This window comes from Arvicola amphibius, chromosome 8 (genome assembly GCF_903992535.2).
Source record: "Arvicola amphibius chromosome 8, mArvAmp1.2, whole genome shotgun sequence".
In the NCBI taxonomy this organism is placed as follows: Eukaryota; Metazoa; Chordata; class Mammalia; order Rodentia; family Cricetidae; genus Arvicola; species Arvicola amphibius.
Window position 1 is genome coordinate 95,369,469 of NC_052054.1, and position 144,179 is coordinate 95,513,647.

The 144,179-nt window shown below is 38.7% G+C and overlaps 1 protein-coding gene, 1 non-coding gene and 1 pseudogene across 2 annotated transcripts; 2 read left to right on the plus strand and 1 right to left on the minus strand.

Annotated features, from left to right (window-relative positions):
* Positions 1–38,004: 38,004 nt before the first annotated feature.
* Positions 38,005–82,980, plus strand: Slco4c1 (solute carrier organic anion transporter family member 4C1). Its single transcript, XM_038341011.1, has 13 exons — positions 38,005–38,347; positions 41,822–42,085; positions 62,246–62,428; positions 63,630–63,726; positions 64,230–64,351; positions 67,252–67,370; positions 68,527–68,671; positions 69,035–69,230; positions 74,070–74,223; positions 76,851–77,041; positions 80,984–81,048; positions 82,038–82,175; positions 82,820–82,980. Exons 1-13 carry the CDS (start codon positions 38,005–38,007, stop codon positions 82,978–82,980), a joined length of 2,178 nt encoding a protein of 725 aa, XP_038196939.1.
* Positions 75,563–75,635, minus strand: Trnak-cuu. The gene has a single exon. It is a non-coding gene; the product is annotated as a tRNA-Lys (tRNA).
* Positions 82,981–103,021: 20,041 nt separating the features above from the next.
* On the plus strand, positions 103,022–104,358 carry LOC119820958 (annotated as a pseudogene).
* Positions 104,359–144,179: the final 39,821 nt, after the last annotated feature.

The following is a 144,179-nucleotide window of genomic DNA, read 5'->3' on the forward strand; positions in this document are numbered from 1 at the left end:
GGAGGGAGATCATGTTTATGATTTTATTCCATATCAAACAGAAAGAAAGTTTGGGGCGATGGCTCTGTCAGTAATGAGCTTGCTTCTCAAGTGTAGGAACTTGAGTTTGATCCCCAGAATCAATATAAAAATATAGAACAGTGGAAGATGTATTTATATGAAAATTTAGTGTTTGTCTTTCTTTCTCAGTAGGTTACCTTAATTTTTTATGTATTCTTCTCTCATATAATACATCCAAATCACAGTCTCCCCTCCCTCCCTTCCTCCTAGTTCCCCCCACACACCTGCTCTCTAGCCCAGATCCACCTCCTTTGTTTCCCTGCAGAAAAGAACAGGTTTCCCAGTGATATCAACCGAACAAAGCAAAACAAGCTGCAATAAGTGTAGGTATAACCCTCATATCAAGATTAGATGAGGTCATCTGGTAGGAAAAAAAATTCCAAGAGCAGGCAAAACAGCCAGAGACACCTCTCTCCCCTGTTAGGAGTCCAACAAAAACCACAATCTAAACAACTACAGCACATATACAGAGAACCTAGCACAGACCCATGCAGGCTCACTGATTGCTGCTTCAATGTGCCAGCTCCTGTCTGTGAGCTCTGCTTAGTTGATTCTGTGGACCATGTTCTCCTGGTGTCTTGGATCTTCCCTAGCTCCTAGAATCTTTCCTCCTCATCTTTTACAATTATTCCTGACCTCTGCCTAATGTTTAGGTATGGGTCCTTGTATTGGCTCCCACCAGCTGTGAGGAGAAACCTCTTTAATGATGATAAGGTTAGGCACTGATAGCAGAATATCATTAGGAATCATTTCATTGACATTTTTGTATACACGTGTCAATCGTCTTTGGTTTTATCCCAGGTTTTTGAGCCATCCAGCTTTTGATCCTTAGACATCTAGATGGTGTTGGGCATTATCTTCTTCTTGTAGCTTGGTTACCTATGTGGGTGTGATTTTAAAAATTAAATGTTAATAACAAGAGATGATAGACTCTTCTGTAACAGTGGGTAGAAATACTAAGGGCTTATTACATGTGGACTATGGAAAGAAATAGAAAAAGTACTCAAAACAAATCCATAAGGAAATATTTAGAGTAAAAAGAAGAACGGCTTTTTAAGGTAGCTTCTAGCAAATAATGTTTTTTTTTAAATTTTGTATAAAAAGCATAACATTGCTAGAATTAAAAATTAATAAATAAGATAATAAACAATGTAGTGGATAATCTTAAAGGTGTTGTGATGCTCTTTGGTGCTTTGCAGTGAATACAGTAAGTAGCCTGTGCAATACATGAACCTGCCTGTAATACTATAACTCACCATTCAAGGCTTCGGGACTCCAAAAGGTCAGAAGACAGAACCAAGATTCCTTCATCTCCATGTGGGAGAGCCACATCAGAATAGCAATTATATCAGAAGTCTGCTCAGCAAATTTTAAAACTTAAATATTATCAAAGGAAGTTGACACAAAAGCTTTTCTTCCCCACCTTCCCATCCTTATTAAAATAAATAAGGTGTGACTTTGCAAGTAGTCAATATTAATTTAAGTTGTATTTAGAATAATGGCATTTACATAAAACAGAAATTTAGCATAGTACACAAAAGTCTTTAAGGTGTAACGATGATATATAAATAGATTTTTCTTTCCTTATTATTTTGTTTTGATTTGTTGGACACAGCGAGTGCCTAGCCTGGAACTTGTAGTATTTACCAGGCTAGACTTGAACTCAAAGAGATCTGTCTTCCTCTACTAATGGAGTGCTGGGATTAAAAAGCATGTGCCAATCAGATATTCTTTTTCCCTCAATAAAAAAAAATGCAAGACTTGGTTACAAAATCTTTCTTTTTAAAGGTGTTGTTTAGTTTTGTCAACTTGATATTAAATAAAGTCCCTTGGGAAAGGGAACATCAATTAAGAAATGTCTTCCATCATATTAGTCCCATGAGCACATCTGTGGGTAATTTTCTTGATTAATGATTGATCATCTCCATGTGGGAGAACCCATACCACACTGCATGGTGCCAACCCTCGGCAAGTGGATCTGAGCAAACTATGAAAAGCAAGCGAGTAAACAGCATTCCTCTGTCGTTTTCCCTTCAGGTCTTGTCTTCGAATTCCTGTCCTAAACTCCTACCTTGACTTTTCTAGATGTTAGATTGTAATTAATAAGCAGAAATAAACCCTTTCCTCCTGCATTTGGTCACAGTATTTATCACAGAAATAGAAAGGCAAACTAAGACACTTAACTTTTGAAGATGTTCTTCAGGAAGGGGTAAATGATTCTGGAAAGCCAACAGAAAAGACAAGAAATAATTGACACCAGTAGAAAATGTGGTTCACTGTGAGAAACCTGGCCAATTAAAGAGAAGTTTTAGTACTAATAGTAACAATAATGGTGGATGAAAGCAATGGTACTTAGCATTTTATATCACACAAAATGATACTCTGTGCTTTAATCTTTTTAAAATTAACTTTTTGTATTTTTGACAATTTTACTATAATCACTCCCTACTACTTTATTCTCTTCCCCACAATTAATTTATATCCTACTTACACTTTTTTTTTTTCTTTTTTCTTTTTTTGGTTTTTCGAGACAGGGTTTCTCTGCAGCTTTTTTAGAGCCTGTCCTGGAACTAGCTCTTGTAGACGAGACTGGCCTCGAACTCACAGAGATCCGCCTGCCTCTGCCTCCCGAGTGCTGCGATTAAAGGCGTGCACCACCACCACCCGACCCGGCTCCTACTTACACTTTTTTAATGTAAGCACTGGATTGGCTGGATGGTCACAGCCTTATAATGAAAATGATTGGAAAATTGCTAAGAAAGATATCTGGGGAAGAATTATATAAACAGACTTCTCTAAATGTGTGAGAGATGTGAAGATACTTGTGTTCCATGTAAATGTTCATCAAGATGTGACTTAAGCAGAATAGGAGCTCAATAATCAAATAGATTGAGTAACCCATTCTGTAGACAGTCATTTTTGTCTAGTCCTGTGTAGTGATATTTTGTTTGTGTTTTAATAATTATAGCTTGTTTGAAGATCAGAGTGGTAGTCACCAGTTAGCCACAGAGGCCAGGCAGTGGTGGCACACACCTTTAATCCCAGCACTTGGCAGACAGAGGCAGACAGATCTCTGTGAGTTCAAGGCCACCCTCAAGAGCCAGTCTAAATGAGAAAGAGAGCCAGGTGGTGATGGCTCACACCTTTAATCCCAGTACATGAGAGTCACATGCCTTTCTCAGCACTGGAGAGGTAGAGACCAGAAGGGATAATGCTTCATGGGGAGAGGAATATAAGGTGGGAGGAGACAGGACCTTAAGCCATTCAGCCTGTGGATTCGTGGAGACAGGATCTTGTTCCCTTTGGTCTGAGAATTCAGTAGAGGTAAAAAGTCTCTCTAATGGCAGGCTCCTTTACTTCTCTGAACTTTCAGCATTAATCTGATATCTGACTCCAAGGTTTTATTATTAAGACCGAATAGAATTCACAGTACTTTTCTGTCTTTATCCAATGGGCCCATGAACAAAGTGGCCATGTTCACAGTGTAGTAGTTATGTATGTGATTAAAAACAATGGACTTCCACTCATCAAGCCTGGCCAAATACAACTGCTGCTCAATGCCAGATATGCCAACAGGAAAAATCAAACCTGAACTCCCACTATGGCACCTTTCCCCAGGGTGACCAGCCAGTGACCTGGTGGCAAGTTGATTATATTAGACTATTCATTCAAGGAGAAGATAACACTTTGTTTATACTAGAGTAAATGCTTATTTTGGTTATAGATTTGCCTTTCCAGCACATAATGATTTTACCAAAACTACTATCTGTGGTCTTCCAGAATGCCTTATCCATCATGATGGTATTCCACACAGTATTGTTTCTTACCAAGGAACTTATTTCACAGATGGAAAAGTGTGATGACGGGCCCATGATCTTACCACGTTTCCCATCATCCTGTAGCAGCTGGCCTGATAGAATAATTGAACAATAGAATGACCATTTGAAGAAAGCAATTACAGCCCCAACTAAGTGACAGCATCCTGGAGGGCTGGAACAGAGTGCTCCAGAATGTAGCATAGGCTTTGAATCAGAGTCAAACATATGATACAGTTAGTCCCATATTTGGGATACATGGGTTCAAGAATCAAAACGTGGAAAAGTGAAATTTTCTATTCACTATCACCTATAATAATGCACTAGGAACACTTTTGATTCCTAACCCAACGATCTTAGGTTATGCTGGTCTGAAAGTTTGGTTCCAGAGAGGAGAGTATTTCTGACAGGAGACACAACAAAAATTTCATTGACCTATGTACTAGTTAGGGCTACTATTGCTATGATGAAATACCATGGCTAGAGCTTCTTGATGAGGAAAGTGCTAATTGGTCTTTCAAATCATTGTTTGTCATCAAAGGAAGTCATGACAGAAAGTCCCACAGCAGGATCCTGGAGGCAGGAGTTGATGAAGAGGCAATGGAAGAATTTTGCTTACTAACTTGCTACATCTGGCTTGCTTAGCCTACTTTCTTATAGAACCCAGGACCACAACGTAATGATGATACAACCCAGAATAGGCGGGGCCTTCCCCGGTAAAGTACTAATTAAGAAAATCTCCTACATACTTGCCTAGGTTTCCTCCTCTACAATGACTAAAGTTTGTGCCAAGTTGATAGTATACTATCCAGCACCAACTGGAAGCTCAGATGTCTCCTGGCTACTTTGATCTTCTGATGCCTGTAAACCAACAGGATAAAAACAGAATAACAGTGTTAGAAGGGGTGACTGATTTAGGTTAACATGGGGAAACAGGATTCCTTCTCCACAACAGAGTCAAGAAACACTCTATCTGGAGTGCAGGAGGACCTTTAAAACATCTCTTGGTAGTGTTACCATATACTGTGATAAAAGTCAAAGGGAAACTCCTACAACTCAATACAGGTAGGATAACAAAGCACACAATTTTCAAAATCTAAATCTAAAGTTGGAGGCAGCTTGTTTTAAGCCCCATAGACAGACAGTAAGAGACACACATTATGAATAAAATTGAATTCTTTCAGGAAGTGCTCAATGAAGTAGTAGACAAGACTATAGCAGTAACAGTAGTGTGAAGGTAAGAATAGAGAGCCTGGGGATGCTGGTTTGTATTAAAAAGGCTCTGGATTCGATCCTGATCAAATTGCAAAACAACCTAAGAACAAGCAAACAAAAGTAATAGAATACTGGTATGAGAGATGAAAAGACAGAGATAAAAATTATTAGGCTAGGTTCTTACGGAGCTTGCTTATATGCTTTGATACATAGACTGCTTTGAGAACTTAGAATGTAATGAGAACAGAGGTGTTCAATAGTTAAGCTCAATTTTGTACATATTATAACCATCCATTTGAAAACATAAACCTGAAGCTGAAGGGAAAATTCAATTGGAGTCATAGTTGAGCAGACATTAATATACAAATGAGTGCTTTTTCCTTGGAAGAAAAAATTTTTGATCATTAAGAGAAAATGGACTATTACTAACTAGTGGATTTAGGGGAACATATAAAACCAAGAGAGAGAAATTAAAAAGTAAGGACCAGAGATAATAAATATAATAAACCTAGGTAAAATAATATACAAATTTTATGGGAATAAAAAATTGTCTTGTCACTGAGATATAAGAAGAAGTAACTAATCTAAAAGTGGGATGGACATACTTAAAAAGAGTTTTCTGATGAAATAATTGATTTCAGAAGAACTGAGCAGAAGCAAATGTTACTAGATTAACCACTCATTGGAGATATTATGTCTATAACTGTGACTGCATAGAAACAGACAAAACATAAAGGTTGTCCAGAGAATTGAAATCTGGAGACAGAGGGTGGAAGTATGGTAATCGATGGTATTATTGTCGAGAGCGTGAGCAAGGCCAAAGACCAGTAAGAGGAGTCTAGGAAAAGGACACCATAAAACAGCCACATTGCACAGAAAGCAGAGGAAATTATGACACTGGAAGAAAACAAGCTGTATTCATGAAAAATACTTCTGTGTGGCAGAATGGATGATTTCATTTGGTTTCCATCACATAGTGTGAAATTGCTAACTGCTCCCTGGGCTTTATGTCTTTCCATTTCATTGTTCTACCCCCTGTGAAAGAAAACTTCATAAAATATATAAGGATGACATGGTGCTCTTATGAAGAAGACACAGTGTGGGAATCCTGGGGCAAACTGGAGTGGATAAGTGAATGATAGGTATTGCTGTAGAATATTAAAGAAGTGTTATATTTGTTTATGCTATGGAACATTTGTTTAATGATGCAAAGATGTCCTGTATTCTTTTATGTTGTATTTGTTCAACTATGTGAAGCTGTGTTACTTTGCCTGTCTAAAACATCTGATTAGTCTTATAAAGACCAATAAAGTCAATAGCTAAGCAGGAGAGAAAATAGGTGGGGCTAGTGGGCAGAGAATTAATAGAAGAAAAAGAAGAGGAGGAGCAAGAAAAAGGGGAAAGAGACCACCAAGGGTCAGCAATCCAGCCATACAGCAAGCCATGAAGTAAGTAGTAAATAAAGGTAGGTAGAAAAAAGAAAAGCAAAAGCCCAGAGGCAAAGGGTAGTTGGGATAATTTAAGTAAATAAAGCCTAGCTAGAAACAAACTAAGCTAAGGTTAGGCATTCATAAGTAAGAATAAAATGCTGTATATTTATTTGGGAGCTGGGTGACAGGCCACCGAAGAGAAAACAGTAAATAAATATATACATACATACATTAAGATATGATCAAGAGTCTGTCTATATGGGTGAAATTTTACATGTATACATTTTTAAAGGTAATCTGGTTAGAATGCACAGTAGGTTATAACTCCCTGGCTCTTTTCTACATTATAAATTTTCTGAGGAAGTCATGTGTTCTTTATCACCCTTTACTACTGTTTTTGATGCAATTCTCAAATGAATGAATGAGTACCTTGTGACTTTGTCTTTTTTAAGAATTTTTGAAAAGATTTATTATGTACACAGTGTTCTGACTGCATGTATGCCTACAGAAAAGGGTACCAGATCTCATTACAGATGGTTGTGAGCCACCATCTGGCTGCTGGGAATTGAACTCAGGAGCTCTGGCAGAGCAACCAGTGCTCTTAACCATGAGCCATCTCTACAGACTTTGTCCTAAATGCCACTGAAACCAAACATTTTGCTTTATATTGAGTCTCAGATGTTAACTTGTTGGAAATTTGAGCAAGACATTCTGTTTTAGAAGACTTTCAGTGAGGATATTTCTTGGACAAGCTTTCACTATGAAGGTCATGTTAGCTCTAAATTGGCAAAGCTATTGCCTCAGCTTCCTGAGTGATAGGATTGATTACAGTTGTGAACCAACAAGCCAGGAAATGATTCAGGTCAAAACAGATTATTTTTGAAAACACTTCCATACTTGTCTATTCTCTGCTAACTGGAATGTATTCTGTTGTAAAGAACTTTGCAATGTTTGCCCAACTATAGGGTACAGAGCATCGCCTTAGAGGCTATGTTTAATTCCTAAGTGCTAATATCTCTGGATGTCACCTTGTGTAGAATCCTTGAACATACAGTGAAGTGATGCTGTATTAGGAGGAATCCCAATTCAGTGCCTTGGCAGGTTTTCAAGGAGGGATAACAAACGTTGGTGTAGAATAGACAGTATTCCACCTAAAGGGAATCTGGACACCCACCTTTCTGAGAGCATCATGTAAAGAAGGAGACAGAGATTGGAGTGCCCTTTCAAACCAAGCAATAAACACCTAGATCTACCAACAACTACCAGAAGCCAGGGCTAGGAAAGGAAGGATTTTCTCAGGAAGACATCAGTAGAACCATGTCAATACCTTACATTTTACCACCAGCCACCAAAACGAGAGAGAGAGAGAGAGAGAGAGAGAGAGAGAAAGTTTATATTAGTTGATGGTATTTTCTTCCTGGAACTTAAGGAAAGAAAAACACAGTGTGTGCGTATTTAGGGTGATTTAAAGAACTTTGTGGAATTTACAAGTAAAATAGACTTCCATTCTTTAAAGCTTTTTAATTTTATTTATACAGGAATGTACGTTCTTCTACAACACTTCCCTAACCTTAGTTTTAAGTTTTAGAACAAGAGTTCACTTGTTCCATGTGTTTGGTTTTTATTCTCAATTTTCTGTATTTTTTTTTAAACTTTTTTCCTCATTTCAATGTTGTTGTTTAATGAGGAAGAAAGATTCTAAATGACATTAATCTGATTAACTATGAAGAGCATGAGGAAGCAATACCTGTGGAGGTATTAGGAAAGGATTGGCACCAGTCCAGGACTTCACATGAGAAATTTCACAGGGCAGAACCTCCTGGATAAGCACTTCAGAAGGCTCACAGGAAGTCTGGATGCTATAAAGTTCCCATTTGAAACTTGCTTCCATGCTTTCAAATGTAGCTGTACATGAGCATTTGTTTTTAAATATAGAGGACCAGCTCTTATATTATTTGATGAGCATAGAGTTCATAAAGAAGAAATTATCTGCCTATAGGACATTTGAAGGGGAGAACGGGGGGGGAGCTCGGAGGAATGGGGTGCTTGGGATATAGGAAGGGTGGATATGGGAGCAGGGAAGCATATATCTTAATTTAAGGAGCTACCTGAGGGTTGTCAAGAGACTTGACCCTAGAGGGGTTCCCAGGTTTCCAGGGAGACGCCCCCAGTTAGTTCCTTGGGCAGCTGAGGAGAGGGAGCCTGAAAAGGCCAGTTCCTATAGCCATACTGATGAATTTCTTGCATATCACCATAGAGCCTCCACCTGACGATAGATGAAGAAAATGACAGAGCCCCACATTGGAACACCGGACTGGGCTCCCAGGGTCCTGATGGGGAGCAGAGGGAGAGAGAACATGAGAAAGAAAGTCAAGACCGTGAGGGAACCTCCAGCTGGCGACAGATGGGGAAGGTGACTGAGCCCCACATTGGAGCACTGGACTGAGCTCCCAAGGTCCTGATGAGGAGCAGAAGGAGCGAGAACATGAGGGAGAAAGTCAGGAACGAGAGGGGTGCGTTCACTCATGGAGACGGTGGGACAGAACTAAAGGGAGATCACCAACTCCAGTTGGAATGGGACTGATGGATCATGCGACCAAACCCGTCTCTCTGAATGTGGCCAACAGCGGGGGCTGACTGAGAAGCAAAGGACAATGGCTCTGGGCTCTGATTGTTCTTCATGGACGGGCTCTGTGGGAGCCTTCTCAGCTTGGTCGATCACCTTCCTGGACCTGGGGGGAGTTGGGAGGACCTTGGTCTTAGCATAGAGTGGGGAACCCTGATGGCTCCTTGGCCTTGAGAGGGAGGGAGGGGAGGTATGTGTGGAGGGGAGGGGAGGGAAGGGGGAGAAGGAGGGGAGGGAAGGGGGAGGAGGAGGGAAGGAAGGGGGGAGGAGGAGGGAAGGAGATGGAAATTTTTAAATATAAAAAAAATAAACCATGAGGAAAAAAAAAAAAAAGAAGAAATTATCTGCCTATAGGACATTTCAATAAACCTCAACGTTGATAAAAAAATTCAGTCATTTTCTAGTCATTAACATGTACAGTAATTAAAATTAGGTTTTAATATTTTACACCTAGAATATTTTTGACTAAATTTATTCAAAATTATTTTTCAACAATATTTATAAGTACAAACTTTATGTCATGAACTGAAAATGATATTAATATTTAGTCAGTCATTAAATATAAACTGGGGAACTTGGGGGGTATATATTTGACGTGAGACATAGAATCTGTCATTAACTTACTAGTAAACATTATGAGTTATTTTCCTTTTCAAATGTAATAGAGTAAATATTTGGAAAAAAATTACTCGAAGTACTTATTGTTGTACTACCATTTTAATTGTTCCTTGTTTAAATAAGCCAAGATTTATTGAGGAAAAGTAAGTTTGTTTCCGGCCGGGCAGTGGTGGCGCACGCCTTTAATCCCAGCAATCGGGAGGCAGAGGCAGGCGGATCTGGATCTCTGAGTTCGAGGCCAGCCTGGTCTACAAGAGCTAGTTCCAGGACAGGCTCTAGAAACTACAGGGAAACCCTGTCTCGAAAAACCAAAAAAAAAAAAAAAAAAGAAAGAAAAAAGTTTATTTCCTTTAGCTCAGAGATGAAGGAGCTAAAATAATCTCAAAGGCAAATTCCGTGTGCTACAGCAGGAGATTTTCAGCTCCTTCCTCCTGTATGTTATCCCTCACATAACATATGAGACATTTCTTTTATTGAGAGATGGTGGAGAGGGCAGAACAGGAAAGGTGGGCTACACCTTACACTTGTGCAGGTGAGATTGTTGGCCAGAGGAAGGTTAGGAATATTCTACCCATCAGGAAGGCATTGTTCTTTGCTTGCAGGCTTGCATCTACAATGTATTTCCTAGGCCCAGATACATATTGGCTTGCTGAACCTGGTTCCTTTGTGGCTATGGTTATTTTTAATTCACTAACATTACTCTGAGCATACAAAGAAAACCACTCCCAAATAAAACTAAGGTTATAAATTGTAAGCATGTTATAGATTTATAACTAAGGTTCTAAATTGTAAGTATGTATGAAGAAGTTTATAAAATTTATATAAAATGTTTCAGTCTTAGAAGAAATACATAATGTTTTCACATTGTAATGAAAATACATTTTGGGCACATCTAAATGATCATTATAGCAGACTGTGATTACACTTTCTTATATGATCAAGTTTTCAATGCCCTCTCCAAATGCTAACACTGTATACTAATTGATTATAATTCTTACAGTCTCACTAATAAGGCCATTTGAAAACTTTCTCTACCTCTCTTCATTTTGATAGATTGTTTTTTTGTTGCTGACATAGGTAGCACTTATTAAAGAAAATATCATGTCATTATACTGGGAATAAATATGGTATATTACCATGCTACAGATAACTTTGATAAACTCACTGCTACAACTGAAAATCCTATATGGATGCCTACTCCCCCAAAGCAATGCTTTTCTCACCACTTTGTAAACATATTGTCTCACAGACCTCTAATGGATCTAGCTAACAAGAAACTGGCACTGAGGCAGCAACTGTACGAAGAGTTTCTCTAAAATCCATGGCAGTGAGTAACCTGGGAGACATGTGCTTCTGGAATATTAATTTATATGCATTAATTTTCCCTCAGAAACAATTTTTACCTAGTAATTAGATGTGATTTGAATTCTCTTAGATTGCACCTAAAGATGTTAGGGGTTTGTTTGTAGAACACTAGGACAAAGAGACTACTATAATAAAAAGATGTGAATTTTGATATTCTGGTTCATATAAAATTACATTTACATCAGAAAGTAGCCTTGGAAGTCAGAAATAACACTATGCTGTCAAATGTCTACTGTCCTAGATGAGACTCAGCACTAATTTGTCTGTTTGAAATGGACATGTTTTCCTAATACTCAAATTTTCCATTGCTTAATAACTCTTGATGTCAGACATCATTATTCATTCATTCAGATTAATGGGCGCTTTCCATGAGTCACAAACGCAAACCCCCTCCCTGTGTTTGTGTTCTTAGTATCATGACTCAAAATATGTTATATATAGTTATTTTTAACTTCATAAAAGATACCTGTTGTGCCTTGGGGTATATAATTTGGAAACATTGTTTTAATGATAACAACATGTTCTGTCCGTTCACAGGAGTGATATTTAAATTTTTGTGTACTCATATATAAACTGATTACTTACAAATCCATACACAAATTGGGTAACTTAAAAATACTTTCTTACTAAGTTAAGAAAGATTTCCATAGATAAGAAGAAAGTATTTGGAGCCAGTGAGTAAGAGCATTGGCCACCAAGCCTGACGAGCTGAGTTTGGTCCTCAAAACCTTCATGGTAGAAGATGATAACAAACTCCAACCAGTGATTCTCTATCTCTTTTTGAATTCCATGATAAGCACACATCCACACACTTACATGCTTACACATTAAAAAATAAGTGTAAAAAACCCTTTAAAAAGAAAAATAAAATATTGCTTGATATATTACACTTTAAAATATAAGTGTACTTCTGTATCTTGGTTTACTACAAATAATAGAATTTTTTCATTTAGGATTATCTTGTCTGCTGAAATACTTCAATACATAGAAATAAGGTGAGTTCTTAAGTATATTTGGAGTTCTGTTGAAACCAGATAGACTAGATTAACAACATGAAATTGATTAAGTAAATTTCTCATAAAATTAGAGATTTAGACATCTCATGACATTGCCATCTCTGGTTCTGAAGTACCAGAAACCCTAGATCTACATTAACATAGCAAAAAAAAAATAATAAATAAATAACACAGTACCTGGAAAGCAAATTAGATAGTGTAAGTTCCACTTAGTACAACATGAAAATATTGCCAGAAGAGTTAAACTGGAGATCATTGACAATGCTCACTTCTGCTGTAGATAGTAATACCACTAAGATACCTCAGTGATATATTTAAAAGCTCTAAGTTGCACGAGCAGGATATAAAAAGATTATAGGCAAATGATAATAAAAATATAATAATAAATATTTATAAAACTGAAAAATAGAATATGATTTCATTTGAGTTTGAAAAGAACAAAAGAAATCTTAATAATTTTAGCCATTTAAGTGTTGATTTGAGTATAGGAAAAACAGAGCTTGCTCTTCCCTTACTATGCTATCATTCACTAACGCATACGTTTGTGAGTGATTAATAGGCTTGTCTTTTAGGAACGGCACTGTTCTAGGTGTTGGGGAAATATTCATAATGAAAATAGACAAACTTCCTAGCTTCCAAGTAGTTTATAATGTTCACCTCGTCTTTGGCTTCTTTATAATTCTATCATTCATAACGCCTGTCTACAAGCACGTGAGTAGATGCTAACATGTCAAATAATTATTGGCACCTTGAAGTAAAACAATTGAAGGTGATGCCGAAGTCAGTGCTATTACAGTAGCTAGAGGGGTCTCAGCTCCTAAGGAAGTGTGGTGCAGTGTTCAGTGAGAGGAGCAAGTGTAAGCCTCCAATGTCAGGAGAGCCCTGAGCATCAGCACTCCAGCTCCTCTGACCTTTGAACTCAGCCGTGTGATGAGAGAAACAAAGAGATTGTGAGAAACAAAATCCCTTAAATACGGTAAGTGCTTTCCAGGGTTTTGCTCTTTCACCCTAATAAAGTTCAAAAACTGACAGGTCACGATTACACTCGTGGCTAGGTTTCTTCTGCTGTGACTTGATGGTTTTTTTTTTTTTGATTTCCAGACAGGAGCTCACTGTGTAACCTTGACTTGCGCAGAGCTTGTTCTGTAGACCAGACTGGCCTCAAGGTCATGCAGATCTGCCTACCTCTACCTTTCAGCTTCTGGGATCAAACATATAAACCATGATACTGAGTGAGTTTTATTTCTCCGTTTTTGCAATTGAGCAGATCATTAATCTTGAGATCGGGCCTGATTATGGAATTTAGGTTGGCTGGTAATTAACTAAATAACCAATGCGGGCCTGCAGTTCATTATACCATTATACAATCCGGGTTGGTTTCAAAATCACTGGTCAAAGTGCCAAGGAAATGTGATAATGGAGTGCACAGCCTGAACTGAGACAGTGTTCACAGCCCCTCCAAGGCTCAAGGCACAGCATGGAGGAGGAGGTGAGGGTGAGGAAATGCGCAACATAGCTGCGCTAGCAAACTCACTGCAGCCATGCTCATTTGCACAAGACTTGCAAGAAATTGTGCCTATCAGCACTCAATCATTCACAGAGGAAGGACCCATGAGGCCCGAGCCTTCCCACAGGGTATACTGGCAATTAATGCTGTTGGGGGAGGAGAGGCACTTTCTGCATAGCCACTAGTAATTTGCCCCTACCTAAGTAACTTGCCACCCAAGCTCAAGCAAGTTATTCTAATTAAACTCAGTGGGCCACACACAAAAAGACTTGAAAGCTAAGACTCTCTTACTTTCCCCCTCATATGGAGGAGAAAGGCTCCAGTGGGGGATGGCTGGGATGGAAGAGCAAATAGGAGGTGATGTTGAGGTCCAGCCTCAATGAGTTTGTAGGTTCCGGGATAGGGGCGTGTAGATTAGAAATGTTAGGAAGAATAGGTAGAGATACAAAAGAAATACAAAGACATAGGATAGGACCAGGAGGGAAACTCAGCGAATACAGAACACTGAATCTGCCCATATTTTCCATATGCTTCTATACCCCGTTCAAAGGGATGAGGGAGAAGGCAAAAGATTGCTTTACTATGACACAAAAGATACCCAGAACACTTACTTGCTTCAATACTTGAGACATCAAGCCACTATTTCCTGAGTTAAGTATCCTTACGTTTTGGAAAGGATATGCAGCAAATACCCTTTTGACCACGTATCCTGTAGGCAGCCACTCCCTGGGTCAAACCTCCTCTTTTAAAATGAAGGAATGGGAATAGGCTTAAATTCTCTGACTTTTGGTCAAGGTGGAGCAGATTCACCTTGATGGGACATTTCAATGTCCAAAATCCCAAGTACCCACACCCTAGATCAGGATATCTTGTTTGTAGCCACACCTGTTGCCAACAGGTTCGAAAGAGTAAAAAATAAGCTGAAACTCTCCGACCTTTAGAAAAGGTGGAACAGGACTTACACCTGTGGCCCCCCCCCCACCAGGTGAGAATAGCTAAAGTTAATTAAATAAATGCACGAAACTTTCAAATAACTAAAACATGGGGGATGTCATGATCAACCGGCCCCAGCCGACTCAGTACTGGTGGTGCGCAACCATTGCTGCTCAGGTTCACGTCTTTCAGCTCCTTCACAGTGACAGAACAAAACAAAGTAAGGATGCTGAGCTCAACATCAGGTTTTAGAAATCAGCCTGTGCCCGAAAAGATGAATCCGAAGGGTAGCTGCAGAGTGAAAATGCTGGTCAGACCCCGAGCGAAATGACTCTGGTAGCAGAGATGACAAGATTAAGGACGGGCGAAATGAAAAGTTGGAGTGGAATGGCTCACACTTTTAATTTTAGCACTTGAGAAACAGAGGCAGGTGGGTCTCAGAGATTTTGAGGCCAGACTGGTCTACAGAGCAAGTTCCAAGACAGCCAGGACTCTTATACAGAGAACCTGTAAAAAAAAAAAAAAAAAAAAAAAAAGATTTGATACAGTCAGGCACATATCATTTCAGAAAACTTACTTAAAATCAAGATGAATAATTATCTGTTTGTCTTAAGGAAAATTTTTAAAGTAAATCAATTTCAAATCCACTCAGAAAACAGTAGCAACGGGCCCACCACTGTTTTCTCACTGTGAACAGCTCTCTATAGGCTCCTGACCTTGAAAACTTGATTCCCACCTGGTCTCATGTTCCGGAAGGGTGTGAAATCTCAAGGGGGTGAAGCATTCTTTCTTGAGAAAATGCTCCAGGGGTAGAAGATGCTGTAGGTTTTATAGTCTGTCCCTTCTTATTTTGTTCTGCCTCCTGACTGTGCGTACAATGTGACCAGCTCCAGCCACTGGGTCACAGTGCTCTCCTAGCTTATATTAACCACACCATGTGAACTAAAGTCCAAGGAAGCTTTCCTTCCTCAAGTTGCTTTTTCAGTAAGGGTAAAAACTGAAAAAGAACATTGACTTATCTATGCTCAGAGGCACTGCCCATAGCAGTGGTGAGCATTATAGCCAAACAAACAATACATTGAAATAATGGTTAGTGTGGTATGATTACTAAAATCTCAGAGACAGATATTGAGGTTCAACCTGAAGGTCAGAAAATCAAAACAGCCTGTCACTGACTTTTCCTTCTACCTCGGTCTGAAGTGGCAATTCTGCCTCCAGGAATCTCAGAATGAGACTCTGTTTGAAAGCTGTCTCCTCCCGTTTTATATTCCTTTCTAGTGCTGGGATTAAAGGTATGCACCATTATCTCCTGGTTTCTATGACAAACTAATGTGGCTACTGTGATTAATATTGTGTTTCACCACTGCCTGGTTTGTACAACTGACCAGTGGGGCTGTTTTACTCTCTGATCCTCAGTCAATATTTATTTATTAAAATATAAATGAAATATCACTACAGGTTGGGACAGCAACAAATTGTGTATATTACAGAAAATGAAGAGAGAAATCTAGAAAAATTTTGAAGGCTGGACTGTTCATCTAAGGCTTTCCCTGAGGCTCTGATATATGGAGAAGGAATATAGCTCATTTGCAAAACCAGGAATCTGCTGGGCAGAACCATCAATAGCCTGGGACCAGAGACTTGGGACCTTTTCCCTGAGGACCTGATACATAAGAAAAGAACACAACTACTTCTCTGAAACCAGGAACATGCTTGGTATAAAATATAACTTGTGCAAGACCTCCTGGTCTCAAACTTTTTTATCCTCTATCTTCTCTCCCCTTTATCTTCTGATTTCCTTGTCTCCTTTGGGACCCTGCCACTGAAGAACAACCTTGCTGGTCCAGTCCAAAAGAAAGAAAGAAAGAAAGAAAGAAAGAAAGAAAGAAAGAAAGAAAGAAAGAAAGAAAGAAAGGAAGGAAGGAAGGAAGGAAGGAAGGAAGGAAGGAAGGAAGGAAGGAAGATATAGCCCAAGAAATAAATGAAAATCAAAATAACTGCTAAGGAGGTGGAAATGGGATCTACCTGGAAAATTGTACTAATGCATGAGGCTCATTAGTGTTCCAGTAAGCAACTATTCTAGTCTTAACATAAGGCCTCATGAAAACAAAAAGTGAAATACAGCGTAGACAAAAATTTGCTGAACTTGAAACATACTCTGAAGTCATGCGCAGATTTGTCTGTGAACTGCTTCTTCTGAGATCAGTACCTTCAAAGACCTACTTTGGACCTGCTCTTTAAAGACTCCATGTCACTTCCCTACCCAACACATTGAGAATAGTAGTTCTCAACACAATGTTCCCTTGGTGGAAGAATGCAAACTAAATCCAAATCATAGCAGAAACATACCGGAAATGTGATTATATATATAGATTATATATTTTATATATAGAAGGAGCCCCTAGAAAAATTATGAGGAACTTTTGATATGTTATTTAGCAAATCAAAATATGAAATTAATTTTAAATATGGGATGGAAGCATGGCAAAATAATAGAGATCAGCTAACATATATATATCGAAGTGAGTTTCTGAAGTTTCAAAGCAGTATAACTGGCTAGAATAATTAACTTGAAGGTTGAACATTACGTGTATTTGGCTTACAGAAGAATATGCTGAAGACAATGAGAGATGCTAACATATTATTAAATCTGAAGAGCTCAAGGATGAAAGAAATAGAAACCAAGACAAGCTCTAAGTGAAGACAGGTGGAAGGGTCAGCAGTTCCACACCATCCCTACCACATAGTCAGTTTCTCATTCTCTTTCTCCCTGTTTCTCTTGCTGAGATTTTTTTTTTTTTTGATTCAGGATTTCTTTATGTAGCCCTGGCTGTTCTAGAACATGCTCTGTGGACTAGGCTGGCCCGCTACACCCTCAGAGATCCAACTGCCTCTGTTTCCTGAGTGCTGGGATTAAAGGTGTGCGCCACCACCTCTTGCTGCTTTTTCCTTTCACTTAAATAACAATTTTTGCTTTATTCAATTCATTCTTAAATTCTTTGCTGTAGTGCACATCAGGAATCCTGACTGTACCTAATTGGAGGCTCCAACTCTGTGGAGGACTACTCAGACCTCACAGTTGGCAATGTTAAACTGTGCTACCCTCTTCCAAATACTATTTGATCATGCTGTCAGTGGGTTATCTTTAAAAGGTCTAGTTGCTAATATGGTGATATGGGAAAGAATTTTCAAGTCTATAGGAGTGGTATTCTACTAGGGTATGTTTAGGTAATTGAAGGTGTTGCCCACAGAAGATATTGTTGTTCTTCTAGAGAGAGTCCCTCTAGAGGAGACTTGTTGACAGGAGGTTTCTGTCCCACCCAGTGCTGCAGCCATTTAGTTCCAAAGAAACACATAGGGGCTTACATTATTAAACTGGTTAGCCATTAGCTCAGTCTTCTTATTAACTCTTATAACTTACATTAACCGATAATTCCTGTCTGTGTTAGACAAGACAAAGGCTTGATACTTTTTATAAGTGAGGTATTCTCATTTTGCTTCCTCTGTGTCTTGGGTGACTACTACAGTCTGAGCCTTTTCTCTCCCCAGAATTCTGTTCTGGTTGCCCCTCCTATACTTCTTGCCTAGATACTGGCCAAACAGCATTTTATTAAACAAGTGCAAGTGACAAATCTTTACAGAGTACAAGACCATTGTCCCACAGCAGAGTCTGGCATCAAAACTCAGGTCCTGAATCTCATTCTTGCTCCCTGTTTCAAGAAGTGATTGCTTCCCTTCACAATTTTCATCTATATAAAGTTCTCTGACAGCTGACATTATATCCCCAAACCTCCAGAGCTGGGACCATAAAAGCCTGCTTCCCTCATAGACTAGGACCCTCTAGTGTTTAGCCAGTAATTAAGAACAGATTGAAACGACAGTATAAATATTGATGAAAAAATCTCTGCCTTTCCACGGAAGGATCTCCTCTTTCCCATTTAACTTACACGATGATAATAATGGAATGAAACCCTCGATTATACTTTAATTTATAGGCTGCTTTTCTTAACTGCTCTAGTACCTGTGAGCTCAGTTCTCCTCTCTTCAACTTAGCATTTTCCAGGACTTGTTTTCTCCTAATATCACACGGTGTGATACTCTACTTTGATGCCTATTATTTAAATTAGGAACTATATCATCTCAAATACAGTTTTTTGGCACCACAGTCTTCATTCATAAAAAGGAACAGTTCAAGATTTAAAATTATGTAATGCAGAGAAGTCATCTTGTGAGGATCTATAAACAAAATCTAGAATAAGAAAAAAACAAAATGGAAATCAGAACGTTCTGGCCAATTCAAGAATTATTATATTAGTTACCAACTTATTCAGAGTTGAGTTGAGATGTACAAGAGATTTAACTGGAAAAGATCAAGAGAGAGTGAAGAGATTCAACAAGGGCTCCTGCAACCTCCCAACACCTATGAAGAGGTGCTGGCAGCATGGAATGTCAGTCTCTATAAACATTTGTGAACACTGGCTATGTACACTTGAAAAACCAGTAAATACAAATAGGTATTCTGTAAAGTGATTGAAAACATCTGATTCAGATGGGGGCACATCCAGAAGACCATTTTCTGTAATATAATTTCACTGAAGAGGCCTAGGATGTAGATTATCAAGGGAGAAGGTCAGAGAATGGCCATTATAACTGAAACATTGCAAACTGGGGGTAGCTTCTTTTTCTCTGCCAAGCAGAAAGCATTGCAGGGATAGCTTCCTATTCTACCATCCGCAATGTTTTGATCTATCTGTTATATCATAAGGTAGATACCAGAAGTTTTATATCTTCATACCAGACAAGAAAAGAGGGAGAAGTGTATACCTTAAAAAGGCAACCATGAAAAAACTACATGTAAAAATCTTCATCTAGAGACAGTTTAGACTCAAACTCCACTGTCCATGACAATCAGCGTTATATTAAAATATAATGACAGAATACAGACCATTGTCCCACACCACTTCATTTTGAAAATACCTTGACTTCAAAATTAAAGTCAAAAGATACGTTACTTTGGAAAAGAGGTTTTGCTTTTGTCTCCACAGAAAATGAGAGGCTATAGATTCATTCTGAATTAAGAAAAATTAGGCTTTTAAGTAGATTTGGTCAGCCCCATGTTGGCATGCCACAGAAGTACCAAAGATTGAATGATAAAGTAAGAGAAAGACTGTATTAGACATTCTGCTCGTACTGAAGACAGGGAGCCATAGTCAATGGTACCAGCAGACTAACAGCAGTCTTGTCTTTCCCATCTTGGATTTTAGAACTCCAGCACTATATGAGCATTCATGTGTGATTATAAGTCATTATTCTTTGGTCATGTACACACACACATACACATACCCCACAGTAAATAACAAAATTTTAACCACCCCCAAAAATGGAGATAAAGAATCGTCACAGACATAGTACTCATCAACTTTTATATATCCTACTCTTCACCATGGACATTTTTTTATCCTTTTAAAGTTACAGATTATGATTAATGAAGAGAGATATCATCTTTCAGATTTATTTTCCTTGTTCCCACAGCTGTAATAGTGTAGGTGGCACAATTGCAGGATGATAGCCCTTCTGCTAACCCAGGCTTCTGAATGACAGTGCAACACAGTAAACATTCTTTGTGACACCAATGGATATGTAGCACAGCTGAATTTTTTTTCTAAATTATATTAGCATGTCAGAGTTTAGAAAGAGAAAGATATTGCTATGTGACACCTAATGATGCCAAAGCATAGCTTGGCATAGATATTTATTGCAAGTCCAAAGTTCCAGTAACTTCGTTACAAGCCTGGTTGATGTTCTCCTTTGAACACCTTTGGAATACAGATTCACAACTCTAACTTGGGTTTCCTAATTGACACATAAAGTGAAACTATATTTTCATTTAGGACTCATGTTTTTCACCAGACCAGACATTTTTAATCATCACTAGATTAATAATGCAAACACACCAATAAAAAGACTGGGTTATTTTTAACCAAGAGATAACCTCACTTCTTCCTGGAAGTCCCAGGGTAGCAAACACTACAATCCTTGGCAGTTGGCCAGTCATCTCAAAGAGTTTTGATATTCTCATCAGCTTAAACAAATACTTCTTTGACATTTTGTATTTACCTGCCAAAGAACATACAGTTGTGATTTTATCTGGGTCTAGAGGTTCTAAGAGGTAAATTGTTGCTCTTTGACCAGTGAATTCTTTTTCTAGTTTTCATTTATCATCAATGTGTAGGGTCTGAGGAGGCATATGTTAAGTCAGAGGATAACTTTGAGGAGTGGGTTCTCCACTTTTACCTTTGTGTAAGTTCCAGAGATTGACATCATGTGGTCAGACTTGTCCAACAATGACTTCCTGTTAAGATATCCCTCTGGCCCCTAGCCACTAAACTGTATTACTATCATGTGGCTTGTTATATAAGTGAACCAAAGATGATCCCACCCCAAGTTAGTTTCTTTTCCTCTTCTCCTATATTTCTTTCCCTCTGTTTCTCCGTCTTTCCTTTCTTTGGTCATCTGTTTTGCTTTCCTGAGACAGGGTGTCATAGAGCCCTAGCTGTCCTTATCATTCAACACCGATTCTCAACCGTTTACAAAAGTCACATATCGGAATCCTACACATCAGATATTTACATTGTAATTCATAACAGTTGCAAATTACAGTTATGCAGTAATAACAAAAATAATTTTATGGTTGGGGAATCACTACAACATGAGGAACTATATTAAAGAGTTGCAACATTACAAAAGTTGAGAATCTCTCCAGTAGGGAGTCACCATGCCAGGTTTCATGTGGTATTGGCCAACAGATCTCAGGCTTTTGGCAGATTAGACAAGCAGTCTTTACCATTTGGTCTGCATCTTCAGACTTAAGTCATTTCTCTCCAAGAGTTTGGAACTTGTGAGCTCAGGAGCCTAGTGGTATTGGTATAAAAGGTTATGTACCCAGTTGCTCGCAACATTGCTTCAATAAGCATAATTTTGGCCATTTACAGTTTCTGTAATTTGCCTGCCAGGGAAAACCATATCCAGTAGATGCTAGCCATAGATGAAGTGGATGCTACAGTGATAAGGACCCTCAAACTGCTGCTACCTTTTGTAGCTATCTCATTTAGACTTCTGGCTGTGCTTCTGAAGGACATCAAATCATATGTAACATCCTTCTATAACCCTTTCCACTGTGTACGTGGTGCCTTCCTCTTTTCTTGGGTGACGCCTTTCTGCCCTACTCATCCCATTAAGAACTGTAGACCTTGATGATGCCATGTATAAAAGATTTCTATTACAACAAACTTGTTAAGATGTTGTCCAAACAAAACCTACACTGTAACTTTTTCATGGATCAAAACTGAAGTCTCTTAAACTTACTACAGAATCTAACAACCATTTTCTATGTCACTAGTTTAGCTTAATATCCATTCATAAAAGTACCCCATGTAAAAAAAAGTTCTAGTTAAATGAAATGACTTAATGTTACCCATCGGAACTCAAGTAACAAGGATTCCCCCAACAACATCATTTTAGGAGCTGGAGAGATGACTCGGTATTAAGAGAGTTTGTTGTTCTTGCAGAGGAGCAGAGATCAGTTCCCAGCACCCACACTGATCAACTTAGAGCCACCTGGGACTACAGCTTCAGAAGTTGATCCAATCTACTCTTCTGGTCTTTGCAGGCACCCAAATGCATGTGAACTTATGTTTATGCAGACATACCTCAAATGAAAATTAAAACAAATAAAAAAATTATTTATTTTTATAGGGTTGGAGTAAAGATTATGTTTTCCTTAAATTTACTTGTCAGTTAGTTTCAATGTTTTGTAAAACATTGTGTTGGCTTAGAACAGTTCCATTAGCAGACATAAAATGCCCACTGACAACACACTATCATGCAATGACCAAGGCTTTGTCTCTATCACCAGGATCTAAATTTCAGCTTTTTCATTTAATTGTACAACATTGGGCAAATTATTTATCATGTTAAAGTAATTTTTCTTGTTTTTTTTAAAGTAGAAATAATTGTGTAGAACACTGTAGCATTACTTTGAAGGCTTTGGAATCATTAGGGAAAGGAGAAGACTGTATAGAGGAAGAAAGCCAAAAGGCTGATCTTCAGAGGTCACATCCAACCTGGTTCCAAGCTGTGTACTCTGCACCCAGATCAGTGTCATAGCAGTAAATGCACCTTCTGACACTGAAGAACTGCCCTGTCCTGTCTTTCTAGCTCTCATGGGCTAAAATCCTGGGGCAAAGTATATCTTAACTCCTTCAAGCTATTTCTGTCACACACTCTTTTTAAAAACAATGAAACTGTCACATCATAGATGTATTTAATAATTCCTTAAGATGGCAAGAATCCCATATACCTCTCACTGAACCCTTCTCAGTGTATCAGATCATCATTGTCACGTAGAAGATTTCTACTGTTTCTCCACTGTTGTGATTATTTTTATTTTGTAGTAAATACATATTTTGCTAGTAAGTAGTATGCAAATGTGTAACACACTTTTCCTCATTAACGTTTACCCATTTACTTCAGTACCTTAATTATTTGTCTTATTGACTATGATTTTACCATAAGACCTTTGCCTTTCCTTTCTTCTATTGTTTGTTTACATGGGTATAAATTAAGGGGTATTATTTTATTAAATAAATTATAAGTCATAACATTTATATTATTGCTTAAACCTTTTTGTGTTTTATTATTTTTTCCTTTGTTTTCCTCATTTTTTGTAAAAAATTTCCATCTCCTCCCCTCCTCCTGCCCCTTCCCTCCCCTCCCTTCCACTCATACCCCCACTCCCTCCCTCTCCAGGCCAAAGAGCCATCACGGTTCCCTTCACTACGTTAAGTCCAAAGTCCTCCCAACTCCCCCTAAGTCCAGCAACCAAACTGACAAGGCTCACAGAGAGCCTGTCCATGCCATAGAGTCCAAGCCCATCACCATTGTCCTTGGTTTCTCAGTCAGTCATCCTCCACCATCAGCCACATTCAGAGAGTCCGGTTTGGTTGCATGTTCCATCAGTCCCATTCCAACTGGACTTGGTGATCTCCCGTTAGTTCTGTCTCACCGTCTCAATGGGTGAACGCACCCCTCACGGTCCTGACTTCCTTGCTAATGATCTTCTTCCTTTTGCTCCTCATCAAGACCTTGGGAACTCAGTCCGGTGCTCCAATGTGGGGTTCTGTCTCTATCTCCATCCATCGCCCGGTGAAGGTTCTATGGTGATATGCAAGATATTCATGAGTATGGCAATAGGATCTGGCCATTTCTGGCTCCCTCTCCTCAGCTGCCAAAGGAACTAGCTGGGGGCATCTTCCTGGACACCTGGGAACCCCTCTGGAGTCAAGTCTCTGCTATCACCATGCACAAAACTCAAGTCCAAATGGATTAAAGACCTCAATATCAATCTGAGCACACTGAACCTGTTAGAGGAGAAAGTGGGAAGTACTCTACAACATTTGGGCACAGGAGACCACTTCCTAAGTATAACCGCAGCAGCACAGACATTGAGGGAAACATTGAATAAATGGGACCTCCTGAAGCTGAGCAGCTTCTGTAAAGCAAAGGACACTGTCACTAAGACAAAAAGGCAGCCTACTGATTGGGAAAAGATCTTCACCAACCCTGCAACAGACAAAGGTCTGATCTCTAAAATATATAAGTAACTCAAGAGACTAGACTTTAAAATGCTAATTAACCCAATTAAAAAATGGGGCACTTAACTGAACAGAGAATTCTCAACAGAAGAAGTTCTAATGGCCAAAAGACACTTAAGGGTATGCTCAACCTCCTTAGCAATCAGGGAAATGCAAATCAAAACAACTTTGAGATACCATCTTACACCTGTCATATTGGCTAAAATTAAAAACACCAATGATAGCCTTTGCTGGAGAGATTGTGGAGTAAGGGGTACACTCATCCATTGCTGGTGGGTATGCAAACTTGTGCAACCACTTTGGAAAACAGTGTGGTGGTTTCTCAGGAAATTCGGGATCAACCTACCCCAGGACCCAGCAATTCCACTCTTGGGAATATACCCAAGAGATGCCCTATCATATTACAAAAGCATTTGTTCAACTATGTTCATTATTTGTAATAGCCAGAACCTGGAAACAACCTAGATGCCCTTCAGTGGAAGAATGGATGAAGAAAGTGTGGAATATATACATATTAGAGTACTATTCAGTGGTAAAAAACAATGACATCTTGAATTTTGCATGCAAATGGATGGAAATAGAAAACACCATCCTGAGTGAGATAACCCAGGCCCACAAAAAGAACATGGGATGTACTCACTCATACTTGGTTTCTAGCCATAAATAAAGGACATCAAGCCTATAATTCCTGATCCTAGAGAAGCTAAATAAGAAGGTGAATCCAAAGAAAAACATATAGTTATCCTCCTGGATATTGGAAGTAGACAAGATTACCAGGCAAAAATTGGGATCTCGGGGGTGGGGTGGGATGGAGGTAAGGGGGTATGGGGAGAGAAAAGTGTGAAGTGGAGGATGGGGAGAGCTTGGGGGAATGGGATGGTTGTGATATAGGAAGGGTGGATGTGGGAACAGGGAAATATATACCTTTGTGTTTTAAAAGAATAATTTTGGTTTAGTAAGATGGCTTAGTGGGTAAACGTGCCTGTCAAACAACCCCTATGACTTCTGTTCAATATTGGCATTTATGGTGGAAGGAGAGAGTTGACTCCTCAATATTGTCCTTGATTTTATATGCACACTGTGGCATATTGCACACACATACATACACATGAATGCACACACATATATACACATACATACACATTCTAAATACAATAAAATAATAAAATAAAATTTTAAAGAGCAATGTTTGATTTCTGTGCCAAAAAATAAATTGTAGATATTTAGTGGAAGCATAGAATATCGCAGACAGCTGTGTTAGTAATTTGTCCACCACTAAGACAGAATAATAGAGATAATTAGTTTACTGTGAGAAATATTTGTTTCCTATTTTCAGAGATTTAGGTCTATGGTTGGATGGTCTCATTGCTTTTGAACTTGTGCTGAGACAGGGGCACACTCATCCCATTTTCCCACATCCAATCTCCCTTTTTGGCCAAATCCACTCCTCCTCAGTTTCTATTCAGAAAAGATCAGGCATCCCAGGAATATCCACCAAACACACATAACAAGATACAGTAAGACCAGGCACACCCCATCATATGAAGGCTGGGAAAGGCAACTCCGTAGGAAGAAATGGAGAAGACAAAGTCTTTAACACCTATTCTTTTGTCAAACTTCTTAATCCTAAACTGTACCAGAAATTATTATAGTCATTGAGAAAGAGTTTTGTGACTTTTTGTTCTGTCCTGGGAACAGAACAAAACAGACGGATGTTGGATATATTTTGGAACCAGAATAAAGTTTACTTGTTGATGAATTAATATGTGTGTTAGTTTGCCGAAAGAGGGAACAAATTGGGTGTGACGAGGCAGAATATGTATGTCGAATATGATCTAACAATGACCTTACTCACTAGAGAGGTTGTCAAGTCCCAAACTATCATTGTGTGGCAGGCATAGAGCCAGGAAAACTGCAGTTCCATTTAACTCCAAAGGCAATCTCCATGAGAATCTTCTAGCTCAGCGGAGGTCATGTTTTTGTTTCGTTCAAGTCTCCTACAGACTGATTAATGGGCACCTACATTGCAAAGAACAATCTGTTTCACTCAGTCCACTGATTGAAATGTGAACACTGTGCAGAAACCCAGACACAGCAGAATCTCACTCCAGTAGAACTATCCCTACAGTGCAGTCAAAATGACTCACGAAATCAACTCTTACGTGTGAGAGAGAAGAGATGGTGAGACTGCTTATTGAGGTGAGTGCCACTCAAGGGGGCAGAAGCTCTTTTCCTTTGAACAGTTAATGAGAAAAGATATAGTTTTAGAAAAAATAAAACCTGAGGGAATGCTAACAATACCTTCTTGGTTCTTTAGACATTTGCTTACATGACAAAATAACATGCCTGCTGATCAAGGTGTCGCTCCTTCTCCAGCACCATGTCTGTCTGCATGCCGCTGTGTCCCACCATGATAATGGACTAAAACTCTGAAACTGTAAACCACCCAGTTAAGTGTTTTCCTTGGTAAGAGCTGTCATGGTCATGGTGGTTCTTCACAGCAATAGAAACCCTAATTAAGACAACTTGCTTCAGCTACTGTTACCTTTTCTTTCTGTTTCTGTAACTAAATTTATTGGAAACCCTTAAGAGGACCTGGTATTGCTTTCCCAGATCCAGTGTTTATCTTTTTAAATTATTATTTAAAGCCAGAAATAAAGTTTCTTATCTGTATAAAAACTTCTAGCTTGGCTTAGTTTACAAACTTTTTCAAGACTGGACATTTCTGGCTCTTTTGAGTTTTCTTCGTTACATTTCTATTTAAATGTTATCCCACCAGGAGGCTGTCTTTTATCATTCCAAACTCAAGCAACTACCATGCTTATCTAGTTTGATCATCTATCAAATTATCTCCTATACATATTATCTACATATATTATCATATATATATATATATATATATATATATAATCTTCAATTACTTTTGCTAACTGAAATGCCAACTCTTGAATTTCAATGACCTTCATTTTCTGTTGTATAAGCCATTAGTAAAAATCTTCATTTAGAGGATGTTTAATCTGTATTTTGTGAACGTATGAATAACAATAACTTGGATCTGTTTGACATTCTGTTAAGTCAATTGGTGAATTAAATGATTTAACGGTAGCATCATAGTTTAATGGCATATATGACATAGCTGTTATTGGTTCCATTGTACAAAAGAGAAACTAAAAGAAATAGAATTTAGCGTGGCCAAGATGACAACATATGGTGAGCAAATAATCTTAGCTTTGGGATCCATTACTTTAAAACTTTTGAAATGCATGATAATTATGCTTGTGTATTCACTAACTTCACTCAGATTTGGAAAAAAGTAAGGATGATTTTGATTGTACACAGAAAGTTTACTTTTTGTTTGTTTTTATGTCTAATTTTTTTTTTCTGAAAGAGTGCAATTATATAGGAATGAATACTGAGTTTCTTCTTTTAGCTATCAGGCTGTTGAAACAATGATCTCAGAGTAAGTGAAATTTCCATGTCAATCTCATGCTAGAAAACAGAAAAGTATTATCAGCCAGAAGAGTCAGAGCCTAGGGAAGGAGACTGTGAACCATCTTTACTACCTGCCTTTCCAGGTCCTGGAGCTTCTGGATCCCAGACAATGTTGTTGGGTGGAACCACCCCTTGGCCAAGATTATCTAAGTATGCTCCTACTTAAACATAAACTGCCTGTCAGTCCTCTCAAGATGAACCTGAGGAGTCACTGAACACCTTGTTTGATGAGCTTGTATTTATGTTTTATATTTATTAAAATATATATTTGTGATTCATTGCATGTTTAAGAGGATCAGGTAATAGAAAAACACGAGTTTTATATTGTTCAATATTTTCTCTTCAAAAGTATCTAAAAGGATATTCTGATCTTATTTTTCTGGACTGAAAAATATGTTTCTACATCTACTGTGAAAGGAACAAGAATTGTACCAAAGAAGTGTTCAGTTGGAACCTTCAGCTCACCACTAAATGATCCGGAAAACCCCATTCTTGTCTCTCTTGCCAAACCCCACCCACTCAGAGAATCGCAGAAAAAAAAAAAGACACCAAATGTCCAGTTCTGCATTCTTGGCCACTACTGCAACTTCCTCCCCTGAACTTGCCAACTGCCTAAGTCCCCTTCTAAAGCCTGAGCTTTTGACTAAACTTGGGCACAAACCCATTTGTGGCAGACATAGCATCACTCCTGGTCTACAACCTATAAAGTCAACCTGCTTTTATTTGTGGGCCCAACTCCTCTAGCCTCCATCTCTGAGACTACAAAACCTACCCAAAAGTTGCTTTGTTCAAATAAACCTCTTATACTTTTTCAACTGGGCTGGATCCAGCTTAGTGTAATGGCAGAGAAACCTATCATAGGGGTGGGACATAAAACCTATTACTAGGTATATTTCTCTTTCAATATCCAGATAATAAATTTCAAAACATTGGGGTGTTGTTGAAATTTTCCTTTACATTGAGCCCACATCTTCTACTACAAGACTCATAGAAGACTGAATCTCAGTGCGCTCTTTTTCACTTGCATCTTTCCATTCAAAGCAGAAAGTCCTGGTCAGGTTCTGTCTATTCCTGTGGAATCTTAGCTCTTGGAGACAAAGGCCTGTCTCAGAAAAGAGCAACAGAGACTGTGTATGTATATTACAGAAAACTCTTGAACCATAAATCACGTAACTCTTATCACCAAGCTGTCTGGGTTTGGATTGGGACTCTGAAAAACAAGTCCTCTAATCTCCATCTTTCACAAGATCATCTTGTTAACATTTGTACTTTACAATTCTCTGATACTTTTCTCTCATGCTTACTATGATGCATCCCTTTCCATTTCTCCTTTATGATTAAACCTATTTCTACAATAAAAGCTGGCAACATTTTAAACCTGTTGTTTAAGTGTGTGGCATCTGCATTTTATCTATAATCTTTATCCATTCATTTATCCATTCACCCATGTATCTATCTATCCATACATCTATCTATCTATCTATCTATCTATCTATCTATCTATCTATCTATCTATCTTTATCATTATGACCTATCATCTATATATTTATGCAAGCAAGTATGAATCATTTCTCTATTACCTATCTATCTAGCTCTATCTATCTATCTATCTATCTATCTATCTATCTATCTATCTATCTATCTCTACCTACCTACATGCCATCATTTATCTATTGTCTATCTCATATCCTCTGTATCTTCTCTCGCTTTGTGTGTTTATTTGTCTCAGTCCCTCAGACACTAAGCAGACTCCAAATTTCTTTTCTTTTAAACTGCTAGTCACAGAACCATGGCCTCTCTAAACTCAGTCTTTGACTATGTACAATTTTTCTAAAGCTTTGACTATTTGTGTTTGATACATAGAAATAAATTTAATCATTTAAAATATATAGAAATTTAAATAAAAAATATATACTAAAACTATGATATAGTGAAATATAGAAAAATGGGCATTGAGACTTCTATATTGAATAAGAATATTTCTTTGATTTATTTAAAAACAAAAAAATCCACTCTGATGACTTAATGGTACCAGATAATGTTGCCATTATATTTCTTTTAGTATAAAGTGTATTAGTTTGTTCAGCCAGATTCATGTAATTATTTGTAGCATTTTTTTTGTTTTAGTTTAGTTATATTGTCACTCTATCTTTAGTCAATGGAGTCATTTTTAATATTTTTAATTGTTCTAAATGGTATAGAGATGAACCTTAGTCTAACCCTGGTCAGAAGCCCAAGACTGGGAGTTCATAGACCTCTGGGGTAGAGACTGCTATTGTAAAAGTCTGTTGCACTGCTAAATAAACCTTCTGTCAAATGACCCTTAAATAATTATGTTCATACCCACAGATCTTGTATGTTCCCAACCTTGGTCAAAACTTCCACAGTGGGCAGCAGTAAATAGAGAGATACGTAACTGGTCAAAGTATTGAGAACAATACACTAAATGCTTAACCCTCTATGGGACAACAATGTTAATTACTCCACACAACCCTGCATTATGGATCAGGAAATATCACAGACCAAGAATGGAGAGGGGTGTTGTGAAATGTTCTTTATGCATGATGTGCTAATCACCCTCATGAACTAACACAAGCTGACCTACAAGAGCTCCACAAGATCAAGCCAGCCAAGATCCCAGTGTAATTTCTGAGTAGCAATTGGCAGTTGATGACTGCTGGGAGTGAGAAATCATTCTTTTTTGAGGGTGTAGTCACAGGTAGTTGTTCCATGATGGGTAGCATTAATAGACTTAGTGGGTAGAAGAAAAAGTAACAGACAGACTTGGGACAGCGTTAGTATGGAGGATGCATATCAAGTTAGAGGGGGAAGGTGGAATAGATATAATCATATGATGTTGCAAGTCCTTCTGTATGTGTTGCTTTTATTGGTTAGTGAATAAAGAAGCCGTTTTGGTCAGTGGCATAGCAGAATAGAGCTAGGCAGGGAAAACTAAGCTGAATGCTGAGAGAAAGAAGGCAGAATAGGTTAGATGCCATGTAGCTGCCACTGGGAACAGACATGGCAGAACCTTGCTGGTAAGCCAAAGCCATGTGGTAATACACAAATTAATAGAAATTGGTTAAATACAGATGTAAGAATTAGGCAATAAGAAGCAAGAGCTACTGGGCCAAGCAGTGACTTAATTAATACAGTTTCTGTGTGGTTATTTTGGGGCCGATCACCTGGGAACAAACAAGCAGCCGCCCCCAACAAACTGGCCTACCAACATGGTCAACTATATCCATGTAAAATCTGAGAAAGCTTAAAAAGTAATTCTAGACACAAAAGAACAAAGTTAAACATGGCTTTTGGTAGCCACAATTTTTTTCTAGATGGGCTCACGGCAAGCAGGAGCACTGAGGCTGCTTTAAGAAAGGTACAATAAAAACTGTGAGGCTCTTTTTTTTATAAAACAGCGGCTTCCTGGTTCACCAGCACAAACATCTCTGACTCTTTTGGAGGTCCGGCTACAGAGCATTTAAATAGGGTTTGTGAGCAGAGTGCTACAACTTGCTTAATGTAACATAGACCCGCTGTGTGCCTTAAAATGGGGCTGTGAGCATGGCTCACACTAAACAGACCTCCGTTCCACCATGTTAGACTGGGCAGAGGCAAAAGGCAAAACAGCCTTAGTAGTAGCCAGTTAACATTTTTAGAAATGGTCCTGGTCAAAAAAGAATTACAGATGCACAATAAAGACAAATTCAGATGAAAAAGATCTCTAAATAGGTTGCAGTGTGTTTAAAAAATGTATGTAAGCTTGGAAGAGAGAAAAAAGTGTAAAGAGACAGCAAATGTAAAATAAAAGAGTATAGACAGTCATAGATTAAAGGAATAAAGATAATAAAATAAATATTAAACTTGTAAAAAAAAGTAATAGAGTAAGAAAAACAAGCCATGTAAAGATGGATTATACACAGAGAGTCTGGATTATACATATTATTGTGTTTTCTTTAAATTATTTGTCTGTGAAGGAACTAAGCACAGAGAGACATTTCATTGCATGGTCTGATAAGCTAAACCAATCTATATATTTTAAAAGTATCTTGAATTTAAAATTTGGGTCGAAGGACTTGTTCCTTTGGAAAAGAGGTTCTTCTTTTGTTTCCACAGAAGATGAAAACCTGTGGATTAATTCCAGATTAATGAAGTTTGATGGACCAACACCCCCTGAAATATAACTTAATAGGTGTTGCTTTTATTGGCTAATGAATAAAGAAGATGTTTTGGCCAGTGGCATAGCAGAATAGAGCTAGGAAGGAAAAACTAAGTTGAATGCTGGGGTAAAGAAGGCAGAATCAGTGAGATACCATGTAGCCACCATCGGAAACAGACATTCCAGAAACTTGCCAGTAAGCCAAAGCCACATGGCAATACACAGATTATTAGAAATGGGTTAAATTAGAATGTAAGAATTAGCCAATAAGATGCTAAAGCTAATGGGGCCAAGCAGTGATTTAATTAATACAGTTTCTCTGTAATTATTTCGGGGCTGAGCAGCCAGGAACAAACAAGTGGTCTCCCACAACAATCATATTCCATTCTGATGTATATAAAAATTTCAAAACTAAAGAAAAAAATTTAATTATTTATTTTGGAGATAATAATATAATTATACCATTTTCCCATTCCCTTTCTTCCCTCCAAACTCCCTAATGTGACCTGACCCTTTTTGCTGTCCTTCAAATTCATGGCCTCTTTTTCTTCACTTGTTTACATACACATACACACACATACACACACACACATATCAACAAGAAAACATTTTAAAAACTAAGTTATATTTCTTCTTAATATAAATATATCTCTGTTCAATTATGGTACTAAATCTACTAAACAAGCCCTGAATCTAAGGCTCAGAGAACATTATAGGAAAGGAGTTGGACAGGTTGTAAGAATCACAGGATCAGGGAGTTTGCAGTGAAACTGTGATGGGGAAGCCTTGTTGATCTTTAAGAAGTGGGACCAAGTTAGGGTGTGTCTCTCTGGGACCTGGAGAAAGATGGGTGCACAGCCCCAGTGCATTCTCTCTCTCTCTCTCTCTCTCTCTCTCTCTCTCTCTCTCTCTCTCTCTCTCTCTCTCTCTCTCTCTCTTTGTGGTTTCCTTACCACACAGCTGAGCTTGGACTTTTTATTCCAGTTTCATGAGTTTTCCCCTTATAATAAATAGAAATATAATTGTTAAAAAGGGGGGATAATAACAGTGGGTAATAGAGTGAATACTTGTGAGCTATTATTTATGGATAATTTACATTGGTATAGTTTTTTTGTATATCGATACAAGTTCAAATTATATTTATTTCTGTTTACAATATTTGTACACCTATGCAAAGATATTCTGTCAGATTGTATACATGCAAGTTTCTACCTCTGTCTAAGACATCTTGTATATTAATACAACTTTTAGGATGTATTTTTATATTGGATATATTATTCTTACCTCTGATTAAGATACTTATTCATTGTTTGCATTTTGAAGTTCTTGTCTTCATTTGCAGTATGAAGGTATAAGTCACAAAACAATCCCACACCAGTTTGGAATTATGAATAATAAAAGGGTTATTTATTTAAAAGGAAAACTTACAGATCACTGTCCTAGATAACAGCCCTCTTTGCAACCAGGAAAGAAGTCTAGTAGCTGGAAGCAAAGCCCAAAGCAAGAGAGAGAGAGAGAGAGTGCCCATAGGTACTGCTGCTTTTTAAAGCAAAACCAGCAATACATTTGATTACAGATTATTTAATATTCTGACGTAAAGTCTTAGTCTTTAAGTTATACAGCTATTAAATATTATAGGTAAATAGTTGTTTATTTTTGTTATACATATAGTCATGTTAATTAGGTTCTTTAGATAAATAGAGATTGAATTCTGCCTAGATAGGCAATCTTTAACCACTTCAAGTGTCTGTAGAACATGACATTTAAATAATTTAGCATTCTGTTGACATGAGACATGATTGCTCCTGACAGCACCAATCTATTCCCTAGAAAATGTTGAGCACTGAAGACACTTCACTCGGAGTTTGTTTTCTTGGCACAATTGGCCTTTGGGCAAGGAGCTGCCCATGCCTCAACCACTGACAAAGTGCATAGTATCTGGATTGGATAAGCAGGGCACAAGGAAAAAGACTGCTAAACCTTGCCAAGACAGGGTAAGACAGTTCTGAAAAATTTCTTGCCTTTAAAAATGGTCTGACGGTTATGCTAGGCCTTAGCCAAAGTTGTTTGCTTCAGCGTTGCAAATGAGACTTTGGGTGATTGCTCAGGTAGCTAATTATTTTTGCCATATACTGCTCACATTGGACACTGCTTGAATGTACATCCTGCCTACTCGGGTAGCATTATCTCCCTTCTCAGAGCTTTGATGGGGTTGAAGATTAGATAGTCATAGTTATTTTTCTCTTATGATTTAGCCAAGCTTATTTCCAATGCAAGACTTAGACTCCTTGGAATAGAATGTTTATTAAAACATTTGTCATGTGTTCCTTGCTTAATAAAGTTTATATTGTTTGTAATTTTATACTTGATATCTGTTCCTATTGTATATAGTTTGGTATTGGGTTTGAATCACTCTTGTTTAGACAAAAGGGGGAGATAATGGTGAAGCCTTGTTAACCAATTATCTTTCAGAGGTGAGACCAAGTTAGGGTATGATTTCCTGGGAACCAGAAAAAAATGGGTGCATGGCCCCGGTGTGTTCTCTCTCTCTCTCTCTCTCTCTCTCTCTCTCTCTCTCTCTCTCTCTCTCTCTCTCTGCGTGTGTGTGTGTGTGTGTGTGTGTGTGTGTGTGTGTTTGTGTGTGTGTGTTTCTCTCACTGCACAGCTGAGCTTGGACTTCTCATTTCTGTTTCATGAGTTTTCCCCTTAAAATAAATAAAAATATAATTGTTTATCTTTTAGCTAGCCTGGTTATATCCTGAATAGAGTTAACTTCTACAAAACTGTGTCTGCTAGTAATGTCACAAGCTAGGCCTATAATAAAGTCTTGCCAACAAATATTGTCTAAACATGAGCTGAACAAGGACAACAATAGACATGCCAAAGTGAATGAGGAACACCCACAAGATCTCAACTCCACACAAAGAACTATAGGCAACTAAGGAATGCTGAGAGCAGAGAAATAATCTACCACAATGAAGAAAACACCAGATGTTTAGCCCTGAAAACAAGGAAACATTTTAAAAATTCTAATTGTAATTTTTTAAATACAAACATATCTCTGTACAATTACAGTATTAAAATAAATGTAGATAAGCACAAATCTTTTTTTGTTCAATTTTTTGTTTACAGTTATACATTGTATGGGAAACTTAAATGGAAGGGATAAATGAAGGATACTGTGAACACTTACATTGTTTCTTTGGTTTTATTTAGTTAGTGTAAGATTCCTTGGGACTGGAAGAGTAACACAGGACTCCTTAACCCCAGAAATTCTGAAGGTCAAGGCAGAATGATCCCAAATTCAAAGCCAACCTGGAAAAGGTGGGGAGATGCTGTATGATTTAAAAAATTTAAGATGCGAGACTAGAATTAACAAAGTCTTGAGTTAAGTTCTTGATACTAGACACATAGACATGGGGACACACACACAGGATTCTGCTGTAATAATTTGGTGGGGAGGGAGGACAGAGGGCCCATATGTTAAGACCACTTGCTGCTCTTGCAGAGAACCTGGGTTTGGTTCTCAGTATCCGCATATTAGCTCATAACTGTCCTTAACTGCAGTTCCAGTAACTCTAACACCATCTGTGAGGTATTAGGAGTACATGTAGTATACATACATAATACATACATACATACATACATACATACATACATACAGGCAAAACACTCATACATTGCCTTAGTCACTGTTCTTTTGCTATGAGGACATACCATGATCAAGATAACTTATAAAAGAAAGCATTTGTATCTTTGTAGCTCCATTTCAGTCTCCTTGCTTCTACCATTGCAACAGAAGATTATAATGTAACAGGAAGATGATGTTGGTAATACTTTTAGAAACGTCAATGTGTGTTCAAGAAGAAGAAACAATGCTCTTGCTAATCTTTGAATAAACATCCACTGCTAGCACTGTGAGAATGGAGATTCCGTAGTTTAACTCTAAATGTGCACTACAGCTCTGATTGGAGTATGATACTTTGAATTTGTTCATTGGAACTTAGAACATAGTCATTGCTGTAGCCAACCAAATCTCATCAAATCCAACTTTTCTGGGTAGGTAAATTACTTCCCATTCCATAGAAAACATGTATGGTCTCTATGTATACTGATATCTGTTAAGTCTGGAGTGTAGCCTCAGCCCCTGGAATCCATCCCAGCCCCCTGGCCTGGGAGTTGCATTAGTCTGGATTCCATATCCCAGGATGCCAGGTCCTGATTCCTCCCTGGGAGGGTCAGGACCACTCCCACAGGGTATTTATGTGGGCTTCCAGAGGAGAAACATGTGGTTCCAGGTTTGCATGTGCTCCCCACTTTCCTGTCTCGCCACCATGTGGTTGGCCACCTGAGAGCATAATACGATGGGCATTTTAATTTGGTGATCTGACCTAATTGGATTTCTTTGTGCTGGCTGAGCCGTCCCTCTTAGGATTTTTCCTAATATAATCTACTTTAAATCCAATTCATTTGGGCTGGGGGGGAGGGTGTTACATAGCATCCAGATTCCCCCAGAATCTGAGCATTCCCAGCTTCTTAGTTTTCTAAACCTCATATCAGAGAAGCACAAGGATTTTGCTTGTTTTTGACACAGACTCTTTCTACGTAGTTCTAGCTGTCCCAGAACCGACAATGTAGACCATGCTGCCCTTGAACTCACAAAGACACCTGCCTGTCTTTGTGTCCCAAATCCTAGGATTAAGGCTGTGTGCCAACACACTGGGCTAGGTGTTAGTTTTGTACTTTGAGAATGTCTGTGTAATAATTCATCTGTCACAATAGGCTGAGGTAATGAAAAGACAAATAATGTAAAGTTCAAAGTAAGAGAACTGAGTTCAGATTCCCTACAGGTATTAGGCCTGTTGTCAGCATGCTGCCTTGGGAGGGCTTTCGACTCTCCTTGGGGCACAAATTCTTCAATGTGTGACACACAACAGTAATTACACTCATTTAAAGACCAATAACAGGGAACATAGCAGTACTAATCTCTGCCTCTTTTTTGAATGTTCAAAGCAATACATCTAGCTTACATATCAATCCCTCAGCCCACTAAGTACAGCATGTCCAATCGAAACTAAGATTTCACAAGAAGGCATTTATTTTAGTAATATGTAGGGATCTGTGTACATGTTAATAGGGATTGCTTCCTACTGGAATGTGAATCCCACAATGTTTATTTGCCAGTTTGTCTTGGAGGGTGTACCCCCACAGATTACAACAGTCTTTAGCACACAGGAAATAAATACTTTCTGATAATAAATGAAATAATAAATGCATAGATTGGAACTCTTGTCAATCATGCAACAGCATTAATGTCTTCCAAGCTTTCTTTTGTTATACATATAAAAATTATTTGCATGATGATCCTTTTCCATTCATTTTAGGCGTGCAATACGCTGCCCAGAAAACACCATGTATGAATTTTTAGAGTTCTATTATTCCTTCACTTTGGAGAAGCTAAAACCAAACAGATGGCTCTGGCCTTGCAAATGTTTGTGGGAACAGGGAAGGATTTGTTTCTAGGAAGGCTGGTAGATAAAGGCTCCATTACAGTGTTCACGGAATTTAAAGTATTATACCTGAGGGCGATCTGAATCTTGGAGCACGGGATTCTTGCTTCAATAAGCAGCCAAGGAGAAAGCAGTGGCAGGTTTCCTGAAAGATCTCCTGATGCAACTGTGTTTGCAGCTTTCATGCACACACCCAGGGGGAACGCTGGCCCACAGACTCCCACAGTCTCTATTTGTTACTAGTCTCTGGGCTCGGGAGAAAGAGCTTGCACCAAGATCCCCTGTAGTGCCACCCTCGCATCTACGATACTGCCGCCCTCTCCCCTCACCTGGCAGAAGCCGAGTCGCACGCCCACGCAGACCATTGAGGTTTCCGCTGGCGGCCATAGGTGTGGAGGAGAGAAGCGCCGGCACCTTAGGGTGTGGAGGACCCAAAGCTCCAGGAGTGTCCTGGTAGCTGCGGTGGCCACGCAGTGCCAGAGAGGGAGGGCCCCGGAGGCGGAGACTGGTCCGGCACTAGGGCGCTGTCACCTGCCCAGAGGCGGAGCCAGGAACCAGACATTTGCTGATCTCAGACACTGGAGTCCACAGAACCCTTCTTGACCATGCAGGTCGCCAAAGGAATCGAGAACCCGGCTTTCGTCCCTTCCAGCCCGGACGTCCCACGCCGTGTGTCTGCTTCGCCCTCCCAGGTGGAGGTCTCTGCTGTGACCTCCAGGAACCAGAATGGGGATTCTCGACCTCGGGAATCTGAGGAGCACCATAAGCCATCTGAGCCATCTCTGCCTTCTTCAACTCCTCCAGCTTCTGATGAGCCGCCGGGGTCACAGCTCTGCGAGCTAGAGGAGGGACCTTGCGGGTGGAGGGACTTCCACCCCGGGTGTCTCCAGCTCTGTAACACGCCCCAAGGCTTTCTGCTTCACTACTGCCTCTTGGCCCTCACGCAAGGTAAAGTCCAGCGCCAGCTTCTGGGGGCTTTGACTGAACTGGTGATTGGGTGGAGACAAGCTGGAGGAAAGGCAGGTGCAGGGGAACCCCACAACCTGACCCGGTAGTTTAGGCGGCACTAGGTAAGCCCCAACCCCCAACCGTTGGGCTTGGACCTTGCTGAAACTCTGGCCTGCGGGTGTCCACCACTATCTGCGGTCCTCTTATAGCTTCCTCCTTAGATAGCATCATTGAAAACCTGGCTTGTAAATTTTTGCTATTTTGTGTTTTGCCTCAGTTTAGCACAGTGGATTGCTCTAGGGACGGTGATGAGAACCTTTGGGAAAACGATAAGCCTGGTCTGCATTTTAAAACTATGCTGACTTTAAAAAGGGATTTGCCCGTTTGTTTGCTTGTTTACAGCGGAAGGATTAAAAGCTTTGCAAACAGGCGTGGATTGATTTTCCAAAAGGAGAAGCCGCGCAGGCAGAAGTACTTAATTATCTAGCATAGATTAAATGTAGATCTTATTTTCTGCGTCTTTGAGAATGTTGGGTACAAGTGCAACCCAGTGAGTAAATGAGATAAAGCTTCCAGCCCTGAAGGGTAAACCTTTATTAGCTCTTGGGTCACAAGAGTTCTCGAGTGTCTGTTTGTTCTAGGATCTCTTTTCAGTTCTCTTGGGACTAACAGATTAAGCCTAGATTTATCCCCCCAGGAGTTTGCCGTCTGAACGGAGTTTCACGGAGTGAGAGGCGTGGCTGGCGGGGAGAGTTGGGCTTTTTTGGAAAGAAAGGAAAAGTGGAAAAGAAGTTGGTTTGCCTCCGAGGCAAAAGATAGGATAAATGGGAAGTTATTCTAAGAGGCATCCGAGCTGGGATGGGTAGAAGGCGGGACAGTTTGATGAATAGGCTCAAATTGAATTCAGTACGTAGACCTTTGGTGTTATTTGAGCCCTAATCCCAAACTATTTTGTAATAGTCAAGGACAGGTTGAAAGGAATGCTACCCAAGAGATAGTGAAGGGTGACTGGAAATTATTCTTTGCTAAATTAATAAATTTAAGTTGGTGTCTCTGTCTTCTGTTCTGTTTCTATCTCAAGGAAATGGGTGCCTCTTTCTTTGCACCCTCTGGGTGCTAAGTAAATATTTGTTGATTATAAGTAGATTGCAGCTCCTTTCCTGAAGATGGGTGCTGTAGTCCTTTCCCTTTCCACCTTTCTTATCCTTCCAGTTTTCTTTCCAGTTATGTCTTGGTTGTAGTTATCTGAAGGTGGTGATCATGGAGCATCAAAGTAGAATGAAAAAGTAAAATATATCCCGTGTTTCACCTTAAGTTTTACTCTGCAATGTCTAGGTTAATCTAAGACACTGTATATTCAACACAAATTATTGTTTGAAGTTATTATCCAATAGATTTGGTACTCTCGGGGAAAACAAGTGTCTGATTTAGTGTAAAGCATCATTTACTCTGGTTTGAGAAAAATAGTCTGAGAAGAAAATAACCCAGTTTATTAATTTATGCTAAAGTTTAGGTTTCAATGGCTTCAAGTGTATTTCTGTGCATCTCACTACCCTTGGGAAGCCCATATCCCATTATGTATTAATAGACACTTGATTAGGCAGGAAAATAACTTGAAGAGTTTAACAGACATTTCTCAAAGGCAGTGGGTATCTCTCTCAGCATTTAACCTCCCAGGGAGCCTCCTCCCCTGACACACCACAAACGTGAGACATAGTCTGCATTCTTTCCTGATTAAAACTGATTCAGAAGCAGTGCTCTGGGAAGGTGTGAATCAGAGAGGCAGAGATTTGTAGAGTTAAACGTTATCTTCTAGATTGTGAAAAAGGAAGCTTTACTGGAAAAACAATGATTTCTAGTGATTCATTTTTATTTTGTTTTCTCAAGGCAGGGTTTCTCCGCTTAGCCCTGGCTGGCCAGGAACTCTCTTTGTAGATCAGGTTTTTCTGGAACTCGGAAACCCTCCTGCCTCTGCTACCTGAGTGCTGGGATCATCATACTTAGCACAACTAATTTTTTTTTGTCAGTGTTGTAGGTATATTGGAATATTGATGTTTGGATGGGAAAATTTTCATGTCATCAGGTAACTGCTTCCTTATAAAAGTCATTTTTTGGTGCTTTACACATGTATTTTACAATTTCCAAATTAGTTCACAGTCTTAAATGAAGCAAAAGACATAAACAAACAAATACAATTTTGGAACATTGAAAGCTGTTATACCAATTTTGTTAAAATATATTTTCGGGTGCAGTCTTTATAAAACAACAAGACAGACTGTGGTTATTAATGACATGTTTTTTATTCAACCTAACTAATAATAAAAATAATTCCTAGTAGCTAATAGGCACACTTACCTAAAAGTTTCATCGCTTTTAATTTTTAGTTGATTATCACATTTCTGTTTGTGTGGATTTAACTTATAATAGGACATCTAAAAATCTGACAACATTGGACACAACCTTCCTTATCTCCCAGTCGTTTATCATTTTCATTACTCTTATAACAGGCAGGTGAACTCTATGTCATCTTTTCTTCTGTGTTTTACTTTGAATATGATTTAGAATGTCCGGGGGAGGGGGTGATGCTTACTTTTTGTTTACTTTTAATACTGAACATTTTCATTTAAACATCTGAAATGGATTTGTACACACTTATAATCCCAGTCCTTGAGCAGCCAAGGCTGATTCTCCTTTAGCCAAGGAACTTGGCTAAGTACTGTATCCCAAAGTGGGTAGCGAAAGCTTTATTTAATGTTTGTGAAAGTGGTAGAAAAAAAAATAGACTTGAGAGCTCAGCTTCCTCTTCTTGAAACCGGCTCAGGGGGAGCTGTAGCTTCAGAACAATGTCTGAGACTGAGGAGGTACATTGAACCTTGCAGTCCTGTCCATCCTCTCTGGCCACTTGTACGGGCTGCCTGCCCTCTTTCCAGAGAGTTTCGTGGAGTGTACTGAACTTAAGAACTCTCTGGCAAACTGGTTTTATGGGACTTTACTAGTTGAACTTCCATTTGTCAGTTAAAGAAAAGTGAATTCAGACAAATCATGATAATTTGCCATGCAGCAAGCTTCAATTTCGTAGAACACGTGAAAACTTAAAGTTTTTTGTTTGTTTGTTTTTGTTTTTCGAGACAGGGTTTCTCTGTAGCTTTGGAGCCTGCCCTGGAACTATCTCTTGTAGACCAGGCTGGCCTTGACCTCACAGAGATCCGCCTGCCTCTGCCTCCAAGTGCTGGGATTAAAGGCGTGCACCACCACCGCCCGGCTAAAAAACTTAAAGTTTTATAATATGAAAAATGAGATGATTTTGGAGGTAACATGTTTGGATTGCCTGACTTTGAGACTTGAAATAATTTTTTTTTTTCAATTGGCTCATTTAAAAATAGCAAAGGAACAATGGATCTAACCCTAGTGCTTTCCGTTGCTGATTGTACATTTGTTTACTGAAGCTAAAACAATGCATTTGTTCCTTTTCAGGTATTGTAGTAAATGGCCTAGTAAACATTAGCATCTCCACCATCGAGAAGCGCTACGAAATGAAGAGCTCACTGACTGGCTTGATATCATCCAGCTATGATATCGCCTTTTGCGTATTGTCTTTATTTGTATCGTTCTTTGGGGAGAGAGGACACAAACCTCGCTGGCTCGCATTTGCCTCCTTTATGATAGGACTGGGAGCACTGGTATTTTCCCTGCCACATTTTTTCAGTGGAAAATATGAATTGGGATCCGTTTTTGAAGGTAAGTCTCTGTTGTGTTTTTCTTTGCATGGATCCCCACAGTTACTTGGAAACGGGTTCATTGACACGTGTACAGTAAAGTGAGGTCTAAAGTCTCCTCCGTGGCTTTGGGTGAATTGCACAGCACAGGAGAGCACAGAGATAGACTGTTATTTGTCCTTTCCATGGCTCTCCAGGCTTGTGAGTCTCTGAGTCTCACTCCCCACATCATGCACAGTCCCTTGCTAGTAGAAAAAAACCTCTTGCAGGTGCTGAGCTCCCATGATTCTGAAGCGTGCAGATTTTCTTTCCTACCTTTGTGACTTGGGAATGGCAGCTCTGTGTGCTGGACGTGCACATTCCTGGTTTAAGACAAGACAGGTGAATCAGCCCAGCAGGACATTTTCTCCGAACTGATGTCTAGGTTTTCCTTTAGCTCTAGTTTGATTATACAGCTACGGAGTGACCTGCAGACCATGATACCCCGAGTAAACAAATCCATTATTCAAAGGCTTGGAAGGAAATTTATGTAACCCTTTTTTCCCCCAATCATTTTCAATGGTAAAACAATTACACTAGAGTCAAAGGAATGTGCTTGAGATTTATGGATGTTCACCTTTACAGTTTTACGTTCTTTCTGAAACTTGCAATAACAAATACTGAGAAATTGTTAGGGATTGGGTAAGTGTGAAAAAAGGCTGGAGAAAGAAAAAGAAATTGAGATGTTGCACTATAGGCATTCCTTTTTTGTTTTAAAGTTTAAAAAGCTATTTGTTTTTATTTTATGTGCATTGGTGTTTTGCCTGCCTGTGTGTCTGTTGCATCTCCCTGGAACTAGAGTTATAAATAGTTGTGAGCTGCCGTGTTGGTGCTGAGAATTGAATTTGGGTCCTTAGGAAGAATAGTCATTGCTCTTAACCACTGAGCCATCTCTCTAGCCCCTAGATTTTCTTTTTTTTAAAGTTTAGATTTTAGTATTTTTGTGTTAAAATTAAAATAATATTAAAGCAGGCCAGAAAGGTGCCTCAGTGTTTAAGAACATTTACTTTTCTTGCAGAGGACCTGGGTTTTGTTCCTAGCATCCACATGGAATCTGATAACCATCTGTAACACCAATTTTAGTAGGTTTGTTGATCACTTCTAGCCTCATATATTTATTTTTATTATATATCATATTTCATATGATATATAATAAAAACAAGCATCTTTAAAAATATTGAAATGTTACTGTTTCCCAAGACTGATTTCCCAATTGCAAGATAAGAAGGATAAGATGGCATTCTAATAAAAAGCTTTGTATTATGCACTTGGTTTTAGGAGCACACTTGTTATAAAAGAATACTTCATTTAGACATAAAAATGAGAAACGCAAGCATCTGGATGAAGATGCTTAATATATGAAAAATTTAAAATAACCATGATAGGAGAAGATACTGTCAATGTGGGTTCTTACTGTGGATTCCAGTCTATTATCTGACATTGGGCAACATTGCAAAAGGCCGACTGCATAATTTCACTGGGGGCAGTTTTAGAAACAAGGCACACATTGCAGCATAGGCTGTACTGTTACACCTTAAAGAGCAGAGAACATTCAAGCTAATCTGCCTCAGAAGAACAAAGACTCCTGATACTGTTTTAGAATAAATATATTTGTGTTTGCAGTGTTTGGGCCTTTACTGCTGCAGTTAACCAGCTGCAGCTGCATTTCTTGTTTTTTTTTGGGGGGGGGGAGGAGGTTAGGATATATATATATACACATAGGTGTATATAATAGAATTGCAGCATTTCTCCCTTCCTTTCTTCCATCCAAAACCTCTTATATACCCTTCTGACTCTCTTCTAAATTCAAAGTCTCTTTTTTATTAATTGTTACATACATGTATGTATATGAATACACACACACACACACACATTCCTAATGAAACTGCCTCAGTCTCTATAATGTTACTTGTATGCATTTTTTCAGAGCAGACCATTTGGTGTTGAATAACCAATTGGTATGCTATTCCCTGGAGAAGACTATTCACCTGTTCTGAACTTCCCTTAGTTTCCTTTGGTTCCTTTGGTAAGAATTTTCTTGTTCCTATTTACTTGTTGGTTAGGGTTTTTTTTTTTTTTTTTTTTTTTTTTTTTGGTTTTTCGAGACAGGGTTTCTCTGTAGCTTTGGAGCCTGTCCTGGAACTAGCTCTTGTAGACCAGGCTGGACTCGAACTCACAGAGATCCACCTGCCTCTGCCTCCCGAGTGCTGGGATTAAAGGTGTGCGCCACCACCGCCCGGCTCGGGGGGGGGGGGGGGGTTTGGTTTTTTTTTTTTTTTTGAGATAGAGTTTCTCTGTGTATCCATGGATATTCTAGAACTTGCTCTGTAGATCTGGGCTGGCCTCAAGCTTAGAGATTCACCTAACTCTGCTTCCCGAGGGCCACCATGAGTGTATGCCACCATGCCCAGCTAACTTTCTTGTTCTTACAAGCCTCTGATGTTATAAAGTAAACATAAGTGCCCTTGTACAAAACCATGACCTCTGTCTCAGTGACCTTCGCAGTGAATCTTCTGGGGTTCACTGGAGTACAGCCAATCTGAACTCTTGATATCTCAAAGGGGAGCATGTACAAATAAAGGTGTTTGTGAGTCGGGAAAGAATTGGCTAAGGGCTGAAGCTGAGATGACTACTGAAGATGATTTCTGCAAGAGCAGAAACTGTTAGTAATTATTGTGTATTATGTAAGCTTCTTATTACTCTTGTGGATATTTTTCAGTATGTCAGTAGATCAGACTTAGTAAAACCACCGAAAGGGAAAAATTTATATTACTATGCCATGTCAGTAATAATGTAAATTATTGTTTACATGAAGTACACATAGTACTAGAATAACACAATGAAGAAGTTGGGACTGGTAACACATGTCTATAATTCCAGGACTTGGAAAAACAGTAGTAAAACCTTTTGTTTCATTTGTTACTTGGGAAAGGATGCATAATTAGCAAGTGAACAAGACAGTTGAAGGTTTAAAGTTTCTTAAGTGGGCTACAGTAACAAGAGCTGGATAATGAAGGAACTATCTTAGAGATGGTTTTCAGGCTAGAGGAAAAACTTGAGCATTTCAGGAATGGCCAATTGTGGCCAACACAATCACCACAAGGGCAAAATGTGCAGAGAGGTGAACAGGCAGAGTGGAGGCCAGCCAGGCTTACCCCTTTATATTTGACTTGACCACCTGGGACTGTATCCTAGCATGTGTAGAACTAGTTAGAACAGAGTTGGGAATAGAAATCAGGAACTTTTAACTACAGGATGAAATGCTTATTATATCCCATGTTCGGTATATGTACTTAAACATCCTAGCCTAAATGCACAAGCCATTTTTAATGTGCAAGAAAGGCTTTCTTTACTCTAACTTTTGGTAGTGCCACTTTGACTTTTGGGGATGGTTGTTTTCATTACTTTTCACACTATCAATATAAAAACATGCTTACGGGGCACTTAGCTACTGTTTTGGATTTTGTACACAGTACAGGCTGCAATGAGAAAGACTTTAGCTAAACCAAGAATACAGGAGTGAAATTGTATTACGTGTCTGAAAGAAGCCATGTGCTTGAACACAGGCAGAATGAATGCTGAACTCATTCTGTTATTATCTAGAATTTTACTGCCAATGATACAATCACTTCATGTTACTTCATAGTGATTTCATTAATGGTTTAAAAAAAACCTACTAAAACTAATCCTGCCCTTATTGATCTGTTTGTTTTTCAAAGATTTTTGTTTATTTTTTATACTTTATTAGATATTGGGTGATGTAAATATTCTTTTCCTGAATTAAACAAGTTCTTCAAGGCAGAGTATTATGTAGCTCAGAGTGGCCTTGGACTGTTAATAGCTAAGGATGACCTTGAAACTGAAATTGTGATTCGCTTGCTCTCACTTGAAGCACGGACTTACAGGCATATGCTACTACTTGGTGCTCTGGTGTGGAGAATAAGGGCCTCTTGTATGACTAACTAGCATTCTACCAACTGAGCTGTGTCTCCAACCCTTCTTCCTTAATTCAAGAAGCCAAGCATCCTTGAAATTTTGAAAAAAAAAATTGAAAAAGCACAACCTCTTTGTTCAAACAAGTTAATTCACTTTCACAGATGTGGAAACCTAGGAAAAAAATCTGAATTGTTTGTCTAACTCATAGAAATAAAGAAAAAGAAAGCTGGAGTTTGAAGTGGCAAAAGGAAAGCAAATACGTTGAAAGTTAGAAGCATGAAGACAGTGTGTTCTTAAGTAATGGAAGACCTTAGGCGGGAGCTGGCACGGAACTGTGGAGACTGCTTTTCTAGCTCTCTAGCACCCCGAGTTCAGTTCCCCGATGAGCATAAACTGGGCATGGTGCCACACTTCTATAATATGAGCTCTGGGAGGCAGAGGCCAGAGGATCAGGTTTATCTTCAGGCCTCACAGTAATTCACAGAGCAACCTCTAATATATGAGACCCTGTGTCTTGACAAGCATAAATACTAAACCCTTAATGTAGTTGGACGGGGGTGGCATGAGCCTTAACAAGCAAAGATTCCCAAATACAGCAGCAAAAGCTTAATAAAGACTAACAAAAAAAGCTCGAGACCTCAGTTTAGTCACTGAAGTCACCCCTGCCCCCTGCAGTTTCATCTGAAATGAACATTGAGGAAACAGTTGGCGTTCTGTGAACTTTGGATGAGTTAATCCCTCTGAGGAGATTAAAGTAATGTAATATAGGAGGTGAGCAGATGAAAACAAAATATGAAATATGAGTAGCATGTAAAATTTCTACAGGTGTGCGAGCAACACAAAAGGAGTGTGAGCATCAGCAGAGGTAGAAAAGGGTCGAATCAGGACCAGCACAGCTTCCTATTGTTTTATTTGAAAACAAAATTGACCCAGAAGAAAGATAAATTTTCCCACCTGGAGATTTTATAGGGAAAGAAAGGTTGGAGGTGATTAACTTTGAATGGAGATGATAGAATATGTTGCAGGGGAGCTTGGACTGTTGTTATTGGATACAGAAAAAGAGAGAGAGGGCTTTTAAGAGTAAGAGAAAGGAATGCTCCTAGGGGTTAAGTTTTGAATTTATTGACCTGAAAGTGGAAAACTGTCATAAAAGATTCCCAAATAAGTAATATACAACACTGCTTCCAACTTACTTTCGCACTTCTGGCTTTGGCATTCACGCTTTATGTTGGATTTTGCGACAAGATCAAGCCCAGGCTGACTTCAAACTCAGCTGAAGATGAACTTGAATCTAGTCTTTCCACCTTTCTAATTACAGGCGTGGACACCACCACACACAGCTAGACTCTCGTTTTTGTCGTAGCCCTGCCTGTGCAGAACTGTTTTGTAGAATAGGCTAGCCCGAGACTCAAAGAAGTCCATCTACCTCTGCCTCCAGGGCTGGGATTAAAGATGTGCACAACCTTGCTTGAACTTTTGTTCAGTCTTATTTCGTTTTGTTTGTTTTGAGACAGGGTTTTTCTATGTAACCCTGGCTGTCCTGGAACTTATTCATCCTGTATGCCAGACTTGCCTCGAACTGACAGAGAACCTGCCTTCCTCTGCCTCCCAGATGCTGGGATTAAAGGTTTGCACCACCAATGCTGAGCCATGCCCTGGCCTTTTGATGCATCTTAGGTAAACTGTCATCTTAGCTAATGAGTAAGAAAACCATTTAAAGTGTAACAAATCTTTACCACATAACATTTCGGGTCTACTCAAGTCATCTCTGTTCCTTTGGGTTGAGTATTATTTTAATGTTGCTGAGCAAAGTAGCTTCTGCATCTCTCCAAGAGACTCTGGGAAGTCATCTTTAAATGAAATAATGAAAAGTAATTACTAAAGACAATAAAGCTCTTTATCAATCATCATTCCTATTCCTATTTTCTGTCTGCTTACTCCCAAAGAAGGTAACCTTTTATGAGAAATAAATTTTATTTGCAGAGCATGGGTTTCTAAGTGTTTAGAATCTGTAGGTTAGAGATGATTGGTTGCCCTGAGCAGCTCACTTGAAACAATTGCTCCAAAAAATGTGTATAATGAGAATTAATTTCTAGTTTCTATCTTCCCCTTTGTTTTATACTTTGGCAAAGTTTTCTCGTTTGCTCACTTAAAATTTGGAATATTTGTTCATGTATATTAAGGAAGATGTGTCAAAAATTCTTAGATATTTTAACTGTCAATTCTTTACAAGTGCTATGATTTTGTTTGGTCATGAGGATTCTTCCTTTGGTGATACTTTTTAAAATGGGCCTCACTCTTGGGATTTTTATATTTCAAATGCACTGTCCAGCAACAAGTAAGAGGCACAGGGGTGAAACTGCATCACAATATAATGAAACAAATGCTCGCAGGTTAAATGTAATACACACATTAAAAGGTGAGAACTAATTTTCAGGGCTAGTAAATGCTTCAGATGAAATTAAAACTTGAGGTATCTAGTAATAATTACTCTGGGTGATTGTTTTTGTTTAATGCTTCCTTTATTATTGCCTGGTCATTATCCAGCATGGAAGGGCATGTGTTTTTACAAGTATCTATAGGAAGCATCTGTTCACTCTGTATTTGATACCTCAGTGGTTATTTGTTCTACAAATATTCTATATCACATGCTATTGATGCCATAAATATATATTTAGACCTATGACAGAACCAAACCAATTTTCTCTACACAAGCTTGCTAAAATAGTAACCTGGAAGAGAAGACAGAAAGAAGTAAAAGCAGCAATAAAGGGGCAATCATGAAAATGGTGTTGCTTGGTCAAGAAATTCAAACTGATGTTTGGTTTCTCATATCATATTTGTCAAAACTTGCTTATTCTCCCTCCCTCCCTCCTTCCCTTCCTCCCTCCCTCCCTCCCTCCCTCCCTTCCCACCTCTGTATTAAATTAAAAGTTTCTTAGTCATTCGAGCAAAGCTTTTTATACATAAGTGACTTTATTAGTAATGTTTTAGATCTGAAACTTTATAGTTTCAGGAAAAAGGAAACTAAAAAGAGAAGCAAATTCAGAATACTATGAAAATGCTTTGAAACTATTCTTGTCTTTTGTCAAAAATGCTTGATAGAATACTGACTTCACTGAAGTGGGTGGCAATGTGGGATTTTTTTTTTTAACGTGATGTCAAATGTAATCTTCAAGTGAGGTGCAGCATAGTTGTGTGGAGTGCTTGGGAAGTAAAGATTAAGTAATGGGTCTTTTTTTGTAGCTTCCTCAGAAAGATTGGTAAAAATGCGGTTTGTGGCAAGATAAAAGAAAATGAGGAAATTCTATTTTCGTACTCTTTTGTTCCTTAAAAGTGTACAGATTAGTCAATATCCGCCTTAATGTGCTCTTTTGTTTTATTTTTAATACTATTGCTCATTAGATGAAACTGCATGGATCAGGGTCAAGCAGAAGTTCTGTTTGTGCACTGTGTGACAGCTATGTGACCCCACTCTGATTCCTTCAACTAGAAGTTTTGGTGATAATAAGCTCAAAGCTCAGACTGAGCTTGATGGGAGGTTCAGTGTTTCTTAAACAGGAGTCAAGAATTTTGAGTTTGAGGCATGATAAAGTAGCTGTCCAGTTTAAGTTTGTTACTGGCAATGGTAGTTATGATACATTATAAGTAAAAACCTTTCCACAGGTCGTATCTTCCCTTCTCTCAACTTTTGCTTATGTAAACTTCTTTCAGATTTAGCTTCTGGCTTTTAGAAGACTCTGATGGGCCTGAGATGCTGTAAGTGGTGCTCTAATATTATCAGATGAAGAAGTTCAGGATTCCTATTTGCCTTTACTAACACTTACAATGGATGAAAAGAGGCTCCTCACTGAGTGGATGCTGTGGACCTATTCTAAAACACTACCGATAACATGCTTTCTGAGGGGTAGGAGTTAGTCTACTGACACAGAGTGTGCTGACTTCATTTCCACTTACTTACTATGCAGAATGTCCTGACTTTGCTATGTAGGGCTTCTTCTTAATCTTCCTTGGAAGAAGCAAAGAAGGAGAAGGGTACAACATTGTTGGATAAAAATAGACACCTTAACCCCTTGTGTGTAACCAATCGGCCTGAGAATAGGACTCCTGACTTTACTGGAGGCCAACCCCATAGTTCCCTTTGTTCTATTGGTTTTTAGCTTCAATATATATATATATATATATATATATATATATATATATATATATCAAAAAAGTATATAACGTATATAAGAAGCAAAAATAATGCTCAAGGAACCAGTCATGTAGTTTCTTGAATAATTAATATCATTAACCAGTTGGTCTTCAGCCTCAGAATCTCATTATAATTGGTATTATTATTATCTGTAGCAAGCCAGTTCCCAAATAATGACACAGAAATTTCTTATTAATTATAAAAGCTTGGCCTGAGCTTAGACTTGTTTCAGCTAGCTCTTATACCTTAAATTAAACTCATTTATATTAATCAACATTCTGCTACATGGTGTTACCTCTCTTCCATCTTGTAGCTTCTGACCCCTCTCATGTCTCTCTGGTGACTCTTCCTTTCTTCTTACTAGCATTTTCTTTCTGCCTGGAAGCCCCACCTGTACCACTTTTTCTGGCTATTGGCCATTCACCTTTTTATTACACTAATCACAGCAATATATCTTTACACAGTGTATAAATAGTCCACATCATTTCCCCCTTTTGTCCAAACAAAAAGGAAAGGTTTAACTCTGATACAGCAGAATTATATATAATAATAACAACTGTCAAATAAGAATTACATTTACAATGTCTAGTTCATTCGTATTTGGCAAGTTAAAAAATACTCCATTACATATCCTGTCTTAGTGAGGTCAGTTTTGTACTTGATTTACTTTCTATGGAAAACTGTACCTATAACTATTTAACCTTCAAACTCAACTCCATGAGAGAATGAAAAGATTTGATTAATCAGTAAGTACAGAGCAAGCAACTTCTAAAACTAAAGAGTGAAAGAGATATCTGGCTGCCTGGTTAGTCACCCCAGGGCTGCTCTGCAATGTTGGGGCATCCATCTTTAGGCTACCTTCCTGGAATGTCTGACAGACGTTTCTGTGAATTATGAGTTTTGAAGGACTGTCTTGCCTTTTCTTGGCAAATTTCAGCTGTCACTTTCTTCTGTGTCCTGCTTTTCCAGATAGGACAGCATATTGTCAGCAGTTGAGACAACAGCAATTTCTTTCTCAATGGCTAACATTGCCCCAGTGAAAGCAACCTCCATATGGAGGTTCTTTGATGCCTATCATCTTTTCTGAAGTAAATTGTTGCTGCCAGGAGGAGACGTGTCTCACTGTCATGAAAAGCCTTAGGTTATTAAAACATCTTAAATGCCATATTTTGTAGGTATCTGAAGTATTTGAAGACTGACTATCTACCTAAAAATCCGTTTAACCTTGAAACCTGCCTAACATGACTACAAGTTTGATTACTATAAATGATTAAGTACTAACCTACATTTCTTAATTATACATTATATTTTAAATGAGATGCATAGCTATAAAGCTTTATACAATAATAGAAACATATACAACATAAACATATAGCTTTAAATTTGTATCAATATACAAAAATATTTTAAACAATAGAAACATATATATTTTCTAATAAAAATAACCATAAAGTCATATCAATATATAAAAATTCATACAAATGTAAAATATTTGAGATTAATAGCTGCTCTTCATTTAAAGCAGATCCAATAATCTACCCCTTTTATCATATTTCTATATCCCCTTTCATTTTCAGAAAAAGCTCTTTGAAACTAATCTTCCTTGCTTAGTGGTTTTTTTTTTAAATTTGGATCATGACCAGTAACAATTTGCAAGTAACCCCTTCTAAATGATGACAAACATCCACTAAGCAACCAGAAACTCACCCTACATTTTGGGAATGTGGATGTCATGTTCCTTAGACTACTTTCTCTTGTCTGGGGATAATTATATCTTTAGGAGACTCTGAGAAAATTGGGATAACGATCCAATGCTGAGAGAGATAGCTGTATCATTTGTTGTCAAGTCTCTGTGTGGTGGGAAAGTACAGGACTTATCTGAAGTCCTAGTGAGAGTAGTCTGAGGTTGGACCATCTCAGCTAGCAGCTTTGAAGTTGTTCTGGATGCAGAAATTTGAGGAAGCTGCATCAGAGGCATTCTGAGAGGCTGGATCAGCTGGGATATTTGTCTTCATTGGTGTCTGGTTCTTTTGTTCTCAAAACACACAAACTTTTAAAGGTAACATATATTTTCATTAACATAAGTACAGAATATGTGGTATGTACAAGTAAGCTAAAGATTATTTTCTGTTTGAGCAAGTAAAAGGCATCTATCAACTTTGTAAGTACATTTGGACTGTATAATCCAACTTCTTTCTATGCCATATGAAAGAATGGCATGTAATAATAAGTCATGAGGATTCTATAGCCGATAAGATTTATCATGTCTCATTCAGTCTCAAAGCTGTTCCCATGCAGAGGGATCAGCATATACGTCACTTGTCCTATAGTCTTTCCTGACTTCTTCAGTGTCTGTAGCCATGATCCTCAGGAGATCTCCCCTGGTCAAATTTGATTTCTAGTAACTCTGAAGGTAGCCATAGCTTTTTGTTTCCCGTGGAAACAAAGGCATAACCAAGGCACACATTTTTCCAATTTCCATTCTGATGTCAAGACATCTCTAAAGTATATAGGCTGGTTTTATTCAGCAATTCCTTTTAAAATCCAGTTTCTCTCAGCAGATGCCGTTTGTTCATCAACATTCAAAAACATTCAAAGTCAACAAAGCACCATACAGGATCCACACGTCCTGTGTATTTCCCCAGTTTATGTAGCCAATTCTTTTTTTCTATTCCTTTACTCTGTCTTTAAAGGCTTATTATTTTAAACTATTTTCTCTATTATCATCAATATCTTTTTTTATTGTATCTGTTTAAAGATTTTCTCAGTCTGGACCACTTTATTGTGTACCTACAACCTTCTAAGACCTTGTGAATCAAGGCTTAAACTCATCATGGAGCTCTGTACATGGTACTGACTGGCTCAAGTCCACAGGCAGCGGCCAGGGGCCATGTCTCTATACACCACAGCCTGCCTGAAAGACTGTGGGACTAGGAAGCAGCATCTGGCTCTATGTTTCTGTGTTTGAAACTTTTTAAAGAGTGTTCTTAGGTCCTATGTGGAAATATGTGCACCCCCCCCCCATATTAGATGCTATATATAACGAGTCTTTCTCTGTCTCACTACCTAGCTCCCAAATAATGACATGGAGACATCTTATTATGGAAGCTTGACCTTAGCTTTGGCTTATGTCAAATAGATCTTATAACTTAAATTAACCCATTTACATTCTGCCATATGACATTACCTCTCTGATCTTGTAACTCCTGTTTCTTCTCCATGTCTCTCACTGGTAACCCCACCTTTCTTCTTCCCAGCATTCTCTCTCTGCCCTGAAGTCCCACTTATACTTACTGCCTAGCTATTGGCCATTCGGCTCTTTATTAAACCAATCACAGCAATACATCTTCACAGTATGCAATTATCCCACAACAATTATTATTTTGGTTTTTTGAGACAGGGTTTCTCTGTGTAGCTTTGGCTGTCCTAATTGCTTTGATTATATACAATGACTTTTATTATATTTGAGGGGAAATAGGTGAAAAAAGTTATGTACTATCTTTACAGGAAAAATCTTTATTCCTGCTTTATTATTGTATCCCTGGTATTTTGCAGCATATTGATAAAATGTAACTCTTCGAATGTATTTATGGTGTTACTGAATGGCAGACCTGTAACCTACACCCTGGATAGCCTGGCTTATATATTACCAACAACGCCAAGAACGCTATGGTTTCTCTAATCAGGCCTATTTCAAATTTCCTCTGTGTGTTTCTCATTAGTGAGCAGCATTTTATCTGAAGGTTGAGTTTGGTGAGAGACTTTATTCATATTCTACAAATTGTATAAAAAAGAAATGACCAGTCAGTCTTGGCTTTCAATCCAATTTTCCTGAAAGGATTTAGCTCACCTCCACATTTTACTATGTAAAGCAACCAACATGCTAAATATTAACTGTGCTAGTCCTAATGTCAACAGGGAAATGAAATTTAGTTATTTTTTCCTAGGGAAACAGCCAATAATTTTTGAATAATAAACCATAGAACCAAGCACATAATGAAATATTAAGTTTGAGTAATGTGATACTGTAGATCATTTTTCAAAATAAACACACAGCAAGATTGGACTTGGACTGGTAATTGCTGAGGTTGATTTTTAATCCACAGAGATTTATCTTACTCCTGACCATTGTATTTGTTTTAATCTTTCTACAATAATGAGCAAAACATAGTTATTCTCATAAGAGATGCATTGCGGAAGAGGACAAAGACACAGTGCTTGATCAACCATGTTGTAGAGCTCAGAAAATGCTTTCTATAACTTCACGGTAGTAAATATTTTCCGCCTTAGGTCTATTCAGTCTGTTACAGTTACTTAGCACTGTTGTCTCGCGAAAGTGAACTTAGCAACGCGTTTAAAAAGCGAGCTGCTATATTTCAATCAACTCCTACTTATAAAAGCAGTCCAGGGGTTGGAATAGGGTTATAATTTGCATTCTCTGGCCTCTGTGACTGCTGATATTTGGACTTTGGCAGTACTCAATTCTTTCTGGAGAAAAGCTCTGTAGTGTTCCATCTGCTAAAGGCTAACCTGGCATTTGCTAGAAGGTGAGTTCCCTAGGCCCAAGAGCAGACTGGTTTTGTTTATTGTTCTATTTCCCATGAATTGGAATGGTTTATAATTGCATTTTTATCTCTCTGATCACATTCTGTCATTTTTACTTTTTTGCATTTCTATCAATTTTGAAAACATTGTTATACTGTTTGGTTCATAAAAAATATGAATTATTATGTTTTAGTTTTGTATCATTTCCATTATTTCTGTATTAGTCTTTCAGCAGTACAGGAGTCATACTGGCTTATCTTTCTCAGGGCTTAAGTATATATAGTTTTATAAATGTTTAATAAATAGAATGAACACAGAAGGCCCATGCTACAAAGTCTCATTGAAAAATGTATTCTTAGAGTAAACCTTGATTTTTCAAAAATAAATTCACAAAAGATCTACTGAATGCTCATTGTGCTAAATGCTCTTTGTTTGATCTTTATCTCTTTGTTTGATCTTTGATGTAAAATAATGTCACCCTTCCAAAGCAAAGTTCCGAAAAAGGTGCAAAAAGTGGGTCAAACATCTAAGTAGAAAAGTTGTAACACTCAGGAAGAAAACAAAAACAAATATGAGTATTTGACATAATGGAGATTCTTAACTTTTATAACATTGGGAGTCTAAGCTGGTTCGTGGGCCCAGAGTCCTTATCTTTGGGGAAGGCAGATCTTTTGGAAGGATGAGGCTTGTAAGATGTGTGTAGTCTCCCAAATCTATCTCAGAAAGTTCTGAAACCTTTTCTTTTGGAAGCTGCTAAGGAGGAAAAGAAGTATTCAGACTTTGTACATCCAGACTATATATCCTCTGGGGAATAAACACCTCAGCCACACCATCAAAGATATGAAAGTTTCAGGAATGATTCCTACAGCACTATGTCTCTTTGCCACATATTTGTCGGGTGCAAACTCAGGACGAAGTGCTGGAGTATAACTGTCAATCATTGCAAGCCTAGGGAGGCGGTGGTACTTGTTGCAGCTCCAGCTCCAGATTTGATGTTTTTTTCTGGAACTTTTTTGTGCCTTCTTAGACATCTGGTACAGTTAGTGATACTGCATGCTTGGTTTTATTTATTTACTTTTTAATTTTGTTATTTGCAAAGACAGAGCAGTTGGCTTTTCTGTGGAGCAACAGTCATACTGTCATCAGACCCCCACACTTTTTTTTTAAAAAAATATTTTATTCTTTTTATTTTTTATTATATATTATTTATTTATTTTGAGTGTAGGGCATTGCAAGCATGTGGAAGGCAGAGAACAGATTGCTGGAGTCCATTCTCCCCTACGACATGGATTCTTGGAACTGTACTCAGGTTGTCAGGCACCAGCCTACAAACATCATCTTATTTCAGTATTGCTTAAATCCTCCCAAATTTTGCTATAACATTCTGCTGTAGACATTTAGCCAGGTCTGCAGACACTTTTTTTTTTTTTTTAATTATAGCTACTAGAGGGTAAGATGCTTCTGTTGTCTCTAAAGTAGGATCAGAGACGCTCTCAACATCATGCAACGCATAGGTGATCCCTCCACAGCTAACAATTATTTGTCCTCTAATAACAATAGTTCCAAGGATGTGATCATTTCAATAGCCCATAAAATGCCTTGCTGGCCTTCAGTAATGATGGTACTAAGCTAATTGGATTTGATATACTGAAAACAACTAGTAATTCGTATGGATGCCAGAAGAAGTCATTTAAGCAGTTAAATTTCAAGGACTTGGCATCTGGACTCTGTCACTGTATCTGTTATTTATTTGCATTACACACTATGTTAGAAGCACACCACTTAGTATTGCTTGGCATCTGAAAAGACCCTCTGTATCTTTAAGCATCGATTAGACTTTGAATGTGGCTACTAGGCTTTAGTGGGAGGGGAAAATACCTCCAAGTTCCATACCAGAAAACGGCTGGGCTTGTTGTCGCAGAGGTGGGTGTAGGCAGCTCCTGGCATGTTTTCCTGGGGAACAAGTGAAAGTTTTGTCTGTCTTAGTAAAATACCAACCTTTTGTTTCTTTTTGCACTGGCCTGTATCTTGGGGTCTTGTAATTAAAACTGAAAGAATGTATGTGTACTGGTCACTTCAATAATTTGGGTTGGAAATTCAAGGCATTACTACCAGAGACTCTTTCAAAATAAAATAACATTTTTTTCAATGCTTAAAATTGAACCAAGGGCCTTGATGGTGCTCAGCAACCGTTTCACTATACAAGTGCCAGTTCTGATGATGACTTTTGGATAATAACATCCCTTGCACTAACCACTGAAGAGAATTGATTAGGAAAGATTATTCAAGGTATCTGGAGAGTTGGCTCAGGAAGTAAGAACAGTTCCCACACAAGCATAAAGGCCCAAGTTAAAATCCAATCACTTTTATAAAAAGCTAGATGTGGGGCCAGGTGGTGGTGGCTCATGCCTTTAATCCCAGCACTTGAGAGGCAGAGGCAGGCAGATCTCTGAGTTCGAGGCCAGCTTGGTCTACAAGAGCTAGTTCCAGAACAGGCTCCAAAATTACAGAGAAACCCTGTCTTGAAAAAACAAACAACAACAACAAACAAACAAAACAAAATAATGCTCTGACTCCCTAATGCTATGGGAGTCAGAGGCAGAAAAATTTCGAGAGCTTCAGGTTCAGTGGGAGTTTCTGTTTCAGGGTAATAAGGTGGAGAGAGGTGGGGCCTGTCACCTGATTTCCTCTTCTAGACTTTATATGCATCTCCACTGTCCATGCTTTCCAAATATGTACACACTACACACACACACACAAGTTCACATGCATGGTAATAATAAAAAGAAAAACATCCTTGTGTCATAAATTTAATGGGTTTACATTAAGACATGCAGAAAATAATTTAAAGTAATATATATATATATATATATATATATATTATATTGGTTTTTTTAAGACAGGGTTTCTCTGTGTTGCTTTGGATCCTGTTCCGGAACTAGCTCTTAAAGATCAGATTTGCCTGGAACTCACAAAGATCTGCCTGCCTCCTCTGCCTCTCGAGTGCTGGGATTAAAGGAGTGTGCCACCACCGCCCGGCCTGCATATAATCTTATGCCAAGAATTAAATGCATCTATAGACACATTTGAAACACAATTGAAATAATTAAATTATCTTGGACTGTTTACTTATAAGGCCATATTTTTAACTAGCGTGTTCGATGAGATGTTGAGTATTAGTGGAGCCAAAAAAAAACTAATTTGAATACATGAAGATAATATAGCATGAAACTTTACCATATTGCATTCTTAACTCACTGGTTACAGTCTAAGGATGGAGGCACAAAATACCCAACAACATTTATCCACTGTTATCTTCTGCAATGATTTAGTTCTTATGACTCATGATATGTAGTGTGCAGGTCTTCTCTGTAAAATCGCTAGATTTCAAACATGTGCACATTGAAGTTAATCAGTGCTGTAGTTTAGTGATACATTTATCCTAAAAACCTACTTTAAAAAGCCCTGACATCTATATACTTAAATTTTTATTTGTTAATTTGAGTATCATTTTCTTAAATTATATCTTTAGGTGTTTTGTGTTATTATGTCAGGCCACCATCTACTTTGGTCACACCTGCTTCCTCTGTCTTTTATTTATTTATTTGTTTCTTTGTTTTTATTTATTTATTTATTTATTTTGCCTGCTTTTGTGATCTACTGCCATGTGATTCCCATTGCAGCCACATGTCCTTTCTTGTTTGCCATGCTCTCCTTCATGACAGTCTTCATTGTGTCTCTTTTATTAGGGGTCTTAATTTTCTCTGCGCTAGTCCTGGCAGCACGAGAAGCTCCTCTTTCACCTTTCTCCTGATGCTGCCTTGTTTCTGTTTTGCTGTTCCTTGCATTCAGTATTTGCTCTAATTGTTTCATTTCATGATGAAATACATTCACATTTTTTTATCTGCTCCATGAATTGTGATGAAGACCCCAGTGTTATTCTTAATGAAACTGTTCATTGGAATTATTTTTTAAAACTTAATATCCTTCTGTAGGTACAGTGGCATCTCTTTTTGAAATTCCCTTCATGGACCCGGTTTGGGTCAAGTTCTTTGAGGAAATGCTGGCCATGCTGTGCAGGCAAAGGACCTCAGATTTTAGTTCGTACGAAGGCAGACTGCTGAGGCATCTGTGGGATTCTTTGTATAACCTCTTCCTACTCCATCATCTATATGTTAGAAGTGATGCTGTATAGGAATGCTCTGTGGGCACCCTGCACCTCTTCTGTTACAGGCAGAGCCTGTCCACTTGCATGTGGGAGGGTGATTCCTCAGCTTCAGGAAGAGGCATTGTTCCTGCACCATTTCTAGGACTTCCTTCCCCACCTGTTCCTAGTGAGAAGGGCATCTATCTCGAGCCAGGTACTTAGAGGGAATCACACACCGAAAATCAGAGATTGTTTTCGTTTATCCTATTTTATAAAACATGTTTGAGATATAAGTAACAGGGTAAGTGCAGAGGGATTACAGGAGAGGAAGGCAGGAATGAGCTATGCTCCCCAGGCCAGAAGATCCTATGGTGACTTGGGGATGGTCAGATGTAAACAAATACAATAGTGTTTTTCTTTCCTTAGAGCTCTGGTTAGGAGGTGGAAAGCTTAGACAGAAGAGGAAAATGCATTCACACACACACACACAGAGAGAGAGAGAGAGAGAGAGAGAGAGAGAGAGAGAGAGAGAGAGAGAGAGAGACTAATAAGAAGTCCAAGCGAACAAACAAAATCAATGAGTGAGAAGTGAGGCTGCTTTGGTTTAAAGTTAGTTACCTTGATATATATGCTCTATATGCTACATTAATTAAAGAGTCTAATTTCTTTGGATAACCGTCCTCCTGTCCTCTTCCATCATTTCCAGAATTTTTCTACACCAGTTCCTCACAGGAAACTAGGACTGTGAGAGTAGAATCCTAGTTCATGCCCAGTGACCAGCCTTTCCACGTCTGCCTGTAGGGTGAGCATAGGGGAAAGCAGGGCCTAGCATCCAGGTTGTTTGAACAAATGCCTGGAATCCTGGACCTGAGAAGGTGTAGGAGGATGGGGACTAGGAGTAGGGGTAGAGTTTCTCATGGTAAAGGTTGGGCTGAGCATATGTGTGTGGATCCACATGTGTCTTTATGCTGAGGACTTTGACAATATTAATAGGTGGACCTGGCCTCCGGTTGTTCCATTACAGAAGACTCGTCCTTATTTTACCACTGCTGGGTTTTCTGAATTCATAAATGATATAGAGGCTCCCTCTTGTGGTTATTGTTAACTTGCATGTTGTTTTCTGTTTTTAAATGATGCACAGCAAGGGAATGTAGTTAAACTACATGTGTTCAGTATATAATAACCATACTCACCATTTTCACCTTTTTAAGCATCTATCATTTATCTTTGCCTTATTTGGGGACCATGGGTTTTATTTCTTGGTCTTGTTGATAAAAACAAAGCAAAGAAACAAAAAAATTGAAAATGAACTCAAGGGCCACATATGAGAACATGAGAAATAAGCAACCTGGGAGGCAAGCTGCCAGGAGGAAGGAGACAGAAAAGAAAAAGACCAAGCCTTGGCGCTGGTAGAGGCCAGAAAACCAGGAAGATTCAGCTATGGAAATTTGAGCAGCTGTGTGGTAGGGTGGTCTTCAGGGAAAGCGAAAACTTGCAGATGCCAAGTCCAGTAGGCTTCGGGTTTTGGCCAGTATCTGAAGGATGGAATGTCAAACATTATGTTTCCGTCGGGGAAACTCAGAAAGAAGTGGGCAGGCTTAGTAGTGGCATCTCTAAGTGACTGCACAGACCGAAGGCTTTGAAATCATTATTTACAGCTCTTCTTAAGGGATGATTGCTCCTCCTATCTTCATGAGGATAACCTTTCCCCAATGATGTTCTGGCCAGGTGATGGATAGGCTGGTATGGATTAACCCTTACAAGAGGGGATGACAATGTGGTAATATTCGGATCAGCTGGGAATGTCATGTCTCCAACCAGAGTCAGAGATACATCTTAGGTCTCTTTCCTCCTCTCCATCTTCCTCTCCTTCTCTAACTCCATCTCCCTTTCTCTCTCTCTCAACCAAAAATAAAATCATGTAACAAAATTGATTAAAGATAATTGAAGGAAAATAAAACTATACGCTGAGTGTGGTGCACACCTTTAATCCCAATACTCACTACGAAGAGACAGGCAAATCCCTGAGTTCAGGCTAGCCTGGTCGGCATATGGAGTTCCAGGTCAGCCAGGATTATACAGAGAAACCCTGCTACAAAAAAGGGAAGAAAATGAGCACAAACAAAGCAGTATAAAAATAAACATGGGTTACAGAAGAAAATGGCTTTCCATTAATGAGCCTTAAAAATTTTCCCCTATTTATATGGTGTATGAAATCTTCCATTTTAATATTAAAATAAGTTTTACCTGGATACCATTAAAAGAAGAAAATGTGTGAATCACATCATCTTTCATTCATTCAATTGTGTTATTTCTTTACTGTATCCATGCTATTGGGAAACACAACTACTCATCTTTAGCTGTTTCTGCAAAAGTAACATTTATATGTGTTAACTTGTAAACCCATTAGCTTTTTACAAGGGTCTTTCATGGTGGAAAGTCCTGCATCCAGTTCTTTTGCTCTAGGCTCTTGAATTTATAAGCCTCTCTTCATTTACTTTGGAATATGTATATCTTTTCTTATTCTAACTGATTATGCATTTACTTGATTGCTTCTTTATGACTTTTCTATCTGTAACTTGCGGTCTCACCTTTTCTCTTTTGAGAATTTCAAAAACACTTTAGTTATTTTCTGTCAATGATTGTTTTGCCTGCCTGTATGTCTGTGTACCAGATGTATGCCAGGTGCCTGTGGTGGTTAAAAGAAGGTTAAAAGAAGCTGTGAGCTATCATATGGCTGCTGCACGTTGGAACTGGGTCCTCTGTATGAGTAGCAAGTGCTGGTTTACTACCAAACCAATCCTCTATCCCTCACCAAAGTCTTAGGGTTTTAAGTTTGTCTTATTTATGCACACGTGACAAGAGTATTTTTTTTTTCTCTTGGTAAGTCCTCCAGTCTTTATTCCCCTTTACCTGTTCTATTTCTGGTAGCTTGTTCTTTTATTTCTACTTTGTGCTTTCTTTCATGTCTCCATGGGCTCATTAGCATATATTCCGAGCTCTTGACTGAAGAGGTAACTGCAGTTTTTACTTTTAATGTTTGGCCTTCTATCTGCGTTAATATACTTAAATTGGTTACCAGCAAACTTCCTAGATTCAAATCATAAGTAGTATTTCTTTATATTCTACATTTTGGCACGAGAGTAATTCGTATATGTTCTCAAGTATATATACTTTTTGTTGGTTTGTTTTCGCATATACCTTTATCTGTTTTAAATGCAATGAAAATGAAGAAATATCTTAGGTAAATGTAATTTGTAAGTTGATAATTTAAGTTGTTGGCTAAACTTTAAATTTACAATTCTTCCCCTCCACTAAAGATACTTGTTTAACAACAAGGAATAGCACGAGGTGTGCATCTTCAGACTCTTTGCTTTCTAACTACTTGTATGTCTTCATCCTGGGACAACTATTGCTTGGGACTGGAGGAACTCCGCTCTACACCCTGGGAACAGCCTTTATTGATGACTCTGTGCCGACACACAAATCTTCTCTTTATATAGGTGAGTGAGCTCTTACTATTTTTCCTTATTGTTCGTTCACTATGTAGGGAGTGTTGGAAGAGTGTTTGCCTAGTAAGAATTCTATCCCTATCTCTAAGAGAGAAATAACAAACAAAATGAAGTTCATTGTAATGCCATGGGCATTTCATTTAGGTAAATGTGATCATACTTCGTACTTCTTCTAATTGTTTACTGTCCTAACAAGTCGGTTACTAGGATGAACAATGGTTCTATTGTCATCTATCCAGACCATGTTGAAACTATGAATATAGGTGAAAGCAGGTCAGCAGCTTCTGTCTTGATTGTGTAAACTCCAGGGGATTTTACTCAGGAGAGAGAGAGAGAGAGAGAGAGAGAGAGAGAGAGAGAGAGAGAGAGAGAGAGAGAGAGAGAGAGAGAGAGAGAGAGAGAGAGGAAACTTAGTAGCAAATAAAAAAGTTTAGAAGGTGTCAATACAGTACATTTCATTTTGTAAATGCTTTGTTATATATGGCCACAATATGAATATCTAGTAGCCAGAAGTAAGCTGTTTATCTCTACACATTGTGAAAGTGAGAGATCTCACCAGGAATCGTGACTAAAGGTGAATGGCTTGCTTTTAGGAAATAGACCTATCACCAGAACTTTAATCCTAGAACTAGGGAGGCAGAGTCAGGTGATTTCTGTGATTTTGAGGCCAGCCTGGTCTACAGAGTGAGTTCCAGGACAGCTGAGGGTTACACAGGGAAACCTTTTCTCAAAAAACAAAACAAAATAAACAAACAAAAGAGGAATAGGCTTATCGACATATCTAGGTGTTAGACTCTGCTACACAGTAAAATAAAGAAAGCTTTCCAAGCAGGTACAGAGTGTGGAGACTTCTAACTTCACCTTGTTTCCTTCCACAGAACTGTAAATAATAATTAGAGCTAAAAGGAAAACAGTCTATGCACAATCTCCACAACACAGATTTGTAATTACTGGGTGCAACTCCTATTATTATAATCCAGTGATTTTTATAGTGAGTCAATATTTTTAAATTCCTCGACATAACTGCTAACTAAATGATACCTTTCACATGCTATTTTTTTAGATCTCTGTAATTTTGATGTGGGTCTAAATCATTAGGAATTTTCTTTAGTAACATATTTTTCTCCAGTTGTTAGAATGTTGAGCAAAGCTGTTTATATGACCATTCCTAATGCCTTTAATCTTTTCCTAGGAATCGGATACTCTATGTCAATCCTAGGCCCCGCCATTGGCTATGTGTTGGGTGGACAGCTGTTGACAATGTACATTGATGTGTCCCTGGGACAAAGGCAAGGCAATATCTATTTTTCTTTGAATTTTTCCTTCTGAATGTTATGAAGGATTTCAGGGCAGTGTACACTATTTTTATATGACACTGTGTCTGCATCGCTTTCTACATGTCTTAGCCTAATAATGCATTTATTCATAAATAAAGATGTCTAAGGGATCTGGGGATTTTGAAAAATATACTTTATAGACCCTTTGGGTCAAGAATAATAATCCAGTTAAAATTAGTTTCTCCTTCACCAGAGCAGTAAATGCTCTTAACCATGAAGTCATCTCTTTAGGCTCCATGTTTGCCATCTTTGTGATTCTTTCCCTAGCTTTGTTCTTAAACCTCATTTATACCTGTATGTCTCTTATTCATTATCTAACTCATTGTGCTGGCTTCAAAACAGCTTTAAAAACAGTAAAAGCCTACCCTTTGCACCTGAATTATAAGACATCTGATTGTTATGACCAAGTTTTCATTATGACTGAATGAATTTTGGCTTTTTTTCTGTCCTTACAGTCCTGATGTCACTGAGGATGATCCCCGGTGGTTGGGTGCCTGGTGGATTGGGTTTCTTTTAGCTTGGCTCTTTGCTTGGTCTTTGATAATTCCCTTCTCCTGTTTCCCAAAGTATTTACCAGGTAAATCCATCTCATTTTTATAAAGAAAGATTTATTGTAATTTTAGGTTAGTTGTTTTCAAGATGATTAATAAGAACTGTAGGATGACCTTGCTTGCTTTTAGAGCTTCATGGTCTGTCAATACATACATTTGAAATATAACATCTTAGATAGAATATATTCACAGAGACAATATTTATGAATTATTTTATTACAATTTATGTTTAGTGAGTACTAAGAACTTTTCACTAAAATTTTCCTTGTATTTTATCTTAATTCTTGTCTATGTACATGCAACATACAATAGTCAATTAATATCTCATGTTCAGTTAGTCATTGGTGTCAAGGATCAATCTGTGTTAAATCATTCAAGCTAATTATTGATAGTTATACAAGTACTTATTTTTTCACTTGTCCTCAAACTCAGTCTGCCATGTATTAATTTATAAAACATATTTCAATACTAGATAGTCTTTGAAAAACAACTTAGTAGAAATGAACGTTCCTTCTTTTATGGCTTCTTGCTTCTGAAACATGTTTCTCAAACTTGAAGACATTTGTTTTTCTGCCATTTGCAACAAAACTCTTGGAGGTGTATGGATGTGTGTGGAGATGTGTGGACATGGGTGGACATGTGTGGAAGTGTGTGGACATATATGGAAATGTGTGGAGGTGTGTGAAGGTGTGTGGAAATGTGTGGACATGTGTGGAGGTGTGTGGAGGTGAGGGGAGGTGTGTGGAGATATCTGGAGTTATGTGGAGGTGAATTGAAGTGGCTAGAGGTGTGTAGAGATGTGGGGAAGAGTACAGAGGTGTGGGAAAGTGTGTGGAGGTGTGTGGAAGAGTGTGGAGGTGTAAGAAAGAGTGTGAAGGTGTGGGAAAGTGTGTGGAGGTGTGGGAAAGTGTGTGGAAGTGTGGGGAAGAGTATGGATGTGTGGGGAAGAATGTGGAGGTGTGGAAAAGTGTGTGGAGGTGTGGGAAAGTGTGTGTAGGTGTGGGAAAGTGTGTGGAGGTGTAAGAAAGTGTGGAGGTGTGGGGAAGTGTCTGGAGGTGTGGGGAAGTGTCTGGAGGTGTGGGAGAGTTTGTGGAGGTGTGGGGAAGAGTGTGGAGGTGTGGAAAAGTGTCTGGAGGTGTGGGAGAGTTTGTGGAGGTGTGGGGAAGTGTCTGGAGGTGTGGGAAAGTGTCTGGAGGTGTGGGAGAGTTTGTGGAGGTGTGGGGAAGTGTCTGGAGGTGTGGGAGAGTTTGTGGAGGTGTGGGGAAGTGTCTGGAGGTGTGGGAAAGTGTCTGGAGGTGTGGGAAAGTGTCTGGAGGTGTGGGGAAATGTCTGGAGGTGTGGGAGAGTTTGTGGAGGTGTAGGGAAGAGTGTGGAGGTGTGGGGAAGTGTGTGGAGGTGTGGGAGAGTTTGTGGAGGTGTGGGAGAGTTTGTGGAGGTGTGGGGAAGTGTGTGGAGGTGTGGGAAAGTGTCTGGAGGTGTGGGGAAGTGTCTGGAGGTGTGGGAAAGTGTCTGGAGGTGTGGGAGAGTTTGTGGAGGTGTGGGGAAGTGTCTGGAGGTGTGGGAGAGTTTGTGGAGGTGTGGGGAAGTGTCTGGAGGTGTGGGAAAGTGTCTGGAGGTGTGGGAAAGTGTCTGGAGGTGTGGGGAAATGTCTGGAGGTGTGGGAGAGTTTGTGGAGGTGTAGGGAAGAGTGTGGCGGTGTGGGGAAGTGTCTGGAGGTGTGGGAGAGTTTGTGGAGGTGTGGGGAAGTGTGCGGAGGTGTGGGAAAGTGTCTGGAGGTGTGGGGAAGTGTCTGGAGGTGTGGGAGAGTTTGTGGAGGTGTAGGGAAGAGTGTGGCGGTGTGGGGAAGTGTGTGGAGGTGTGGGAGAGTTTGTGGAGGTGTGGGAGAGTTTGTGGAGGTGTGGGGAAGTGTCTGGAGGTGTGGGAAAGTGTCTGGAGGTGTGGGGAAGTGTCTGGAGGTGTGGGAGAGTTTGTGGAGGTGTGGGGAAGAGTGTGGAGGTGTGGGGAAGTGTCTGGAGGTGTGGGAGAGTTTGTGGAGGTGTAGGGAAGTGTGTGGAGGTGTGGGGAAGTGTGGAGGTGAGTGGAGGTGTGAAGTGTGAGAAGTGTGTGTGGAGGTGTGGAAGTGTGGGGGGTTGGGTGGTGGGTGGAGGTGAGTGTGGGGTGGTGAGTGGATGAGGATGGGGGTCAGGGGAGGTGTGGGGAGAGGGCTAAAAGAACACTCAATACCCTGGAAGCAGGTGAACACATTGGTATATTTACCACCATGGGCCATTCCATTCTAATGCCACATGATGCTTTCTCAGCTTTTCACAGAACTATGGTTTAAAGCAAAGGTTCACAATAAACGTCAGCAAATATTTTTTCACCTCATGGCATGTGCCTATCTCTTCCTTTAGTGAACAAAAGAAAACAGGCACACATGTATTCTAATCTATAAAGACTGCCCAAAACAACAATTCAAATGAACAAAGACTGTTATCAGACTCAAATGAAGAATAATATACATTGGGAGCAAAACCCTGTGATTAAATTGAAATTTGTTGACTAAACATTAATATTTACACCGATTGGAACTCCATTTGTAGGTTGATATGTTTGGTTTTGGAAGTTTTAAACCAGGTCTCACGTTCCAGCCCAGGCTGACAGTGTGACCACAGACTTAGGTCAGTCCTTTTGGCATAACCTCCTGAGTGCTGAGAAAATAGACCTGAGCCAACACACCTGGCTGACCTCCATGGGTGTTAATGAATATTGGCCTTTAGCACAGCCCAGTGACGGACATAGATATTGAAACAACTTCAGAAAACTGACCTCTAGTGCAATCTATGTACTCAAAGAGTGCATATCAACTAAAGAACAAGTAAAGTTTAACATGATTAGTGAAACAGTAAACAGCAAAACAAGCATGTTTGCTCCCCCTCCCATCCAGGAACAGCAAAAATTCAAGCTGGCAAAACTTCCCAGACTCATCAGAATAGTAGTACTTCCTTCCAACACGCAGATGAAAATTTTGGAAAAAGTATTAAAGATTTTCCAACTGCTATAAAGGTAAAAGAGAAGTTCTCTCTCTCTCTCTCTCTCTCTCTCTCTCTCTCTCTCTCTCTCTCTCTCTCTCTCTCTGTCTGTCTCTCTCTCTCGTTTGTATATGTGTGTGTGTATGTGTGTGAATTTCCCCCACAGGCTCATATTAACACAGTGCTTACACATGTACACATCTTACATACACGCATAAGTAAACACACATGCACCCTCACACCATTTTACAATTATTTTCCTAACAATTACTCCGGAAGCTTTTATCCATAACTTTTCAGACTGAGTTTCCTTGCCCATTGAGCTCCAGAATAGAAGAATTGAAAGAGCATGATTTTTACTTCCTTGGCAATATTTTCAGTGCTTCCTCATTATATGTAACCCGCCACTCCATACCATTTCCCTTATGGCATGCATTGATCAATTGTCATTGACCTCATCTGCTTTTAAGTCTTCTTCCTTTTGGATCATGCCTCCTCATTCTCAATTGTCTCTGGTTGTTATTTCTTCCTTCCTATTGAAAGTTGAGAAGTCCTCTGTTAGAACTCCTCCGCTACGAAGCTCCGTGAGTGTTTTTACCCATTCTTACCAGGTGGCTGTGCTCACCACTACACTGCCAACGTTTTCGTCTGTCCTTCATATCTCGAAATTTGGTGTGTCAGGTTTATGAACTAATATTATGAGAGAACTGGTGGTATAGCTACCTGTGTAGTTATTAACTCTATACCTATCTAAGGTTCTTAAGTTACTCAGTGCTATAATTATGAAATAATATTCATCCATGCTCAGTTTCAAGTTTCCCATTTAGCGGATTCAGGAATTTAAATCTATTTTAAGTCACCTAACAAGAAGTAAATTTACAGTATGGATATTTACTCTAATCCTAGAAAGGAGAACCTTCCCAATGGGCTTTTGCCTCATCTGCTGGCCTCTTGAGAGCATTATTGCATAATGACCCAAGTAATGAGTCATCTGTCAATTCCTTAGGTGTCCCACATACAAAAGTCCTCACCTGTGCTCGCGAGTGTGTACATCTATCAACTAGTTGAAGTTATATTTTCCTGCAAGAAGGAACCCTGAGTTAAAGTGTTTGCATTTTATTATGCATCTGTGTAAGCATCACACTTTGCTCTGTAACCAGTTATTCATTTGAACTGTATTTTTTCCTTAGAATTTGATGAGGAATACTGTCTTTATATGTTTAGTTCTATCAACCACTTCTGAAGCCTTAGTTACGACGGGATTTGCCACCTTTTTACCTAAATTTATAGAACATCAATTTGGAATAACATCCAGCTTTGCAGCTACGCTTGGAGGTAAAAGCCTTTCTCTGTTATAGCCTGGTATGCTGATTCTATTCAAGTGTGGTGTTTTCTCTTGGGAGAGTTGATCGTTTTGGAAAGTGCACACCTTGAAGTTTTGGGTAGAAGTTTCTGATTCTCTGAGATCAGTGTTCTGTGTCAATTTAAGACAGAAAAAAATGGGTTAAGAAGAATATATTAATTCTGTTAATACTTAATTTTATTAACTATGACAATTTTTTGTGCATGTGTTTTTTTATGTCAGGTAAGTGCTTTTGTTTGTGGAAGCCATTGTGGTGCTGGTTTTGATATTTTCCCGTTGTCAGTATGAGTAACTGAGCATAATTGTGTGTTTTTCATTATCTTACTTCTCATTAGGGGCGGTTTTAATCCCTGGAGCTGCTCTTGGTCAAATCTTAGGTGGTGTTCTTGTTTCAAAATTCAAAATGAAGTGTAAAAACACAATGAAGTTTGCATTGTTTACATCTGGAGTAGCACTTGCGCTGAGTTTTGTATTTATTTATGCAAAATGTGAAAATGAGCCATTTGCTGGTGTTTCTGAATCATATAATGGGTAAATATATTTCAATGCTTTTTACATTAATGTCAGATATTATGTATGTACTTTCAAGCATTTCCCTTCTCAAAACAGATGATTAGGAATTGCCTTTTGAAAAATGCAGACACATTTTGTTTGTTTCAGTGTAACATTTTGGTGGAATTTTGTCTATTGTTTTAATTTGAATATTTTGTGCTTTCTTGAAAGCTGTAGGTGTTAGTTAAGTTAGCAGTTTAAAGGCAAGGTGTTTGACTCAAGGATTCAAAGAGGAAAAAAACGTACGAAGTTTGTCTTGTATGGATTTATATGTGATAGTGAAGAAGCACCTACGCTCCCTGGTCCTCTCCGTTCTGCCCTGTGATCTCTTCTTCTATCATCAGAGGCCAAGCAGATCCTGCTTTTGCTTGGCCTCCTAACCTTTAGCACTCTTTCTTTTCTTGCAAACCTAAAGTCTTTGTAAGTTGTTCTTTTTGCATTTTGTTATAGCTACAAAAAGCAGACAATGGCAATATCCTAGAGAGAATTTAACATCCTAATTCTGTATTAACTTAAACATTTTATAATGAAAGCTATTTTGTTTTTCGAAACAGGGTATCCCGGACTGTCCTGGAACTCACTCTGTAGACCTAGTTTTGGCTTTAAACACAGAGATCTATTTGCCTTTGCCTCCTGAGTGCTGGACTTAAAGCCGTGTGCTCCACTCCTTAGCAGAAGTTATTCTGTATGATAAAATCCTCTTATTTGGTTTGAAAATATACTAAAACAATACTAAAATAAAACTAAACATGCATAATACTTTCTGTTCTATTTACACTGAAGTTCATGTTCATTTTAGAGAAATAAATGGCTTCTTGTTCTGTCCTGCAGGCAGGTTTCTCCCCCTAGCAAGTCTCCTTGGTCAGGTTTGTTTTGCTCTGGAATGCTAAGCCACCAGCAGTAGATCAGGCAAGGCAGGTGAGAGGGCATAGCAGTGTGCCTGGGAGCCTCATTGTGATGTTTTGATTATTTCATTGCATGTGTACTTGGCTAGTGAGAGAGGGGTCACTCCAGGTATGGGATTTTATGATTTTGTGCAATACTGCATTTATATGATATTAAGTTCATTTAGAAATGTTTGCCAATAACAATAGTCTTGATTTGTAGTGATATTTACATGTCTGTCATTCCTTCAAGTTTATAGGATGCTGAGTGTTCTACACAAGTGTTTGGTTAAGCTCCATTACATTTGGTCAACACTTCTTCACACTTCCTCTTAGAGATACAGTAAATTCTTACTCTCAAACAGAGATTGGAAAACAAAACGCTGAATGAGCAACGGGGTGAGCGACTGGAGCTCCAGAAAGTTCTATAGCATTCACAGAAAGAGGTCTTTTCAATTTTATTTGACCATTCTTAGGAAAGTCCTCATGACCTAAAGGAAAACGGAGTTTGAAGGTTTTAAGGAGCCGAGGAGAAGAAAAGGGAGAAAGGATGCTGTACCAAGGGTATAGATGTTACTGAAAGTAAAGGCTACTTCCAGCCACCAGTTTGAGTGGAGTTTGGGTTACATGTCTGGAAATAACAACAACAAAAAAAATGGAAATGGAAATGTTGAAATTATACTTCCCAAGCCAGGTGTGGTGGTGCATGCCTTAATCCCAGCACTTGGGAGGCAGAGGCAGGTGGATCTCCGTGACTCAGAAGCCAGTCTGATCTACATAGCAAGTCCCAGGGCAGTCAGAACTGCTGAAAGTGTCCCTGCCTTCGGCGGGGGCGGGGGTTGAAAGAAAGAAGAAAGAAAATATATTTCAAAGCTAGCATTTACTGCTTTCCTACTAATATTTTTTTCCTTTTCATCCCTTGTCATAATTTTCATAAAATACAGAGAAATTGAAGCTTGATGATTATCAGTATACATTTCTCTCATGATTTCTACTGTGCTTTGCATAAGGACATCTTGCACTCTATATTTTCAGTGTGTGTTTATAAATAATATGATACATATTGGAAATTCTGAATTGAAACTATTGTGAAGCTTTATTTAATAATCTAAGTGCCAAGGGCTGATTTTGTTTTGTCTCCTTTCTGTTGTCTGTGCAAAGTTTTCTCTGGGCAGAGACTATTACCCTTTTGTTACAGAACTGACTGAGTTTGACAAAGAACCATGTGGCAGCATTTTGTAGGGCATAGCTACAAAGAACATACTTTAGTCAGAAGGAAAGAGTGCCTGCACCCCTTTGTATTTACTAATCCGTTTATATGTAAATGTATGTGCAGGGCAGAGAACCACTTGTGGAAGGGGTTCCCTCCTTGTGTGTGGGTTCCAGACTCTGAGCTCAGGTCATCGGACTTGGTGTCATTTGTCCCTACCACCTCAGCCCTCTTTCCAGCCCCTTACACTCTAGGTTTTGCTTTCCATTTCCCAACAACTTGTTCTCTCCCTCCTACGTTGATCCACCTCCCTCACAAACTTCTCTGGCTACTACTTACATACCAACATTTCCCAGTTTGATAAATTATTTTTAAATACTTTGATGATATATTTTGCTTCCAGTTGCTGGAATGAGCCTTTCTCTCTCATCTCTGGCTCTGGTTCCCTCTTTTCTGTTATGTTTCCACCGCTCTTCCTAAGATAGCACATCTGAGATAGCAAACATTCATTGTGTGAACGTGAAGTAAGCAGAGCTCCCCCAAACTCCACCTAGCCCACTAGAGTTTTCTATCTCTTTTTGTGGTAGATCTTATCACTGTCATGATTTCTGTTAAATACACATGCAAATAGGTATTAAAATTTCTAACCTTGGGTCAATTATCTGCCAACTTGAGACTCAGACACCTAATATTTATGTAAAGCCAGAGTGGTTATCTCTTCTTCAGAACTAGGAGTGCCTACAAATTCCTTGAAATAGTGCTTAATCATATGCCAATCGCCAAATCTTGCTGATTATACGTTTAAAAGTTTCCTCCAATCTTTCTTAGAATCAATTTCTGATTTGGTTTCTCCTTATATTTTGATCACTTGTTTTAGGTGTTGTAACTGGTCTCCTTCCCTCCAATTCATACTCTATGCAACTTTAGAGGATAAATGCTTGCACAGCAAGGGTGAGACCTGAGTGCAGATACCCAGAACCTATATAATGCTGATGGGCGTGGTAGTCTACCTTTAACTCCATCACTCAAAAGAAAGACAGGGACTGTGGATCCCCAGAGGAAGCTGGCTAGCTAGACCAGCCTGTACCAAGGATCTCTGGGGTTGGTGAGAGTTACTGTCTCAACTAAGAAAGTGGTCAATGAAGCTTTCCAATGGTAACCTCAGGCACATGCATATATGTTCACTCACACAGATGGAAACATGTATACATATATCCATATATACAATGAATGTATCAAAATATTTTTGGTGAACTTTTGGCAATATCACTGCTGAATACAAGCATACATACTTCTAATAATTAACATCCATTAATTTTTAACAAGGCCCTTGAGGCAAACATTAATCTTGACCTTGACATCTCACAGAAACATTTCTGGTTCAGACACCATTTCCATTCCTTCTCTGCTCCATTGTGCCTCTTCCAATTACCCACTGCATGGATAAATTTTGCTTATCTTTAAGAGTCATATAGGTGGTAGTTTCTCAGGTCTCCTTTCTCAAAGCCTTTTTTTCATGTTAGTTGTCCTACCTTGGAGCTTCTAAAATGTGTCCATAGGTACCAGTAAACCACAGCCAGCAGATTAGCATACAGTTAACCTACCTTTGTGCCTAGACTAATCTTTGGAGAATGATGCTAACTTATTCATCTTCATGCTCTCCTTACTCAACACAAGGCCTACTTATCACCTGCTTCAGATACATTGCGGAATGAATGAATAGGTGAGGCACCGGGGAAGCATCTTTGATCAAAGTAAACCTTTACATTGGGATTTCTGTGCCCCTGTCTATTGGGACTTCTGTGTCTGTGCCCCTGTCTATTGGCACTTTTGTGCCCCTGTATATTGGGACTTGTGAATCCCTATATGTTGGGACTTCTTGTCCCTGCATTTTGGGACTTCAGTGCCTTCTCACAGACTGGAAGAGAGGGTATAAACACAACCTCACAGAGTCTGAAATCAGGAAATTTGCTTATTGCAAAGACAGATTCTGTGGTGATATGAAAAGGTTAAAATACACGATTTTGTTGACTTTTTGGTTTAGAAATGTTGCTCACATTCTAGGGATGTTTGCAAATCGTTTTTATATATAAAATAGCCGCTTTTTCATTGCCACTGATGGGTAGCAGTGAAGGATGGTCCCAGCCATCTCACAGATAATGCACAGAACTGTAACTGTTTGTCACCGGGAAACCTTGACATTTATTGAGACTTTTATTCTGTTTTATTTTACTCTCTCTCTCTCTCTCTCCTCTCTCTCTCTCTCTCTCTCTCTCTCGTGTGTGTGTGTGTGTGTGTGTGAGAGAGAGAGAGAGAGAGAGAGAGAGAGAAAGGGGGAGAGAGAAACCTTATTAATAACTCTTACTTGATAGCTCCCTCCCTTAAGGTTTACTCTAATCAAAGAAGATTTCCCAGTGCCTGACCTACTCAGTCATTCAGACATGCATCTGAAGCAGGTGATAAGTAGGTCTTGTGTTGAGTTATGAGAGTGTGAACCTGAGTAAGATCGCATCACTCCTCTAAGGTTTCAGTCTAGGCATGGAGGTAGGTTAATTGTATGCTAAGTTGCATGGAGAAGCAGAAATTTTGTTTTATTCCTTTGGTATTCATGTGGAGAGCGACTGAATGACACTATGAAAAGATACAACTACTTCTGAAACAAGTACGTCGCTTAGGAATTACAACACAAAAAAATTTACCTTCTCTGTCCTTTCTCACTTACAGAACAGCAGAACTGGGGAATTTGACTGCTCCTTGTAATGCCAATTGCAACTGTTTGCGATCCTATTATTACCCTCTCTGTGGAAGTGACGGAATCCAGTATTTTTCTCCCTGCTTTGCAGGTTGTTTAAACTCAGATCCAATCAAGAAACCAAAGGTAGCCATGTTTTCTACTTTGCCTCAGCGAAGCACTATGCACTGTGTGTTGTGATTGTCATCTTGACCTTCCTAGTGGGCTGTTCAATCTCTTCTGCTTGTTCTGCCTTCCCAGTTAAGCAACCCTGGCCTCTTCCTCTGAGTAAGACTCCTTCCTTCATGTCTCACGCAATTATTGCTGAACTCAGCATGGCAATTATATTACCATTTTATATGGTTTTGTTTTTTTCCTTAATTATAAGATCCTTGAGCATGGTTACTAATCAGTGATATAACGAAACTCATTAATTATTTGTAAACTGCACATACCACAAATACATTGTAATCATCCAAATCATTAATTTACCAAATATAAATTTGATTTTATTTTTTAGTGCTATACACAGACATTATTTCTTCTTATATAATTGAATAATTTCAGACAGTCCAAGCAGCTATCTTAGTAAGCAGGATGCTTGTCTTTCATGTTTAAGACACTGGACTTTATCCCTATGGTGTACACTGCTTGTGTTGGCATCAATTTGCCTATTTCCAAGCACTCAGTAGGCAGAGGTAGATCTCTGTGAGTCTGAAGCCACCCTAGTCCACATAGTAAGGCCCTGTCTAATAAAGAAGCGAATAAAAAGCAATGCAAGAGGGCTTAAGATTTTATCCTGAAAATGGAGGCCACTCACGTGAAGTTGGAAGGCAGCACTGCTTCAAGTTTCAAGCACTTTGGGAAAATTTAGTATTTTGTCAACTATCAGGAATCTAAATCCCATAAGTCAGTTTGGCAGCCATGTGGAGCCAGAACTGCCTGTGAGGTGACTGAGTAAGTAGTATTTTCCTGTAGTTAAAGAGCATGCCTTGTTTGTACCTGGTGCCTAAGGACATCAGAAAAGGGTGTTAGATGCCCTAAAACTGGAGTTACAGAAGGTTGTGAGCCACCATGTGGATTTAGAAATCGAACTCAGCACCTCTAACTACTGAGCCATCTTTTCAGCCCAAGACACACTTTTCTTATGAACTGTTTCATACTGACAAGACTACACATGTAAGAAAATAATAAACATATGTTTTTTGGTGAGCAATAATAATATTTTTTTTCTGTCAAATGACCCAAATACTGAAGGGGAAGCCCAGCCAATCACCTTGTTTGTAAGGCATGTCCCCCTCATGCTAATACTTACTTATAAAATCTTGCGGGTGTGCGGCCCACACTCTCTTTGTTTCCTGCGCTTCGCTGGAACTCTGGCTTTGGAAGTTTTTCCCTTTTCCTCCTTTTATTAAAGCTGAGTATTTTATAATAAAGCTAGTTTGGTTTATTCCAATTGCCAACTGACCACGCCCCTTCATTTTGGTGCCCAACGTGGGCCTCAAACCCACGACCCTGAGATCAAGAGTCTCATGCTCTACCGACTGAGCTAGCTGGGCTGAGAGTTCTATCACATCCTTTACTGAGTTATACGATTTGAGCGGGACAGAAAATCCTGTGGTCAATTTCTCTTCTCAAGGCTTTCAGACAGGGGTCCCCAGCATGTCTCAGGAAGTATAGGTGCTTGTTGTTAAGCATGGAAAACTGAGTTTAAACCCTAGAGCCCACACGGTGGAGTTACAAGCTCCCAATCACTTGTTGCCTTACCTCCAGACGTGTTCTGTGACACCCAGTTACCCACCCACAGTGAATAAATACATGTCATAGAAATTTTAAAGCATTAAGACTGAATGAGCTTGTTTTGTTTGTAGATCTTATTGATGCCTATGTAATAACACATAGTGTAGGATCATCTGTATAATTGCTCTTCCCAAATCAACGCCCTTAGTCCAGAATTGCTTGACCACAGAGGAAACAACTACCCTTGGGACCATGAAAACACCACTTTCTTTGGCTTCCCTATTTTACTATGACTTTGTTGTTTTAAATGTCTGAAAAGTTCACATTAAGGATAACATTGAGATATACAATGCCTTTAGGTTTTAATACAGTTTCTAAATAATTTACTTTCTACAAATATAAAACATGACTTTTTATTGTTACCTTTTACAATGATGTCACGTCCTTATAGACATACATCTATGCCTATATGTAAGTATATGAGAAATAACTAATAAGTTATTTATATGTAAGGTCACTTTCACAGTAAAGATGTGGTAACCCCTATTTTTTTTCACTATCATGAATGTTATAGGAAACTTATAAAGTTGTAGTGTATATGGGATGATTTTACTGTGGCACTTATCAAAATTATAGTGTTTGTTCTTCCAAACTAGTGCACATTATGAGGTTGTTGGCATGGATGCCTCTGTGCCCCCTGTAATGGAAAAGAAGAGTTACTAGAAAGACATTATCTGGGTAGTTATGTTCTACTGAAAATAATATATGCAGAACGTGAGAGAGTGTAACTGTTGTATTCTTGCCAAGTTGTTTTATGTCATGAGCCAATAATAGGCTATAAGTTGGTGTAATAGCCACAAAGTCAAACACGGGGGATTGAATATTACACGTATGGTTTGTTTCTATTCGCTTAATTTCTTAGGGTTAATTGCTTTCAGTACTATTGAACTGTCAATAGATCAGGAGAGTGATAAAATGATGTAAATATATTTTCAAAGTAAACAACTTTTAATCTCTTCGTGCTTAAATTTCAGGCTTATTACAATTGTTCCTGTATTGAAAGGAAAATAGAAATCACACCGGCTGCAGAAAGTATTGATTTTGAAGCGGAAGCTGGAAAATGTGGAACTCGGTGTGCAAACTTGCCGATATTTCTTGGCATTTTCTTCATTACAGTTATCTTTACTTTCATGGCAGGTACTCCGATAACCGTGTCTATATTAAGGTAAGTGTTGCCCTCTGGAACTTGCATATCCTATTGAAGCATGTTGTGGACTTAGACGTTAAGCTGGGCTTTAATTGAGTCAAGCAATAACACCCTGGTGCGTCATGCCTTTGGAACGCCATAGAAGCCCAAATGTCTGAGGTTTAAAGAAGCTAATGTCGCCTATGTGACAGTCGTTTAGCATTTTCTCTGCGGGTTCACACATGACCAGTGTGAGATGGAGATTAGTTCGGTTGTGTGAAAGTATTCTGGCATGATCACAGCAATCTTCATTCTAAAGTAAACAATGGGTGCTGGCAATTCGACTCCCTCAAAACGGCCACGAAGGTAACTGTCACCTGGGCATTTGTTGGTGTTTTTCATTTTTGTTTGTTCCCCTCCTTTAAGGCTGTTAAGAGGCTCTACCTTCCAACGGCAGAATCTCTGCCTCTTGACTAGCAAACACCATACCTTTTCTTTCTTAGCACTTTGATTCTCAATATTCATCCACTATAATTCTTACTTTTTAATAAGTTGAAAGTGTATGGATTCTAAATTATATTTAGTAGTTAACCTTGCCTGGGAATTTGAGGGATTTAGTAAAAATTACAAAATGATTTAAATCATACCAAACACCATCTTAGCGGCCTGCTTATTCATGCGTGTTTTATTTTGTACTTTTAGACAACAGTTCACTATGAGCCCAAGCTGGCCTCAAACCTGCACTGATTCTCCTTCTGTCTTGGGCTCCTAAAAGCTGGGGATACAGGCTTGTGTCACACTGCCTGGCTTATTTGCTTATTTAGCAAGATGAGTCCTCTTTTTGCCTCTCACATGACTCCCTTGTGTGCTGGTATCACACTTCATTGTCACTGAACAGTCATTTAAGAAATTACTAATATTGTTGAACCCAGAACTTGTCTTGCCTCATGTTATATGCTTATCCTATATGTGATTTCAGTCTCACATTTCAGACTTTAGAAGACGTCAGAGTATTTGAAACTTAGTTAATAGTGATACTCAAAAATACTAACAATAATAATAAGATTTTTAACCCAAGTGTAGTGGTCCCTGCCTGTAATCCCTGCCAAGAAAGGTATTTTTTTCTGGGTTGGGGAGGTTGTACTAATGCTAGCTTATTTGGGTTGCTTTTCCAGACTTGTTGCAATATCTAGTCAATTAAAACTACATATAGTAGATATTACATTACATTACATTAAAATACATTAAAATACATTCCAATACATTAAAATACACATATGATATGAAATTATTACCTCATGTTATAACCATCATCTTACATAGTCACCATTTTTATGTATATGAACGCGTGTATAGAAAGTAATTAATATCTACTCTTAATAAACTTCAAAAATACAATAAAAATTTCAGGGGTTAATGCATTGTCTAATATAACCCAGGCTGGTCTTGAACTTGCGATGTAGTTGAGCCTGTTCTGCCTTTACATACAATAGTCACTGAACTATACAATCTATCTCCAGAATTTATCCTGCAAAATCAACTCTTTGTAGCCTTTGATAGAGTTGAACTATTTCCTTGACCGAGGACTCTGGCCATCACCACTTTACTCTCTACTTCTTAAGAACATTTTAAAACTTTTATGTATTTGTATGCACGTATATTGTACACATATGCCATGGCATTTGTGTGGCGGTCAGATGACAACTTCCAAGAGTCACTTTTCTCCTTCTATATGGTGTGGTTCCTGCGGACTGGACCCAGGTCACCACTCTTGGCAACAAGTACTTTTACCCTTTGAGCCATCTTACCAGCTTGCCCATGCTTCTAATGCCCCTGATGCCTTCCACATAAGAAGCAGAGCATGCACTCATGTCTTCTGGTTCATTTTCATCTCCGTAGAGGGTAGTTAACTAAAGTAATTCATGCTGTACAGATGGAAAGAGTTCCTTTTCCTTGCATGGTCTTAGTATTTCACATACCGGGTTTTCTTTGCCCATTCGTTTGATGACTGAGTGTTCAGTAGCTTAACTGTTGTAAGTCTGCGGTGAGTGCAGAAGAACAGCGAACTCCTCGACATTCTGCTGAGTCACTTATTGCTCATAGCTGTAACTTATTTGAGAAACTGTTGTCTTTCAGTACCAGCCCACTTCTCTTCTGGTAGTTTACACAGGCTTCCCCTTTCCATTTCCTCTAGATCATTTTGTGTGGCTTCATCATAACTGAGCAAGTAAGAGCAAGACAGCCTCTTCTTGTGGTCTCGCTGCACATTTGTTCAAGCCCTCTGACTTTGAGCGTTGTTTTCCACATCGTTCCCGGCCTTTGCTGTCTTACCCGAAGATGTGCCTCGTCTAATTTTTTACTAGTTTTGAAACTTTTTTCTTGTTATTGTTTTTGCCTTAGTTTATGATTTATGTGCATAAAGTGCTTCCCAGATACTCCTTTGCAGGTTCTTTCCTGTACTCTGTTGCTTTACTTTGCTTCCTTTGCTGTTCAGATTCATTGTGAGACACAGTCCTATTTGCTCTTCTTGCTTTGGTTGCATTATCGTATGATAGTCAAAAGTATCATTGCCCAAATGAACATCGAGAACTTTCTGTTTTTGCTTTTGGAAGGATAGGACTCAGGTTATATGTTTAGTCCTTAGTCAGTTTGAATTATTTTGTATATAGTTTGAGACAGGGTCAAATTTCATTGTTTTGCATATAAATACAGAATATACAATTCTCTGAACATTCCCAATATGTGTTCTTGGTGTCCTTGTCAAACATCAGTTGCATATACATATATGTATGTTCCATTTATCTCTGTGTACATTTTTATGACAGACCCAGACTTTTTATTATTATAGCTTTGTTATTGTAGTTTGAAATCTGGTAATATTATGCCTCCAATTTCATTCTTATTGACCAAAATTGGTATAGCTATTCTGGGTCTTTTCCATATGAATCTTAGAATTGTATTTTTATTTTTTTGTGAACAATTTCATTAGCATTTTAATGGGGATTTTATTCTAATTGCCTTGGAGAGTATGGGCATGTAGACAACATTATTTTGATTTGTGAACATTAAGATGTATCTTTTTTTATGTGTCGTCTCCCAAGATCTCTTTACATTGTTCTGATGTCCAACACTTTTTCCCCATTTGTTTAATCTCAGATGTTTAATTACTTTTGGGTTCTGTTATAATTGGGAATTTTTTCTTAGTTTCTTTTATGGATATTTCTTAGTGTGTTGAAATGCAACTGATTAGTAATGTTGATTTCATATCCTCAAATTTATTGACTCCATTTATTCATGCGAATAGTTCCTTTTGTGGACTCGATCTAAAAACAGGCAATTTCTTCCTTTTTACTTTGTATGTCTTTTCTTTGTTTTTGTCACCTTCTTCATCTGGACAGAATTTGAAGACTGCGAGAGTGGGCCCCCTTTTCTACTCCTAATCTCAGAGCATCAACTGAGTTTTCAGTGATTTTTTTTTTTGATTTGTGATTTTTATTTTGCTGAATTACATCCCCTCATGCCTAATTTGTTTATAGGTTTTATGAAAAATACTGTGCTTAAATGCTTATTTATTTACTTTTTATTTTCTAGACAGGGTTTCTTTGTGTAGCTCTGGTTGTCCTGGAACTCTCTCTGTACACCAGACTGACTAGCCTTGAACTCAGAGATCTGCCTTCCTTTGCCTCCCAAGTGCAGGGATTAAAGGTGTGCACCATCACCTGGCGAATTGGATTTTCTTCCTTTAACTTTATCGAAACTCTGAGGCTGTGACTTTTTGATGTTATTTGTAAAGTTTTACTGCTTATAACGTTTTTCTTTTGTAACCCCAAAATAATTTCCTTGTAAGATTTTACATATATTTTAATGTGAACAACATCTACTCGAGTATAAATGCTAAACCACTGATGTCCGTGTAAAAGCGTGACTATAATTAATAAATGCCCTGATTGTTTTTCTCATTTTTTTTGAATATGTTTGCAGGTGTGTCAATCACAGGCAGAGGTCTCTAGCATTGGGAGTACAGTTTCTGCTACTTCGGTTGTTGGGTATGTTATTTACGAACCTTAGTATAAGCTCTTTGTGTTCATTAGTTAGTAGCCTATTCAGGTATGTTACACGCCAAGTAACTAATAAAAGATAAGCAATGCATGATTGTCATTGATGAAAGCTGATGCATGGTTGTCATTGATGAAAGCTGATGCATGGTTGTCATGGATGAAAGCCGTTTTCCAGCATGCATGGTGTCAGACCGCTGGTATGTAACAGGAATACAGTGACTTTACACCTCACCAGTTGGACTTGCTATCTCTTTCCAATCCCACTGCAGACATACCCTCCAGAGAATATCCAATTCATTTGAAATATCAAGTATAGATCTTAGTGTATAATTTCTTTTCCTGCCACCTTTTATTTAACAGTTGAGCATATTTAGTATGAATTATTATATCAATACTCTCAGTCTTCATTTGTTTGAATTTACTAATGTGGAATACAGAAAGGTGGAGAGGATTACTTATGGTACCTTATTACTGCTCATAGATTTTGTATCAGATAAAATCAAAATCAAAATAAAATATTTTTCTAAGTGTTAGTCCAATGTAAGAATAAAATTGTCTTTAATTTTTTAACATTAATTTAGTGTATGTTTGTGCATGTGCAACACTTGCCACATTGGGGGGGGACAGAGGACAGCTTTCAGGAGCTGGGTCTCTTTCTACAGCGAGGGTCTCAGAATCCAATTAAGATTGCCAGGCCTGGAGGCAAGTGCCCTTACTCATTGAGCCTCTCACTGTCCCTAGGGCTAATGTTTTCTATTAAAGTACCTTCTTGAATTGGTTAGAAACATATAATTGCATATAATTATTTAAAATATTTTGACAATTTTTATATCCCTTGACTTATGAATGAATTGGATAATGTGCAGGTGGATAGAATAAAGTCTATTTGTATTATATAAATATATGTATAGCTATATATATTAAAACGTATAAATTATAGTCTTCGCTGATTTTCATTTTGCCATTGATTACTCTAGGCACAATACCTGGGCCAATTATATTTGGTGTCACAATAGACAGCACATGTGTTCTGTGGGATGTCAATGAATGTGGAATAAAAGGAGCTTGCTGGATTTATGATAACATCAGGATGGCCCATATGCTGGTAGCCATAAGTAAGTTGACATCTTGGTAACTTTAGAGCAGGCTAATGTGAATCAAGTTGTTGGTGAATTTTTTTTATCTAGTTTTGGTGTGATGGTCAGTCCATTCCGTGGGATAATACTGCAGTTCTGAAGCTGAAAGCAGTTACCCAACATGATATTAGAGGTTGTGAAATTTTTAGACTTCTTAGGTAGAAGAATAAAATGTTCTTTGTCTGTATATCACACATCATGTGTTTTGTAAGAACAATATCTCTTAAATGTTTGGAAAAGAATACACAAAAAATAAAAGAGTATTTGAAAAATTGTGAGGAATGATTTTTCTCCAAGTGTCTGGGCTCTGGAAACTATGTAAATAATACTCAAGAACAGAATAATTGTCATTGTATATTTTATACATATTTATCTATTTTAACAAAATGATACTAAATTATTAGCATTATTAACTTGAGATAGGACTTTCTCTTTAAGCTAGCTAGAAATTCTATGTGAAGCCCTTGCCCGATTCAAATGTGAAGCTCTTGCTTCTGATGCCTGAGTGTTTTCATTACAGATAAAGTAGGACATTTCTATTTGTGAAGAAACACTCAATAGAAATTATTTTTGTTCATCAGTAATGGTCCAAATGCATGACTCTCTGTTTATTTTGTATATAGGTGTTACTTGTAAAGTTATCACCATATTCTTCAACGGGCTTGCGATCGTCCTCTATAAACCACCACCACCAGGCACAGAGGTGTCCTTTCAAAGTCAGAATGTGGTTGTGTCTACTATTTCGATAGAAGAGGACCTCGATAAAACTGAAAATGAAGAATGAAAAAGGAAGAAAGGAGATCATTTCGGGAAAACTGGTTCTGTCAAGAAGACCGCACTGTGCCAAAGCTCCATTTTCTAGTCTGTGTAGAACAAAGCTTAAAAACCTATGTTCCACAATTGAGGATGTTTGTTGTCCATATTCAGATTCTTATTTTACTTATAATCCAAACAAACAAATAAGCAAAAAACCTCAGGCCTGTGCTTTTAAAGTTCACAAAAAGCCATAAACCACACAGATTCTTTGTTTCCATTGTCTAGCTGTGAAATCATCAAGAAGTCACAAGAATAATGGTCAACAAGTAATTAAAAGTTTACACTGAAAAAACACAGGTGCACAAACAAAATTTAAAACATTAGTTGCTGTTTGTTTTGCTTTTTGTAAGACCTCACTTATCCCCAGCTGCCCAGAAACTCAGGTGGCCAAGGATGACCTTTGTGCTCCATCCGCCTGGCACTACATCTAAGCATTGGGGTCCCAAGTGTATATCACCACCTCTGGCTCACGCTGACATTTTCAAAAATTCTTTCCATAACTACTTACATTTTAGTTTTCATTGTCAATAATTTGAATTTATTTGAGACACTTACAACATAAAAGTTTAGGCTAATCAGATGTATGTGATGGTTTGGGGGACTTGTTATTTAAAACTCATGAAATTCAACGCAGGTTCCAATGTAATTTTTTTACAAATCTCCTTTTCTGCCATCTATTTTCATAGTAAGTTACTGAACTGATAGATTGATTATTGGACAGTTTTCTTCTTTGTGTTCCAGTACTCTTTAGCCTCAAAATATCAACATTGACTTCACATCCTTTTAGAATAGGACTTCTAGGAAGTAATTTGGTAATATCACTTTTAACACTAAAACATATGGTTCTATGATAGTATTATTTAATTACATGTTTTCAGAGGAAAGAACCAGCCATAATGTGCCACCTCGACATGACAAACTGTCACCCTGCACTATTGACAAACACGTATTCAATCCTTCAAGTTTTATTTCCTAAACTAATTACTTAGCACATTACTTAGAGTAACCTAAGCAGAGTTTCATTTAACAGGTATCAGATATTGTTATTTAGTTAAGGTTTTAAATTCTATAATGCATTTACTGGAATCACAAGTATTTCATGCACCTGACATCAGAGAACTAAATCCCATCTGTGTGTGGGTTCCTGGCAAAAACTTACTTTTGTGAATACTATTACTAATTTAGAAAGTATTGAAGGGCTAAGGATGTAGTTGAATGCAAGGTCTAAATTTGAGACTCGGTGCTGATAAGAGCTACTCAAAACAAAGGGTGAGTGTATTTGAGTTATTTTTGCAGAATAAAGCTTCTACTTAATAAGGTTTTGTATCAGGTTTCATGTATTAGGTTCCCCATCAGGAAAACACAAGCCAGGAGAAAGGACCTATAAGAAAGTTAGAGTCTGAAGCACTAGAATTCACAGAATTTATGTTACTGTGTCTGGTGGTAATCATGTAGGGTCAAGGACTTCAGAACCTATTAGCTTCTAAGCTTAAATTCAAGAAGGAGGGATTAGCTATGAGTTAGACATGAAAGCACCTTGAATATTAAATGACAGATGTAGTCTCAGGAAGCACAGGGCTAGACTTATTTAACTCAGGAACATTTACAAACCAAAAATCAAATGAAAAGATATAACCAAAACCCAGGTATGGGGGAAGCAGACAGTTCCATCACCTAAAGGGATAACACAAGAAAGACAGAGAAATAAATACACAGGATACCTCAGGTGAGAATATTCATTCCCATCTTCCAGGCACGTTTTAAAGACTGCCTCCATTGTGGTCAAGGGTAATAAATTTTAGAGTTTCTCAAGTGTGGAAACATGGAATCCAGTGGGAAACTATAACATAATGGCATTTGAGAAATTCAGTAATTTCTTGAGAATAAGAACAAAAACAGGCCATACAAACAGATGAGTATATGACCACTTAACTTAGGGAGAAAAAAGGAAAGAAATCCTAAACGTAGAAATAGTCTAACAAACAGGTTAATAAACAGGCATCTCTAATGATTAGTGTTCATCAAACTGACATTGTTTTCAGTATATTCAGTTTCAAAGTATTTCTTTTATATATTTTAACAAACTTTCAAATGAAAATGGCATAAGGGAACCAATAACTTTGGTACTTGCATATGCATATTTAGAAAGGATACCTCCACTTGTGATAACACTACTGTAATCTTCATTGTTTCTACTTGTAAAGTCATGCAGATTATATGTGTTAGCATGCTGCTTTTAGAATACATTTCCTTAATATATATTTGCCACAGCTTATAGTTACAGAGAATAAGCTGCAGTTGGACCTGCTGTAAGTTTGTACATATTTGAATATATCTTAAAATTTGTAATATTTTAATTTTCTTAAATGCATAAAAAGTATAAAACTCATACACATGAGAAGATTGCATACATTTGGCTTTGCTATGTAAATTGAAAGAAGATACACATAAAAAATAGACTTATTTTCTTGGTTGCAAACAACTTTGTAAATAATTATTACATATAACTTTTATTAAATTAGGATATTTTATTATATTGTTTTAAGTGTTTGATTATGTTGGCTTTCTCATTCCTGTGATAAAAGGAATCCACTTAACTAAGGCAACTTTTGGGAGAAAGGATGAACATTGGTTCGCAGTGTGACATTACAGTTGATCATTGCAGAGAAGGCCCAGCAGCAGCGGCATGAAGCTGCTGGTCAAATGACATGTCAGGAAGCAGAGAGAAGTGAATACTTGTGCTCAGTATGTGTTCTCCTTTTTATTTAGTCTAATACCCCAGTTACTGAAATGGTACTGCCTGCATTTAAGGTACAGCTCCCACCTCCATTAAGTTGATCTGGATTTTCCCTCAGAGACATGACCAGATATTTGTTCCCATGGTGAGTCTATGTTCCATCAGAGTGACAATCAAGGATGACAATCATGCACAATATATTACAAAAAATAACATCAAAGAAAAGATACATTTGAGTTATAGTTTTAAAGATTTAGCCAATAGTCATTTGGCTGCATTGTTGCTGAGCTTATGGTGAGTCAGAATATGATTGGGGCCAAACTGCTTTCTTCATAATCATCAGAAGGCAGAAAAAGAGAGAGGAACAGGTGGCGTACCAGAATTCCCTTCAAGGACGTGTGCACAATGACTGACTTCCTTTAATTTTTAGCTTCAACCACATCCCAGTAATGGCCTCAGTTGAAAACCAAACCTTTGAGGAGATTCCAAATCTAAACTGTAACATTAGCCCTATAATATTTGAAAAGATATGTGATGGTACTTGGATGTGTAGCTTAAGATAATTGCTTATGGCAATGAGTGCTGTAGCGTTATCTGTCTCTTTGTTGTTAAGAAACATCTCCTAGAAAGGTGCTTGCAGGGGGATAAAAGCTGCCTTTTCTCCTAGCAAACCTTCACTGCCCTACTCTGGCATCCATTTTCAATGTTTGCCAACAGTGAGAGTTTCTCCAATACTTATTTCACTTCTTTAAAGTATATTAACAAGGATTTTACTCTATAAAAGGGCTACCATATTATCCTGTTTATAAAGTTACATAATTATTGTGTAAATATACATGGGGAAATGCTAACGTTTACACTGTTTCATAGATCTGGGCATTATCAGGTTGTTACCTGTACTTTGTTCTGATTCTTCATATCTGTATAATTTGAGCATTTCCTGAGAGCTACAGAATGTTCCTGATTCCTTTTGTATTTTCTCTTCTGTAATGTTTCCTGCTTCTTACTTTTAAAGAATGGCATTTACGAACTGAGATTTGCATATCAACTCACACCCCACATCTCTTTCTACTGATGCATGTGGGTGTATGTATGGAAAGTTCCAATGCCAGCATAGTGTCATAGAGTTTACTGTGGTCTCCGTTTCCCTTATTCATATAGCTTTTTCTCTAAAAGAAAGCTGTCTCTTATTATTCATATCACATTATTTTTTTCTATATTTCATATTAGTTTTTATTTTGCTGGTATAGCAAACTTAGTGTCATGTCTCACTACAATCCATTTATGTCTTACACTTGTGTGGATGAGAAATCCAGACAGGAATCCGATCCATGCTTATTGTTAGCTTGTTGGTTACTGTCATAACCAAGAAAAGTGATTGACAGGTCGAAAAAGAAGCTAAGACTTTTACTTGAATATTTTGTTTTCTTATTATTTGATGTGTGTGTGTGTGTGTGTGTGTATGTATGTATTTCTGTTTTTTAATATTTATTTTTTTGCTGAGAAAGACAGTGTGTGGAGCTGGGTGGGTAGGGGTGTGAAGATCATTTGGGGAAAAGTTTAGGGAGGGGATGATTAGGATTTATTGCATGAAAAAATTCAATCAATAATAAGGGGCAGAAATAAACCAATTCAATAACTTGTTTCCAAAGTATTTAGAAAAGAAAAAAACATTTAAAAAGGAAAATAAAGGTAAGACCAATTCCCTTTGGAATGAACTTTATTATGAAAGAGAAAGCCTTGACCATAAGTGGTCATATGGTTGAACCTTAGGATAATGAAAGAACATTAAGAGGGACCAATAGCACCAGGGACAACATGATGGTGCCCCTAAGGGAGAGGAACCTTATTAAGGGAAATTAAAGTAAAGGAGAAAGAAAGATAGCCAGATGAACAACACTGGGAGAATCAAAAGCCCGAAGGAGAGGGAGAGACAGAGAGAAAGACAGAGACAGACAGAGAGAGAGAGAGAGAGAGAGAGCCTCCAGAAAAGTCACCTGATCATCAAAGATGATATCTGACTTTAATATGTTTGGGGAAGATGAGTTAAATTCCATACGATATAACTCGATTTAAAATAGTCTGTCTTAGCTAAGGTTGCTATTGCTGTGATGAAATATTATGACCAGATCAAAGCAATGTGGGGAGTGTGGTGGTTTGAAAAATAATGACCCCCAAAGGGAATGGCACTATTAGGAGGTGTGCTCTTGTTGGAGCAGGTGTGATTTTGTTGGAGGAAGTGTGTCACTGTGGAGGTGGACTTTGACGTCTCATATATACTCAGGCCACACCTAGTAAGACCATTTCCTGCTGCCTGAAAACCAAGATGTAGGACTATTATCTCTGTCTCCAGCACCATGCCGACCTGTATGCCACCACATTTCTCACCATACCGATAATGGGCAAAACCTCTAAACTTGTAAATCACTCGATTAAATATTTTCCTTTATAAGAGTTGCTGTAGTCATGGTGTCTCTTCATGACAATAGAAACACTAGGACAGGGAGGAAAAGGCTTATTCAGCTTATACTTCCACATCATAACTCGTCATTGAAGGAAGGAAGTAGTCAGGTGGATCAGGACCCTGGAGCTAGGAGCTGATGCAGATGTCGTGGAGGAGTACTGCATACTGTCTTGCTCTCCTGACTTGCTCAGCTTGCTTTCCTATAAAATTCAGGGTATTCAGCCCAGGGATGGAACCACCCATAATGAGCTGGGCACTCTCCTATCAATCACTAATTAAGAAAATGTCCTACAGCCACATTTATGGAGGCATTGCCCTCAATTGAGATTCCCTCTTTTCAGATAACATTAGCTTGTATCAAGTTGACATAAAACTATCTAACCCATAGAACTAGTTAGGGCAATACTTTTGAAGCCATGTAGGTGTATGTGTGTGTAGGGGGGGCTCTAGGTTTGTCCTTTCTCCACTTCCACAGAGATCTATGTGTTCTAAGTTTCAACATGGGAATAGCTAGAGAATGGACTACAGGTGGCAATAACTGATTTCTAAGAGGCAAAAGGCTCTGAAAGGGTCTTTATGGGCTATTGTTGAAAGTTAATATTTTTGTGTCCTAGAGACTATTTACATTTCTTGATCCATGCACTTCCCTCATGTTCATATTCAAAACGAACAACAGAATGATTGCTCTTCATCTGGTCTCAGCTTCTTGAGTGCTGATATTACAGGTTGAGGCATCTATGCCAGTGCTTAAGATTAGATTATCCCTTTGTAACAGTTCTGGAAGCAATGAAAATATTTTAAAGAAACACCAAAGCTACTCTCCTTCATATTAGACAGATTAAATAATAGACTCCAAGAAATTGGTATTTTCCCAAGCATCTCCTGGGAAAGAGAAAATCTGTGGCCTCTGGGACAGTCAGACAACTGCTCTTCTTGAGGAATGATTGAGATCCCAGACCTTCCTTCCTGGAATTCAGGCAATGGTGACAGGCTCGGCAGTACCACACCTTCATTAGGACTGCTCAGTTATTCTAAGAACTCTAAGTTTTCTGTTTAAACAGAAAGTCACCTGGAGGTCAATGAACTACACAGAATAAATCTCCTTTTTCTATTCCCCACAGGTATTGCTTATTGAATTGACTTATTGACAAAATTGTGGTTATGTCACAAAGCTGGGCAAAATGATCCGAGCAAATGTAACAGCATCCTGGAAACCAAACAAAGCCATGCAATACGGTTTAGAAGCATCCTCTCGTCCACCCCCCACCCCCCCACACACACGTTAGGATAGGAAAAACGTGAATCTCTGTGTGTTTAAGGCTTTATGTGCTGCCCTTCTTTTACCATCACAGCCCTGTGAGAGTGGGAAGAACGTGAGCACCAGCAGTGTTCACGGGGAGGGATCGGACTTGATTTGGAGTAGATGAGTTACAGTCCTGAACGCTCCAGTTGTTGGGATTCTCAATGACCAGTCTTACAGCTAATCTGAAGTTGCAATGCTGGTAGAAACATAATACCAACAGCCAAGCCAAAAAAAATATTACAGGGAAATCTGGACTCCATCAGGGGAAAAAATCAATTCAAGCTCCTCTACAATATATTTATGTTAACAAAATATCTACATCGACAAAAACTTCTGAGAATCATTACCCACTTGCACTCTGGAAAGGAATCAATAGAAACTGTTGTAGAGGAGCCTTAGTATTCAATATAGCTCACATAAATGTGCTCCAGTAACCGAAAAATACCACTTTTAAGAATTAGAGGAAGGTATATCTAATATTATGAAATATTAGGTGCAAAATATCGTATAGAAGTTCACTAATGTGGAAATACCATTGAATTACAAAATATTAAAATGAACAAAAGGAAATTTTGGTAATGAAAAATGTAGGGCGAGCGGGAAGGGAAGTTAAAGAAACAAGCACCTCAGTGTCTCAAAAGCTGCATTCTGGAAAAAGCTGTGGAGGGGAAATATCTACTGTAAAGAATCAGGAACTGCAGCCTGATTTTAAGTCGGTGTCATAGGACAAAAAAAGGGAAGGGGACCAAATCTTCTCTAGTTTGCTTCCTGGTTGGTTGTTGCTAGCAGTAGCTGAGGAAACTGGGTGGTAGATCAGAGACTATCAGGTGATCAATAAGTGCCACTCACTCATGGCCATACAGCACAAGGTAAGGTAAGGTGGGTTAGATTCTCAAATTGTCATTGTTTAATCAAAACAAATGGGCATTAAAAATGCCATGGTCACGGCTAACAGAAAACATCATGGTAGCTTAAGTGAGGCACTCACTTGGGAGACTCAGCATCAGATTTAAAGCAGTCGATATAAGATGTAGCCGGGCGGTGGTGGCACACGCCTTTAATTGCGGGAGGCAGAGGCAGGCGGATCTCTGAGTTCAAGGCCAGCCTGGTCTACAAGAGCTAGTTCCAGGACAGGCTCTAGAAATTACAGGGAAACCCTGTCTCGAAAAACCAAAAGAAAAAAAGAAGCAGTCGATGTAAGTAATCAACGAGGCTGAAGTGTTCTAAATGAAAACATCTTATCTGAAAATTACAAAATGAAAAGTGTAATAAAATAGAAACCTCAGGAAATGTGTAATACTTTCAAGCATACAAATATATAAGGCAATCGCTGTCCCAGAGGGGAAAGTGCAGCAAAACTGCTAAAGAAATATTGGGGGCTTGGGTAGTTGACAGAGGACTTGCCTTGCATGGATGAGAGCCTGAGTTCAATTCCTAATACTTACAGAAACTGGGCATTGCGGTGCATACATGAAATTCCAGTGTTGTGGAGGAGGAGGATCAAAGGAACTTTAAAGATATACCCACAATACTCTTGTTTGAGGCTAGCTTAAGATAAATGGAACCACGGTTCAAATCACAACATAAGAAAAAAATTAAATTAAATTAAAAAAAATCAAACAACAACAATAGCAAACCCAGACAACTGGCTGAAAAACTTCACTAATGTGTTGGCAAGTTTGGACTATACGAGCAAGAAGACCATCAAACTCATGATGAACAATAAGAAATTCTTAACCAGAAACACTATTGGTGTTTTGAGCTATGGAAAGATAGAGTTAAAAATTTTAAATCTGCAAATGGAAATTCACTCGTCAAACACAGAAGGAAGCAGTGCAACCAATACTTATAATACCACAAAAGGGTGAGGGCAGAAGACAGGGAGGAAAACATCCACCGAGAGAAAGAAAAACTCATGAAATCTATGTTCAACAAGTATGTGAACCAAATGTTTTAATGAGATATAGATGCTTGCAGATAAAGAATAAGACTGAAAGAAAAAGTAAAAAGAAAGACAGAAAGGAAATGGACACAATTTGAACTAATGCCCCCACCCCAAAAGATACAAAGAGCTACAAAAAGTTACTCATGTGGTATATTGTCTGGCTTCCTTACTTATTTTTCTGATAAATTATCTGACAAAACCAACTTAAGAAGAATTGGTGAGAATAAGACAGAAGCAGGTCAGCCAGAAAAGAAAAAAAAATCCTTTAAGGTCTGGATTTTGCCTTTGGCCAGGAATGCTAGAAAGTTTCTGACCAGAGCAGTGATTCATACCTTGGATACTGTTGTGTCCTAGACCAAGGGCAGACATGCCAGAAATGCTCTCATAGAGTCTCAGGTGTGTACCAGTCTCAGCTGTAGCCAATAGTACGGAAAGAGTCACAAAGAATCACAGCCGGACCTACGAGTTCATTCTGTTCCCAAGCCTAGTCTCTTTCATAGATACCAAGAAGAGCCCCACACTAGAGGCTTGTTGGTACCCACCCCTGACATCTGCTCCTGCTCTACAAACACTCATTTGTCTTTATCTCAGTGTTCCACCTAGGAACCCGTAATGAATGTCTTTCTAAAAGCTCACCCTTCCCGTGGGCTGTGTAATTCATTCTTGGAATTCATGAGACAAGAACTCATAGCTGAACAGGGAAAGTTTTGTGTGACCATGCATTCCTGGCATCCTGACTTCCTGAATTAAGTCCCTGTGATGTGAGAAGGTCTGCGTTGCACTTAAGGACCTTTCTCTACCTCTTGAATTAGAAAGGTTTTGTTTTGTTTTGTTTTGTTTTGGGGGAGGAAATGTCATTGCCTTCTGAATGATGATGTGTTTGTTCATTTTGCCAGCTAATATGTAGAGGGTGAATGCTAGTACCGAGTTCACTTTCTTCTTTTCTATTCATCTTGGGCCCAATGAAGTGGCATTCTGTTGTCCACATTTAGGGTGGCTTGTCAGTGAAACCTCTCAGTGAACAATCGTTTTGCTTGAACGATTCAATCAAAAGCGTGTCTCCTGGTGACTCAGTTCAGTAGACAATGTAAATTTGCCACCATTCTAAGAAGAATGTAAGACTCTATTTTCTCTATTTTTACATGTATAAATAATAACTTTCCATACACAAAACAAAGAAGTTGGATCAATATCTCCTATCACATAAATTGTATTTTCTGTATATTGTAGGTCAAAAGAAAAATGTTTTGAAAACATTTAGAGCGAAATAAAAGAGTAAACCTTCATATTTTGGATTAGACAATTTTTTAAACATAGCACCAACAGCCTGGTGTCTGAGACTATACATGTATATGTGAGTACATACATATGTATATACTTTGTATATTTTTAGGTGCTTTAACATTGGAAAGATTATAATCTAGAACATGAAGAAACCTAAATACATGAAGAGCTCTTAACATTCAGAAGTGAAAAGAAAAATATGTAAATGAAAAAGTGAGCAACGGTTACAACTACCCCTTTCTCCAGCGAAGATATGTGACATGGCCCATGATTGTGCACAGCTATGTCACATCATGATGCTCAACAGGTGGAGACAGGAGGACCAGAAGTTCAAGATTATTCTTGGTTCCACAACAAGTTTTAGGCTACGTAGGACTTTTTCTCAAAACTAACAAACAAAAAGAAAAAAAAAGATATTCTGTTCACTGAATGAGACAAGATTAAGATTAACGTAGGAAGCAGGTTTTCCTTCTGAAGCCAGAGTGCCTCTATAGAAATGGGCAATGCTGTATTTCAGGCTGTCCAGTCCACAGTCCTTAATCTCTGTGCACCTCACACTAGTTATGAATACGGATGAATAAAAAATCTTATTTCCGTTAAATTTCTTTGATTGCTTGTGTGTTCCCACAGAGACCAGAAGTTGGGATCATGAGTCATCTTTATGTATCAGTAACTAAACATGATTTCTTATTTCTAGCTTTTAAAGTTGAGTAAACAAAAACACGATTTGGAAAGCAAAATAGAGGAAATATCGGGGCAATTTCTGAGGTCTGTGGCTTTAGTGGGGTTTAATGTGGTTTTTAATGGGGCTTTAAAAAAATAGACTATCTGTGGCGGTCAGATGAGTGAGAAGGGGGAGGGCTGTCAGGAAGCTGGAAAATAAATGGGGGAAAGTGAAATCATTGCTAAATATCACCCAATTCTTTTTCAAAAATCACACAGTCATTAGAAGATGCCGTTTGGTAAAGTACTATTATTTTCTGCATGTAGAAAGCCACTCCACCATGATACGGTTATGACACTACAGGCTGTCTCATGGAGAACTAAGGGAATGGTGGAGCTGAGCATATGGAATCGTGTGTTGATGGTAATGTGAGAAATTCTAAAGTGGCAATGGGGGAGGTTTGGCAGGAGCACACTGTGGACTCTAAAGACATTGACAATCCCACAGTGCTTTGCAGCTCTGTGTCTGCACTGCTCATAGAATGCAGAACAAATGACTGTTCTGACTGTCAGCCTGGAAAGTTCTCTGGCTGTTCCCTTTGCTGCTGGCCAAAAGAACCCATGTCTGCACATGCAAAGGGAAACTAAGTCACAGCATCAAGTTGTCTGAATATGCTCCTCCTTCCCTTCTTTTCCTCCTTTCATATTTACCTTGATTTTGTCCTGATTATACTAATTCTTGGCTTTCCTTTTACATAAGTATGTGATATGTTCATAAACACTCTGTCTTTTTCAGGAGATGGGGTTTCAAGACAGGATTTTGCTGTGTAGCCTTGGCTGTTCTGGAACTCATCTGTAGACCAGACTGGCTTCCAATTCACAGAAGTCTGTCTACCTCTGCCTCCAGAGTGCTGGGGTTAAAGCTGTGTGCCACTACTGTCTGGCAACTACTGTCTTTGGTAAGTGATTTATGGATCTGTTACAAGTTACAAGCCTTTTGGATAACACTGTGTTGATGGAGTTTTTCTGTCTCCCCAACAACTCACAAATAAACACACTGAATCTTAATATTAATTGTAAATGCTCAGCCACTACCTCAGGCTTATTACTAACTACCTCTTACAACTTAAATTAACCCATTTCTAATAATAAATGTACTGCATGTGGCTTGTCCTCCAGCATGTCTTGCTTGGTCTGTTCTCCCTGGGGACTCTACATTCCCATTCTGCCCCTTTTCCTCCCATCTTTCTCACTTTGGCTGTCCCACCTCTACTTCGTGCCTGGCTACTGGCCAGTCAGTTCTTTACTAACCAATGAAAGCAATATATTCAAAGTGTACAGGATGATTATTCCACAGCAATACTGCCCACAAAGACATTTCCAACAAAATTTAGCTCGGAACGGATCATCCTGGTGAAAATGAGGTAGTTATTGTCAGTGACTTTGGGGACAGAGGCCCAACTCCACATAAACCAGTTTCACTCTGTCACCCACGGCAGAAACAGGAGGTCTTTTCAGCGGGCTCCACTTAGGCTAACCCTGGATTCATCGGCTGTGAATCAAAAATGAATTTCTGGACGCTCCAGTATGATGTTGGCTTGAAGTTTATTACTAGAGATTTTAATGCAGATTCTAAGCAAGGGTTAAAAGAGAGCAAGTCCCTGGAGGACAAACTAAGAAAATCCCCCAAAGTAAGGATGCAGGCTGAGGAATCAAATTTCATTGTCTTTACTGGAGTCAAGTCAGGCAGTGGTGGCACATGCCCTTAACTCCCCATGAGGCAGGTGGATCCCTGAGCTCGAGGTCAGCCTGGTCTACAGAATAAGTTCGAGTACAGCCAGAGCTACACAGAGAACCCCTGTCTAGAATAACTAAACAACACAACATTGAAACAACAGAAAGAGTCATATATAGTGTAACACCCGATTCTGTGTTACCCCCTCGGTACAGTTCGCGCGCCACTGTACCTTACGCGAGTCACAAGGGCCTGGAGATTGAAAGAACACACAAAGAGACCTGGGTCATTCGAAAGGAGATCAGCCGAATGCCGTTTATTTAGCCTTGGGGAAAATCTTATAGACCCCACTCCTGCCCAAGGAATTCCACCCAGGCAGGTGGGAAATTACCATATCTAACTGCTGCACAAGGACTCCCACCTAGGCAGGTGGGAAATTACCATACCAACAATAGAGTCAACAATGCCCTACAACAAATCACCAGGCGGGGCAGAGGGAGCACAGGAACAAACAGGATGCTTAGTCATCTGACCAGAAACCGTCCTCAAGGTGAGCCCCAGGAACAAGGGCAGACCCGGGCCCTACAATATAGGATTTTCATGGTTTTGAAATTTTCTTTAATAAAATAGCTATAATTTTATTCAAATATTTAAATAAAATATTAGAAAGAACACAGGGTGATTCCTTGGTGTGTCTGGTATGATTAGAATCAATGAGGTAACATTTAGATCAAAGGGTTGGAGGAAGGTCACTGCAATATTATCTGAAAATATCTGGAGAGGAGCCATACACATGCAGGCCTAGAGTCTGTCTTGCTATTTTTTGTAAACTGCATGTATTTAAAAGGAACTTTGCTCTATGTTGGCAACCTAAATCCTTGGCTCTCAGCTGATGTAATTCATCAACCAGATTCAAGGTAAGAGAACCCCCCCCCCCCCTTTTTTATTAACAGGGTTTCTATATTTCCTGTCTTTCTATTTTGGGTCAATTATCAGTGATCGCTTACCTACCAAATACTAGAGAATATGTTAGATTTATTACATGCTCGATAACACAGTGAAAGCCCGGGGAAATTATATTATCAGGGATCCAAAGCTGCAAGTTGAATCCAGGCCCCAAATCCAGGCTTTTTAACTTGTATACGATAACATGAACGTTTTACAGTACTAAAGCAAAACTAAACTACTTTTAGTTATAGATATTATTCACTATCCAAGAATATTATATTTTATTATGCAATTTGAGGCACTAATCATGAAAAATAGGATCATTTCAAAGGCAGAAAAACGTCTTTCAGTTTTCAAGTTTGCAATTTCTGTTTTGGCCAGGAGGTGGCGGAATTGTTCTTATTACTGTGGTGAGAGGCACTTGGTTTTCTAAACCTGCTTCTGCCCTTTTTGCTTGGCTCTTTGGGAACAGGATCTTCCTGTGTAGCTCAGGGCTGACCTTAAACTCTTGATCCCTTTGTTTTATTTTTAGTGTTAAGACTACAATAGTGTACTATTAAATCTTGCCTCTGTTTCTGTTTCTTTTTTTTTTAAATTTACTTTCATTTTTTGTAAACCATTTTTGTAATTCTTTATCTAATGTGAGTAGACTTATTTTCTCCTTGCAAATAATTGGGAAGATTGCAGGTTCAAAGAGCAGGCTTAAAAATATTAACTTATAATTTTTTATTTTGTGTATTCAGGTTTTATGATTCTGACTTCTTTTTTACTTTGAAAAGAATGCCGCAACAGCAGATGTTAGATACTATTTTATAATTTTTAAATGATAAATCCAGTCCTCAGAAACATAGAAAAGTCTGTAAAAACTAAACAATCTTGATAGTTTACATGTATTTTTTGTATATTAATATATAATGTGTTTTCCTTTTCTTTCTGAGATAGGGTCTTGCTCTGTAGGTCAAACTGCTTTCAACTCCATATGAATATTCTGGCTTTAATATCCTGAGAGCTGGAACTATAGGTATGAGGTACCACATCTATCTAAAAATATTGATACTTTTTTAATTTCTACCCCCCCTCCCCATATACATAAACGGGCTTTATTTGCAATGGAGCAGCAATTTAATCAGAGGAGATGAATCCTATGTCATCCTCTGACTCTCAAGTCTCCTTGGCTTCTCTGCTGCACTGGATGGAGGCTGACAGCTGTATCAGTCCCAGTCCCCACTGGTGTGCTTGTCAACACCCTTGGCAATAACATCCCATTCTCTCTGATGACCTTGTTCAGTTGATTGTCCTCTGCCTGATGTCCGCACTGACTATCTGGGATCTTTATGATGTCTTTGAGTTGGCATTGGGAGATGAGTTGACCCCACCCCCTGAAGGCAGACCGCAAATAAGAGGCAATTTAGCTCAGTTGGATTGTGACAGTCAGACAGGCGACCCTTGGGGCTTAGGGCAGCGAGAGGCTACATTCCCTTCTTAACACAGAAGCCAGGGGATCAAATCCAGGACTTTATATACAGTTCTTACTATTAATGCTATTTTCCCCCCAATGGATAGCTTATAAACCTGCTTTCAAACAAATTTTTGGGAAAAAAAACAACCTTGAATTTGAGAACATAATGCCTTTCAACTACATATGTACATGATGTTAAGAGATATCAATTGTGTTTATGTTTTTTTTGCCCAGCTATAAAATATGTGAATATGTGATATAAAGTGGTTTAATTTAAAATCGCCTCTTCTAAAGTTTTCAAAAGTTCACTGTGTCTTTATTACACATGCAGTGTTTTGAAAACAATTTTTTTTCAAAAGTTTGAAATAAAATTGTAAAAGAAGGTATTAGTGTTTGAAAGATAAAAATGCAAACCAGTGAAAAGTTAATCACCTGGGCATATACTTTAGTGGGAGAGGACTAGCAGAGCATGCCTGAGTTCCTGGTTGTAATACTTAGCACTTCAAAAGCAAACATACAAAACCCAGAGTAAACAAAAATGTTAAAGAGAGTATGTTTAACTCCTAGACATATTTATTTGCCTTTGTGACAGAAAGGTGTGTGGGAGAGACAGGGGAGGGGAGGAAACACAAGATGGAGAAGCAGAAAGAAGAGAAAGGGGATAGCTACTATGCTCATATTCATTTTTCATAAGTTTAGGGAGTTTTCTTAATAGTATTGCAAATAATCAATAATATTGAATTACAATTCAATTATTATCCAGATCTTGAGTTATGGGGGAGTTTATAACTAAACCGAGCAACAGTCCTGCTACTCTTCACTAGAATTTATCACCTTGGTTTTCCTCTGTTCAAAAGAAATTAGATAATAAAAACTGATTAAGAAAAATGGATTCAGCTGAGGGTGTGTGTGTGATAACACACACCTTTAATCCCAGCACTTGGGAGGCAGAGGCAGGCAGATCTTTGTGTTGGAGGCCAGTCTGAGCTCCAGGACAGTGGGGTTAACTCAGATTTAACCTGTATGTAAAAATCAAATAAAAAAGAGAAAGCAAGAAAGTAAGGACAGAAGGAAGGACGGAAGGAAGGAAGGAAGGGAGGGAGGGAGGGAGGGAGGGAGGGAGGGAGGGAGGAAAAGAAAGGAAGGAAGGAAGGAAGAAAGGAAGGAAGGAAGGAAGGAAGGAAGGAAGGAAGGAAGATGGATGTATTTGTAACTTCACTGAATTTTGGTAGTCAATAATATGAGATGAACAGAGGCATAGTTTATGTGGGACTATCAACATAACTGACTTGTCCTGTCCTAGAGTGGGGGCAGGGAATGGAGGAGGACAAGACTATTTCTCCTCTCTCTCTCTCTCTCTCTCTCTCTCTCTCTCTCTCTCTCTCTCTCTCTCTCTCTTTCTCTCTCTCTCTCTTTCTTCCATTAGTTACCATTCTTTAGAATGGGGAATATTTCCTTTGTTCTACCAGGCCTTAAGCCCAGCCTCTCTCATGGGATCATAGCTACAAGGGTCCTGACAGAAACTATTAATAGAGTAATAGCTTAATACATTCTAAAAGAGACATGAATGGATGCATGGCTCTCTGTGGGGACCCACAGAAGTGTGTTCACTCCACCTTGACTGACGATCAGAGAACTGAAGCCTATCTTGCTCTTTCAAGGTAATCAGCAAAAGGTCTGACATAAGGTGTGGCTACAAACAAGTCTTCTTGAACTAGAGTGTGGTAACATGGTGGTTTGGGTATTTAGTTGGCTCACAGGGATGGATGACTTCCACCCTAACCAATGGTCGGAGATTTCAATCCTATTCCTTCTCTTTCAAGGATATGACAGGCGATTTGATGCTGAGAGCGGCTGCCTACAGAAGGCTTAGTCTAATGTATAATAATGTATAATCACTGCACGTCATGCATAAACAACAGAATGCTTAATTCAGGATATAGTGGTTTGATGTTACAGGTATTGAAGCACGTAATTTTTCTGTTTGTTCTCTGTGTCATGTTAAAGCAGTCTTTTGCTTTCTTTCCTCCTTTGTGGTTTGGGGTACATAGACATGGGAAATAAATGTGGGCATATTCAGGATTCACTGGATAGCCCTCCTGGTTCTATCTTATGTCTCTGTACTCCTTTTGTATCTCTTTTCCTCCTACCTAATTTTTCTAATTCACTTGCTCCTACCCTTGAACACATGAACACTGTCAAAGCTGGACCCTGACAGCCCTCCCTCCTGCTATCAGACTATTGAGAAAATCGATGCCAAAAACTCAGACTTTCCCTAGGAATCTCATGCTTGGGAGAAGGAGAGGATGGCAGAAAGAAGCATGGTGCTAGCAAGAAGAGGATTTTGCCTATCAGAAAGAGACGGCACCAACTGATTCGAACACTTTGCAGGGCACTTCAGTCGGAGTTAATAATGGGTAAATGATTGATGGGACCACACTTTGACCAGATTTGTATAGCTAAACATCCCCCTTGTCTTCTGTTTAAATCTAACCCCGTGTTAGCATCTAGAAGATAAACATGGGCATCACTGCGTTGCTTGTTTGTTTCTTTGTTTAGTGTGGCATCACTGAATAAATCTAACCTCTCTCCTCTTTACTGGTATTTGTTTAGCCTATTGTGCATGGGGAGTAGGGACTTCCTTCTTAGTGATACCAGGACCCAGGCTTATACATGAGAGACCAGTTACATACTATAGACCTATTGAGATAAAAAGGATAGATACATCCCCTCTCTTAGCCAGTGCTCATGAAGACATGCAATCCAGAGTTCAAACTGTTACCAGAACACACATGGGGGAAGACCATCCTGATGACATACAGAGTAATAGTTTAATATCATACTACAAAGCAATGCTTAATCACAAATGAACTGCACAGACCTGTCCCCCATCTGCCTCAGTTGGAGCTATATCTGCTTACAGAGAGCGTTAATCTCTCTTTTTCTCCACCTCTTCCCTCTGAAGTGTTCAAGGCTCTGACAACAATAGAAAACCCTTCCTCTTGCCCTCATGCTTCCCACATGACCACATGCAGACTCCTGTTTCTCTTTTGTAGACTCCAGTCAGTCATTGTCTCCAGACGATTAAATTTTCGGCATTATTAACTCAGGTGGCCAGAGCAGAACTCATCATCAACCTCTGTGCCTGCCACGGTAATCTGCATTTCTTACTTTCTCGCATTTGGTCAGTGGCAGGACTTCGCTGAGCAGGGCTTCCTACCTTTGCATTTTAAGCTTATTAACAACACACTATTTTTATTTTTTATTAAGCATCGTGTGTGTGTGTGTGTGTGTGTGTGTGTGTGTGTGTGTGTACAAAACATTTAGGAGTTGGCTCTTTCCTGTAGTTGGTGACTGCTCTTCTGTTTTTGGGCATCCCAGACCCAAATACTCACACAAAACTATATTGATCACAACACTGTTTGGTTTATTACCTTAGGCTGCTTATTAACTAACTCTTATATTTTAAATTAACCCTTTTTTTTTTTTATTAATCTCTGTATTACCACAAGGCTGTGGCTCACTGGAGAGGTTCTGGGTCCTTCTCCTTCAGCAACTACATGACATCTTTTTGACTCTGCCTATTTTCTCTATCTATCTGTGTTCAGATTTCCCACCTGGCTTTACTCTGCTAAGCCACTGGCAGAAACAGCTTTATTCATCAACCAATAAAGCAACACATACACAGAAGGACATCCCACATCACTTTCCCTCTACCATGTAGTTTCTGGAGACCAAGCTCAGGTCATCAGGCTTGGTGTAAAGTGCCTTAACCTACTGGATCCATCTTTACAATCTATTCTGAATCCACCAACAGTCACTACATAAATAATGGACTTTATAAATCCCCATTAAATGTCCCATCTAATGGCTATAATTTAGAGAAAAGGATAATAGATGAGCTAGGTTTTTAAGTTATTTTATTAAATATGCGTTGGATTGTACTATGTCACAGTAGAACAAACTGAGTGATATATGTCTAGATGTATACTAAATTTTCTCTATCTTATTCCATGTACTTTTTAAGTAACAGTTAAGGAAAAACAGCTAGGAATGATAGGGCATTCATTTTACTCTCTTTTCCTAAAGCAGATATAGCACTTTCCAATGGCTTAACAGTTTGATGAAGGTTTTATAGTTGCAGAACTAAAGAAGGTCATAAATCAAGGCATCTTAAAATATATTGGTGGGAACATCAAGTATGTGGATTACTGGAAAGTGGAGGAACCTCTGCTGTAGATTGCAAGGGAACACTGGCAACATTAGCCTTTGGGTTGAAGGACACTAATGGTCTATTAAATTGGTACATTCCAAAGAGACTTACCTGATAGTCCCAAGGATGTTAGGCCAGAACAGGCATGAGCAATGAAGGTTTGGAAACGGGTGCTAAAAGCATCATAAGATAAATTGGCTCTGGATGCGTACATTCTAACTCTCCACAATCACCCTAATAGAATTCATCTTTGTGTTCCTTGGCTGTGATAAAGCACCATAATCAAACTTACAGAAGGAGGGGTCTATCTGGGGTTTAGGTTACAGATACATCATCCATTGCCGTCACTTTGGGGAAGCGTGACAGCAGGCAGGCATGATGGCTGGAGCAACAAGGTGAGAGATCACATCCCAAGCTGCAAGCAAGAAGCAGGCACTGTAACAAGGAGGGCACGAAAAAAAGCTCAAAGCTCACTCCCAGTGATATCCTTCAATTAGTTTCAGTAACTGGGGACTAAGGATTCTGATCTTGGAGCCAATGGGGCAATTCTTATTCAAACCATCCTGGAATCTTTGACAACCTGTTGCTCTTTTCCTGGGAACTTCTGTTCTTACTTAGCATAATGTTTATTTTTGAACATTATTTGCTTCTTGAATATATGATAATTTAATAAATGTGAAAACTAATCTCTTGGTGAGGGAAATTGGCAACAAAAGTGTTTGTTTTCTTGAATTCTGATTTTCCAGATCCACCACACCCTGCTGATACCCAGAGCCACTCTTGAGAAAAGCTATGAATCAAAACTGATGGTTTTCATTCTTCTATAGGTTGGCATCCAGTTATGCCAGCACCATTTGTTGAAGATGCTTTCTTTCTTCCATTGTGTGCTTTTAGCTCCTTTATCAAAAATAAAGCATCTGTTCAACTATGTTTATAGCAGCATTATTTGTAATAGCCAGAACCTGGAAACAACCTAGATGCCCTTCAGTGGAAGAATGGATGAAGAAAGTGTGGAATATATACATATTAGAGTACTACTCAGCGGTAAAAAAACAATGACATCTTGAATTTTGCATGCAAATGGAGGGAAATAAAAACACCATCCTGAGTGAGGTAACCCAGACCCAAAAAGATTAACATGGGATGTACTCACTCATAATTGGGCTCTAGCCATAAATAAAGGACATCGAACCTATAATTCGTAAAAAATCCTGGCTTTTTTTTGGAACGCAGGCAGATCGGGGTTCTGGTGACTTTATCCGCGTTCTCTCTTCCGTCCTTTCGCTCACCCACCGCCGTACCCGGCAGACCCATCCCCTCCTGTGCCAGGAACGTGCTACCACTGGCACCATGCCCTACCCGTACCCAGCACTAACCCCGGAGCAGAAGAAGGAGCTGTCTGACATCGCTCACCGAATTGTGGCTCCGGGCAAGGGCATCCTGGCTGCAGATGAGTCCACTGGAAGCATTGCTAAGCGGCTGCAGTCCATTGGCACTGAGAACACCGAAGAGAACAGGCGCTTCTACCGCCAGCTGCTGCTAACTGCTGATGACCGTGTGAACGTGCATTGGGGGGGGGGGGGGTGATCCTCTTCCACGAAACACTCTACCAGAAGGCAGTTGATGGACGTCCATTCCCCCAAGTTATCAAGTCCAAGGGCGGTGTTGTGGGCATTAAGGTAGATAAAGGCGTGGTACCCCTGGCAGGAACCAATGGTGAGACCACCACCCAAGGGCTGGATGGGCTGTCAGAACGCTGTGCCCAGTATAAGAAGGATGGAGCTGACTTTGCCAAATGGCGCTGTGTGCTCAAGATTGGGGAGCACACTCCTTCAGCCCTTGCCATCATGGAAAATGCCAATGTTCTGGCCCGTTATGCCAGCATCTGCCAGCAGAATGGCATTGTACCCATTGTGGAACCTGAAATCCTCCCTGATGGGGACCATGACCTAAAGCGCTGCCAGTATGTAACTGAGAAGGTACTGGCTGCTGTGTACAAGGCTCTGAGTGACCACCATGTCTATCTGGAAGGCACACTGCTGAAGCCCAACATGGTCACCCCAGGCCATGCTTGTACCCAGAAATATTCCAATGAGGAGATTGCCATGGCAACTGTCACAGCTCTGCGTCGCACAGTGCCCCCTGCTGTCACTGGAGTCACTTTCCTGTCTGGAGGGCAGAGCGAGGAAGAGGCGTCCATCAACCTCAACGCCATCAACAAGTGCCCCCTGCTGAAGCCATGGGCCTTGACTTTCTCTTATGGCCAAGCCCTGCAGGCCTCTGCTCTGAAGGCCTGGGGCGGGAAGAAGGAGAACCTGAAGGCTGCCCAGGAGGAATACATCAAGCGAGCCCTGGCCAACAGCCTTGCTTGTCAAGGAAAGTACACCCCAAGTGGCCAGTCTGGAGCCGCAGCCAGTGAATCTCTCTTCATCTCCAACCATGCCTACTAAGCAGTGGTGATCTAAGGCTGCCCCATCGACACTCCAGGCCCCCCAGCCTACCCACTTGCTTCTGAAGAGGAGGCCTTCAAGGCTTTCCCATCACTCTTGCTCCCCTTGTGACTGGTGTGGTGTTGTCTGCGAATGCTAATTCTGCCATCCCTTCCAGCCCACTGCCAATAAACTATTTAAGGGGGAAAAAAAAATCCTGGAGAAGCTATATAAGAAGGTGAACCCAAAGAAAAACATATAGTTATCCTCCTGGATACTGGAAGTAGACAAGATTGCCGGACAAAAAATGGGAACATGGGGGGGGGGGGGGGTGGGGGGAGGGGGGGATGGGGAGAGAAAAGTGTGAAGTGGAGGATGGGAAGAGCTTGGGGGAATAGGATGGTTGGGATATAGGAAGGGTGGATATGGGAACAAGGAATTATATATCTTACTTAAGGGAGCCATTCTAGGGTTGGCAGAGACTTGACTCTAGAGGGGTTCCCAGGTGTCCAGGAAGACGCCCCCAGCTAGGTCCTTGAGCAGCTGAGGAGAGGGTGCCAGAACTGTCCAGATCCTATTGCCATACTCATGAATATCTTGCATATCACCATAGAACCTTCACCTGGCATTGGATGGAGAAAATGACAGAGCCCCACATAGGAGCACCGGACTGAGCTCCCAAGGTCCCGATGAGGAGCAAAAGGAGGGAGATCATGAGCAAGGAAGTCAGGACCGTGAGGAGTGCGTTTACCCATTGAGACGGTGTAGTGTGGGGCTGCGGACAGGCCTGCTTTTCATCCTGCCCAGCTCCAACATGGCCAGCTTTACACCCGAAATAATTACACAGAAACTTTATTCTTTTAAACACTGCCTGACCCATTAGTTTCAGCCTCTTACTCACATCTTGACTAACCCATATCTAATAATCTGTATAGCACCACAAAGTGGTGCCTTACCAGGTAGATTCTAGCGTACGTCCATCTTGGGCTGGAGCTTCATCGTGTCTGGCATCTTTCTCAGGAGAGGCACAGTGGTCTGCCTAACTTAGGAGAGGCGTGGCATCTTACTGAGCCATCTACCTCACTTCCTTCTTCCTGTTCTGTCTACTCCGCCCACCTAAGAGTAGTAGCAAATGGGCCAGGCAGTTTCTTTATTAGCCAATGAAATCAACTCAAACAGAAGACTCTCCCACATCATTTCCCCTTTTTCTGTTTAAACAATAAAAAGAAGGCTTTAACTTTAACATAGCAAAATTACATATAACAAAACAGTTATCAAGCAAGAATTATAGTTACAATATTTATATCTACTTTATCTTTTATCATAACTAAGGAAAACTATATCTATCCATTCTTCAACTCCATCAAAGACTCCAGAAGGATATAATATTACCTAGGTGAACAAGAAGTAAGCTACTTCCAAAACTCTAGAAATCACAGAGACATCTCGCTGCCTGGACAGTCACCCAAAGTTCTTTTGTATTGTTGGTGCATCTATCTTCGGCCTACAGGCCCATAACTATCCAGCAGACATTTCTATGCAGCAGGAATTTCGAAGGCAATTCAGTCACTATCTGCTGTGTCCTGCAGAATGTCTCGCAGACTTTTTCTTGAATCAGCAACCCCGAAAGATCATCTCACATTTAGGCAAGTGCAGCAGTCCTCTAAGGGTTCTCTGTGTCCAGTTTATGCAATAGTCCAGGCAAGAGCAGTTTCTTGCCCAAATGGCTATCAAACTCCATAAGGATCCTCTTTGATGCCCATCATCTTCTTGAAGTAGATTGGTGCTGCCAGGAGCAGACATGTCTCATTGTCATGAAAAGCCCTAAGTTATTAAAACATCTAAAATGCGATATTCTGTAGTCTTTGAAAGATATGAAGAATGCCTATTTAACTTAAATATATCTCTATATATCTAGAAAATCTAACATAACTACAAGTTTTACTATTATTGATGACTATCCATTAACAACCTCTATACATTACATTTTTTAAATGAACTACATAATCACAATACCTTAATCAGTATCAGAAATACATATACATATAACAAAATTGTATCACTAAAGCAAAATCCATATCAATGCAAATTATTCATATCTATATCATATCCCCCTTTAAATGTAAAAGAACATTTATAAACAATATTTGGGAATATGGGCGCAGTTATTTCTCTCCAAACTGCTTCCTGCTGAATGGGGACGCTGTTAATCAGATCTTTCATAATGTAACCTGTGTGCCAGGTTCATCTTAGTCATCAGTTGAGCGAAGTGATTTTTTGAGGGTATTCATAGCAACCTTTCAGGAGGGCGTGGTCTATCATACCATATTGGGAAAGAAGCAATCCATAAGGTCTCATTTTCTGTAAAAACAAAAGAAGAATCTCTTTTCCAAAGTATCATATCCTTAGATCCAAATTCTAAAGTCAAGGTATTTTCAAGATATCTTTCTTGGATTAGTTCAGCAGCATTTGTAAACAAATATCTTTTAGCAGCTGTTGCTCCTTCCTCAGCATTCAAACAATTCAAAAAGAGCATAATAGTATATAGTATCAAGATTCTCTGTGTATTTTCCATCTTTGTGCGGCTTTATTTTAACCTCTATTTCGTTTATTTTTACTTTTATTTTTGAGACAGGTTCTCTGTATATCTTTGTCCTGGAATAACTCTGTAGACCAGGCTGTCCTTGAACTCTCAGAAATCCGTCTGTCTCTGCCTCCCCAGTACTGGGATTAAAGGTGTGTGCTACAACACCTTGAACTCACAGAGATCTTTCCGTCTCTGCCTCCCAGGCATTCGGATTAAAGGTGTGTCCTGCCACACCTTGAAGTCACAGAGGTCAATCTACCTCTGCCTCCCAAGTGTTGGGATTAAAGGTGTGTACCACCACAACAAACTACTTCCTTTTTCTTTCTTTCTTTCTCTTTTTTTTAACTGTAAGAACTTTAACTTTTAGCCTGCATGTACTTTTAACTCACTGCAAACCATTTAGAGGTTTTCTTTGTCTTTGAATCTCTCTTTACTGTATATCTCTCTTTTTCTGACCACACGAGTCTTTAATTTACCAAGCAATATAGGTAGGATTAAAGCCGTGGCTTTGACAGCAAGATCCAGCCCATTCCTTAGCTTTCCAGCCTCATGGCAGAGGTACCGGCTATAGCCTTGTTTATCACCACAACTCTGTGGCGGTTCAAGGTCCCTGCCAGCAAGCCAGCTACAACAGTATTAAACAACAATCAAAAGCTCCATAGTCAAGACCGCCTGCTTGAAAGAGTCAGAGTTTGTCCTGGCAGTACAGACCAGAATGCCAGCATTTTAAAACAGCACAACTTTTTTCCTGCTGTGGCTGAAAACCGAAAAGCACACGTTCAGCTTTTCATCAACACTGTTTAAGTGTTTCGTGGCAGGACCTCTTAAAAGGGCTGCAGGGTTTTGCAGCTAAAGCTGAGTCAGGAAGCCTCTCTTAGATGAGAGCACTTGCTCTAGCAAGCAAAGCCAAACCCGATAAATTGCTGCTACCCAGAAAACATGCTTTACTCTATTCTTTCCTAAGCTTTCTCAGGCTTTCTGTGGATTCAGTTATCCACGTTGGGCGCCATTCTGTAGTGTGGGGCTGCGGACAGGCCTGCTTTTCATCCTGCCCAGCTCCAACATGGCCAGCTTTACACCCGAAATAATTACACAGAAACTTTATTCTTTTAAACACTGCCTGACCCATTAGTTTCAGCCTCTTACTCACATCTTGACTAACCCATATCTAATAATCTGTATAGCACCACAAAGTGGTGCCTTACCAGGTAGATTCTAGCGTACGTCCATCTTGGGCTGGAGCTTCATCGTGTCTGGCATCTTTCTCAGGAGAGGCACAGTGGTCTGCCTAACTTAGGAGAGGCGTGGCATCTTACTGAGCCATCTACCTCACTTCCTTCTTCCTGTTCTGTCTACTCCGCCCACCTAAGAGTAGTAGCAAATGGGCCAGGCAGTTTCTTTATTAGCCAATGAAATCAACTCAAACAGAAGACTCTCCCACATCAAGACGGTGGGACAGATCTAACGGGAGACCACCAAGTCCAGTTGGAATGGGACTGATGGAACAGGGGACCAAACCGGACTCTCTGAATGTGACTGACAGTGGAGGAGGACTGAGAAACCAAGGACAACGGCAATGAACATGAACTCTACAGCATGGACGGGCTCACTGTGAGCCTTGTCAGTTTGGTTGCTCACCTTCCTGGACTTAGGGGGAGCTGGGAGGACCTTGGACTTAATCTAGTGAAGGGAACCCTGATGGCTCTTTGTCTTGGAGAGGGGCGGAGTGGGGGTATGGGTGGAAGGGAGGGGAGGGAAGGGGGAGGAGGAGGGAAGGAGATGGAAATCTTTAATAAAAAAATGAGGAAAAAAAAAAAAACAAAACAAAACAAAAAAAACAAAAAAACTGATGGTTTTCAAAATGTTTTATAATTTTATCAGTCATTGGAGTGCCAGAGCAGAAACTAACAAGAAGAAATGGGAAATGAGAACTGCTTGCAAAATCATTGCCATGGGGAAGGGAGACCTGAAGGGAACCTGAACTCAACTCCGATGAAACAAAAAGGTGTGACTGCATGCAGAAGGTTGGTTTAGATCTTAGAACATTTGTGTTTGCATGAGTTTAACAAAATTAAGAGCAACTTCTCACGGTGTCAGGACAGAAGGTAACTTTCCATGTTGGAGTGATAGGTCCTGAAGATTTGCCTCTGATTTCTAGTGGGGACTACAGACAGGCATGAACATTCCCATCCTAGTTTCACAGTTAGATAGCATTGGAGGCTTTGAGAAGGGCACCCTTATCAATCTTCATTGACTTTTTAGTTCAAAAGAGCAGAGACAATGTGTCAGGGCAAGCTTTCCAAGGTCACATGAGAGAGACAAATATCTAGGATCAGAATGAAGCCATTCTACCCTACTTCCACTCTGAGGGAAATATCAAGACTCTTGTGGTTCAGAAGCTCACAAATTCTGGGACTTAATTAATCGGTCTGGAAATTTTTCTAAGCATGTTTTATTCAGTATAGGATGTGATCACTTGGCATTTGAGTCTACATTCAGGAACTCGGTGACACAAGAACCCTTCTTAATTTTGAATCTGACTTATTGTATTATATTTTTAATTAAATAGCCCATCTGTCAATGGATTTGTGGCTTTAATCAGGCAAACAAAGCAGAGCAATTAGTTACCAGTGGCTGAAAAATAAGCCACAGTGTTCTCAACAGACATTGATCCTGTTTTCACGCTTTTAAATTCTGATACACGCAGAATAGTCGCCATCAAAGACCTGCTGTGAACAGAGAAGACGGCGATAACAAGGCATAGGCACACTAAAGCTAATTACCTGCGGTAAATGGCTTGAATGTGGGCCAATAAGAGATGGGGGAAGCATTTAAATCCACTATAATAGGAGACATGAAATGAGACAAAAGAAATGAGGGATGGAAATGTAATGCGTAGAAGAAAATCATATGGGAGATTAAGAAAATTACATTGCTATTGTGTTTTATTCCAGTGCTATGAATGACCTTCACTGACAATGGTTTATGAATTAAGTCAGACTGGCACACAGGTTTGCTCTTTTTTGTTTCTCTGGTTTCGTTCCTTATCTTTCTCCTTTTATGACTTGGATAATTAGCTGCATTGCAGATACACAATCCATATACATGAAACCTCAAAGAACGGTGATGGAATAGGCTGTGATTATCTAGCTGAAGATGGGAATTTTCCAGTGGTATATTCTCATTGTCAGCCACATCACAGCTAGATTTATGTATTAATAACTACTTGGTTGATGAATGTATGTGCTGTTTGATTGTTCTTTGCTGGGTGCATGTATCTATGTTGGTAGAAGGTCTTTTTTTTCTCATTAATCCATCCCCATGAATGTATAACTATGAATTATAAGATTCTTTGTTTTTATGATAATCCATCACTGGACACAGGAGTTCATATTGGGAAATAAAAAGTAAATTGGCACTACTTTGAATCTGTGTTCCTTTTTTCCTAGGAAAAAGTGATTGTCTTAGACTCATTCGCATTTCAATGAATAGTCAGTTAACTCTGGGGAGCAAAGAGGTAGAAAATGTCTTTTTTATTCATGAAGTTATAAAGAAAAGATGCACAAATTAGATGATCTAGCTGCAATCCTGGACAGCAAAACATCTATGTAGAGGTAAGGTTCTGGCCAGGGAGCTGTCAATGCCAGTGCTCAGTTCACCTAGAAACACAAAAAGGGTCAATACTTCTGTTTATTAGCTAAATTTGTCAAAATAAGTATTTATTCCCTCGAGTTTAATGGTTATTTTAAAAGGCAGCATACAGAGATTCCATTGACGTTAGATGTTTCCATATAGTTTTATCTGTCTTAATGTTAATTGATGAACCATTTGTACTTATACTTAGTTATCTATAGTTTGTTTATACCTGGGAAAAAAAGGCAGTATACATGAATTCAAAACAAAATAAATTTCTTTTATTATTAAATGACCACAGCTAATAATATTTGTTCATGGTGAATCCTCTGCAGTTTCCCAAGCATTAGAATCATACTTGATGATCCCATTCTTTCCTCCTTTCCCAAGGCAATTTTCAGAGCTAATTGCTATTATTTATTACTTTAATTTATTTATGAGACACAGTTACCAGAGTTTTTACAGTTCTATCTTGTCAAGCTCAGCCTTGACGAGGCCAGTCCTTGAAAGGACAATTCAACAAATAATAGTGAAAACAAGAAAAAAGAGATTATTCAATGTGGCCATGTTGGGAAGAGGAACAAAGACGTCCAATGAGCCTTCTCCCATCACCAAGTCTATATGTCCTGTCCTGACATGAAGTCTAGGTTTAAGTAGTGGACCAGAGCCATCTAAACCTCTCTCTCACTTTTTCTTAATAACTCCATCTTTTCTCTGCTTACTTTTTATCCACATTTCCTTATTCTTAGCATTAGCCAACTCACTAGGAAGTCACCGGCTTGAAATGTCTTTGGTGCTGGTTGATAGTCTGGTGCCATAACTCCGTGTATTAAGCTAACCAAGAGCCAAGAAGGGTTCCATTGATCTCAAATATCAATGTCAATAGAAAGATTCATGGGGGTGGTGTGCAGGTGGTGTTTCCCTGTCCCAACTCCCTGCTCTTAAATAACTGGCAGCTGCTTTTCAAATAATTGATTGGGAGACTTAATACAAAATATAAATGCTTGTCTAATAGCTCAGGTTTGTTACTAACTAGCTCCTACAACTTAATCCATTTCTATTATTTTATGTGTTGCCTCAAGGTGCATGGCTTTTATCTCTATCCCATTTTGTGTATCCAATATTTAAATATTTAATATTTTCTTTCTCTTCTCCGTTTCTAGAGAGATTTTCATGGTTGGAAGGAGACTCTGGTTTTAAGAACATTTTCCCAAATTTTATGTTTACATCGAGGAAAAACAGTTCAATATTAAAACAATCAAACAGAAAACATGTAAATAAAAGCAGACCATAAAAATTACTGCAAAGGTTGATAGGTAAAGAAACATAATTATATTTCTTGGCTTTGTAACATTTGAAGATATAAATCATAAGAGAATGGAGTTTGAGAAAAAACATACAGTATGTAAGTACAGGGCAAATATTATAAGACAATTAATATTTTTACCCAAATGAGGATAAATTAGCTAGAACTCATAAATAAAGATGTGATAAAGATTCATTAATTAGGGTTAGAAAATCAATTAGGAAATAGACAATGGGTATGAGTGTGTGACATCTGTAGGACAAATGGTTGGTGAGTATTAATGCAAGAAGAGGTAGGTGTTGGTGGATACTCTTGTCTTTCTTTATACATAGGGATATTTGTTTCAATATCCTTAGATATGTTATTTAGATAAATTAACATTTAAAAATCTCTTGATTTGTAGAGGAAAACTGTTGATTTTATTATAAAAGCCTTGACTTACAATTTTTTTCCAATAGAATATCTTAAATGTTCTTTCAAATTTTATGAACTTGATGTTTCCTCCTTTGCGTTTCTTTCATTCTGCTTCTCCCAGGAACTCATGAAAAAGATGCCCAGAAATTTATGGATCACAAATTGAAACACATAGTTTAAAGGCTTAGGCCAAAGTGTCAATTTGTGGGATTCATGACTTTCTGAATTTGAAACAGATACTAACACCGGGTCTGTGCTCTGCATGGTGCTAAAATAATCAGCTCTGAAGGGATAGATTTAGTCAGGTAGATTCTGGAGTTATTGCCAAGCTGTCCTTTTCCTTTTTCTGTCCTGTATACTCAGATTCAGTGCCTTCTAGCACTGATGCAAAAAGTTTGAAATTAAATTGACCATGAATCAGTTGCGTGTCACAGTTCAACTTCGGCACACTCACATGCACAGCACTCCCGTATCCATATAGTTTCTCACAGACTTCTGAGATCAAAAACTTTTTCTTAAACACAGTGATAAAAATAGGGAGGATCTCTATAGTTTCATTTTTATTCTCAGAAGCCCAAACCTAAGTTTCAATGAAATGTCATGGAAAGGATCAGAAGTTATCATCAGCAACAATAGCAAAAAGACAGGCTACCCTGCTTGGTAGTGTGAGCTAGATTTTGGCTCAGTGAATGACCTAAGGGTTTTTTGCTTCACTTGTCTATGCTAATCAAAAAGCAGTAGATAAGTTTCAGTAAAGCACTCTGAAGAAAATAATATAGTCATTCTTTCTTCATTGCTACACAACCTTAAGCTAAAGAGCTTAAGAGTAAAATAAAACCAATCTGTTCAAATTGTCAGTTGATTTGTCATCTGGATATTAGAAGCTTTGACATTAATAACAGGAAACAAGTTCATTAAGTTCTATGATCAGAGATGATAAACTCCAAGAAACAAAACTCAGAGTCCTTTGCCTATTGTCCTCTGACCATACTGACACTGTGCTTTTGCTCCTTCCTCTTCATCTCTCTGGTCACAGAGCTGCTGACTGCAACACCGAGTAGGGGGTACACTCAATTCCAGCAGAGGTTCCTGCTGGTTTCTGCTATAATCTCAGTTTTTCTCTGAGTTAGGAGTGTGTGTGTGTGTGTGTGTGTGTGTGTGTGTGTGCATATGTATATGCCCCAAAGAAATATATATAGAGGAATATATTTGTGATTTGTGTGTCTATGCATATATGTATGTATGTAAGCATGCATGTATTTGTGTGCCCAAAAGTCATTTGGATGCAAGGACTAGATGATTGTGGGGTATATAATAATGAGTATAATAACAAAGACAACCATCAAAAGAATACCTTGCCTTTTAGCATTTTAAGTTTTAATACACAGTTATCTTTTTACATGTGTATTGGAACAACATAAAATTTATCGTCTCTGAAAATTCCACATACAAAGTATGGTCAGCTATTATTCCATTGCCATTCATGAAGTGTACAGAATTCATTCTCCACTCAGAAATGATGCTTTTGATCCTGTCAGCATTTTCCCACTTCTCCCTTTCAAACACCATTGCTCTTTTTGTTTTTGAGTTTGTTTAAAATTTCACATATCTCACAGGTCATGTGTTCAGTACAGTGTCCTATAGAATATTCCACATTGTCACAAATGTCAGAATTTCTCTCCTTTTTAAAAACAAACAAGATGCTAGAATGTGCTTGTGTGCATGCATCTGTTTCTATCATAATTGCTATATTCATTCATGTGTTTATGGATATTAAGTTAATGCCAAGTCTTGGTGATCATGATTGGTATTATTAGGGATAAGGATGGAGTCATTGCTCTTTGTTTTCATCTGTAGAAGCCGGAGGAGTTCCTCATTAGAAACCTTCGTGCATGCAAACCTGGATTTTTGGTTTTGCTAGAGAAATAATTTCAGAATGAGCTAAGGTAAGCAGAGTTTAGGTTTGTGTCTTAAAATTTTCTTGTGTGTGTGTGTGTGTGTGTGTGTGTGTGTGTGTGTGTGTGTGTGTGTGTGAGAGAGAGAGAGAGAGAGAGAGAGAGAGAGAGAGAGAGAGAGAGAGAGAGAGAGAGAGAGAGAGTGTGTGTATAGACCCATAAGGATGTCAGATTACTTGCAACAGTCCTTTTTTCCCCATTTCTCTATATTAATCTTGGGCATCAAAATCAGGTCCTGAATTTGCAGGGCAAGTGTATTTAACCACTGAGCAATTTGGCTACCCTGGTGGAGCCTATAAAAGGATCGCCTTTGACACAGATTTAAGTACAGGGGCTAATACAAGGAGGTCTTTAAGGAAAAAATAAGATATACAATGTGTGGGTATTTAGTCCTTAAGGGAGAATTGTGTGTATTGGCTTTGCAATTGTTATATGTAAGATACTTAGATTTTTAAGTTGCATTGTTTGAAGAACATAATTTGTAATGTTTTAAAGATTAACCCTGCAGAGATGATTTAAAAGCTGAACTCTTTTTGATGGTATAGTAAACAGAAAAACTCTGAGTAAGAAATAAAGAAATAAAAAGAAAAAATGAAAGATTAAGCAAAGCTTAGAAATAATTTTAAGAATCACGTGAAATATATAGGCATGCATTACTCTATCTTATATAAGCTTCCTTTTTAAATTAAATAATAAGGTGGTATTATAAAGCATGTTGCTTAGATTTAGAGATGAGCTGGAGAGCTAATATGGTAAAAAATCCTTTTGTTGTTGGTTTTTTGGGGTTTTGTTTTTGATACAGAGTTTCTTTGTGGTGCCTTGGTTATCCTGGAATTTGCTCTGTAGATCAGGTTGGCCTTGAACTCAGAGATTCACCTGCCTCTGCCTCCTGAGTGATTAAAAGCATACACTACTACCGCCCAGCTAATGCTGAGGTTTTTAAGTTCCCTGTGTAGAAGGAAAGATTAGATCCTTAAGGTGATGGATTTCTTTCTCACCTTCTAGCTCCTTAATTTTCTTCCTAGTCTACATCAAATATCATCACAGTAAGCCAAAGGATACTTATTTATCTCTTTGGCAGATATTGGATTATATGGTGACTGGTGTTCTATTTTAAAATAATCTCCACACTATTTTCTACTGCAGCTGTAAGAAGTCACATTCCTATACTGGTTTTGGGCATTGGTGTGATCTTTGGTATCATTGTCAACATTTGGTATCATCTTTCCTTTTGGTAGTGACAATTTTAAAAGATGTGAAATCATATCACATTGTGGTTTTTATGGACATTCCCAGATGATCAGGAACTCTGATCACCTTTTCATAAACATCCTGGCCACTTATTTATATTCTTTAGGAAAGTCTGCATTTTCATAAGCTTTTCAACAAATTTTAAATCAGGTTGTTGGTTCTTCTGTTACTGAGATGTACATATTCTTGATCAATATTTTGACTGGATTGCTTGCATCATAGGTTTCTCTCCTTCTATCAGAGTGAAATTACCAGAAAAATATGGACTTATTTGATAAAACATGTTATCAATTATTAAAATTCACTTATTAGTTTGTTTTAAATATTTGACTCTGCTGGTACATGGACCTATGGTTCTATTTCCCCATTTTCCACAACACTTTGCTTCCAAAGATAAAGTCAGAATCTCTGTTGTCAGAATGAGGCTTTTCTGAACATAGCAACATTATGAGCTACCTCAGGGACTTTGCCAAAGCTTTGCTGTGGTCATAGAATAATGAGGCTTCTGGAAAATTTAATGATATCATTGATCAAGATCCTCAGGACTGAGAATCAAAGAGAACATTTCTGGCTCAAAAGTCCTGCCGTATTTCCGAATTCTTTGGTGTTTCACGATCCACGAGTCAGTTGGGAAAATGAGTGGCATTGTTCTTTTTTAGCAACATTTTAGAGGCTGTACGCAGGACTTCCAGAGAAGTCTGTCTTGATAATTACACAGATTGGCTTTCTGGGTTCTTTCATACACATCTGTGACCCAAAGACAGCACGAGGTATCATCAGGAGTTCTTAATTTAAATACAGTACAAGACTACTTATTGCAGGCCTTTCACTGCTGCGATAAAACAGCAGAGCTGAAAAAAAAACTTGGAGAGAAAAGGGTTTAGTTCAATTTACAGTTCCAGATCACCGAGAGAAGTCAGAGCAGGAACCTGGAGGCAGGAACTGAAGCAGAATCCATGTAGGAAATCGTCTTACTGACTCTCTCTCCCATGGTTTACTTAGTAAGCATTGTAATACATCTCAGGACCGCCTGCATGGGGATGGAAGTATCCAAGGTTGACTGGGTTCTCCCGCTTCTATGATTAATAAATAAGATGACCTGTAAGTTTTTCTACAGTCCAATCTCTTGGGGGGCATCTTTCCAATCCACCTTTTCCGTTCTTCCTCTGACTCTAGGTTTTGTCAAGATTTGGAACAAATCTAACCAAGACACTACCCACTCCCACGATGGGAAAGTTTCTTCACACAAATCATGTTTTGTTTTGTTAACGAGGACTTCTTAGTAGTCCCAAGCTTTCATTTTATCATTTAAAATTTACAAGTGGAAAAACTTGCATTAAAAGAAAGGAAGCAGGTTTCTATATTTATAAGTAGAAACCTATTATTTAATAGGTTTTCCTTTTTGAGTATGATTACATTATGTGTTTAGTTTTCTCATATATTTTGAGAAAGATGTAAGACTTACCAAACTTAACCTCTGAATTAATCTTTGGTCTAAAGTTAAGAAACTGCCTTGGGAAGGATTTTATTTTAGCTCTAGGGATGATACAGAACAGCGAGGCTAGGCATTGGTCTAACACCTTTTCTTCATGATGTACATTTTTCTTGGAGTGAAAAGTGCCATATGTAATACCATACAGAGCAGGGCGGTGGTGGCGCACGCCTTTAATCCCAGCACTCGGGAGGCAGAGGCAGGCGGATCACTGAGTTCGAGGCCAGCCTGGTCTACAAGAGCTAGCTCCAGGACAGGCTCTAGAAACTACAGGGAAACCCTGTCTCGAAAAACAAAAACAAAACAAAACAAAAAAAACCAAAAAAACAAAACAAAAAAATACCATACAGATATTTATTTTTAGTGTGTATCTGAGAAAGCCAAGTTTTCTTATCTTCCTATAATTTATCTCATCTTTCTTTTAGTATTCTTTTGAATATGTGGGACAAAACAGAGTTCCCATTTTCACAAATCTACTTTAGCATGTTAATTAACAATTCAGTGATTTCATTCAAATCCAAAAGTTTAAGACATTTGGATGGGGACCCAGTAAGTATTCTCATAGCAAGAGTCAGTGTTTGAGGAGTGTTTTTCTTTGTCATTAGCTCTTTGGCAAAATTTGGCTGCCGGAGATGTAAAGTGAGGCTTGTGTGACCTCAAGGTGCTATCAGGACAATGCTGGTGGAATCAATGGTCGTGCTCTGGAATGACCAGTTCACCTACTACTGATTTCTATGGAGGAGCAGCAGATGTTTAGAGACTATGCCGACACTGACTGTTCTGTACCTGGCTTCAGTCTCTTGTCACCTACTGTACAGTTACTACACAGAGCCTCTTTACAATATAAAGTTTACACCCAAGTCACTTTGACTTCTTATATTCCACAGTATTGTACTTCCAGGCATGTGAGAATGCTGTTGACTCCCTTTCAATTGAGGAAGAGGAAAAAAAAAGGTCATAGAAGACAGAAGGTAGTTTGCAAAATAATAGAATTTTTGAGAATTTAAACTAATTCTTATGAAGGAGTACATTTGAAATTGGATAGAAGTAGTGTAAAATATTGGAGGAGACAATACCATTTATTACATTTTTTAACTTCTCTTGTTATAACATGACAAAGATGGGAACTGTTTGTATGGTTTGACCAGCATGAGATTTCAATCTTTATATTATAGTGGAGTAGAATATCAAAGAACAGCTAGGATTTAAGATGAAAACCTCTATGCACTGAGGGATTTCAGAATACAATTTACAGCATAGTGTTGAGGGCAAGACAGAATAGAACATTTTTGTAACATTTAGGAAGGCAGGCTCCTGGGCTTACTCATACCAAGGAAGACGTGATAGTGGAATAAGACCGTAGAATTCATGTAATTTACACACAATCTATGTGTTTAATAAATGCCTTTTATTAGAGTTGTATTTTTATCCTATACATTGAAGTAGTGAATGAATGATAACTTTAATTTAGCTTAATAAAATTAATACATTTATATCTTTTCAGGATGCCCTTTGGGATAAGCACTGTACACCATACTCTAAGACGTGTACTACCTAACACTGTGGAAAATTCTGATATACCTTGTCCCTTCCCATTGACAACAGTAGTTCAAATCCCTTCTCTTCACATACTTACCCCTTTGGTCATTCCAGTGCATTCCTGCCCTCTCTCCTCAGATGCAACTTCAGACACAGATGTAAGAGACACAGCCCTCCATCCCTCATCTGGATGAGATTTACTATTGCTGAGGTGAATCATTCTCAAGCCGGGCTTCCAGCAGTGCTGGAGAAATCAATGCAGGAGAGATTTTGAAATGCAAGGTCTGCTGCCTGCTCCTCCCAGGCAAATGCCTGGCAGAAGAACTCTATACTAGGAGTCTGACTCTCCTTCCAAATGTTATTACTTCCTATAATCTTCAACAACATGTCTTAGCTTAAACTGCTTTGCTTCTTATCTGCTTGCCCATGGCCCCCTAAAACTAGAGCAGGAGGTATGAGCAGCTGTGAAAGAAGCAAAATGGAAATAAAATGGAACAAAATGTGATACAAATGATGTTTCAGGGGGCCAGGGAGATAGCTATTTTGGTAGAGAGCTTGCCACAGAAGGGTGAGAACCAGACTTCAGGCCCCCACACTCACATAAAAAGCTAGTGACTTGTATGTCATCTCAGGGCATAGGAGAGGACAGGGAGTACCAGGATCAAAGTCACTTGTAAGAGTTGCTCAAAGCATGAGCCCCTGGCTGAGAGACAACTTCTTTAGTAAACAAGGAAAACATTGATGTCTTTTTGGTCCTCCACATGTGAACACTTCTGCACACACACCTGCTTATATCCACACACATATATAGCAAGCCAACAAGCAAAAATCCCTAAATTTCGTATAACATTGTGTATTTTATCTCTAACATTGTGCAAAGCAATAACTTTTGACCTTAAAAGCCATCTTAATCTTATATCACATTACAAAATTGTATATATCCATCCTGTAAACAATGACATGGGATACATGGTTTCCAGTAAATTCTTCAAGTTACTTTGTTTTACACCATTCAGCACAGAAGACAATCTTTAAAAAACAGACAATTCTTCCTTCAATATGAAGATGCCTTAAAAATATAGCAAGCTGGTTGGTAAATTTTGATTTTATTATCTAGAGTTTAGTAGAACATAAAGTCGTGAAGGGGCATCAGTCTTTATAACATGCAGATAATGAATGAGCAGAGTGATTTTTTTTTCTGCAGAGACTTTTTTCTTTGCTTATGTAACCAGTTATCTGCCCAGTCTCTGGGAGAGTTAACATTATGCGCCAAAGCTCGATGCCTAGTTAAGTGGTCAAACAGGATGCTACCCATCACTTTTCAGGTATTTTTCAGTTATGATTATGGTATTCCCTCAAGTAGAGTGTGAATGAAGCCAAGTGTCTCTACCATTTGATTCAGTCAGTCTTCCCAAGGCTTTGAGAGCAATGGCTGAAAGATCTCAAAGAAACAGAATTTTGTCCTCAAGACTGCGACTAGAAGCTATAAGATTCTTTACCTGCTGTTCATACAGAATTCGGGCTCCCACCTCATCACAGCCCAAGTGTTCAACCCTCTTCTGTGAATCTTTCTCTGCTTATGTCCTACTGATCTATTTCCCTGAAGGGCCCTGAAAAAAAAGACGAGGTCTTCTCCCCTCCTCTCAACACTCACACACACAAAATCCCTTAAGACTAGAGAATAAATTTGTAAAGGTAGTTTTTAAATTGGCATTTAAAAATGACATTTGAAAAGGCAATATTTGCTCACACTGGAAGGTATTCAACAAGAGTGGGAGACAGGCTTGTCACATTGAGCCCCAGTTAGGAAGCACCGAGTATGAAGAGGAAATGGGGCTGGGCTGTAAACCCCAAGCTCCAACCCACTGACACTCCACCAAAGTCTCCTCATGCCAAAGGTGCCACAACTTTCTGAAAACAATGCCACCAGTCAGGACCTAGTGTTCACAGACATGAGCCACATGAGAACTGCAACCACCATGCATGCCTGATATGCCTGATGCCTGTTTCTAGAAGAAGGGTTGGGATCCCCCCCCCTCTCTCCCTCTTCTCCTCTCCCTCATCTTTATCCCCCTCTCCCTCCATGCAGCATCTTCCTCTCCTCCTTTGGGAGCTGTTTCTTTTCCCAAAAGTACCCTTTCCCTCCCCTGTTCGCAAAGTGACAGGACATTCAAGCTAGAACTTTTAATGATCACCGCTAGTCACATTTCCTGTAACTCATCTAGACATATGATGAACTCTGCCATTTATCTTATGAACCTCTGTTTTTTTTTCAGTTTAATTTGTGCCCCTCTATGAAGCACTTATACTAAGCTGTCAGAGAAGTAATTTCTCACTCATGAGAGTGGTGCCATTTACTTCCTCTGTGCATATTTTGAACAGAAATAGGGGCCTGTGAAGTACTACCAAAGGTTGCATGGTACTAACCCTAACATATTTTCTATGACTTTTTGAAAATTAAAGATTTATTACATTAAAAAAACTTAATGATGCACGAGGTATCTAGCACTCCTCCCCTCAAAAAACCTATGCCACCAAATAGCTATCATTTATTCTCTATCTCTAAAATATTTAGTTTCTTCCTTAGAGAAACAACCACTATTCCCTGAACCATCAGAAACGTTTTGCATATATAAAATCAAATGTGAATATTCCTAAATATTTATATATACATTTAATCTTCCTGATACCTTATAGCTCTAAAATTAAGGTTTCAGTGGTGGTAGTGATTGTTGTTCTTGCAGCTTTTGGTTTTTTCCTATTTATTTTTTAAGATTTTAAGTTGTATTTATTTACTGTGTGTGTGTGTGTGTGTGTGTGTGTGTGTGTGTGTGTGTGTATGTGTGTGTGTTTAAGAGTGAGGGGAGAGAGAGCATGGAAGTTCTCACATCCCACAGCACACATGCAGAGAACAACTAGTGCGATTTTGTTCTCTCCTTCCACCATGCTGGTTCAAAGAATTGGTTTCAGGTGGTCAAGTCATGGGAGAAAGTGCCTTTTACTTGAGGAACTACCTCTCTAGTAGTTTTGCTATATTTTTGGTAATATGATTAGAATGTTTAACTGAAAAGTAGTATAGTAGACCTATTATGTAAGAACCATATTTTACAGAAGGTATTCATTCTTGGATAAGATTTTATTAAAGCATTTTGGAATACAGGGAAGGTAGTATCAACATTTGTAGAATATTTTGTAGGAACATACAGAGACAAACATACAGGAGTGCTGGGGAGGTTGCTCAGCCTTGTGAAGATCTGATGACCAGAGTTTGATTCTTAAATGACACAAAGTGGTATGAGTGAACCAACCCCAGACTTACCTTCTGACCTCTATATATTGAATGTGGCATGCACTTCCGAGAGTACATGCATGGAGACACACACACACACACACACACACACACACACACACTCACACCAAAACTCCTACACCCCTATTTCGAGTTCTACAAAAGAGGCCTTTAGAAAATTTAGCAATAAAGCATTTTACTGTCTACATATGGTTAGGAAAATTACATGAATAAAAATACAGGTAGAAGGACTAGGGAGATGGATCAGTGGATAAAGTGTTTACTGTACAAATGTGAGAACCAGAGTTCAAATCCCCATAACTCAGGTAAAATAAACAAAACCTTCAGGTGGGCCTGGTAGCCAGCATAAAATACCAAATTTAGAAGCTGGAACAGGCAATGCTCCAAGCATGCTGGCTAGCCAGACTAACTGAAACAGCAAACACTGGGTTCAAGAAGAGATTCTGACTCCCAACTCAATAAGGGATAGATGGAAACACTAAATATTAACTTTGGGGCTTCATGCTTATGTACAAACTGGCCCTCTTCCACATGTGAACATGCATACATGTATGTACCCACAACAAACACATTTATGTTTGCAAATTATATAAATATATTTCAAAAAATATAAAATAGAAAATGTGAATTATAAAGGCATTGTGCCATTGACCAGAGTTAATTCTCAGTTAGTCACAAATGATGCTTTCATGAGTGCTTTAGATAGAGTATCTGTGTGACTGTGGATATAGGACTGTATATATTTTTTTAGACAAATAATGACTTCATAAACATTATTAAATAACTTTCTCCTTGTAAAATCTAGTTATGTTTATCATTGTTTTGGTTTTCCAAGGCAGGGTTTCTCTGTGTAACTTTGAAGCCTGTCCTGGAACTCTTTCTGTAGACCAGGCTGACCTCAGACTCACAGAGATGGGTCGGCCTCTGCCTCCCAAGTGCTGGGATTAAAGACATGTGCCACCACTGCTGCCCCACAATGTATTTTATTTTTAAACAAAATTATATCTATATTCAGTGATATACTTTTACATCTTTTCCCCTAAGTTATTATTTTAATGTTAGAAACTGAGAATCCAGCTTTCTTTCTTTTTTTAAAAAAGATTTATTTATTTATTATGTATACAACATTCTGCCTCGATGTATGCCTGCACGCCAGAGGAGGGCGCCAGATCTCAGTATAGATGGTTGTGAGCCACCATGTGGTTGCTGGGACTTGAACTCAGGACCTCTGGAAGAGCAGTCAGTGCTCTTAACCTCTGAGCCATCTCTCCAGCCCCAGAATCCAGCTTTCTTAAGTGGGGAATAGAAGGTCTCTGCAAAGAGGGGCAGCTATGAGATTCGTGCCTCTAGTTTTCCTTCTGAGGCATCTCCTAGTAAAAGTGCTGACTCTGAGTCTTCAATTCCTTGAAACTCTCGACGAATCCAAACTCCACAGTACTGTTTTAGCCGCTTCAGGTGCAGCTGCAATCACTTTTTCTGCACCATGCTTGCCTGACGACGGGCCTCCCAGCCTGGTGTGCTGAGCGGTCCTACCAAGGCCCGCGCTCCCGCCAGTTGATGCATCTCTCGATAGTGCTGAGCAAGAGAGAAATTCAATCTGTCCTTCTACATCTTTATCATAAATTATTGGAGTAAGATTCCCAACTGGCCAAATAGGTATATTTTACATTCTGACAGCTATTAGTAATTCATTTTTCACAACTGAATTGACCAATGACACCCTTACAAGGAATGTTTGTGTGTCGATACTTTCTTAACCCAGCAATTTCAAAAAGAATCTGGAATATGAGAACACTTTGCCAAGAAATGGAACTGACAAAAATATTAATTAGCACTTAATCATAAGTAATTGGAAAACTGATTAAACTTTAATAAGCCCATCAAAATATTGAAAAGCAATAAAACAAAAATATTTATTTGAAAAATATGGAGCAGACTAGAAAAAAAAGATGAGAAATACAGGGGATGCTCCACTGTCTTCACAGATCCCACTCAGAATTTACATGGCAAGGATCCTCTCCAGAACCTCACACTTTTCTCTGGCATTCCTTTCATTTCTTCAGACTTCTTCCTGAGTAAAGCACATTGCTTTGCCTTTTCCAGATGTCTTCTTCCTTTATGTATCCTGAGACACGCTGTTTTCCATCAACTCTAATAGGAAAGCCAATGGGGGATGAACCTTGCCTGGCCGGGCTACTTTCTCTTAACCATGGCAAATGGATGCGGATTGAGAAGTAAAGCATTATTATTGGCTCAGCTTTCGTCATCTGTCCACAATCCCTGCATAACACTGATCAGAGTTATTGCCTGTTGTCAGTATTTTCCACATGACTTGTCAAAGTCTAGTAGACAGGGAATATAAAAAGTACATAAGCTCTGTATGTATAAAGACAAAGAGGAAAAATGATTGTGTAGGAAGAACAAGAAGAAGAGCGAACAGAAATATGGGATAGGAAAAATAGTAAATTGGTAGTAATAACAGGATGCCATTGTATTGTTTTTAACAAAATCTCAATTGCTCAATTTAACCCATAAAGACTTGGGGGCCAGATGCTAGGTGAAACCCTGCTTGCATAGAGAGGCAGAGGAAGCACTTACCTGACACATCTCCTCAGTCAAGTTCTCAGAAGCCTCCTCCTTTTCCTATGCCATCTCAAACAAAACTCCTCTAACTTCCTGTGTGCCTCTCTACCCATCTTTCTAATTCCTTCTTACTATCTCTTGTTTTTTTCTTGTTCACTTGCTGTCAACTGGTTGTGTGCTCAGCCTTTTGACCTATGGTTGACTTTATTTAATTCTGTTTACAACATTCAAGTAGAAAGCTCTTAACTTAAAGGTGTGTGCTAGGGATGAGCCACACCACAACTAGAAACAGGCTTTTCCAGAAAACAGCACAATCTCAGGTTGGCAGTGTGATCAAATACCCTGCAGCATTTCCCCTGTTTTGTCTTATTTAAAAGGAAAGGTGTTAGAGAGTGAAATGGAATTCAAAGGGTTATGAGATTCATGGCAGTAGAGTAATCCCTTAATGTTTATTTTTCATCTGTCCCATACCAGGTGACTCTTCTGATATAATACAGAGATTTTGGGTTTTCCTTTAACAAGCATGCATGGATTTAAAGGAGAGAGTCATGCTCCAACCAACACCAAAGGCAACTTTCAGGATTAATTAAATTGGGACCACATATAGACTATTTGCCAGTTATGTGTTTAGAGGGCAGTAAAAACAAGCATTTGGGAATCAGTGATGGGTGAGTTAGCCACATGGTGGGAAGAAAAAAGTAAACTCCTGATGTCCTGCCCCAGGTGCATATGGGGTGGTTGTCAGATGGAAAAGGGCAGTTGCTTAGGCAAGATGGTGGCATGGGATTTCAGGCTCGTCTGCTGGAGGTGGGCAAAATCACCTGGCCAAGTTACTCTTTTTCTTGGGGTATTTTCTCTTGATGATCTGTCCTTTTTCTTCAGATGTTTCACTTGTCAGTGGTCTCCAGATTCCTTAGTTGGATGCCTTTATTATTTTGGAAAGATAAAAGCAAAATCCTGTCCCAACTCTAACTGTAGGGGGTTCATTTTTGGCAGGCTATATTTTTCTTTGGGCAAAATGTTTTTAGGCAACAGAAAAGTATTATCTTTCAATTAAAAAAATTATTTTAAAATTTTGAAACTAAATATAACAGTATGTGTGGATAAATATACCTACAAATTCAAGGTTTAGTTGAACACGAAGGACATTCACTTTGAATTTCAGATGGCCTTTTGCAAGGGTTTTTTAAAGTTAAATAATTCTTGTTAATTTATTATGAATTTCTTCCCTGGCAAATTTTAATATTCTAACCTTAATTAAACATGCTGCCTCTTTGTCTGCAATTTCATTGGTTTCAGACATTTTGTCTGTCTTGCCTGTATGAGCTACACAAACTTTAATGTCTTTGTAAAGTTTTGCTAGGTATTGTCATATTCATTCACATCTCCCATTGCTGGCCACCTTTACCGTTTACCTACCAGATAGTGGTTCTCCATTTTGATGACCATATAGCTAGATGTACCATGGCATGCACCATGAATTGAAGGAAACAGAGATTTTCCTTTTGCTCTCCTACTTGTTTGTCTTATGGTCAATAGTGTTGTGCTCGTTTTGTGGTTCTGTCTTCAGCATTGGCCATTGTATCCTTCAGTCTATAGGCCTGCTGCTTTCCATTAGTTTTGGTTTTATTGGTGGTTGATGAACTATCAGTATACCTTGTGTTAGCCAAATGTTGTGACCATTCTGTTGGTCTCCATAGAACAATTGGTAAATTTTTGGGGGGAATGGGTGAGCAGTTTAGGGATGGAGATTATGGGCAACTGAGCTATTTTCTCAGGGTGCGAAGGCACAGCCACCTTTGCCACCACATCCTGGTCATGGAAGAATTCAGATAGTGACTGGTTCCATGGTAATACTTTTCCTTCCACATGGCTAAGCCTGTGAAGGACTTTGTCTTTGTACATATTCAATCCATCATTGTAATGGGTGCCCTTATGACCATAAGGCAGTTGCCAATGACTTAGTATAAAGTTCTCCATGACTCATAAAATGTCTCAAAAGAGAGAATATTTATCCTTCATACATGGAAAGCTTTTGTAATAGAAACTAACAGACAAATGTTAGCAGACTCCTCTATACTTTATGAAGAGTCCCTAGTTACCAATTCACCAATAAATGTAACATCCACAATAAGGGTATCATCTGGTTCAATATTAGTCACAGTTGCATATATAGAGAAGATGTTGCCAGCAGTTACAAAAGCTGCTCTTTGTTCCTGTCCCCAGTAGAAATTATCTGCCTTTTTAGTAACCCTGTAGAGACTTTTAAAAATAATAATCAGTTAATGTGGTATGTGATTTCTCTAGTGTTCAAACATGCCAATTAAAAACTGTTTCTGAGTTTTGTCCCTGGGTAGTGGGATTATAGAACTTCATCATTACTGCCTTGTTCACTGTAACTCTAAAACTGAGAAAATAACTTAGAGAGGACTATCTATCTGTGTTGGGATTAAAGGCCTGGGATACATACTACCACTCTGCTCAAATATTTTATCTTAGCACCAAATATCTCCAACTCTTAGAAATTTAGACAACAAGTTTGAACTGTTGTAACCCTTTAAATTTACTTAAAACATTTTAAATAATGTAACTGTGGTGTGGGAAGTCCTTCTGTCTATATGTTGCTTTTATTGGTTAATGAATAAATCTGTTTTGGCCAGTGGCTTAGCATAAATAGAACTAGGCAGGAAAACTAAACTGAATGCTGGGAGAAAGAAGACAGAGTCAAGAGAAGCCATGTAGCCCCACCAGGAAAACAAGTGTGCCTTTGGGAAATTATCATTCAAAGATATTAATATTTTTTATTTTTATTTTTTTCAAATTTGTTCAAATGTTTGAACAAATAAAAAGAATTTATTAGCCTTTTAAGTTAGCTTTGACTAAATGACCAAGTTTTCTGATAAACTGTTGCCTCTCCTTATTCAGGAGGTCTCTCCTGTTTGAATCTAACCTTTATCAATCTTGACAGCATCCAAGCTTTTCTTTTCTGTTGGAAACAAAGGCAAACCTCTTTTCCAATGTAGCACATTTTCTGGTTTCCATTCTGAGGTCAACATATCTTTAAAATATACAGGTTGATTTAATTCAGCACTTTTTTCTGCTATCCAATGTCTTCTCAAAGCTGTTGTTAGTTCCTCATTTGCATTAAAAACTAGTTAATAAAGCACCGTGAAAGCTAACTCTGTTAATCTTTATTACCTATTTCTGTTTATTAAGCATATCTTTTAAAATATGATTAGTCTTTCCAAAACTGCTTGTCCTGTAGGATTGTATAGTATACGTGCAATATGTTTCATGGTATAATATGCAAAATAGTTTCATTTTATTAAAGACATATGCTGAAGTATTAGTTTAATTTGTACAGGCATCCTCTTAATAGCCATAGCTTCTAGTAATTACATTAAAGAATCAGCATTTTCAAAACTTAAAGCAGTTTCCCACTGAAATCCTGAATATTTATGGTTTGGTGCACATATTTTAATTTCCCAAACGCTGCAAAATAAAACATATCCATTTGCCAAATTTCATTTCTTATATTTTTTTTGGTTTTTTGAGATAGGGTTTCTCTGTGTAACAGCCCTAGCTGTCCTGGATGTAGCACTTGTAGATCCGGCTAGCTTCGAACTCACAGAGATCTGCCTGCCTCTGCCTCCTGAGTGCCTGGGTTAAAGGTGTGTGCCACTCCTGCCTGGCTCCAAATTTTATTTCTTTGGGTACCATTTGGGTTACTTTCTATAGGTATTGGAGTCTGATTATACAAAGAACAAGTAGGTCATTTTCTTATAATTTCCTTTGACTTGTTGCTAAGTGGTAAAAATTTTTTTTCTTCAAACCTTTACTATTAACATGTTGTTTTTCCTGAAATTATGAGACTTCTACCACATTTCCTATTAATCGTTGTTCAGTTTCATCATTACCTTGTATTAGAGGGCCGTGTGTTATATGCAATGGAAGATTTCTAGTTTTGATTAATTGTTGTAGTTGAGTAAATAGCAAAGTTATTTCAGAACCATCTGGGATAAGTTTAGTAGTGTCAATATATAAAATAACTCTGCATATTGAGAGTCAGTAAGTATGTTAAGAAATTTAAGAAAATCTAATAATTACCATAAGAATGGCAGATAGCTCTGATTATTGTACTGAGTAATAAGAGCTTATAGCCATGTTACTTATTTTTTTCTAACTTATAACCTGCTTTTTCTGATTTATTTGCCTCTGTATAGAAAGAAAGGACTCTAGAAGTTGGTGTCAAATTCACTATACAAGGGAGAATTCAATTAGTTCAAATAAACTGAAGCTTCTTGTGTTGGGGATATTTGTTGTTAATATTTGTCAATGATCATTTTTGCCCATAAGAAGACAATTTCAACATACGTAAAAGTTACTACATTTTCCATTGGGCCTATTCTGCTAAGTGATGAAGTTTCATTGTTCATTTCAGAATCAATTTGGAAACTATTTCTACATAGGTTTTTAATTTTTGGCTCTGTGTGTAAAACTATTCATTCTAAGATATTATCCTCTCTCTTCATTAGAATTCCTGTGGGAGAATGAGTAGTAGGCAAAATAACTAAAATACAATCAAGATTTGGAATCAATCAATCCACATGTGCAGCCTGCAACTTCTTTTTAGGTGAATTCTTTCTCTGCCTCCATTGGTAATTTTTTTTTTTGAGCTTTTAAGTCCTTATCACCTAGCTCGTGAGTTGTTAATCCAATTGTGAACTGTAATTGATTTCTCTCTTCTGTTTGGTACTTTCTGTGGTTTTATTTTCTTTCAAGAGCAATTTGTAATTCCCAGCAAGACAAAATTCTCTTTACTTTATCAAACACTTTTCTCTAAGGTATCTATGTTTAAATCAGTCAGTAAGATATTATCCATATAATGATACATTTCAGATTATGGAAACTGTTTATAAATTATATCTAATGGCTGCTGTACAAAATAATGGCATGTAATGCCAAATTTCCACTATTTTATAATTTTCAGTTTTGTTGGTCTTGCCTGTGTTAGCTACATAAAATTTGACATCTCTGTTAAGTTTTGCTAGGTTTTGCCATTTCCATTAATGCCTCCCATGACCAGATGTCTATGCTATGTTTCTGCCAGTTAGTGGTTTTATATTTTGATGACCATATAGCTATACCATTGCATACATACCTGGGAAGAAGGACCCTCCGTGAAAGAATTGTCTCTATCAGATTGGCCTATGAACATATCTATAGGGCATTTTCTACATTGCTAATTGATGTGTCAGGGTCCAGCCCATTGTGACTAGTGCCATCCCTGGGCAGGTGGGCCTGTGCTGTATACGAAAATATTAGAGAAGGGATAGCAAGCAACATTTCGAGATTGCTGGTTCATGTGGAAGGGCTCATCCCACTCTGGGACATTGTTAACTCTAGGCAGGTTTTCCTGAGTTATATATAAGAAATATGACTGTGTAGGATTAGGGAAACAAGTTAGTAAGCCGTATTCCTCTGCTGCTAGAGTTGCTGACTCTAGGTTTTCTGTTTTTGTTCCCCTCAGTGATAGACTGAACTTGTGAGCCAAATAAACCCTTTCCTTGCAAGTTGTTTTTGTTCAGTGTTTTGTCACAGCCATAGAAAAGCAAAATAACAGTGTCAAAATATTTTTTCTTTGCTCTTTTTAGTATATGTGTGGTATATATGGGTGTGTGTTGTGGTGGGAGTAGTGTGTGTGTTATAGTATACATCACTATATATATATAGTGATATATGTATGATGTGGTGTGTTTGTGTGTCTGCTGGTGTCTGTGTGTTATGATGTAGTGTATGTGTGTGTATTTGGTGTATGTGGTATATTGTGCACGTGTGTGATATTTGGATGTGGTGGTGATGGTGGTGGTTGTGGTGCTGGTGGTGTGTGTGTGTGCTCACATACTGGTGTGTGCTTGCATGTTTGGAGGCTAAGACTGATGACATCATGTATTTCCCTTTAATGCTGCTGTTGCACACCGCGCCCCCTTGTCTGCGTTTTGTGTGCCAGAACCCAGTTCGCGAGCTTCGGGCAAGGGGCTGGAGGTTGAGAAATGACACGCAGAGACAGACACTGATACCAAAAGCCTGTCTTGATTAACACCATGTAGACATAAATACACTGCAGTCAATGGTCAACAGCTGAAAATCCCATCCTCTGATCCTCTAAACTAGGCACAGATTCTAGTAACTTCACTTAGAATGTTCTAGCAGGAAAGAGCAGCTGAAGGCCAGGACTCATTAGTCCCAACATTTTGCCTTTCTTAGTTTGGAGGCAGAGTCTAATTAGAACTGAAGCTTGCTATCTTCTCTGGGCTGGTTCTAGGGTCTACCTGTCTCTACCCCAAGCCCTGGAGTTACAGACATGTGTTGCTCTGCTCTGCTTCTTTTGAATGGAAATTTCAATTGTTTTGATATGAATTTCATTTTTAAAATTAATTTTACATGAGGATACTGTTCTAATACTATATTGACATTCCTCTCCAAATCCTTTCATGTTTTTCCGGATCACCTCTCAAATTATGTCTTCTTTATATACATATATAATAGTCATACATATATAATATATAAATATTATATGCAATAACTTCTGTTCTTTTTACATTGGGACCATAGATATAAAATCAGGTACACATGCTTACATAGCAAGAACTTTACCCACTGAGCTAGCTCCCAGCCTATATTATATGTTAATTTTCCTTGTTAAATTATTCTTTAGTTATCAGACATTTTACCCTGGCTTATCTTAATTCGGTAAGTAATTATTATATAAAGGAAAGTATATAATCATAATTTATTAAAATCTGCTCAAATCAGCATGCTTAGTGATGTATTTAATATTGTATGGGTTTAAAAAATAAAATGCTTTGATAATGATATTTATGCTAACTGCAGAAAAGTAAATTCATATTGTATTCTCTTATCTCCTTCATGTGTGTGTGGTAAAAAATCCACTCTGAGTACATATCAATTAAAAGTATTATTTATTCTCTGCATTCTGCTGTGCTTTAAAGTTCTTGATTTATTCTTCCTTCATAACTGCAACTTTCTATTCTTCAGCCCATGTCTCACTTTCCCCCTTCTCTTAATTTCTTTATAGTATATATATGTGCAAACTTTCTGTATGGGTTGATCTATTACTACAATATACACAAATAACCCATTAGCCTATTGTTACCAATGTTTGGACACAAAGTGAACTACAACAGAATATGTACCCTCTGCGACCTTAGTCTCTGTATTGTGAAATATATTATCCCGTATATTGGCTGCTGTTAAAGATACTAAGGCATCACGTATGGCTTAGAAAACTCACGAATAGAAGAATTATTTATTGTGCAATCTACATTTATGCTCTTTCTATTGGTATTTGTTTGTTTTACTGTTAAACATACATCTTATGTTTGTGACTTAGCCTTTATTTAAAGGGATATCTGGTGACCAATTATCTTTAATTTTTCTTTGCTTGAGAATATCATTGCTTCTCATTTATTCAGCTCCACTGTGTGTGTGTGTGTGTGTGTGTGTGTGTGTGTGAGAGAGAGAGAGAGAGAGAGAGAGAGAGAGAGAGAGAGAGAGAGAGAGAGAGAGGAACCCAGGGTCTTGTTTATGCTTAACAAGCAATTAGCACTGTGCTGCAACCAACATTGAACATTTCCCTTTACTCTTGAAGGATAGTTCCATGACAACTCAATTTTCACTCTTTTTCTTCTTCCATGTGTGTACAAATTAGCATGTCATGTGTAGCAAGTTATCCCCAAATAGTAAAGTCAAAGCAGCAAACTCTTACCTACAATTCTGCTGGTTTTCTGTTTAGGCTGAACATTGGTGAGAGGCTATGTCAGCTAGGAATCCACAGTCATCTCGAGTTACCTGTGAATTAACCAGGCAGTCTGTTCCTGAAGCTATCTAGCTATAATCCTGTAGTCTTTAACTATTAATATTCTGTCTTTTTAGACACATCCTCCACGCTCAAATGGCAGTGACAGGGATCAAGTGTCACGAGAAGGCTGAAAGCTTCGAAATTACTTGAGTCACAAATCTTGCCTATCATTAAGAATTCTGGGAGGAAAACACTAAGTTTAGTTGGAAGACTGACGAAGTTGCCCTCATGACACAGCCAGTGGACACAAGCTAGGCAATCATGATACCTAGCACAACACATTCTGGGAAAAAAAAGAAGTCTTTGCAGAAGGCAGGCCTGGGAAACTTGTGAGAGTTATAGCACGGCCATTCATTTTAGGCTTTTCCTTTGTATTTGTTCTGATGCTCTCAAGAGCTTTTAAAGACTTTGTCCATATTTTAAAGCTTTTCTCATTATTGAGGAGTTTTCTGATACTGACAAATCCTCTAAGCTGAAGGTGGAAGTCTGACGATGATGTTTTTCGAACATAAATTTTAGGGGAGTGGGAAGATTTGCACCATGTGGAAGGTAGGCATTTGAACTGCATGACTAAATATTCATAAGCCGCTTGCAAAAGGTTCAGAGCACTCTTGATTTCCTTTGTGTATGATGAATATAAAAATTAAGATAATTTAGCAACAGCTGCCTAATCGAGACAGAAGAAAAGCAGTAAAAGGAACATGACACTCATTGTTATGAATGAGAAATAGAATATAAATGGGGATCAAGATGAAGCAACAGATCCATATCCAGACTAAAGAGCTGAACATGCAGGTCAGAGCAACAGCAAGCATAAGGGAGGGCAGGGGAGAGAACTTCACAGTGTAGCGTTCCTGCTTGCTGTTATGAAAATGCAGTTATTTTCTAAGGATAAACTCAGAAATAAGGTACATTTCACATGTGTTATATTAACTGCTCTTCAGGGTGGGCCCTATTCCCAACAGTAGATGGCCAACACAATGCAAAATAAACTCAGTTGTAATTTTTAGATTTTTTTGTCTAATATCACTTTGGGGATTTTTTTAAAACCTTATTGTATGTCTTTGCTTGTGTATTATGGTTTCCAATTTTGGGTTTTTGGGGTTTGGTGTGTGTGTGTGTGTATGTGTTTGTGTTTCTTGAATTAAAAACAATCTGGTTGGTTTGGTTTTATTGTTTGACTGTTGTATTAGAGAGAGAGAGAGAGAAAGAATGCTAGCAAGGGTGTGGAGTTGGGTAGGTGGATAAATTCTGGGAGGAGTTGGGGGAACAGAAACCATGATCAGAATATATCCTATGAGAAACTTTGCTTGTAAAGAAAAATGTAAAATAAAAAGATATAGTGCACAGCCTCCAACTTAGTTATCTTGAATTCACCATGCTATGTCTTAGGGCATCCTGTGGGAACACCTGAGAAGTCATTCATTGTTTTGCAGGTAACTTTAATAGTGATATTTTTTTACTTACTAGATACTCACAAATAATTTAGTAAGGATATCAATAAATTATAATACAATGTAATTGTCACATGCAAACTGGAGTTCTATGGCTTCAAAAGTGTTGAGTGTCAGTAAGATGCCTCAAACAGAGGAAGAATACCAACTGAACTCACTATGGCATGAATTTTCCTTCTGCCAATTATAGTCTAGGTAGCTGGAGATGTATGTGCTTCCATTATTTTATGGTTTATCTGATCTTGTATCTTTTTATTTTGATAAATGATAGTTAAAAATGAAAAAAATGAGGTTGTACTAGAATTAATCGAAGAAAACCCATGAAAACAATCAGAAAAAAAATGAATACTTTTCCAGTGTTCTGTATTCATTAGCCAATTATGATTTTTTTGTATCAATTGCAGTGTCAGATTAAATGAATATTTTTTTCAGTGTCTGCACTTTGAGTTCAACTGACTATCACAAAATTAAGCTCATGCTTTCGAATGAATACACATCACCAACAATAAAACCCTTGAAGTCTGAATAAACTTTTCTATTAGGCTGATGCATGAGGAAGATTGGAATGCAAAAGCCTAGCCTTGCTCTGCCTTCCTGACTCTTTTCTTAAAAAGCAGGTAATTGACACAAATCTATACTGCTCTCCATATTCATGAAGCAATGCAACTTTTTAATTAAAAAATTTAGTTTTCATTTTACATACCATCCCCAGTTCTCCCTCCTTCCCCTTCTCCTGCCCTCCCACCACCTCTCCCCTTCCGAACCTCCATCCACTACTCAGAATGGGTAAAGCCTTCCTTGGGGAGCCAACAAGGTCTGAAGCAGGACCAAGCACGCCCCCCCATATCAAGGCTGAGCAAGGTAGCTCACCACAGGGAATGGGCTCCAGAAAGCCAGTTCATGCACCTGGAGCCACTTCCATTCCCTCCCCCGACAGATAAAGCCATATAACCTTTGTCCACATTCAGAAGGTCTAGTTCGGTCCCCTGCAGGCTCCCCAGCAGTCAGTCAATAGTTTGTGAGCTCCCACTATCTTATGTCAGCTCCCTCTGTGGTTCTCCCCATCATGCTTTTGGTCCCCTTGTTCATATGATCCCTCTATTTCTCTCTTCAGTTGAACTTCAGGAGCTCAGCTTTTACAGAGAGAGAATTTCAAGCCAGAGAAATGACCTTATTAGCTTGGAGATTAGCTCATGGATGCTTCTGTAATTTAGAAACCTTGATTCGATTTTAGGAGTGAAGCAGGGCCTTCTACACACCAGAGGGCCACAACATTCATGAGTTCACAACAGCGGGGCTTGTCTGCTAAGACCCAAACAAGACCAAACCAGTCAGTATTCTAGGGTGGAGTGGGATCATGAGGGGACCAGAAGCTCTACCCCTAACTGTGGAGTGATGGACAATTGCTTCTGGGAAAAGAGTCAGTTTGCTTAAAGGGTGTGGCCCTGGGAGTGCTATTATGGTAGAGTAAACTCTACTCCCATAAATCATGTTCAGTACAAATTAGACTGGACAGATTTTTTTACCTTTCATGAAAACAGGACATAGAACTGGGGGTTGGCAGACAGGTGGGGTGAATTTGAGAGGAGTTAGGGGAAGGATACGGGTGAATATATTCAAACTGTAGTGTGTGAAATTCTCAAAGAATTAATAAGCATATTTTGTTTAAGGATAGAAACCTTGGTCTTCTTCATACAGTCATATCATTCACCAAGAAGAGAGGGATGAGAAGCCAGGAGATAAGATGTGCTGGTCAATATGCAATTACCCTTTAAACATCTGCCACATCTCTCATATTCTTCCTTCTGCAGCAGAAGCCCTTTCAGAATGGTTCTTGGCTCTTTAAGCCATGGATACTTGTCTATCATCACCCTTGCTATCATTGTGTGGCATACACCTGGGAGTCTAGAATTCACATATTTGTACTGCAGAACTCCAAGTACTGGTAGAAATGGAAAGAAATGTTGATTTCTGACACAAGCTTATATTTTCTTATGCAAAGGCTAAAGCAAAATCTGCCATGTTATAAATAACATTCAAGTGCAAGGCCTGGTGTTCTCACCTTCCAGAACTTTTTCCTTGACAAACTGTACTACCCAGTGAAGATGCCAATTAGAAAGGAAGCTAGTATCTCACCTTTTTATACTGTTGTCTGTTTAGAGATAACTTTCCATTTTTCTATACCTAAAATTCTTGTAATGATACTTGGCTTTGTAAGAACCACCTAAAATCAAACTCTTTGGAAGGGTCATATTAGTGATAAGTGAAATTCTCGCTTATAGTAAATTTATTTCTTTTAATCATCACTTCTTTTCTAGAGCATGTCAGTTTAATAAATGTTTTTAATAATCTGTTGACCAGCAACAAGTATGTGCTCTAACATTAAATGTAGGCCATTTTCTGGCATGAGTAATAAATGGGTTTCTACACGCAGAAGCCCAATGCATATTTCTAGCTATTTCTCTCTTAACAGGAAGTAATAAATACAAAAAGTAGAAATGATTGCCTCTAACAAAGATATAGATATATTTCCTGTTGTTTATATAAACCCATATTGTTATGAGGCCACTTATTTGTTTCTGGGTGGTCAGTCCCTAAATAATCACACAGAAACTGTATTAATTAAATCACTGCTTGGCCTATTAGCTGTAGCTTCTTATAAGCTAGCTCTGACATCTTAATTTAACCAATTCCTATTAATCTGTGTATTGTCATGTGGCTATGTCTTACCGGCAAGCTTCCATTCAGCATCTGTCTCTGGTAAGATTACGTGGCATCTCTTGACCCTGCCTTCTTTCTCCCAGCATTCAGTGTGGTTTTCCCCACCTAGTTCTACTCTACCCTATCAACAGGCCAAGGCAGTTTCTTTATTCATTAACCAATAAAAGCAACAAATATACTGAAGGACTTTCTACATCACCATATATGTAGAATCAAGAGGAAATCATATCCAAGAAAGCATCAGTTTAAGGTTTAGTGGAAAGTCAGAGATGTAAAAGGAACAGAAGTGGTACTTTAGTGCTAGCATACAATTTCATGTTTTCCTGCAGCTTGATGGATAGCCAGGGCAAGTTTAACCCTAGCAAGAGCCTTTCTGACTAGAAGTAATTAGTCAGTGGAACTCTCCCATGATGAATATGGTTTTGGAAAGAAACACAGTGTGTCTTGGAGAACTCATATGCAGTGGTGAGCAATCACATAAACTGTAAAACCTTGAGCCGCTTCACCTTCATGGTATTCTGCTCCTCAGGAACTGCCTCTTGCTCTGTTGTTTTCTTCTCTCAGTATCACAGATACTGACAGGGCAGAGACTTCAAAAAATCTCCAGCTAAGGCAGGAGATCCAGTCTTTCTGATTCTGTAACTTTGAACTGATGGCCTTTTGTTTCCTCTTTGTTCCTTTCAGACTTTCTGCATCATTGTCTGCCTTCCTCTCTCTCTAGCAAATCGTCACTTGGTGACATCAACTTTCACTTGAAAATTATCCTGCTCTGGAATATTCTTCAAAAACTAACTTACTTTCATTTGACAAAAGTCATTCTTTTCTTATTAGATCGTAACTCCATTCCTGATGAATTTCCATGGATTAATGATTTTAAAGGTAGATATGATTGCAAAGTTATTATGTCTAGGTATTCTGGTACATGTGCTTATGTTTCTAATAAAGATTTCTCTTAAAAATAAAATAAAATGGAACTGTGGAATTTAAGGCAACAAAACGGTTTGAGAAATTGTTTGTCTCTGGGAAGGTCTTTGTAGAGCCCTTAAATCAGCCACGCAGGAAGAGAAAGCTTTCTTTAGAACGGCCTCTGCATTTAACCCTGATCTGAAACTTACTAGGTTGCAAAGCTGCAAAGCGATTATTCCATTAGGAGTACGTGCTCTGTGAATGCTAAAGTTAAGAAAATAATAGTAAAAGTGCCAAGGCAGATTTTGACATCATGTTCCTTTTGTGGAGCATAGGCAGTGCTGGGTAGCAAGTCAATTCCAGCTTTCAGTGTAGCTTCTTCTTACTCTCTGCTTAAATTAGAATGTAGCATTTTCTGCCAAGCAACTATAAACCCATGTTATATGGAAGCTTACGTCCTGCATCATAGCCCACAGCTTCTTAGAGCAACAGAGCCAGTATAGCCTCAGCTAGGCAGTCTGGATGACGTCATGCAGGGGCGGAGACGCTTCAGGGAACCTCAGACCCTACTAGATTCTGTTCTATCCACTGCTACCACAAGATGTCAGTGTGACAATGTGAATGAAACCTATATTAGAACACTTTGTTTTGCTAACATTTCAATTAAGTGGAAACCACATTAAGCAAATACTTTATCGGAACTGGGAACTGCATCCCACAATGTTTTAATATTCGTGTTGTGGTTGAGATGGGTGACTTCTAGTTAGAGCTATTCAGGCTGGATACTATGTAACCACATATCTAGTCTCGCAGCCTCTAAAGTCCTGCGTCCAGAGTAAAGGTTATTCACAGTAAGAGAAGCTTTCAGATAACATTGACTGTCGTTGGAGGACACTTTGATTTAATTTTTCCCCAATGGGGGATGTAGAGAGCAAATTTTCACCAAGAAGTTTGTTTTTACAGGGCAATAAATTTTATGCATGTATAGTTAGTTACTTAATAATTCCTGCGAAGCTCATTTTTTTTTACTCAGTGTGTGAATGTATGATTCACTTTACATTATGGAATACTTATTACTTAGCTACTTAAATCTGTGTTGTGGAATATAGAAGAATTCATTATAAAGAAAGCTTTCACTTATTTGAAATTTGTGGATATATAATTGATTTTTATTCAGTGTAGGGATGATTTCCTTCTGATGACCCAGAATTATGTGTGTTGGTCTGTACAAACACACATGCACACACACATAACATTGCACACATACAGACACTATTGAATGGAAGAGTTACAATAATTACAGTAATCATTTAAAAAAAAACATTTAGGCCTTAGATTTCAAATTATGTACCACTATTATAGTATTGTTTTTAATGCTACTTTGGCACTTTGCTAAAAAATTATCTTGTCTCTGTCTTAGAGTCACATGTAATTGTTTTGTGCCCAATTTCTTGTTTTGGAAACGCAAAAATAAAACTATTAACTAGTTTACCTTGATGGAAACTTCAAATTTTGTATTCCACATGAATGAACATGTAGTTCTCACAATAATAGGAGATGAATAGCAAACATATACATATATATCCTGTGTATAAAATATGTGTTTACTTAAGTTATACTGCTAGTATTTACACTGAATCTGAAGATTTATATTGAAGATAATGAAGAAATTTTGCTTCTTTTGGTTTCAATCTTCCTAACTCTTTGATGAACATGTCGATCTCCTTTTACTTTGTTAAATAAAACAATTTTTCCTTTAACACATTAATGTTGTTGCTATTATTATTTTCAGTGTTTGGGATGGATTTTAAAACTAAGATCACCCCTCTTTATTCCATAAAGCAAGTTTTGTTAAGTTTTGAAAAGCTTTCATAATGACTGCTCTACAGTCATTATGCCATATGTCATTCTCATGGCAGTTCCCCTGTCTGCTCTTTCCTGTGTATAGTCCACTCTCTTATTTCTTAGTGTCTGGAAAGTTTTGTTAGCAAACTGAAGCTGTTGAGTAACATATGATAGAAACACTCAACACCAACGCACTCATCCTCTGGCTTCTCATTGTTACATTTGCATGTTTGTTTATTCTATGTCCCCCACACCTGGAATCCCCTGAGGTAGCTAGATGGGCAGCACTGGGCGTGTGCCTAGTAACCTGGTAACGGCCACAGTTTTAGCCAAGTCTGATGTGATATTTTCTTTATGAAGTTACCTGCTTTGTTGGTATCTCATCTTGTTGATAGTCCTCAATAAGGAGCAACTTGTTCTGTTTTTGACAGTGGCTTGGACATAAACTGTTCCATCTTTGTTTGTGATCTTTTACTTTTTTATGAATTTTTTGAGCTTGTCATCCCAAGGCGTCTTCTGTCTAGGAAAGCTGCTCGCTGGTTTTGTGTGTTCTCACAGGGATATTAGGCATCCTTCTCCAATTACTAGCTTTCCAAGCAAGTCTTCAGTGTGGCCTATCATGTGCACTTCTCATATTCCTCTTCAAATTATTTTCTTTGGGAAATGCTGTGTGCTCTCCCTACCTCTTAGCAGAACATGGACTTATGTCTCCAAAGTTGGGTACAGAGGTGACTGTATATCTTTGTATGATCACACAGCCCTGGGAGGATACAGTTACCTCTGTTTCCTGCTTTCCTCCGCATACAGAATATATGCCCTATGAATGCACTGAAACTAGGACTTCATAGCTCTACTCTTTTTATACACTATCTTGAACTGGAAGTCCGTGTTTTCTTTCTTGGTCTAGCTCATGTGCTGAGATTTTCAGCTTAAACATTAAAGAACTAGAAGCTGGAGTCTTTGGGAAGTGATTGGGTCGTGAGGGTAAAGCCTTAATAAAGGGAAATAAATATGCAGTCCGTGGGGCCCTCTCACTTCTTACTGCTTTGTAAAGACACAGAAGACAATCACTTATGAACCAAGAAACAGGGTCACAAGGCAGCAAATCTACTCTTCACCTCAATCTTCCCTCCCAGCTTCCAGAACTGTGAAAAACAAATAGCAGTTTGAGAGGCTCCCTGCATTGGTGGAAGCTTCGTCACAGCAGCCCAAGCAGATTTAGAAATAACATCTGCTATTCCTGGGGTAGGCTGGCTGTAGGAGGGGTTAGAGCTAGGTGAAGGAAGGGAGTCTTTACCTCGTGGCTCTAATGACCTGTAATTTATCAGTTTTAGTTTCCTTGATACTATTCCTTAACTAGGAGCTGAGGGGAAGGAGAACCTTGTCTTTTGGGTGATAGTCACCTTGAACAGAGCTTCTAATGCACTGGATCAAGATATTGAGAAGGAGTGGAGTGGCTGGAACCTTAAGCTGCACTGATTCTCAGACTTTCCTCCAAGATTTAGTAGATTTTCTATAAGAAATGTTTCTTCTTTTATAATACTCCCATATTGAATTTGATTGACTTTTATTTTATTTATTCGATTTGTTTGTTTGTTTTCAAGACAAGAGCTCACGATGTAGCTCTAGTTATCCTCGAACTCACTATTTAGACCAGGCAGGCCTCAAACTCACAGAGCTCCACCTTCCTCTGCCTCCTAAGTCCTGGAATCAAAAGCATGCACCACTACACCCACTTGAAACTGACAGATTTTTAAATAGCTGTATGTAAAGAATTTTAATCCATTGCGAGTTTTGTTCTGAAGAACATGTCCACAGAATCCCCCACATTGTCATTCTGATAGACTAGTTCTTCCAATAGGCATTGATCAAAGTTTGTTTGGATGTTCTCCAGGAACAGTTATTTAAGACAGGTCTCATCCCATATGCATACGCATACTCAGAGCCACACACTGCTCCACTAGACCCATTCATGAAAGATATTACTGAGATTCCAGTCACCAAGCTTATGCGAAGTAACACAATTGGACTATCTTGATGCTTCGATATCAACCAAGGATTCTCTGGTGGTGAATGGGTTTTCTAGCCACTCAATGGATTGTCTTGTTCATGATTTAGAGAAGGTGCCTCTGTCAAATGGCTCAAATGTCTTTTATCTTCATTTACTCACAAAAACGATGCTCTCCTGTTCAGATTATAGTGGATTCTCAACAAGGACCAAGGCGGTGGGGTGGGGAAGAGATGAAGATATTCTGACAGTTCTTGACCTAGTTGATGTCCTTATTAGTCATTAAAGCTTTGTTTGCTACTTAGTCATTTATATTCTTATTAGGATCTAATTCTTCCATCGGTAGAAAGGAATTCTTTGACTAAAAGAAAAAATTATAGAGGAAACTATCCACTGAAATATGACCCAAGTTGACTTCCTAGTATAGTTGTATTTCATATTTCAAGGGAATAAATAGGTGGTGGTGTACATTTTAAATCCAGAAGAAACATTTGGTGAACTTTGACACTTAGACTCATTAGCTTTTTTCTTTTCTTTTTCTTCTTTTTTTTTTTTTGGTTTTTCGAGACAGGGTTTCTCTGTAGCTTTGGAGCCTATCCTGGAGCTAGCTCTTGTAGACCAGGCTGGTCTCGAACTCACAGAGATCCGCCTGCCTCTGCCTCCCGAGTGCTGGGATTAAAGGCGTGCGCCACCGCCGCCCGGCTCTTTTTCTTCTTTTATTTATTTATTTGTTTGTTTTTTGAGACAGGGATTTTCTGTATAACAGTCCTAGCTGTTCTGGAACTGCTTTTCAGGTGCTGGACTCATTAACCTTTTCATAGAGTTGCAATTTTCACTTAATTTTTTTCAAATGTATTTTAAGTCAAGAGATAAAGGTATAAGTCCTGATATTGTATAATAGATGTGCACTGTAAAATAGTCAAGCAACATAGTTTATGCTACCATTTTAATATGGAGCTATATTTGTCGATAATATTTAAATTAATAGTAGTGGCACATTTTTTTTTGTCAAGATAGTAATGGTTCCATCGTTCTTTTGATCACCAATAAAATGCTAATGAAGAACCCTTAGTTACCAGTATGCAATCCGTCTAGGAAATAATAAAGGAAGACAAAAAAAATTGTTTTCTATGTTAAGTTGAAAAGAATTACCATCAGCCTGGCAGTTTAGATTTATTTGAGTTTTATTTATGTGTATGTTTCTATACTTGCCTATAGATATAGATATGCACACATGAGTATAGGATACACATAGGCCACAAACGGTATTGGATTCCCTGGTGCTTCAGTTGTGAGACACCCAGGGTGAGTGCTGGGAATTGAACTCAGGTTTTCTGCATATACAGTATGTCCTATTACATGTTGACTCATCTCTCCAGCTCCTCAGCTTGGTAGTGGGAACAGAAGATTTGCTTTTTTTTTTCTTTCCTTAGCTGTGGAGGATTGAAATCTAAAATCAGAATTGCTAAAACAAATTCCAGGGCTTTGAACTCTCTGGGGCTGCTAAGGCAACCCATTCTTCACTTCTGATTATTTCTGATGGTCATGGTATCCTCCTGTGGTTGTACCACTCTGTCTCCAAGATCATCACATTGACTCTTTCTCTTCTATGTGCGTAGTTTCTTTTTCTCTGAGGATATGTGATTGTATTCAAGTCTGACCCATATAATTTAAGAAAAGTGGTCCAAATCAAGAATTTTTGCTAAACAATTTAAACACTGTTTTCTTACTATGATCATTTACAAACTCTAGAAATCAAGGACATTAAACCTAATAAGATTAATATCCTAATAAAAATGTTTGACAGAGAGAAGCAGACTATCAGAAAGCCAGACAAAAGCCTCACTACAATCCAAGCTTGTAAGAGCTTCGCTGCAGCAAAATTAATTTCTGTCACTTTTGCAATCCAAGTCTGTGGTACTTTAGTATGACAATACAAATAAAAGGTTTTTGTAAGTGGAATTTTCTGTTCTGCCAGCCAGGTTCCAAATAACGACAGAGAGACTTATTATTAATTATAAATGTTTGACCAATAGCTGAAGCTTATTACTAAGTAGTTCTTGCAACTTAAATTAGCCTCTATTTTTTTATCTACATTTTGCCACATGATTCGTTACCTTTCTTCAACATGACATGTTTATATTTTTTCTCCCTAAGTCTCTGGGTGACTCTCTCCTTTTTCAGCCCAGTGCTCTCTTCCTGTCTGCAAGTCCCTTCTGGCCTCTTCCTGTCTAGCCATTGACCATTTAACTCTTTACTAAACCAAAGAGAGCAACACATCTTCGAAGTGTATGAAAAAATATTCCCCAACAGGTTGTCAGTTATTTTTCTCTACAAATTAACAGTTACAATGATGCCAGCTAACAACAGAGATCTCACTTTGTGGACCAGTTTCCAGTGGAATGAGAATTTGGATCATATTCCCAAATACATCACTGGATCCAACAGAGGTGAGGGTGGGTGGGGGAATCCCAGTGTTGGCTGTGGAGGAGGGTAAATGTATCAGGTATGGCTCACAGAAGCAGCTTGCGTCTTCTTCCTCTTGTAGGTTTCTCCAGGTTAAGTGAAGCTCTTTGGATTCTGGAAGATGTTGTTGACTTCACATATATTTAGAGAACTGCCTCCATGGTGCTAAGTGATCTGAATGAATACAGCTATAAATCTTCAAAAAAGGGTGCATATGTGACCTCAAATCTCATCTGATCAGAAATCATATGTACTGCATTGCCTATCTTAATTGAAGGTATACCCTCCAGGCCCAGTTTACAGCTGGTAGACAGCTGGAAACAGTGATGTTAAGGCTCATGTGTTTGATCCAAATAAGGGCATTTTCCCCCACTGTCTCTGAGAATGCCTCCCCGAGAGATTGAATTGCATCATTCCCCAACAATTGCTTTGATCTTACTCACATGGAGAGAACTGAAAACCAAGGGTTTGTATTTGGGAACTAAAGCACCAATTTCACATCACAGTGCAAAATTACAACAAATATTTTGTTGCACTAAAAACAGCTACCTTTTGGTTTAAGTTTTTGAGTTTGTGTCTAATCACCATGTTCATGAAATGTCTAAAATAAATGGGAATTCTCACACAAAGATATG

Coding starts and splice junctions, on each gene's coding strand:
- Slco4c1 (XM_038341011.1), top strand. CDS start 38,005: ATGCAGGTCGCCAAAGGAATCGAGAACCCGGCTTTCGTCCCTTCCAGC. Junction 42,086..62,245: donor ATTGGGATCCGTTTTTGAAG/GTAAGTCTCTGT, acceptor CCTCCACTAAAG/ATACTTGTTTAACAACAAGG. Junction 77,042..80,983: donor ATAACCGTGTCTATATTAAG/GTAAGTGTTGCC, acceptor ATATGTTTGCAG/GTGTGTCAATCACAGGCAGA.